Below are 139,919 nucleotides of genomic sequence, written 5' to 3'. Positions count from 1 at the left end.
CCTCTCCCCGCTTCACAGAAAGTCTTCAGCAAACAAACATGACAGAAACAGTAATTAACAGCAAACTACTTTTAATACTCGACAACACAGTAAAGGTAAGAACTTTTCAAAATTTAGGGACTGTGAACTTTTGGGTAATATAGCAGTCCGCTGTGGTTCAGTGACAGTTTTCACAGCCCTTGGTGCCCCTCCTTCTTGTTATTCTGGGTGAGGTGGGTATTGGAGTGTGTGGCGGGGGAGGGCGGTTGCAGACACAGTGCAGGGGGGCTCTGTCCTCCTGCCTGCGGTCCTGCAGAACATCGACAAGGCGCCTGAGCGTGTCCGTTTGCTCCCTCAGTAGTCCACGCAGCCATAGGCGGCAGGTTCGTATAATTTTTGGTGGGGCCCAAAATGGTGGTGTCCCCCCCCCCCCCGCTCTCACCCTGTAAGCTGATATAAAATGAAGCTACAATGCGTCAGCACTACAAGATTACAAGGGTCAATTAAAAGTGGAAAGTCAGAAGCAGCACTTGCCTGCTTTAATATACAGTATTAAATTTTGTTGCACCTGTTGTGACAAAGTGGGAATGTTCTTAATGTTTTCTCTGAATACTGTGTGGGTGCCTCAGTTTCTCCTGCAAAGTGCCAACTGACGGTGTTGGGGACAAACAGATCAGGTGGCCTCTTTGTCCGGAAGAGACACAAAGGCCAGATGAGGGAGTGTCAGTTTGGAGCTGGCTGGGGAAATCGGGAGAGGCCCAGAACTTGGGTCTGGGCTCCCCACCCCCCAAGATGGACCTGACTGAGGGGTCCTGTTTTCTGTACCTACAAGCTCTGTTTTAGACTGTGTTCCTGTCATCTAATAAACCTTCTGTTTTACTGTCTGGCTGAGAGTCACATCTGACTGCGGAGTTGGGGTGCAGGGACCTCTGGCTGCCCCAGGACCCCGCCTGGGCACACTCGCTGCGGAAAGTGCATGGTGTGGAAGGGCATGCTGAATGCTCCGAGGTCAGACCCAGGAAGGTGTAAGCTTCTTGCCCTGGAGACAGTATGCTCAGAGAGGAGGCTCCCCCAGAGTCCTGACTGGCTTTGTATGGAGTTGTTCCAAAGCATCCCAGCATCCCCTTCCACACCATGCGCTTCCCGGAAGTCCGCACAGGCACTGACACTCCCTCCTCCGGCCTTTGTCTCTTTTCCAGGCATTAGGAGGCCACCTGATCTCTTTGTTCTCCAACACCTTCAGTTGGCACCTTGCAGGGGGGTGGCCCAGGCCATCAGTTGCCTGGAGACAGGGTGTCGGCCATTCTCTGTGCAGGATGGGTTTGGGGGGGTGCCCACCTCAGAGTGGCTGGGCTTGGAGCTGGGGGACAGGGCTGGGTGGGGAGGATGGGTTTGGGGGGGGGCCCATCTCAGGGGGGCTTGGCTTGGAGCGGGGGGACTGGGCTGGGGGGGGAGGATGGGTTTGGGGGGGTGCCCATCTCAGTGGGGCTTGGCTTAGGGCTGGGGACAGGGCTGGGTGGGGAGGATGGGTTTGGGGGTGCCCATCTCAGTGGGGCTGGGCTTGGAGCTGGGGGTCAGGGCTGGGCCTGGGGGGTAATGGGGTCGGGGGGTGCCTGACAACCACCTCCCTGAGACCCCCCCCAATCCAACCCCCCTTCCCTGGCCCCTGACTGCCCCTCCCCCCACAGAACCTGTGCCCCCTCCCTGCCCCTTGAGTGTCCCCAGGACTCCCTGCCCCTTAGCCAACCCCCCGGCCCCGGCTGCTTACCCCCCGCTCACTGCGCGCCTGGGGAAGCGGCCCTGCACAGCGCTGCAGCCGCATGGCTCCCGGAGGGGGCTGAGCTCTTCCCCGCTCAGAGCCGCGTGGTCAGAGGAGGAGCCGCTCTGCCCGGAGCTCCCAGCCCCGCCCCCTGACCACGTGGCTCTGAGCGGGGCGGAGCTTAGCCCCGCCCCCCCCCAGCCAAGCTGCTGCTGCTGGGCTGTGTAGGACCCGGCGCGAACAAGCGGAGGAGGAGCGGCCCGTCCTCTGCAGCCAGGCGGGGCCGCGCTACCGGTAAGGAGCCATCCTCTCCTGCCGGAGCCGGTAGCGGCCCGGCCCCGGCTGCAGGGGACGGGCCGCTCCTCGGCTCGCAGCGGCAGGATGAGCTGGGGCCCCAGCTCTAGGCACCAGCTTGTTTTGCTGGTGCCTAGAGCCGCCCCTGCCGGGCGGGGAGGGGGGAAGCTCCAGCCGTGGCGACGGTGGCGGCGGCGGCGGGGGGTGCGCTCCAAGCAGGGGAGAAAACATTGGTGGGGCAGAGCCCCTGCTTGGGAATATTCCTGGGGCTAAAGCCCCAGAGCCCCATATAAGTCGGCGCCTATGCACGCAGCGTTTGAGTCGCCTGCTAGTCCTCCTGACGCCATCTGTCCTCCCGTTCGCTGTGTGAGCGCTGTTGCTATGTGAGGTTCTCCCTCCACTGGCTCTGCTGGTCCGCCTCTGCTCTGGAGCAGCCCATAAGTTCAGCAAACATCTCGTCCCGTGTCCTTTTCTTACGCTGCCTAATCTGCGCCAGCCTCTGTGAGGGGCATGGTGGAGCAGGTCGGGATACTGTTGCAGCTGTGTGATGGGGAAAAGGGAGTGAATTGCTTACAAAAATACATTTTCTCAAAAATGAAACATAGTCTACTCATTGTCTGTGAACCAGACCATGGACGGCACCTATCTCATGCGCACTCACTCAGGGAAAGTTCGATTTCTCTGCATTCGCTTTCATTGCCTGGGGTATTGCACTGCAGACCAGACAAGTGGGGCAGGAAAGCTGAATCCGTGGAGCAGCCAGGCATGGTAAGCCAAAGGCTTTTGGCTGCTTAAAAGTGAATGTCCAGCTCTGTCCTCTTGCTGCAGGCAATCCTGAAAGCTAAAACTCTGCCCCTGTTCCACCCCCTCACGGTTTTCCCTTGGAAAAGATCCCTGTATGCTGCCACTCTGTAGCCTCCAGCACGTGGCTCTTAAGTGACGCTTCTTGTTGTTCTAAGGAACAGTGAAGCACTACCAATACTAATAGTACACAAATTACTCTACTTACATGCAGGAGTCTGCGCGCGAGATCACCCTGAGAAGGGTGTCACAGAGAGAGAGTGAGTGCATGCTGAATGAAAGCCAGCACAAGCCAGGGCCCTATGCTGCGATGCTCGTCAAGGCACTGGTCCCGGAGTACCAGCTGAGAGCGTGGCGCGGAAAAGTGTGCTACCTCGGAGCACCTAATAAGCCAGCTCTCCCCAGGAACCTCTTCCATAGGCTTTTCGACTACCTCCAAGACAGCTTCCTGGAGATCTCCGCGGAAGATGCCTGTTCCATTCCCCTGTATATAGACCTTCTGTTCGCCTAGTCTATTTTCCTGTTCTTTTAAGAAATAAATGTTAACATGTTTAAAGCACTTACCCACTGATCCTTCTCCTGATTCAGGGTCCATGGTAATGGCTGCGGAGGGTTGGTAGGGGATCTCAGTGAGGGTGATGAAGAGATCCTGGCTGTTGGGGAAATCAGCGTTGTAAGGGCTGTCGACTGCCTCCCCCTCCTCATCTCCTTCCTCATCTTCCCCATCTGCGAACATTGATGAGGAACTGGCCGTCGACACTATCCCTTCGTCAGAGTCCACGCACACTGGTGGGGCAGTGGTGGCAGACCCACCGAGAATGGCATGCAGTGCCTCGTAGAAGCGGCATGTCTGGGGCTGGGCTCCGGAGCGTCCGTTTGCCGCTTTGATTTTATGGTAGTCTTGTCTCAGCTCCTTGACTTTCACGCGGCACTGCATTGCATCCCGGCTGTATCCTCTGTCTGTCATGGCTTTGGAGACCTTCTCGTAGGTCTTCGCATTCCGTTTGTTGGAGCATAGCTCCGAAAGCACAGACTCATCGCCCCACACACCGATCAGATCCAAGACTTCCCAGTCAGTCCATGCTGGGGACCTCTTTCTATTCTGAGATTGCCTGGACTCCTCTGCTGGAGAGCTCTGCATCGTTGCCGGTGCTGCTGAGCTCGCCCCGATGTCCAACCAGGACATGAGATTCAAACTGGCCAGACAGGAAAAGGAATTCAAATTTTCCCGGGTCGTTTCCTGTGTGGCTGGTCAGAGCATCCAAGCTCGGACTGCTGTCCAGAGCATCAACAGAGTGGTGCACTGTGGGATAGCTCCCGGAGCTACTAAGTTCGATTTGCATCCACACCTAGCCTAATTCGACATAGCCATGTCGAATTTAGCGCTACTCCCCTCGTCGGGGAGGAGTACAGAATTCGAACTAAAGAGCCCTCTATGTCGAATTAAATGGCTTCGTGGTGTGGACGGGTGCGCGGTTAATTCGAATTAACACTGCTAAATTCGAATTAAAGTCCTAGTGTAGACCAGGCCTCAGTGTCAATCATCAGCTGAGACCAAAACCTGCAGCCTTAAAAGCATAAAATCACTGGTCACTAAATGGAACTTTCAGACTGCTCATTATTCATTATAAACCCCATTTTTTCAGCAACTCAAGTGCATGCTTCTCACTAGCTCCCAGGCAGGTCTGTGCTAGCTAGCAACATACTTTATTGTGAAATTTACAATTATCCAGTTAGATGACTTCATCAAAGTGCTTTTATTAAATACAGAAAAGAAATTCCAAGTGGTTATCTAGTCTAATCAGCCAAAACAGCAATTCTCTGTCAGTCCAGTTCCATCTCTAAAGTAATTTATGAAATGCGGGTACAAGGTAGAACTTTAGTTGCAACACTGGTTACTGTTTTTCAGGCACTTCTAGCCAAGAGGAACTTTGCAACGCATTTGGATGCCATCTTAGCCCATGAGCATACAATGTGAGCTACTTAACTAGGTAGTAACTGGATAATGATATCTAACAATATTATTTCTTACGGAGCCTGAGAGTCCCTGAGGGGAACTTGGTAGAAACCTTGTCATTTCTGGGGAGTGGAGCTCAGACTACTAGTTAAGGGGAATAATCTTTGACCCTTTGGAGATTATTTACTCCTCCAGGGTCACGTTAGTTTATTTGCAAAGATGGCAGGAGACGCTGGGTTTCATGTGTGTCTCCAGGAATTGCCTGAGCCTCTCAGACCAAACAGCTGCCTCTGCTTTTATCTCATTATTTACACTAAGATGAATGTCAAGCTCAGGATTGTTTTTGTGGGTCCCATTTCATTGCTGGGTGGGCACTCTCTGCCCAGAAGCACTCATTAAACTGTAAAATGAGCTGTGAAACCATTAGCAGCCTCTCTTCCCTCTGATCTCTGCGATTCTTCCTTTAACCCTGCAGAGGCAGCGTGTTGGCAGATACGGGGGAGGCCCTTCGGTCTCTAGTAACTGCAGGGGACAGAGAACCCTGTTGTGTATTTGGTTGTCATGGGTTTTGTTACTATGGCAACTGAGTTAGACTATTAAGGGATAGCTCAGCCGGTTTTAACCGGCTGAGTGAGCTCTCTGTCTCTGTAAATAAAATGGATGTTTTGGTTAGCTGTCTGCTCTCTGGCCTCAAGTGATTGCTTCCTACACCGGCTGCCCCAAGAATACAACACTGGCGACGAGGATGGGATCCTGGTGCTGCTCCAGTAACAGAAGGAAGTAGAAGTCAAGGTAAAGACCAAACAAAGAAAAAAAGCTGCTTGTTGCACTGACTGTGAAAGTGAAACTAAAAATCATGGCTACTCTGACCAGGCCCCTGGAGCCTTTTGATGAGAATACAGAGCAGTGGCATGTGTATACTGAGCGTTTTGAGCTTTTTGGTATTGCAAATGACATTACAGAAGCGAAGAAGGTGCCAATATTCTTAACTGTTGTAGGGGCTAAAACCTACTCTCTGCTACGCAGCTTACTACACCCTGTTAAGCCCAGGGCCGCCCAGAGAATTCCGGGGGCCCGGGGTCTTCGGCGGCGGGGGGCCCCGCTCAGGGGCGGCTCTAGACCCCAGCGCACCAAGCAGGCGCGTGGGGCGGCCCTTTCCCTGGGGGGCGGCATTTGGCTCCGGTTGAGCTCCCGCAGGCATGCCTGCGGCAGGTCGACCGGAGCCCGGGACGAGTGACTGCGGCAGGTGCCGTGGTCCCGCGGCTCCGCTTGACCTGCCGCAGTCATGCCTGCGGGAGGTCCAGCCGAGCCGCGGGGCGAGCGCCCCCTCCGCAGTCATGCCTGCGGCAGGTCCACTCGTCCCGGGCTCCGGTCGACCTGCCGCAGGCATGCCTGCGGGAGCTCAACCGGAGCCGCAGGGGCCCCGGAAAACACTCCTGGGGGCCCCTGCGGGACGCGGGGCCTGGGGCAAATTGCCCCTCTTGCCCCCCCCTCTGGGCGGCCCTGGTTAAGCCTGAGACTAAATCTTACAGTGACATTGTGGAAATCCTGGGGTCTCATTTCTCCCCAAAACCACTGGTAATTGCTGAAAGATATAGGTTCCACAAAAGAGACCAAAAGGAAGATGAAACAGTTGTACAATTTGTAGCCATTTTAAAAAAGCTAGCAGAACACTGTGAATTTAAAGAGATGTTAAAGATGCCTTGCGTGACAGGTTAGTGTGTGGCCTCTGCAGTGAAGCTATATGGAAGCGCCTACTGACAGAGGCTCAGCTTACATTACAGAAGGCTGTTGATATTGCTGTCTCCATGGAACTGGCTACAAGGGAGGCACAATACATCGGTGCATCCCCTAGGGTGCAAAAAGTGTCACAAGAACTGACCCACAAAACGGTGCAGAGTCAAGAATGTTACCGCTGTGGTAAGCCAGGACACCAGGCATCAGAATGCTGGTGTAAGGACCTGGTGTGTCGACACTGTGGCAAAAAGGGACACATTGAGTATGCCTGTAAACAAAAGAAAAAGAGGAACCTTGCATACCCTAGAGCAGACCCAGGATGATCAAGGTGACACCTCCTCACAAGAGGAAGTGCCACTGCATGTTTTGTATTTGGCAGCGGGCTCACATGAATACTGGGTAACCCCCTTATTGGAGGGCAAACCTATACGCATGGAACTAGACACCGGTGCAGCTGTCTCGCTGGTTCCGGAGACTGTGTATAAGGAAAAGCTACAGCATCTTCCGCTTAAGGCAACAAAAACTGTTCTGAAGACGTATACAGGTGAAGCTGTGCCCATGTTGGGCACTATTGATAAGGTGGAGCTCAATGGACAGGCGGCTAAATTGCCACTGTTTGTGGTGAGAGGTGACTACCCAGCCTTAATGGGTAGGTCTTGGCTTGGGAAGATTCAGCTGAACTGGGCAGAAGTGCACCGGATGACTAAAGAAGAAACCAGTCTAACCCCTATACTAAGGAAACATGCTGCTGTTTTTGGAGATGATTTGGGAAGTATGAAGGGAATCACTGTGACATTGAACATTAAACCTGGCAGTCCACCAAAATATCTGAAAGCCCGAACTGTGCCATATGCCATCAGGCCAAAAGTTGAAGCAGACCTGGAGCGCCTGGTCACCCATGGAGTCCTAATACCAGTTACCCATAGCTCATGGGCCACTCCTATCGTTCCAATAGTGAAGAAAGATGGCTCTCTCCGGATTTGCGGTGATTTTAAAGTCACTGTCAACCCAGTGTTGTGTGCAGAGCAATACCCGCTTCCCCGCATCGATGACCTCTTCGCAGGCCTGGCTGGGGGACAAAAGTTCAGTAAGATTGATCTGAGTCAAGCATATTTACAGATGCACGTCGATGAAAAGTCCCAAGAGCTGTTGTCTATTGTGACTCATAAGGGGCTTTATCGATACTGTCGTCTACCCTTCGGAATCACATCGGCTCCCGCCCTGTTCCAGAGGGCTATGGACCAGATCTTGTGTGGCTTGTCAGGAATTCAGTGCTATCTGGATGATATCCTGGTCACTGGAAGAAATGAAGAGGATCACTTAAAGAATTTAGAGGCTACCCTACAAAGACTGGAAGAGTATGGCCTACGAGTTCGCAAAGACAAGTGTGAATTCTTCAAGCCCTCTGTTGAATATTTGGGACACATCATCGATTCTGCAGGTCTTCATAAGGCCCCTGCAAAAGTTAAAGCTATTGTGGAGGCTCCCCCACCTCAAAATGTAAGCCAGCTACGCTCATTTCTAGGACTCCTGAACTATTATGGAAAGTTCATCTCACAGTTAGCCACACTGCTAAAACCACTTCATGAGCTCCTTGGGCAGAACAAGGCCTGGAAGTGGACTGAAGCCTGTGATGTTGCATTTAACAAAGCTAAGGATGCATTGTTAAATTCTGAAGTTCTAACGCACTTTGATCCATTCTTACCCCTGCAATTGGCCTGCGATGCTTCCTTATGGAGTGGGAGCGGTCGTGTCACACATTATGCCTTCGGAGAAGAAAGACCTATTGCTTTTGCTTCACGCACTCTAAGCAAAGCAGAAACTAACTACGCCCAAATCGAACGTGAGGCATTAGGAATTGTTTTTGGAATTAGGAAGTTTCATCAGTACCTGTTTGGGCGAAAGTTTACTCTTCTTACAGACCATCGACCTCTGACATCAATTTTTGGACCCTACACAGGCATTCCCCATTAGCTGCTAGTCGTATGCAACGTTGGGCATTGATACTTTCTGCACACACATATGAAATCAAATATCGGAAATCCACTCTGCACGGCAATGCAGATGGCCTCTCAAGGTTGCCTTTACCGGTCAAACATCAAGATAGTGCCCAAAAGGAAATCTTCTACTTTGAACAGGTAGCGAATACACCCATCACTGCTGCTCAGATAAAGAAGGCAACCCGCGTTGACCCAGTATTATCCCAAGTTATGGACCTGGTGATGCATGGAAAATCTCGACAAACCTCTCCGGTCTCACCCGACCTTGTTCCCTACATGTCCAGGCGGACGGAGTTATCGGTCCAATCTGGTTGTTTGTTGTGGGGGAGGCGTGTCATTATTCCACCACCCCTGAGATCACAGATGTTAGAACAGCTACATTCCGGTCACTGTGGAATAGTGCGCATGAAGGAAATTGCACGAAGCTATTTTTGGTGGCCTAGATTGGACAGTGCTATTGAAGAGAAGGCAAAAGCTTGTATGTCATGTCAGGGTGTAAGAAATGCACCCCAGTGGGCACCCCTACACCCATGGGACTGGCCTGAAAACCCGTGGCAACGTATTCACGTTGACTTTGCTGGCCCCTTGAAGGAAGCATGTTCTTGGTGGCAGTAGATGCCCATTCTAAATGGCCAGAAGTCTCTATAATGCAGTCCACTACTGCAGAGAGTACTATCCAAAAACTACGAGGACTCTTTAGTCGTTTTGGTCTGCCAGAACAACTTGTGAGCGACAACGGACCGCAGTTCGTCTCTCAGGAGTTTCAAAATTTTATGAAGGCAAATGGGATACACCACATCACGTCAGCACCATATCATCCGTCCACCAACGGATTAGCTGAAAGATTTGTGCAGACAATGAAAACGCTTTGAAATCAGCAAAGGGACAACCTCCATTCAAAAGCGTCTGGATACCTTCTTACTTTCCTATAGAAACACACCTCATGCTACGACCCAGGCTTCCCCAGCCTTTCTAATGATGGGACGACAGCTGCGCACTTGCTTTGATCTGCTGAAACCTTCTGAACCCAGACAAACTGTGCAACATCAGCAGCAATATCAAGTCATCAGACGGGCACCCAGAGCAAAAGACCGAACCTTTAGCCCAGGGCAGCCAGTTTTGGCTCGGAATTATACTTCCAGAGCTAAATGGGTCCCGACCACAGTCATCACTCAAACAGGACCTGTTTCCTATACAGTCCGGACTGCAGAGAATCTTACCTGGCGGCGACATGTAGATCAGCTGTTGCCAGGTCATGCCAGTCTTCAGGACCCATCTGCAGTTGAGGGGTCTGACTTCACCCCTCCTGGTGAGACACCGAATCATGAGTCACCTGTTCCTGACTGTTCTCCTCCATTACTGTCGGCAGCTGAGATACCCCTTTGCCCAGCACGAGCTGATACCACCTCCTCATCTATTCGTGCTGCGGACCCTGAGCCCCTAGTACTTTCGGGTGCAACAACACCAGAAGTTCGCCGTAATCCACCTAGAGACAGAAGGCCTCCTCATCGGCTGGATCTTTAGTTAGGGCGAACCCACGGTTATGGGGCAAAATAATCCCCAGGGTTTAGCCGGGAATGGAGGCAGTCTACCCTCCTTCTCTAGTTTAGTGTGTGTTTTATTTAGGGGATGTTCTTATTAGGGGGGGAGGAATATGTTGTGTATTTGGTTGTCATGGGTTTTGTTACTATGGCAACTGAGTTAGACTATTAAGGGATAGCTCAGCCAGTTTTAACCGGCTGAGTGAGCTCTCTGTCTCTGTAAATAAAATGGAGGTTTTGGTTAGCTGTCTGCTCTCTGGCCTCAAGTGATTGCTTCCTACACTGGCTGCCCCAAGGATACAACAAACCCAAACCCAGGGCAGTGGCTTGTTCGGAAAAACATTTCCAAATGGATGGCACCAGATGTACCCCCTCCACCATCTGCACCCACTTCCACTGGCAGAGGGGAGCAAAGATGGGAGAGTGGGGAGCCGGGGCTCAGCCGCATACTCTTTCCTCCCTCAACACATGACGTGTAAGGGCAGGAGGAAAGATAGCAAGGCACTCTACAGCCACTGCAGATCTCTGGGTGGCTTAAACGTGGGAGTTCATGGTGCTTCCCACCACTGTGAGAGGTCCCTTTCTGCACCTTCAGAGAGCCTGGAAAGTCCAGAGGCAGCAGGGCTGGTTCAGGAGCTGTTCTGATGGGGGAGGAGGAGAGGCAAGGCAGCAACAGGAAAGGGCTGGGGTCCCAACACAGCCAGGGGGCAGCTCTGCAAGCAGCTGGAAACCCTCCGTAGAGGGGAGAAGGAGAAGGGAGCTCTGCAGGTGACCCTGTGGTACTGAAGTGGGTATTCACCCACGAAAGCTCATGCTCCAATACGTCTGTTAGTCTATAAGGTGCCACAGGACTCTTTGCTGCTTTTACAGATCCAGACTAACACGGCTACCCCTCTGATACCTGTGGTACTGCTTAATCTGTAATGCAAGAGGTGCCGGGGCTCAAGCACAGAGGTGCTGCGGCTCAAGCAATTTTTTTTACTTTCATAAATGAACCGCCAGGCCCAGAGGTGCCAGGGCTCTGAACCACCAGTCTCAGAGATGCCGGGGTTCTGAACTGCCAAGCCTAGGCAAGCTCTGGCACAAATTAAGCACTGCCCTGTGGACCTTTTCCCTCTTGGGGGTGGGTTTCCCCAGGTTTGGACCAGATCCTAGGCTCTGTATTTCCAGGGGCTACTTTGATTCTTTTATTTTCCCCTCTGCCTCTCAAATTAAAAACATAGAGTCTTTTACATTGTTTTTCACTCCAGACAAGTCTACAGGGGTATTAAATGTTTATAAATCTGCCTGGATGGCAGCCAGTCCTGCACTGTGCCAAAGTCACACATATGGGAGCATTCCTGACAATTGCAACAGAATTGAAACGTTGCATTAGTAAGTTACCAAGCTAAGCTATAAAACTAACCATCATCATTAGAGGGTATAGGACGTAGCTGCCAGCCATCAGGCTACAGTCAGATGTGGCACATCTGTTCTGATCAGCTTCATTTCTGATACATCCTCTACCTGGGGGCTGAGATAGAGTGGGGCACAAGGGGTGGAGCAGGAGACAGAGAATCTGGGTTCTGCTCCTTGCTCTTCCATGCATTCTGTATGGGACCTTGGGCAAGTCATTGCCCTGTAGTGCTTCAGGTTCTCCAGCTTCGAGTCTGAAATGAAGATACCGACCCACCTGGGTAAAGTGGGTGAGACCCTTTAGTGACAGGTGCTATAGAAGCAGCAGTAGGATTCTGATGTCTCATGCAAATTATTTCATCTCTATGAAGGACAAGGACAAATACACAATTTAAGTGGTAAAGATAAGCCACAGACTGTGCTTTGAATGTACAGTTTGCATCTTTCTCTACACCTTGGAAAATATTATTTAACTGCCTCTCCCACACAGTATTTATACAGCCGGCTGGAGAACAACAATTCCATTTCACGACAACTTTTGAGGGGCCAAAACTTGTTTTCATTTTGCATTGGAATTGAGATCTTTAAAACGCTTTGCAAAATGGAATTGTGTTGTAAAGGTCAGGTATTGGATTTGGGTCTCTCTCTCTCTCTCTCTCTCTCTCTGGCAGTGACTTGAGACTTCAGAAATCTTCTCGATGAAGAACTTTATGGAAACTGATACATCCCTCTGAAACATTTCACCTTCGACTCAATAGTATTTTTTTCTGTGAAGAAATGTTTAGTCAGAAATGGTCCAACCACCTCTAGTGTGTGCATGTGTGTGTGTGTGTGCATGTGTGTGTGTTTAAAAGGCAAATTGCTGTCATATTACAGCACTGAGATTATTATTCTTAGTTTATTTGTATTACTGTGGTACGTAGGAGCACCAGTCATGGATCAGGACCCCACTGTGCTGGGTGCTGTACAAACACAGAACAAAAAGGGTCCCTGCCCCAAAGACCTTCCAGTCTAAACATAAGACAAGAAACAACAGCTGGATACAGACAGACAGGGGAGTGCAAGGAAACCATGAGATGATATCGATAGTTCCCCTGTGTTGCATAGCGGATGGAGGAAGATTACACTGTAAGACATTAGGATCCAAAGCTTTTGTTCAGACTGAAACATCTGGTATTGAATACATACATGCAAGAATACATCCCAGACACATTCCATTTATCACGTGCTGATATTGCTAAAGATGATCCACAATGAAGTCAGCATTCAAGCAATTCTTTGGTTGATTTGTAGCTGGCTTTGGTCTCTTAAGTACCCCCAAGAGCTTTTGTGAGGATGCGTGTGCAACCCTAAAGGCAGCAACATGGAAATGATGATCTTATCTGGGTTCAGTGGAACTGGGGTTAGATCAACCACAGATATTTGCTGACACCACATGAAACAGTTTCCTTAATCCCATCCAAGCGGGACGATCTCAAAGGGGAATGAAGAACTCTGTGCAAAAAGAAGTTGCTCAGCTACTAAAACTGAGCACAGGAGAAGGTGAGAGTTTTGATGATACCGGGGGATGTTAACTCAAAGCCTGTGGGACCTGAGTCTAAAATCAGGACTAAGGAGAGCTTTTATTATAGAGCACTCAAAATGTGCCAGCATCTATGTTTTGCTACTGTTGGACTAAACAGAGGGAGGGCGAAATCACTGGCAGCAGGAAGTTGCAGGAGAAAACAAGCAGCCAGCATTAGAGCTGTGAGAATACATTTGGGAACGTTTGTACAGATACAAAACAAGGATTCCCTTTTGCAATCCTTTTTTTATTATTTAAATTACAGCATGTGAGAACAGGGCCCCATTGTGCTGGGCGCTGCACAAACACATAGTGATAAACAATCCCTGCCCTGACGAACTCACCACACTCCAAATAGACAATATATACACAGAATGGGAGGTGAAACAGAGGCACAGAGCCATAAGTTGCCCCCAATCACCCAGGTCAAATCCAGGAGTCAAATCCAAATTTCCTGACTCCCACTCCGGTGTCTCATCTGCTAACCCGGATGCCTTCAGTTTTATTTCCCATGAGCATTCCTACAAGTGCTTTTGATTTGCAGAGAGTGAAAGTCTTCTGAACTTGTTCACCAGAATTTTCAGTCTAGAATTGTTTGCACGTCTACTTTGAAAATGCTTTGATTTCTCTTTTCCTGTGTATGTTTCATTTATCCAATCAGAAAGCAGAAGCAACTTGCAGGGACTTAAATGGCGAACCACACCATGAATAAGAAGTCCAAGATTCAACTGAAGCAAATAATTTGAGAAAAAAACCCAAGGACTGAAATGTGTCTGACTCAAATGTTCCTATGACTATTCTGAAAAACAAAAACAGTTGTTAAAATCAAAGTCTGTTTGTGGATAATTCATGAATTGAGAAAAAAACTGTTAAATGAATAATGTATTATGAATAGTGAGTAGTTTTTGCTTATCTATTGTCACATTATTCCTACTTGCTGAATCTTCAGATTACCATAGGTGGAAGGCTTCTGTCTTCTAAATTCTGGTATCTGCATGAACAGCAGTGCAAAACCTACCTACTCAGGAAACTAACCAGGAGTGTTTCATAGGAGGAACAGAACCTTAGGCCTGGATCTGGCAAAGTTCTTAAACACATACCTAGCTCTAAGCATGAGTGGCCCCTTTATTTCAATGGAACTACTCACATGCTTCAAGACTACTTCTCCATTTTTTCTGCACCCAGTGTAGTCATTTACCCCAGTGAAAAGTGAGTGTCTCAAGTGCTACGAAATCAGAATCTGAACTGGTTGGAATTTTTCAAAATATCGATGAAACTGAAAAATTTGAAATGAAAAAACATGTTGGGTAAAATATTTGAAATTTTCACTCTTGATTTCCAACCAGCGACAGAGTTGGTAATATAATTTCAAAATTGTGACTATTTGAAATGCTGAATATTTTAATTTCAAAGGAAAAGAAAAATGTGACAATTTTCTTTGCAAAATGTCCCCCTTTTTGGACTAGTTCTGATCAGCATGTTCGTATTTCATGGCCACCCTGTCCCAGGGAGTGACTGCACTAGGAGCAAGGGCAGGGGGATTCACCAAACACATGTGCTGAAGTGCTTTGCTGGATAAAGGCCGGAATGTCTACACTGCAAAGAAAAAACTGCGGTACCAAGTCTCAGAGCCTGGCTGGCAAGAGACTCGGGCTCGAGGGGCTTGGGATGCAGGGCTAAAAATAGCAGTGGAGATGTTTGGGCTTGGCCTGGAGCCTGGGCTCTGAGACCACCCCCATGCACCAGATTTCACAGCCCCAGCTCTAGCCCAAGCCTGGATGTCTACGCTGCTATTTTTAGCCCCACACCAACCCAAGTCAGTTGATTCCGGCTCTGAGACTCCATGCTGCGGGCCTCTTATTGCTGGGTAGACATACAGTAGAACCTCAGAGTTAGGAATACCAGAGTTATGAACTGACCGGTCAACCACACGCCTCATTTGGAACCGGAAGTATGCAATCAAGCAGCAGCAGAGACAAAAAAAAAATAAAATAAAAATAAAGCAAATACAGTACTGCACTGTGTTAAACATAAACTACTAAAAAAAACAAAGCGAAAGCAGCATTTTTCTTCTGCGGAGTAAAGTTTCAAAGCTGTATTAAGTCAATGTTCAGTTGTAAACTTTTGAAAGAACAACCCTAACATTTTGTGAACACTTCAGTTATGAACAACCTCCATTCCCAAGGGGTTTGTAGCTCTGAGGGTCTACTGTACTTGTCCCAGCTGCCAAAGCATGAGCATGCATGGGGCTTGCTTTGAGCAGCTCAGGCAGAGCAATGTTTCTAGCAAATTAATACCCGAGTAAGTAATCTGCACCTGATTATAGCACCCTGACCGTTAGGATGCTGCTGAGATGCAGCATCCTTCAGCACATGTCTTGAGAGAAAACTGTCCAGAAAACTGTCCAGATCCCTGCTGGTGTAAGTCTCCAAGCCAGGGGCGCTACATCAAAGTACAATGGCCATGGATCTAGCCCAGAGTGCCCACACAGGGATTGCACCCTGGAGTGTCTGGTATCAGAAACAACTAAACTGAGAGAAATTCTGAGGCCAGAGAGACCAGATCCTCAGCTAATATAAATTATGGAATTATGCCAATTTACCCCAGCTGGGGATCTGATAACATTCAGTACTCCAAACTACATCCCAAAATCAGCCTCCAAAGGCTGGGTAGAATGCACCTTGCTGGGAGAAGAACCCAGGGGCTAGTGGTCCTCAAATGTTTCTTGCTTCTTATTTTTGGGGCTTTCCTATTTTTGTGCTTCTGTTTCATTGAGTAGCTGGAAGTGCCAAGGAGCCAGCTCCTGCCCTGGTTGCAGTGTCCCATCATAGTTACTGTGCACAGACCATGTGGGTAGGGGATGGTTCCCAGCACCAGAAGATGAGCGCTCTCATACACCTGGACCAGTGGGGCCCTGTGCTGAGATGGGAGATCCTGGGTTAGCAGGCCAGGGTAGGGTGGAGCCTGGAAAGGGACTGTGGAGAAGGGTAAGGGAAGCTCCAGAATGTCCCCAAAGCTGCCCCCCATAACTTTGGTACCGTCTCCAGCAACAGGGAGAGGGGGAGGGATCCTCAGTGGTTTGAGCATCGGCCTGCTAAACCCAGGGTTGTGAGGGGGCCATTTGGGGATTGGTCTTGCTTTGAGCAGGGGGTTGGACTCCATGATCTCTTGAGGTCCCTTCCAACCCTGATATTCTATGATTCAATGGGGAAGGGGCTTTCCATTGAGTCCAATGTGCTTTGGATCAGGTGCATCCCTCCCCTCCATAGTGTACCAAAGGACAGCATCTGCTGCTGGAAACGGTACCAAAGTTATGGGGGGGGGGAGCTTTGGGGACATTCTGGAGCTTCCCTTGCTCTTCTCCACATTCCCTTTCCAGGCTCCACCCTACCCTGGCCTGCTAACCCAGGATCTCCCTTCTCAGCACAGGGCCTCACTGGCCCAGGTGTATGAGAGCGCTCACCTCCTGGTGCTGGGAACCATCCCCCTACCCACATGGTCTGTGCACAGTAACTATGATGGCACACTGCAACCAGGGCAGGAGCTGGCTCCTTGGCACCTCCAGCTACTCAACGAAACATTGGCTCGGTTGGGCTTTACATGAAAGCCGGCCAGTGCACAATGATGAAGACAGGGGTCCAGTCCTGCCGTCCTTGACTCGGACCGGCCGTGCCCTGCACCCCTGACTGCCAGGCGCACAGAGCTCCTGACCCTGCATGGAAACATCTGCACCAGAGGGAGCGGGCCTTCCTGGAACAAATGGACACATTCCCGCGGCGGTGGCTTCCGCACCTAGGGCCAGTCGGTGTGTGGGGAAGAGCAGGGAACCGGCTGAGGCAGAGAGCGCAGCGCTGGAGCGGGCGCCCCGGGAACAGGCCATTCCCCGGGGCTGAGCAGCCTAAGAGCTGCCGCTGCCCGCCACGGGAATGAAGGAGCGTTTCCTTTCCCGCAAGGATAGCAGAGAAACGCAGACGCGGGTCTCTACCAGCCAGGCCCCCCCATTTATAACGCGGCCTGTGGGCTGGGGCTAAATCTCAGCGCAATTCCTGGAATAGTTTAATTCCTGCCCCCCACCCGGCAGAGAAGCGAATGGCCCCCACCCCAGCGGCCTCTGCCCCCTTCCCCTTGCACACCTCGGAGGAACAATTCGCTCGCCCGCCGCGCCTCTGGGACGTGCGTAACGGGGGTAGCTTTGTCCTGAACTCCGCTGTCTCGGACCTTCCCCGCGAAGTTCTAGCGCCCGGCCAAGTCGGCAGAGGCAGCGAAAAGAGATTCATGGGCCCATTTGTCTGTCAGTGGAGCTGGCAGCGCATAAAGGAGACCGTGCACGTGGCCAAACGCCCCGGGCAGTGGGACGAGAGGTGAGGCGCAATGGCCTCTCGGTGCCCACGAGGCTGTGTGTGAAAACCGCTCCCTGGCGCCAGGTGAGAGCCGGGGAGGCAGCAGAAAGACAGACACGCTTTCTTCCTACGCAACGAGAAGTGTCGCTCTGCGGGGAGCATTTTGCTGTCCCTGGCTCCCACCTTTTCGCCTTGGCGAGGGTTTGCGCTCAGCCGAGTTGTGTTCGATGGAGCGCTGGAGGAAATTGATACTTTCCGCCGACTAAAGGGGAATAAACGCCTCGAGCCAAATGCAGAAAAGTGTCGTTCTCGCTCGAGACAATCGTGTCACCTCCGCCCGTGTCTGTGCCTGGCATCCTCGGGTTGTTCCCTCTTCTCTACATGTGCGATTTGCGTTGACAAGGCGGGAGCGTTAGTGCGTGTGTCTGTGTGTGTGTGTGTGGGAGGGGGTGTATCTGTGTGTTTGACCGGCAGACGGCTGCAGTTTATGTGATGGGCTGTAGTTGCCGGGGTAACCCACCGGGAAAAGGGAGTTTGCTTGTTTTGCAACTGTTGTGGTGCTGAGCAGATCTGCCAGGCGCAAAGTACCCGAGGAGAGAGCCTGCTCTTGTGCTGGCACACGGGTTCTTCTCCTGCCTGAAAGTGTCCTCTCTGCAATTGGCAGACAGCGGGGCAGCAGAGCAAAGGCACGGGGCTGTGGAGAGAGGAAGGGACGCAGGAGCAGGAGAGTTAAATTCTCAGCCCCAGGAGAAGGTGCAGGGCAAGGAAGGGGCAAATGTTGGACTCCAATATTTAAAATCCCCGCGGGGCAGCAGAGAAAGGAGGGAAGGGAACAGACCCGGAAAGAGAGATGCAAATGGGCGTGTTCCGGGCTGCTTTTCTTTTTTCAACGACCCTACGAGTGGGGCAGCCCAGCTGCGTCCTGTGCCTTTAAGGGCTCCTCCTCTGAGCAGTGCCACCGGGGTGTGTGTAGGGGGGGAGCCCATCCCCTGCTGCAGCCTTTTCCGTGCTCCCGGGGAGATGGCACAGGCTCAAGAAGCCGCTCACACACCCTGTATGGAGCCGAAACTCCGAGCGCTGCGGGGAGTTTGCCCTTAAAAGCTGGCGCCCCGCGGAGCAAGAGCGGCGCGGAGACAGGGGCGCACGGAGAGGCGCGCACGGAGCTCCCCAGCGGAGATGGCTCCTTGTCCCGAGAGCAACGCCACCTCCTGGGGGGACCCAGCCACCAACTGCACGGGGGCCGGCAGCCTGAGCCAGCAGTGGGCCGTCGGGGCTGCCCTGAGCCTCATGGTGCTGGTGATCGCGGCCGGCAACCTGCTGGTGATCCTGGCCATCGCCAAGACGCCGCGCCTGCAGACCATGACCAACGTGTTCGTCACCTCGCTGGCCTGCGCCGACCTGATCATGGGCTTGCTGGTGGTGCCGCCGGGGGCCACCATCGTGCTGAGCGGCCACTGGCCCTACGGCACCACGGTGTGCGAGCTGTGGACCTCGCTGGACGTGCTGTGCGTCACGGCCAGCATCGAGACCCTGTGCGCCATCGCCGTGGACCGGTACTTGGCCATCACCTCGCCGCTGCAGTACGAGGCGCTGGTGACCAAGGGCCGGGCGCGGGCCGTGGTGTGCCTGGTCTGGGCCATCTCCGCCTTCGTCTCCTTCCTGCCCATCATGAACCACTGGTGGCGGGACGGGGCGGACAAGGAAGCGCTGCGCTGCTACCAGGACCCGCGCTGCTGCGACTTCGTCACCAACATGCCCTACGCCATCCTCTCCTCCATCATCTCCTTCTACGTGCCGCTGCTGGTCATGCTCTTCGTCTACGCGCGGGTCTTCGCCGTGGCCAGCCGGCAGATCAGCCTCATCGAGCGGGACAAGGTCCGCTTCCTCCAGGGGCCCCCCAGCCCGGGCGCCAAGGGCCCCCGCCGGAGGAGACCCTCCCGCCTCATGGCCATGAGGGAGCACAAGGCGCTCAAGACCCTGGGCATCATCATGGGCACCTTCACCCTCTGCTGGCTGCCCTTCTTCGTGGCCAACATCGTCAAGGTCTTCTACAGGTCCCTCATCCCCGGCCAGGTCTTCCTCTTCCTCAACTGGCTGGGCTACGTCAACTCCGCCTTCAACCCCATCATCTACTGCCGCAGCCCCGACTTCAGGAGCGCCCTCAAGAAGCTGCTCTGCTGCCCGCGGAGCGCGGACCGCCGGCTGCACGCTGTCTCCAGGGACCTCCGCCGGTGGCCCTGCGCCTTCGCTTCCCAGGAGGCCTCCCCTGCGGACAGCAAGCCGGTGGCGCAGGAGCAGCAGCCCGGGCAGGCGGAGGAGGAGGATGGGGGAACCAGCAGCAGCAGCAGTAGCCGCTCCAGTAGCAGGACTGAGAACAACTTCTCCTACCGCCAAAGCAATGGGCATGGCAATGCCCAGCGCCCCCTTAGGGAGGCCCAGCTGCAGGGCACCCAGATCACGCTGTGTCTGCAGCTGGAAGAGTAGGTATCAGAGCCTGCAAAGGGGGGAAGGTTAGAGCTGGGCCGGGGCGAGCCCCTGGCTTCGCAGGAGGTCAGTGCAAAGTACTGGGAGCTGATGCTTGGAGCAAGGAAGTGTGTGTGTGTGGTGAGGGGGGGCGGTTCAGACAGAACTGGCTCCACTCCTGGAAGAGTTTAAGCCAGGGGTAGTTGGTTATTTTTTTGTCAAGGTCCAAATTTCTTGGCCAAGGTATAGTCAAGGTCCAGACTGGAGAGAAAATAAAAAAACCCACAAAGATAATAAGTAAATAAAAAGATTTCTGTTCAAAAGCCTCTGATGGGTCCAGATTTGGCCTGTTGTCTGACCCCGGTGTAAGCAGTCACTCTGGCTGCAAAGCTGTGGTTGTAGAGGCTCTGCCACCCTTCCAGACCAGCGCAGTGTCACTGGCTGTTTTAAAGCAGGCTGAGATTTCCATTTCACACTGGGGATGCCTTTCCCTAGCTAATCCAAGTGTCTGCTGGGACAATGCAAACAGCAGGCTGTCCAGGAGATTGTTTATCCATTGGTGGAAAAGGGTGTTTTCCGCCAGCAACAGATGAGCTGGCAGAGATGCCTGGGCCAGCAACTGGTGCTGTTATAGTGACCTTGCTCTTTGAAAAGAGACACCTTGGGAAAACCATATCTAAATCCAGTTGGTCACTTCCAATTTTAATTTGGTATGGGAAATCCCTGATATTAGCTAATATCTGGAAGGGAATGAAGGCCAGATTTGTAAAGGTTTTAAAGGCAAATGGTACCTAGTGGGCTTTTCAAAAGTACCTGTCTTTAAAATTCCTGCATTTGATCTATATTTCCCTGCTTTCAGTTTGATTTGCTTAGTCGTTTTTTCAGTCTAATCTAATCTAATGTAGCCTAATTGTTTCAAGATTTTGAATGCCCCCCATTTTATCTTAAAATTAGAGTTTTTGGGAGATTGATCAGGTAAATAAAATGTCAGTGATAACAAAAAAAATCACATTTTTCTGTGTTTTTCCAACAAGCTTTACTAAAAGTGAAATAAGCTGTGTAAACACACAAAAATCAGAATTTTCCTTCAGAAAGAACAGAAGAAATTGGAGTTTGGTCACTTTTATACATAAATAACATCGAGTAACTTCTTGCAGAGAACAGGCACTTCAGTTGTATCTTTGCTCAGTTCTGGAGCTGTCGCTGGAATAAGCTTTTAGTTTCACTCTGTTTTTTCCAAAGCACCATGTTCTCTGGGGGTGCGCTGCCATTCACAGGCTAGCTATCCATTTCTGGTCAGTGACCTAAAAAACCACAGGTGCTTTAAAAGCATAAACTCATAGGGATTGAGACAATTAATAATTACTTTTATAATTTATTAATAACACTATTTATTTCCAGGACAAACCATGAAGTCCTGACTCAGTCCTAGAACTGGTTTAAAATGCTTCCATGGGATTTTCTGGAAAACTTTTACTGGGTTTGCAACATTTTGAAATTTCATCAAAATGTTTCAATTGTCAAATGTTTTCATGCAACTTTATAGACAGTCAACCTGCTCCCCACACATGCACACAACACTTGTCAATTATTATTTAATTGGAAAAAAATAGGTGGGAGGAGGGTTGTTGATCAACAATAGAACTTTCAATGGCATGTTTTGCCTGACTCAAAATTCAGGAAATGTTGATTACTCTGTTTAGTCCTTAGTGAAGCAGAACTTCAGTCAGCTGTAATAGGAGATCTCCTTGTGTATGGACTGACTGGGGAATTCAGGATTCTGTCTTGTGTTGGCAGTGCACCACCAGAGAACACAGTGCTTTGGGAAACACCCGAGAAATACAAGGCACCTGCTGGAAGACTTTGCAGTGTGAATCAGATAACTGAAATACAAGGGGCATCATTTCACGGGCACGAAGGCATAGAGGCACTGTGAATGAAGAGATGAGTGAAGCCATAATGCAGAGTCCTCACAGAAGAAGTGGGTTTTAAGGAGGGATTAATCCATTTCATACTCCCTGATTTATTTATCATAGAAGCAGTCAGTTTCATGTGTGGCGCATGTGAGTAAAGCAGAGAGACTGTAGCTGTGAAAGATTTAATAGGTGAAAGAAAGCTGAGTGCTTGTTAGTTTGAAGAAATGGTGTGTCTGTTTTGGAGCACAAATGTTCCCAAATGAAGCAGAGTTACTCTGAAGAACACATCACACCAGATACAATTTCTCAGGGTCTTCAAGACGGGGGTGAAATCTTGGTCTCATTAAAATCAGTGGCAAAACTCCCACTGGCTTCAGGATTCCATCTAGGCTCTTTTGCATCTTGAAGCAAATGACACCATGCATCATACTTGTTTGTCTGGCTATTCCCTTGATGTGGCCATTATAAATATGCGCAAGTAAATGACAGAAATTACCTGTAAAAGATCTGATTATTAATTTATTGTCTTTTTTTTTTTTTTTAAGATTTACCTGCAATGAAGCAAAAGCAGGTCCTTGAGTGTGCTTAAAAGGGAAGGAAAAAGAGAAGAATGTAAGTATAGATTTTTAATCACCCGGAAAATGTTGTGATATTCCAGCTATTAGCAGCGTCAAATTTTCAGAAGAGCTCAGAGCTAGATTTCCAAGTGCACCTGCACTCAATATCAGGTTTTCAGTAGAGCTCAGTACCAAACATACACCCAATGTGCTGAGCTTGTTCGAAAATCGGGTCATCAATTTAAGCTTTGTGAATGGAATTTAACATCTTTAAACATGATTTAGACAAGGAAGCCACAGCCCTGAATTTCCTTTTGAAGTTGCTTATCCTAGTGAGATATTCTAATCCATGGTCACCCCGTTACACTTTCATGTGGAATTATCACACCATTATCTAATAATGCTTAGTACATAAAGATAATAGAGAAAATAAGAAGGGATGGGCAAAGGCCTAGATCCTCAAAGGTATTTAGCTGCCTAACTTCACTGAAATCTGTGGAAGTTAGGAGCCTTAATACCTTTGAGGCTCTGGGCCAAAATTCTTTGGCATCCTTTGGGATGGGAGGCACTGTAGAAGTGTTTATTTCTGTAAGTCAGTTTGGATAAAACCAGCACCAGTGACTGGGGAATGTCTGGAGTTCACAGTTTGAGTTTGGATAATGTAAAAATATTCCCATGCTTCTTTCTCCAAATTGCCTGAGTGTGTAAAATGGGGCTTCTGAACAGACGTCCCCAGGAGAGTGCTGGGACCGCTCCTTGTATTCCTGGCTGGAAACTAGGAAAAAACCATCAGATCCAGGGCCGGCTCTACAGTTTTCGCTGCCCCAAGCAGGGCACCAAATTGCCACAGCGGTGGGGGCAGTCCGTGTGTCCTTAGGGCGGCAGGCCCGTTTCCGCGGCGGTGGCAGTTCCTTGGCAGCTTCTATGTTTAGCTGAAGCCGCTGTGGACAGCTAAATATAGAAGTTGCTGTCGAATTGCCGCCACGGAGGAAACGCATGTGCCACCCTAAGAGCACACGGACTGCCCCCGCTGTCCACGGCGGCAATTCGGCACGCTGCTGGGGGCAAAACAACAGGGACTGCCACCCCTTGAAGATTGCCGCCCCAAGCACCAGCTTGGAATGCTGGTGCCTGGAGCCAGCCCTGATCAGATCCAAACATTTCAGAACCTTGAAGATTCATCCAAATGTTACACTAATAGTTGAAGGTACAGAGGGCTTCTTATTTGATCATTATTGATTCCCTTAGCTCTCAGGAAAACCACCCCAAACATTTGCCCCAAAAGAGACCTGGAGGAGAAACTTTACTGAGACTTGAAGAAATTCTCTTCACTTTTTTGGTTGATTTGTTTGTGCTGCCCCCTGTGTCTCCTGGCATGTGTCTGGGCTGAGAGTAGAGATAGTGAAATGTCACCAGAATATAGAAAAGTATCTTGGTCCATTTGAAGTTGGAAAGTACCAGGAAGCTTTCGGGAAAAACCTGCTCCCATGAGATTTCCAGAATAGACGTGCAGAAACCAAGGTGCCAAGCCATTTGAGATTTGCCCATCCTATCTTAGCAGCAGCTACAAGCCAACAAGGCTCATTGGAAGTGCAGGTCCCCATTGTGTCAATACAGCTCTTCATGCTCCTGTGTAAGCTATGGATCCTGATCCAACAAAGCACTTAAGCACATGCTTAACTTTAAGTGTGTGAGTAGTCCCAGCGATTGCTATGTTATTATATATATTACTAACACACTTGAGTTACTATATTGTATATGCTTTTGCTTCCACATGATGCATTTATTTGAACTTCAGTGGGACTTAAGCTTGGGCTTAAAGTTAAGCATGTGTTTAAGAGCTTTGTTACGTCAGGCCTAGGATGCTGACACCTTGAGAGTGGTTTATATTATAAATCATTTTTGTTCAGAATTCATTCACTATTCTCCTTTCAAACTACAGTCAATTCTTTCTCTTTCTTTCTTCCAGGAATGTGTCAAAGCCCTCTACTGGGCTTTTGATCTTGGCTTGTGTGCCAGCTACTATCCACCTGAAAAAAAGGAATTAGACATGTAGATCCATAGTCTTTTTACTTTTGATGTTGACTCAGGTATTTTGAATGCACATACCTTAATTTCCTGCCTGTTTCTCCAGGCTTGGACATAACGTAGAGGAAACTGTGCCTTAAAGAAAAATGTTACATAGGGGAGGCATCTCTTAAAACAATTTTTCCTGTATGCATGGCAAAAGTGTAGGAGAGAGGTGGCCTTTTGCTGTCATTAGTTGTTTTCAGTAAGAACCCTTGACAAGTGTTGGAATTATACCAGGGTCCCAGTGGGCTAAGCCTAGATAGCTTACTATGACCTCAATATCTCTAGTGATGGCTAGCTAGAGTCAGGTCTAGAAACAGCCCCAGTGCCTCTTGTGATGTGAAGTTGGACTCAATATAAGAGACCTCCCTCTCCAGGGCTTGGCAGCTGAATTCCAGTACTGCTCAGGACACTAGAACTGACTGACCTAAATGTGAACAGTGTGTGTAATCTCCAAAGATGCTCCAAGGGAAGAAGGCATGAAGATGTTTCCTGTACAGATTGCAAGAGACATTACTACCTCAGAAGCAGTACTTCAGAATGCAGCTGGAGTTTGACTTTGGTAGCCAGACATGGATTCACATCGGATGTGGCACTGAAAGTGCTAGGGTTTTGATACACTGGGCCTGATTCTCCCCTGTGCTTTGTGCTGTCATTTACAACTATGCACAGTGGATGTAAAATGCTGCCAAAGAAGAATACACAGGTGTAAATGACTACACAAGGTGTAAGGCTGGGCAGAATTGGGCCCAGGACACTGAGGTAATGGACTGTGTGAACATTTATTGCCTAGAAGCATAAACTCGGTGCATCAAATGTGACTGAACTGTTGACGGAACTTTTATTTTCCTTTTCTGATCCAAATGTTGCTGAAGATGCGTGCACAGAACATGGCTGAACCCACTCACTGCAGGGGCCCAGGCAGAAGGGAAGAAAGGCCTCTCACAAACAAGAGACCTTTCCACAATCTTCTGTCCAATTTCAATCGCCGAATCGCTGCTAGTTTGGGCAGAGTCAGAGCTGGGCCTGGGGAAAAACATAGGGTGTGTCTACACTGCAATTACAAACCCACCGCTGGCCCAGGCCAGCTGACCTGACTCATGGGGTTTGGGCTTAGGGCTGTTTAATTGTGCAGGTGCAGACTGGAGCCCAGGCTTTAGGACCCTGCAAGGTGGGAGGGTCCCCGAACTAAGGCTGCAGCCGGAGCCTGAACGTCTACACCACAATTAAACCAGCCCCTTAACCCGAGTCAGCCAGCATGGGCCAGCCCGGAGTTTTTAATTGCTGTGTAGACAGACCTTTAAAGGCCCGAATGCTACAGTGTGAGCCTGCAGTAATACATTTAGCCAATAGTAATGCAAACAAGAGAAAACTAGAGGAGGGGACGTGGGAAGTCATTAAATATTTACCCCCAGCTCCTCAAAGGTACTTAGGCACCTAACTCCCATTAATTTCAATGGGAGTTGGGCACCTAAATATAGGATCTGTCCCTTAGTGTCAGGAGAAAATGAGTTCTGAATGGGTGGGGATCCTCTGGGCACAGGAAGGATGTGGACAAAAATGCTAATTCAAATATTTTAAACAATATTCTTATGTCACAAAGGAAACTGATTAGTAAATCGGATCGGCTGTAGATGGTTAAAAAACATCAACACTTTGCTACAACCAGTGCTGGAGGGGAGAACAGCGTGGTGTTAGCGTCAGGTTCGAAATGCCTGAACTTCCTAGAATGTCATGTATGACTCTTGCAAGGGAGCTCTAGCCCTGCGCCTGCCAAAGGGGATGCATAGAAATTCCATGGAGGTCTTTTTAGATGAACCCTTACAAGACAAGATTCTCTTTGGTCTGCCTGGGCATAAAACTTCCCTTGGCACTTTTTGTGAGAGTCAGAGGTTGGCTAAACTCCTCCACCTCCTCCATCTGTGCAGTGTGATATGTACCTGTTGGCTATAGCCCTCCACTCCAGAAGCAGCTGCATTTTAGCTGTGCTGTGTGTATATGGTTAGCAAAACGTTTTAGGATTCTCCAGGATGAAAGGTATTATTCTTGCTAGTACACACTCAGCAAGGGAGATATTAACGTGGACAGGAAACAACAGTCCAGATAATCTCTGGGCCCCTGAAACAAACCCACAATAAAGTGGTAACTACATTATGTTCTGTGCACCTGGGGCTGGACCCTGCCAGGCATGGAGCACCTGGGAGAGAGCACCTTGTAGGATTGGGCCAATAGGGCTCCTCATATTGCTCTTGGTTTCTGAGATGGGTCCTGCAATCTCTAAGGCTCAGATCCCCAAAGGGATTTAGTCACCTAACTTCTACTGAAACCAGTGGGAGTTAGGAGCCTAAATACCTTTGTAGAGCTGGGCCTAAGGGCCTTTCTTTAGAGGCTCTGTGTGCCTACAACTCCCAGCCAGTTGAGTGGGAGCTGCAGATACTCAGCACTTCTGAAAATCAGGGCACCAGGGCCTATTCCAGCTCCCATTGAGGCCACAGTGCAGGCCCTAAGGCAGAGAAGCTGAATCCTAGCTCTGTCTTCAGGCCCAAGCCCCAAATGGTGATTGCAGGTCTCCGTGAATAGCCGTACAGATACTAACCGTACTCCTGAATGTGAATCCAGTAGGACCTCAGAGTTACAAACTGACTGGCCAACCACACACCTCATTTGGAACTGGAAGTACACAGTCAGGGAGCAGCAGAGAGAAAAAAAGCAAATACAGTACAGCGCTGTGTTAAACGTAAACTCCTAAAAAAACAAAGCGAAAACAGCATTTTTCTTCATAGTAAAGTTTCAAAGCTGTATGAAGTCAATGTTCCGTTGCAAATTTTTGAAAGAAGAACCATAACGTTTTGGTCAGATACAAACGTTTCAGAGTTACAAACAACTTCCATTCCCGAGGTGTTCATAACTCTGAGGTTCTACTGTACATGCCAAAATCACAGTGCTGGAAGGTCTGCAGCTCCTTGAAGCAGTAGCAGGGTATGCATTTGGGGCCTGAGTCTGTCTTCGGCCATGGTATAACGCTGGAATCATGGAAAGGAGCCCCAGAGTGGCTAATTTACTCTCACTTGAAGGCTACTTTACGCCGCTGGAGTGGTGAAAAGTGGTCTTAGTGTAAATGAGAATCAAACCCTTGGACTCCATCCTGCATGAGAGCTACATAGACATTGTACACATTATCCGATGTAAATAACATTATGTACAAATGTGCCCTTGTATTTATGGGGGTGTGCGTATACCCTGCCAGCTTGTTATATCTTTCTCTGGGATGTTTTTGGTTGTAAATATGATGGTGATTGTCATTTTCCCCTCATGTGAAATACGCTTTCAAAAATTCCCAACAGTCACTTGTAAATAAATATACATACCTAAAAACATGTGAGTATCGAGGTGTTTCTTTTATACAGGAAGAACCATCTGCGGTTCTTCTCAGACCTGGCTTTGGAGCAGTCTACGCTTTGGGAACAACATAGCTCCAATGGTTAGATTCCACTGAAGTAGCACAATTTCTGTCTCCTACGGTGGTTTCGCTGATATCAGATATGAGACTCAACAGGTAAGCACAGAGGTGATTAGTATAGCTGTCCAGTGCAAGAGGACACAAGTGCTAGCCCTGGAAAAGGGAGATTTTCCAAGGCATAAAGGGCAGTTCGACACCCAACTCTCAGGGCTGGTTTACACTGGGGATTTACAGTGGCATAACTACATTGTTCTGAAGTGAGAATTCTTCTGTCAACCTAGCTACCACCTCTTGGGAAGGTGGAGTACCTACGCCAAGGGGAGAACCCCTCCAGTAGGTAGTGTCTACACTGAAGCATGACAACAGTGCTGCTGTAGCATTTCAAGTATAGACGAGCCCTCATCGGCTTTCATTGGGAACTGGGCACCTAACTCATTTATACCTTTGAAACCAGCTCCCCATTTTGCAGTAAAGGAGATGCTTTTTCCAGGAACTCTGTGTTATTCAATGTAATTCACCCTTCAGGGCAGGCAGCCCCTTTTGGCCCAGAGAGATTTCCATGAGCAGTGGTTACAACTCCAGGAGGCTCCGTAGTAAAGCAGTCTAGAGAGATCCATGCTTTCCACTAGAGAGCAGGATCCCTGGGCTCATGTAAAATCAACAGAGCTCTGTGCATGGATGTACTTCCAGGCCAGAGACCACCGTTTCCCATTAGGCTTTAAGATTTTGGCAAGTGCTTAAACTTGTGCTTGAGACCCCAGATTAATGCTTACTTTGCCTTCGTTAGCCAGGGTTGGTAGTGCAGACCCATAGAGCATGTATGATTGGCACAACTTAACAAACTGCCTGGCCGGGCCTGATATTCTGGGTTTGATATCAGAGTTTTCCTTCTCTTGGGACCTCAGATCAGCCCAAGCACAATAAACACTTTCGAGCGCTAAGAGAGAACAGGCAGTTATAACAATTTCCACAGCAACTGGAAGCAATGCCACAAACAAAAGATTATTTGAGACATCAGATTGGGGGAAAGCCTGAGGAGCAGATGTTGAATAGGCAGAAGAAACCTTGGCCAATATGCATGAAAGTGAGGTGATAAGCTCTCTCCTACTGCTGGGGCCAAGATGAAAGGAGACCCTTAAAAATGAAACTTGCCAAAAATCCTGCAGCCTCCAACAATCAAAGCATGCAGAGTTTGGAGTTACTGTGGGGTGAGCCTGCCCTGAAAAACAATGAGCTTGTTAGCAGTAAAAATCCTCTTGCCATACAAATGTTCATAGCAATTAATAAAAAAAAGGGGAGAGATGTCCACAGCAGAGATGGATAAGGGCCAGTTCATCAGGGAGGTTCTTTAGCATGCTGCTTCTAGCAGGTGTTCAGAAGGCATTAGCTGGACAACGTTTGTCATTCAAGACATTGTTGGTAGCTTCCCTGGGGCTGTATTTTGCCTGGTCTCCATCTCCACAAGGGGTAGGTCAAGTAGCAATCAGCTTAATCTGCAACAAGGAGATTGAGGTTAGAGTTTAGGAAAAATTTGCTAACTCCAAAGATAATGAAGTGCTGGAATCAGTTACTGAGGGTGGTTGTGGAATCCCCTCGTTGGAGGTTTTTAAGAACAGGTGAGACAGACACCTGTCAGGGATGGGCTAGGTATACTTGGTCGTGCCTCCATGAAAGGTAACCTCTTGAGGTTTGAGCCCTGTAGTAAAATGAGGCCCAGAAACAAACTTTTGTCAGAGGCCCAGTCTGAGGCCTAAAGCCTAAACCAAAGTACTTCCAGGCACTGCTAAGCAAAAGCTGGGCTGTGAGCCAGAGGCAGGCCTCACTCACAGAAGTTGGCAAGAAGAGGGCTGCTAGAAGCAGGTGCATCTTAAAGACCAGGTCAAAAGGACAGCATGATGGATAGATCTGTTTGAAACAACATGATCAAAGAAGAATACATCCCCCAATAAGTCAAAGGGCTGTACTTCAATATGTCAGTAGGGATGAGTAATCTGTCCTGTAGCTGTATAAAAGTAGGTCCTGGAGTGCGCATCTTTGTCCAGCCTAGGGGGCAGTGGAGTGTCCTGCCACTGACAGCTGTGTCTGTTGCCAGGGGGCACATATTCATAGTATGCCCTGTAGAGTCTATAGGAAACTATTACTGTGCTTCGTTTGACAATAAACCTGGCTTGGTTTCCTTTGTACCTTACTAGAGTCTGTGGTCTTCGGGTGTTCTCTTAGGGTTTGCTGTGTCAGCTATCTGTGCAGAACCGGGGCAGCACACAGAGGGAACACGCACGCAGCCGACTGTTATCATCACTGAACAAGAGCAGAGCACTACACTGGTAGCTACTGACAACAAGCCCTTCATTTTCATGATTCTTTAGTTAGTGTAGGCAGCTCAAAAGGAACATCTCCCCTTTTAAGAAAGCAATGCAGAGATTCCCAGCACCACCTACTGGCACAAGGGAAGAATGCCATCACACCAAACGTGGGAGTTTTAATAAGAACCAACTGGACTGATCTGTGAATTCTAATGTGGATAATGAGGGGTGTTTGTTTTTTTTAAATTGTCATTGTTTCTTGGCATATTTTATTTTTAATATTTTGTGAGTTTGAAATTGGCAAACAACAAATACAAAGAATTGGAACAACAGGTTCAATTTTATTTTTAGTTTTAAGTTCAAACATTCAGATTCACCTGTTTTTCCCCCTTTACTCAATTCAATGGATCTGCAGAGTTCCTGGGGTGTTATTAAGAATCACCTTTACTGACTCATTTAGAAACAGCTGCTAATAATTTATCCCCCAAACCTGATCATGAGCTTCAGAATGTAAGAAACCTCACCAGCTCTCTGTGGGCCTAATCCTCAACCAGTGTCCCTCGGTGTCACTCCAGTGAAACCAATGGAGTGATGTTGATTGACACCAGCTGAGGAGCTGAACCTATCACAACTGCAATAATAAAACTTCTTAGCAAGCCCCCAAGGATCAAAGCAATGCCTGTGAGTTTCTGGCATCAGAATGGGGAGGCTGAGAAAGCTCTTTAGAGACATAGGTGAAATCAATCACCCTACAATGTGTGTCGGTTCTGTTTATTATTTATTATAATAGAGATGTTCTAGCTGTTTTAGAAGCTGCTGCTACTGGGACCTGATCCAAAGCCCAAGAAAGTCAGTGGAAAGATTACTATGGACTTCAGTGGGGTTTGTATCGGGCCCCTGTGTCATTGCAAACATTTATGCATATGCTTAACTTTATGTACTCTGAGCAGTTCCATTTACTTCAGTGGAATGACTTGGCTGTGTGCAGCTAATCATGCGCATAAGCATTTGCAGGAGCCAGGCCTCAGTTTCTAATCAAAATACACATACTGGGAGGGGCTAGGGTATAGGGTGACCATATGTCCCGTTTTGGCTGGGATAGTCCCTTTTAAGCCCTGTCCCGGACATCCCAGCTCTTTTGGCAAAAGTGGGCATGTCTCCCATTTGCTCTTGCCAATTTGATCAGCTGGCAAAACCAAATGGGAGACATGCCCACTTTTGTCAAAAAGTGGTGTGTGGGGAGTGACAAGAGCGGGGGAGGCAGAGCTGGGGCAGGGGGCAGGCACACAGCAACAGCAGCCCCAGCCTTGTGGGGGAGGGGGGCCAGCTGGGCTCAGGGGAGCAACCCAGGCCAGCCCTGCATGGGGATGGGGGGCCCTTGGGGGAGGGCTTGAGCTAGCCCCACACAGTGTCCCATTTTTCTTTTGGGAAATATGGTCCCCCTACTGCCCTAAAGTCTCTGATTTTAATTGTTTGCTAGTTCTCAATCATCACCCTGATGTGGTGAGAATCTCCTCCTGCTGCACTAGAGTAAGGATTGCTGGTGAGCTACGTATGATGAATTTCACACTCAGACAGGTGCACTCACAGAGGGTATGTTTTTCATCTGCATTTCCTGTTGCTCTTCTGTTTGGAGAGCTCCCCATCTCACCTACCCTTCATTTGTAATTGGTGCAGGATAGCCCAGCTCTTTCCCCTCTTTAGTTTACAGCTTAAGAGGGGAGCTAATCTTGATTGTGAGCACATTGCTGGAGCAAACCTTTTACAAACTCAGGGTTTAGAGAATACTTTCCATCCTAATTCTGACTTAATGTCAGGGGATGAAATCCATGTGGTTATATGTGTCTGATATTCACAATTTGTCCTAGTTTTTCTCTTCCTTTAGTAGTTGAACTTCCAGCACCTGAACTGGGCTCCCCCACCTCCAGTCAGTTAGAGTAACTTGGATTCACTAGCTCTGGCTAGTGTCATGCTGGGAGGGTGTAAAGTGCAATGTAAGTGCTGAGCAGTATTCTAGAGGCTTCAGAAATGCTCATAGGTTGTGGGCAGTTCAAATGAGTCCATGTTAAGAGAGTGAACACAACCTGCTCTGTTAAATCTGTTGCCTTTAGTTCCCCTGAAGATCTCCATTACCAGTCTGGCCTGTGAAAGGGAGGAGTTGTTCTCTTCAGTGTCCTTACTTTTCAGATCTCCCTGCTTAATACAGGTTTGTAAAATCATGACGAAAACTTTACTAGCCCAGGCAGAGCAAACTACTTGTTCATCCTGACCAAGGTGATTGGGGTGGGGAGCGGGAGGGGATTATATTATTAGAAAAATATAAAATGGCAAGAATAGTGTCTCAAGCTGAATCTTGCTTACAGAAGCATAAGCAAACTACTTTTAAAAAACATTCTAATATAAAAAAAATCTCTGCTACTCACTGGCTCTGTAATTTCAGTGCAATACAGTAAACTCAAAGAGGTTCAGTTGCTTATTTTTCTTCTTGCTTTCCTTCCTGCTCTTGGTTTGGTAACAAAAAGATGCATGTTTATTCCTGTAGGATCTGTTTGTTGCCCAGGTGGAGTCAGTTCTTGAGCAGAATGAGTTCATCTCTCCTGCTCTCTAGGCCGCGTTCTGAAGAAGAGAAACCCATTGCTGTCTTGTGGGGTAAGGAGACAACTGCTGAGGGGTGAACAAGATAACATGTTCCCTGGGTTCACAAAGCCATTTGTGTGGCTGGTATCTGCTAGCAAAAGGGAGGAGGGGTTGATGGACAGCAGGGTTCCTTGTGAAAGGCTTGCAGAAATACTGCTACAGGATGATATAATAAAAGGGATGGGTGTGAATTTTCCCCACCGTAAGGGCAGTGGATAATTTCCATATAATGGCATAGACTGCATTTCCCTCTTCTAAGCCGGGCCTGGGTCCTACCATGCCGCTTTGTGATCAGAGTGTGACATGCCTTCCCCGCTAGCCTCTGAGCAAACTACCCATCTATGCTGAAGAGAGCACCAGCCCCTGTGATTAGGCGTGAGCAGTGCATGTGCAGTCATGCTACCAATATAAGTCATTCTCTCCCTCTCCCCCCCCCCCCCACCCCATCGCATTTCCTTTCTTCAAGTCTCCAAGCAGTGTGCTGTATTGGCTTGGTGTCTCTTGTTGACTTACTGTCTAAGTACGTGCTTAGCTGCTCCTTGAACTGTACTGGCCTCCTGAGGATTCAGTTTTAGCCCTGCCTCTAACTGCTGTACAGTGCTTCTGGCATCCGGAGCACTTAGCTTCCTAGGATCAGTGCTGCTAATTTCATTCCAGCTTCTTAAATCCAGCCTTAAATCCTACTTGTTTTCTTTGGCTTCGGCTGAATGAAATGAGGAAAACCAAAGTACTGGATGCATGGTGTCCTCATTAAGCTCTTGACTGGTGTTTCTATGTATGACGATCCATTAGGATTGCAACTGCTAGGGAGCGGAATACAAAGAGCTACTGAATATTTCCAATACCCCAGCTTCTATTTTGCAAGTTGGGGTATTGGGAGTACAGCCCCATAAGGAGTCAATAACCTTTCACAGCAGAGTTAGAGGCGAACCTCATGCCACACAACAAAATATCTGCTGATAGGCTCCAGTCCAGCCAAACCATTGTGCTGGATGCAGGGGTTATTGGGTGGATTTCTCTGGTCTGTGTTCTGCAGGAGGTCAGGTTAGATGATCACAATGGTTCCTTCTGGCCTTAAAGTTTCTGCCCATGGGAAATGCCTGTGTATGTCTCCAACCCCTCCAAAGAGGGGTTTCTTTGCTCTAGAATTTCCATTGGCAGCTGCAATTTTTCTTCTTGCATCTTGCAGGGTTTGTTTGGGGCAGTAATGCCCCCACAAATCCAGCTGTGTTTTTTCCCATAGGCTGCGAGCTGAACACGAGCACCAGGAGGTGCGTGGTGATGGAAGAAGACGACTTCTTGGAACACCTGGTCTTATTGAAAACAGTAAGCAACGTAACTTGTTGGGGATCCCTCTGACAGATAGGGCTTGTCTGCACACCAACTTGCACCAGTTTGGTTAAATCAATTTACTTAAACTGGTGCAACCCCCTGAGTGGATGCTCTAATTTCAGATTGAGGGGTTTATTTTGGTTTAATTTAAGCCTGTTCCAAGCCAATTTAGATAAACTAAGAAGTCGCTCTCATACTGAGATTGGAGAGGCCACCTGGGGGTTGGCTGCATCAGTTTAATGACATTGGTTGAAATTCCTACCTTGGGTTAAACTGGTGCACTCTCCCATGTAGACGAGGCTTTAGGGTGGGGAGGGGGAGCTCTGCTGACCTCTCAAGCATTCATGGCCTTGACCCCAAGTCCAGCAAAGGTGTCATGCTCTGAAAGGTGTCATCCCTTTCCTGGGTCTCTTCAGGTCAGGGTGAAAGTACCCTGGGGAGGTAGCAATCCTGGGGGAGACGTGCTCCCACTGCCCAGGCTGAAGAGAGGGTGTCAGTCCCCAGGACTGTTGATCTGGCATCTTTAATCAGCCCCCAAATCCCAAGCAAATGTTTAAATAACTTGAAACACTGCCTGGGTGTGGCATGTTGGAGGGGGACTGGCTCAGTGAATGTGGGGGTCGGTGCAGCCTTTTGCCAGTTGGCAGATGGGGGATGGCACTGACTCTGCTCAGAGCACACTGAAGCTGGCAGGGAGGCAGGCTCTCTGCATGGGGATTAGTCCACAGCAAACCCAGCTCATAAGGATCTGTTTTGTTCCACCGCTGCAGATCTGTCTCAGTGCAGAGGCCAAGGACGAACCGCACGTGGTGGCAGTAGCTTCAAAAAACACCTACGGTGACAACAGGCCAGTGCCCATCGCTTCACTGAGGCTCTCTGTCCTACCCATGGTAACTCCCCAGGGAAACCTGCTGCATGAAACCAAGAGATTGACAAGGCAACCCCAGAACAGTCTCTGCTCAGCAAGCAACTAATCTGGGGGAATTAGTGTGTGGGATGAACGAGCGGGTTGTTTCTCTCTCCATTGCCTGGCATAGCGTTCCACTGTACACGTTATGGCCCATCCAACCTCAGACAAAATGTTAACAACCCAGCTATAGTGATTGAGAGCCAGTGGGGCCTGGTGGTTAGCACTCAGGCTAGGAGCATCTCAGCTCTAGCGGTGATTCTCTGTAGCCCTGGTCAAGTCACAGTCCACATTTGGGACTGAGCATCCTACGGGAGCTGCCACCTCTGAAAGTCAGGCTCTGAGCAAGCTTTCCCCATGTGTAAAGCAAAGAAGTTACTTGTCCCACAAAGTTGCTGTGCAGGTTAATTTGTGAATGTTCCTCTCCCATTTTGCAGACCAACATGCATGGTAGAGACAATTTCTGATCTGTTATGCAGGAGGTCAGACCAGAGGCTCACAAATAGTCTCTTCTGGCCTCAGGATTTAAAACCGCCCAGAGAGTAGAAAGAGAGAAGTCCAGAGACAAATCAAAGCTTAAAATTAAGAAGTGCATCCCTGTAAATAGGACATAGCCAGATCTGGACTAGAAACATCTGTTTTAGTTTTACTCATGGACACAAAGGCAACGCTGGCCCTGATATAACAAAGGCCTGGGCTAGCATTCAGAGAAAGTAACTCTGCTCTTCTTTGGGACTATCTCCCATCCCCTTGTCCTGCTTCGCTTCTCTGGTCAGTCGCTGAAATCGGATGTATTGTAGTTGGCTGGCTGGGTTGTATTTGTAAATTGCTAGAGATTTTCCCAGCCCATGATGGGAGTAAGGAGCTATAGACATTTTGCTGTCTAACGAGACCCAAGTTACTAAGCAGATGCTTGGAACTAAGCACAAAGTTCAGTGAAAGGTAATTTTGTCTTTGGAATTAAAACATCTCTGTGCAATAATTTACTTGATTGTTTAGGAACCACTCGAATACACACCTGCTACAAGCTGCCACCCATGGACCGGAGTCCTTATGCTAATGAGATGCACTGGAATTCAGAGAACACCTGGCCAGGAGAAAAAGCAGGCCTGCAATCCCACGTCTTCCTGCCCTGCTCCCCATATCTGCCCGTGATGAGTCAAATACGTGTAACTTATCTGTCTTCATATGAAGACAAAAATTAACACATCGACTAACTCAGCCAGGAAAACAAACTCTGAGCCTGATCCAGTCACCTGGCAGTATCTGCAGGGTTCTGAAAGCGTAGTCTCTGTGCTGTGCATTTTTAGTGACTTGTCTGTGGCATCAGTGCATCATCCGCACCTAACGTACTGTGTTTGTGTGTGAGTGGGGAGGGGGAGGGTCTGCCTCCAAACTTTGCCCTCGGTTACACCTGTGCAACCCCACTGATGTCAGTGCAGCTGTGGGTGTAACTGAGGGCAGAGCCTGGCTTGAGCATCTGCAGGTGCTTCTTAAAGAATGTGTACTGAGCGAGGGGGTAGAGGGTGTCCATGCAAAGTCCATCTGCTCTGGAATGCCCCCACCACTTGGCTTTGCTTCCACTCACAGGGAGGCTGTATGCTTCAAGTGTCGCTCTCTAGCCAGATTCTTTCTTCTCAATATTTCAGTGATTCTGGATTTTTTTAAATTGTTTGGTTTCAGATCAGTCTTGATGGCTTTGAATTTATCCCTCCTGTTGCCTTTGAATTAAAGTCTGGGACTGGGCCAGTTTATCTCAATGGACAACATCTAATCTGTGAGTAAAACTGGTCCTCTGGTGTCTGTAATGAACTGAAGTGACAGCACTGCTTAAATGGAGGGAGAGTTTGTTTGCGGAGTCAAATCACAGCACTGGGAGCCAGGCCTCCTGGAATCTAGTCTCACCTCTGAGACTGACTTGGTCTGTGGTCTTGGGCAAGTCACTATGTCTCCCTGAGCTTCGTAATCTGCGACACAGAGAAAAGAATGGCCTAGCAGAGGTGTTGCGACTTGATCTGTTCATCTTTGTGAAGTGCTCTGGAGGTACCATGAAAGGGAAATGATCCATGAAAGTCTGAAGCTCTCCCCACTCTTCCACTGCTATCCTCTTTCATTGGCTGTAGCTTCCCCTTTTCCTCTTCCTCCACTGTCCATCTTCCTGGCACAGAATTCTCAGTGTGATTCTCTATGGGGGGTACACAAGGTATTGCTTGAGCTGCAAATGTTGCAACCAAACCTAAGGTCTCCTTGTCTGCATAATAGGGGATCGGCTACATTCACCCGCTTTTTCTGAATGACCTGAAGTACTTTAGCGTGCTGTGCATGGGAGAAGCCAAAAAAAACCGGACATTGGTGGTGGAGGTTTTTGTTGCCTGTAACCTTGTAATTCTCCCTTCTTTCCAGTGGAAGATGATGCAGAATACGAAGCCAGAGGAGGATGGCTAGCAGAGGAGTCATTATCTTCAGCTGTTGTGGAAGAAAATACAGTAACAAAATTTAATTCTAGCCAATTTGTATTTGGTGTAAATAAGAGGGAAAAAATTAACCATCTCCCAGCTTTTCAAAGTAGTTGTAACCTCTTTCCAAGAACTTGCTGTTTGTTCTCATTCCAATCCGCGACACTCTGATCAACACTTTTTTTTTCTTTCTTTTTCTTTTTTCATGCAATAACACTAAGGAGAAGCTATAAATCTCTTGGATTCCATGGACAAGTAATCAAAATGACAGACTTCTGCTCCAGCAACAGCTTCTAACGTTGGGCAATATGTTGCTTTTAGATGGCTAACCTCTTTGATCTCTTTCCTGTTTGGTTGCATGCTGTTAGGTCTCTGAAATGTTTGCTCCAAGCGTAATGGTCCAGTCAAGCCTCTCTCCAGTGTGTTAACGCCTTTCTACTACGGCAGCAATAGATCCATGGGTCAGGATGTGCCAGTGATTCATGGAAATCTAAGACTGGGGAAGGGCCAACTAGGTTCCATCTAATACAGGATTATTCCTATAACAGCTTCTCATGCTGTGTCCAGTCCACTTCTTAACTATCCCAAATGACTGGACGTCCAGCACTGGGCTTAGGAGAGATCTCATTGTGGGGGGGACGCTCTGCATTTCCCCTTGCCTCCTAGTTGTGCCCCTTTGTACACTCTAAACAACGGGCCATGGCTAGTCACTCCACTGGAACGGCTCGCCATTTTGGAATGCTCCAGCTACTTTGTCCTACCAGCTGCTGGCTTCCTTTGGGTGCTGATTGGAAAAGTCAGGCATGGCTCTTCTAACATTCCAAAGTTCCCATTTATTCCTCAAAATAAGCGGCTGTCTTTCCAAAAGGACTCAGCAAAGCGGGTGTGCATTGGGTGCTGAGCTCCTCCTGAGAATCTGTCCCTTCAATCAGGGGCAGGTTCTAGAGGAGGTGTTAAATGGTTAGGGCGGGGCAAAGAGCCCGGCATGACGGGAGGCACTCATGCATTGGTCTGGGCAGGCACTCAACCCAACAGTCCTCTTCTAGCTCTCCCATTTTGAGGGGCATACGGCTGGAGGCCTGGATGCATCAGTGTCCTTCGCCTGCCTTGCTTCTGAGCTGGCTCGTGTGCCATGGGCTTGCTGAAGAGCAAGTTCTCCTTAATGCTCTGCTTTCCTCCCAGGACAGGTCTGCTGAAGCTGTCCAGCCCCGTGCTGCAGTGGGTGTGGAGTGTACCAGCAGGACTCTGCCCCTGGAAAACTTCAGACTCTAAGCCAGGCTGAACCGCCCTGGCATGGTTTAACTCTGCTGTGGTAAAACTGCTGCATCGCCTCACCTCCAGTGGCCTCTTCTTTCCCTTATTAAACTTCCTTTGTTCCCCAAATGGCTCTGTTCTGGAATGTGTCCCACTGTGCTACCACCCAGCAACCTTTGCCTGGACCTTCCCTTAGTCAGCAGGGAGGAGACTGCACCCTTCCAAGACCCAGTGAGGAGGATGGGATCTGCAAGGCTCTAGGTCGGGTTGGGATGGGGTAGAATCCTCTCAAAACTGCAAGAACTTCATACAGCATCTCTGCTAGGGGAGCAGGAGGAGCTGGGTCCAGCAGGGAAGAAAGTTTCTTGCTTCCCCCGGTCATATGTTGAAAGGAAACCCTGATGCTCTGTCATCACCCCCTCTCCCTTCTGTTCCAGGGGCACTCAGCAGCACTCCTGCTTTACATGCCTTTCTTCATGGCCAGGCCCAATTTACAGTGATACCACAGTCACTGTGACTTAAATGCACCATCAATACTTCAGCTGCCTAATGACGCTCCTTTGAACTTGTGCTTTCTTTAATATCTGCTTCCCTGTTCAGAATAGTCCAGAGGCCAGTGGATGGGACACACACTTGAAAGGTGACAGAGCCCATTCAAATCCCTTCTCCCTCATAGGAGAATGAGGGACTTGAACTGGGGGTCTCCCATAGCCTGGTGGATAGGGGACTCACCCATACTAACAGTTATAGGGAGCTGTGCCTCCTCCCTCCCCTGCCTGTTTCGTCTGAACTTGTCTGAGGGCCCCGATCCGGTAGGTGGCCTCTAAGCTTGCCTGCTGGATTGGGCCCCTGCATGCCACGCAGGCAGACAAATACCCATTTTCCTGGCTTGTGACTCGCTTTAGGGCTGGGGTGGGAGGCAGGAGTCTGGCACCTAGCAGGCTGCAGCGGCACATATGCCCAAAGGGAAAAATGTAGGTGCTGCGTGAGTTGAAGCAGCAGCCGAGCAGCTCGGTGGATCACAGAGGTACCTAACACTGGGACTTCGGTGGCAGGATCGCACCCGGAACGCTCACCGGGCAGCTGTTTCCTGGGCAACTCCTGTGCCAACATTCCATTGCCTAGCAGAGCCTGGGGATCTCCTGGGGGCAGCTGAGAGGCCCTTTGGGTGCAAGCGAAAGATCAGAGTGAACCCTGCAGGGTCCTCCTGCCTATGCTGGGCTATGGCTGCTCTCTCTCTCTTCCTCGACGTCCCGCTCACCAGGGAAGTGAATTGGCTCCTGGATGCCTACCGGGAGGATCCATCCCCTGACAAGGTGTACCTTGACCACAGGGGTAGGTCCCACACACTCTGGGCTGCACTCTTTTCCTCACCAGGGACAGGATGTTGACTGACTGCAGGGGAGCCTAAAACGTGGGTCTGTGGTCAACATTCACAGCTCCAGGCCTCTTCCAAGGGCATTGTAAATTCCAGCTCAAGGAGCAGGGGCGGCTCTAGGTATTTTGCTGCCCCAAGCACGGCAGGCAGGCTGCCTTCGGCGGCTTACCTGTGGGAGGTTCCCGGTCCTGCAGATGCGGCGGCAGCCTGCGGGAGGTCCGCCAAAGCCCCGGGACCAGCGGATCCGCCGCAGGCATGCCGCTGAAGGCAACCTGCCTGCCGCCCTTGCGGCGACCAGCAGAGCGCCCCTCATGGCTTGCCGCCCTAAACACGCGCTTGGCATGCTGGTGTCTGGTGCTACCCCTGTCAAGGAGGCATAACCATGCTAGCTATGATCAAGTTGCTGTGCACAGCAGTGTGACCCGCGGCAGGGGTGAGCTGCCCCTCATCTCATGCTTGGGCCAACTAGCCCCTCATGCTGCTGTGGCCACGTTCTTTTTTTTAACACGTTAGCTTGAGAGCTAGGAATTACACCCCCAGCTCGCAGTGTAGACGGACCCTGAGTAAGAGCTCCAGGCCCAGCCCCTTAGAGCTGGAAATAAATCCCGTCTGGGTTTGTCTTCTCTTTGCTGGAGCTGGATCACATTTGCTCACTTTACCAAACAAAAGGGGTGAAAACCTGGTTCTGTTGAAATCAGTGGGAGTTTTGCTGTTGACTTTAAGGGGGTTCAGAATTTCGTGTGTGGTATGTTAACAACCAAGGTGACAAACCTTCCCAGGGGGTGTCACCCTTCTCACCATCACCAGACAGAATGACAGTAAAGAGGAGTCATGAAGTGAAATAGATCCCATCTCATGCTCAGCACAGCAGTACAGAGTGAAGGCAGCAGTGATGAAGCAAAGGTACAGAGGGGGCAGAGAGGCAATGTAGGAAGGTGACTTCTTGTACAGCTCCTTGTCTGACTCCGGTCAGGCTGTAAGCAGGGGCGGCTCCAGGCCCCAGCACGCCAAGCGTGTGCTTGGGGCGGCATGCCGCAGGGGGTGCTCTACTGGTCGCCGGGAGGGCGGCAGGCGGCTTCGGTGGAGTCGTGGGACCAGTGGACCCTCTGCAGGCACGCCTGCGGGAGGTCCACCAAAGCCACGGGACCAGTGGACCTTCCGCTGGCACGCCTGCGGGAGGTCCACCGGAGCCGCGGGACTGGCAACCGGCAGAGCGCCCCCCGCGGCATGCTGCCGTGCCTGGGGCGGCAAAATGTCTAGAGCCTCCTGTCTGTAAGGATTGCAAATGTCTCTGGCAGGTAGAGTGGTCACAGCTGGTTTCCTCCTGTTAAAGAAAAAGCCCCCTTAAAAATGCAATGAAATAAGAGTTATTGCTTGTAGAGCTGTGGAGTCCTGCAAGTGAGGAGCCACCAGGCACCTGCTGCTGGTCATGTCTTCTGCTGTGGGTACCTTGTCCTGCTGTCTCTGCAGCCACTGCCGGTTGGACACTAGTGCAATCAGGCATTAGCCATGGGTGCCTGAGCACACAAAGCATGGTACCTGCAGGTTGGGGGTTGAGGTTCCCTAGTACATCTCTGGGGAAAAAGAGAAGCTGGAACCACTGCTGTTTGGGTACCTTCTCGGGGGCTATGCAAAGGCCACGAGTCTCCAGCGCTGCAGACATGCACCTCCCAGCAGCAGTCGTGTCGCACAGAATTTTACTTAAAGGAAAGGATTTCTTAAAAAAGAAATGACAGTGTGTGTCTGGGACAAAGGTGACACCATGGGTGCTGAGGTCAGGGAGCTGGGGTGTAGCACAGGTGATATGGACCCTTGTATCCCTAGGTAGGTCACCAGCAGTTTGACCCAGGGCTTTTTGTGCCACACCGTCCTCGGTAACTGGCAGTAGCAGCAGGAGGCTGTTCTCCTCCCAGGGCCTGGCCATTAGAAGGGATGGTGATGCACATGTCACCCGTGGACAGCTTGGCCCGCTCTTTCTTCTTGCAGACTGCCAGACTGAAATGGGCAAAGCGTGGGTCTGCCCAACCGTGAGACAGACCCTGCTGCAGATCGCCAACGACCCAACCCTGGACCATGAGTACCTCCCAGTGCTGGGGTTCCCCGAGTTCACCAGGGCAGCTACCGAGCTGGCGCTTGGCAGGGAGAGCTGTGCTGTGATTGAGAACAGGGTATGGACTCTGCAAGCTGCTGCTGGATGCTGAAATCTTTGAGTTTGGAAAGAGAAACCACACAGCTCTCTCCTACCCTCGACAGGCAGGCAAATCCCATGGGGCCCCATTACACTTCCTGAGCCCCTGCTCAGTGCTTCCTATGGTAACTTATGGCTACTTCAAGCCTTTAGAAACCAGCCTGCCCCATCTATCCCGGTCCCCTCTCTGTTAGGGCCAGTCCACACACAGCTTTTGTACCACTCTAATTCTCAGCGAGTAACCAATACGGTTACAGCCCTACAGCTCCCTAGACTGGGTGCAGTTATACTGTGCAATGGCAGATCTGGCTGAAGCTACCATAGAGCATGGCAACAAATCTGCTGGTGAGCATTGCCTGTTCCCACTACTAGCGGCATACCTGTGCCTCAGACACCAGCCCCAGTAACCCAGATTTATTTCAGCATGAGCTTTCATGAGCTACATGCTGAAATAAATTTGTTAGTCTCTAAGGTGCCACAAGTACTCCTGTTCTTTTTGCGGATACAGACTAACACAGCTGCTACTCAGTAACCCAGATGCGACCCTTTAATACAACTGCTGGTTTCCTGATTCCTAAGCCCTCTGTCTAGCCAATAGCTAAGTTGCCTCCAGGAAAATAGCCACTGAGCTATCATGTCCAGGTGGCTTTCCATGGACTTTAAAGACCCCAGGGCATTTTTTGTAAGACCTGGGGAGCGGGGAGTGCCAGAGTGCAGTTGGACAGAATGTTCACTTTCTAACTGTGGTCTACATAGCTATCATCCTTGAAGGCTGGCCTTCTGGTAATGATGCTGGCCTGGCCCTCCAGAGATCTGGGTTTGATTCCCAGCTCTGATCCAGATTACCTGAGAAGAGTTATTGCATCATTCAGTGCCTTAGTTCTCCGTCTGTAAAATGGGCCGGTAATCCTGCTCTATCTGTGTAGACTGTAAGCTCTGCAGAGGCAGGTCTGTCTCTTGCACCTAGCACTATGGGGCTCTCAGGCACTACCAGACTGACCTTGCTAAGGAAAAGGTCTCTGTGTTTCAATGGTGTGTAAAAATGATTATTCTGAGTTATCTACAGTTTTAAAAACACCTCTCCTAGACTCTAGGCCCATTGACACAATTCGAAAACCACACAGATTCCTACAAAATCAGTTCTGATTGGAAAATCTCACTCCAATGGAGAGGAAAAATAACACTGAAAATCATGGCAATTTTTGTGAAACTATTTCCCCCGCTCCTTTCTGCTGTCTGCCTCCTTTGTGAAGGGGCCTCGGGGTGAGAGATGCTCTAAGGACAGAAGCTGCCAGCCAGGGTAGGGCTTTTCTGTCTAGTTTGGCTTCCTGGTGGAGGATGTACATTGTCCCTGACGAATTGCAGAAACAGGGTTCAGTGTACCGTGTGAGGTGGAGGTAGTGTCCAGAGTAGGCTAGTTTGAATGCGGGGGCCCATGTACGAAGGGATATTCTTCCAAGCCCTGCGCAGCACTGCATCCTCTCAGGTGCTGTCATTATAGCTCGTCTCTTGCAGGTATTTCCAGCAATGCCTTGTTCTGAGGGGACCATGTTCTAGTTTACTAGAGATGCAGCAGCCCTGAGACATTGGTCTGGCAGCTGATGTTAAAGCTGATGCTCTCGTGTCTCCATGTAAGTCAGGCAGGTGGCGTTCACACAGTAGGAGGGACGGGAGCTGTTCGAATTGGAGCCGAATTCCTCTGGCGCTGGTACAACACAAGTAGTCCGAGTCCCATAGCCGTTTATATTGCCTTCCCGCAGTGGGGTAAGTGATGTGTGCTTGAGCACTGGTTTCAGTATTGCTCTATATGTGATACAGGGAGGCGGCAGCACCTTGCATGGGAAAGGCCAGTTCGGTAACAGGGTGAGCACAGGGTGGTCGTGTGACAAAGGAAAACCAAAAGGCGTTTAACTGTGCAACAGCAGCTCAGAAATGCAACAGAACTCTCAACGTGTCTAACGACCAGGTGCAGCGCGGGCAGCTTCATGCCTCTCTGCTGAGCCTGCTGGTGGGTTAGTCATGGTTTGTAACCCCCGAGATGCGGGGTGTAGCTCGGACAATCCCCACGGGGCATTGCTCTCCCAGCTGTTTTAAGCCTGGGAGCGGGTGATATTTTGGTGTGTACAGGAATCCTGCTCAGCATTAGGAATTTGGCTGGGATCCCTCTGCTTTTCCTACAGCTATTGCTTTTCTCCACCTTGCTCACCAGCTGTTTGAATGAAGCCCCTGGGGGCGTTAGCTCTTCACATGAGAACGACACTATGAAGAAATCACAGGGGCACCGCTGTGTCCTGGGTAACAGCTTCTAATTCTTGGAGTTCAGTGAGCACCATGAGAGAGCTCATCAACTATTCCCAGGGCTAGTACCCAATTCCTGTCCACTACCCCCCTGCTCACCTGCACGGTTTATGTCCCCGCAGACAGTCTCCGGTGTATATTCCAAGATGCCGGCTTTACAGAGATCCGGCCCTACCATTACTGGGACACCGTGAGGCTGGCTGTAGCCATAGAAGAATTCCTGGAGGTGCTGGAGGTATGGAGCTGGCTGGAGCTTTGCCAGGTGCCTCTTGTCCTAAACCCAAGTCTATTCATGTCTCGCAGCTGCTTGGTGGCTGCCCAGCCGGACTGCTAACAGTGGGCAGCCCGTGCTGGCAGCTCAGGCGCTCTCTTGCTTTCAGAGTGCCCCGGACTGCTCCATAGTTGTGCTGCATGCTCCTGAGGAAACCGGCCTGACTCCCAAGCAGTGGGAAGAAGTTGCCAGGGTCATGGGGGTAAGTCTGAGAGCAGAGGCATTTCTCCAGCTCCTGTTGCCGCTGGCCCTGCCTGCCACGCTGGACAGAGTCTCACTGTGTGTTCCGTTCCCCGCTGTGTCCCCAGAGGAAGCGCCTCTTCCCCTTCTTTGATGTCCCGGCTCAGGGGCTGGCCTCCGGAGACCTGGACAGAGACGCCTGGGCTCTGCGACACTTTGTGGCCCAAGGGTTTGAGCTCTTCTGTGCCCAGTCCTTTTCGAAAACCTTCGGCTTATACGGTGAGTCCCTGGGCTCACCGCCTCATGCGCAGAGGGTCCGGGGGAGAGCTGGGAGGGGAGGCGGAGGGGAAACCTTGACTTTCTGAAGCAGGGTGTTTAATTTGGGCGGCTTCTCCCCTCCACTCTCCTTGTGTGGCCTCAGGCACCTGCTAAGAGCTCTCTGAGGCCGGGGCTCAGGAACACAGGATGGTCCCGGTGGGCTCGTGTCTCCTGTCCCTCAGGGTGACGCCAGCAAGGTCCCCCATGAGACAAGGACCAGCCTCATTTGGTTCGAAGGGTGCGGCTACAACGCAGCTGGGAGGGTGGACGGCAGCGGATGGCAACGTACCCTGGCCGGCTGCACAAGCCAGTGCACCCCCGAATGGGTCAGGGTGGGCCAGTGCAGCCCAGGCGGCAGCGTGCTCCCTGTAGCTGGAATACACCTAGCCCCGGTAGGTGGGTACCTGCCCTAAGGCAATGCCGGACCCCCGAGCAGGCATTAGGTGTTGCTGCAGGCAGTGGAAAGGACACCTGGAGACTGCATGGAACAAAACTGAATGAACTGGATCCCTCCCCACTGCAGGGGTGGTGGGGATGGGAAGGGCAAAGCCTGGGGTAGGGCTGGCTCTGGGGACAGAGAGGGGCCCTTTGCATGTAGGGCGGCGTCTGTCCGTCCTGCCATGCTGCTCTTGTCGCCTGGGCAGATGAGCGGGTGGGGAACCTGATTGTGGTGGCGAGGGACAACGAGACGCTGGTGGGAATCCGCTCCCAGCTGCAGAAGCAAGTGATGGGGACATGGGCCACTCCTGCCAGTTTGGGAGCCCGGGTCATCGCCACGGTGCTGAACAACCCAGCCCTGCTGAACAAGTGGTAAGCAGGAGAGTGAACGACTGCTGCGGCGTTGTGTGCAGCAGGCCGGATAATCCACATGTGGTTCACACTTTCCGGCAGGACATGAGGGTTACAGCCTTAGGCGCGCCCAGGGCCCCTTTCATTCTGGAGCAGCCCACAGTGCTTTGCAAATTGCAGCCAGCTCTGGGGTGCAGGGGCGGAGACACTGGGGGGAAAACCCCTCAAAGGGCATGCCTGATCCGCAGTACCCCCTCTGGCCAAGTATGGTGCAGATAAAATCTGCCTCAGTTTCCCCTTCACTCAGGCTCCCTTAAAAAGCCCACACAGTTCAGATATTCAAGGCATGCCCCCTACTGGGGTCCAGTTTATTACATCCTACACAAAGTCTTTCAAAATAGAACACAGACATTCATCCCAGTGCCCAGATGGCCATCCCCTCCTCCTGGAGCGTCTGCCTTCCTTCCGCCATCTCATGCCTCAGGCCCGGGCTTCCCTCCTGGCACCTTCTCCCTGCTGCCACAGGGCCCTCCAGGGGCCTTCTTACTTCCTGCAGGGTCTGCAGGCAGATGCACCCTCCTTTGCAGCTGTCTCCTCCTTTATAAGTCCCAGGTACCTTCTTAAGCCCTGTTGGGCTGCAGGTAATCAGTCTGGGTGCCTGAACCCTGCTTCCTTTCTTGCAGGGGCCAGTCACTCTGTGACAAACCCCTTCTGCGACTAAAAGGGCCATGTGATCATTGCTGTCTACCCAGAGCAGCCAGGACCTGCCTCGCGGGACCCGGACAGGTCGTGTGAGCTGGGGTTGGGGAGCTCAGGAAGGGCCCCCTAGCCCAGTGAAGCCATTACCCCCTTGGAAGGGGAAGTGAGATCCCCATAACCCTCCCACTGCTCTCTGCAGGAAGCAGAGTCTCCGGATGCTGGCGGAGAAGATCATGCTGATCCGGGAGAAGCTGAAGCAGAAGCTGCGGATCCTGGGTACGCCTGGCTGCTGGGACCACCTCACGGCCCAGTCAGGGACACGCAGCTTCACCGGGCTGCTCCGTAAGTACCTGTCCTGCCCCTCCTCCATGCTGCGCCTGGAAAGCCAGAATCCTGGACAACAGTGTGAACCTTGCTGCTGTGGCAGTGAGCCAGGGCACTGGGAAAGGCATTTCGTCCTCAGAAGCTGGGCAGCAGCTTGTCCTTGCTCCTGGTGGGCCACGAGTCAGTCCAGCTTTTGCCCTTCTGTCACCTTTTGATTGGGGTGTATGGGAGAGGTAATATCTTTGAGTGATTTGAACTGCCGCACTCCTTGAGTGGTTTCAGAGTAGTAGCCGTGTTAGTCTGTATCTGCAAAAAGAACAGGAGTACTTGTGGCACCTTAGAGACTAACACATTTATTTGAGCATAAGCTTTTGTGGGCTACAGCCCACTTCATCGCATGGTTCTTTTGCTCTCTGGTCCTCACTGGACACCCAGCTCTCACCTGTGGCTCCAAGAAGCTGTAAGTATGCGACAGCGGCCACAACCCGGTGAGCTGCGTCTGCAGGTGGGCTAAGCCAGGGGAGGGTAACCGGAAGTGTGGAAACTGACGGTGATTTAGGGATTGCCCTCCCAAGTATATGAAGACTGTTCTGGTAGCCAAGGTGAAGGAGACCATATATTGGTCCAATGGCATGAAAAGCAATGTCTTGTGGAAGGCGAAATGGGGCACTACGGAAGTCATGGCTATCCACTGCAGCTAGTGCCTCGCATCTGCAATGGCCCTGCCCACACCCACTCTCCATACCCCTGGGAGGGAGGGCGGTATTTCTAGTCCCATTTAACAGACAGGGAAACTGAGGCACCAGGACTTGCCTAGAACCCTTGACTCCTGTCTCCTGTCCTGAGATCACTCGGCCCCACGCCTGCTCTGGGCTCGGGATTGTAGGTGACTGATGAGGCTTGTGTCTTCTGCTAGCGTCCCAGGTGGCTTTCCTAGAGAAGCACAAACACATCTATCTTCTCGCGAGCGGCCAGGTCAGTGTCTGCAGCATCAACTCGCACAACCTGGACTACGTGGCCCAGAGCATGAACGAGGCCGTAAGCAGCACGGCGGGCAGGGCACAAGGCCTGAGCTGGGCGGAGATGGAATGAGAGCGTCGTGCCTCGCACAGCCGCGGTGGTTTTCAGTACTGAAAGCGCTTGGTGCGCAGACAGCCCTGGGAGCACAGTGCCTGCCTGCCATGACTCTGCTCCCAGGGGAGCTATGCTGACTGAATAAAGACAAGAGTGAGAGTACTGGCTCTTTGCCTTGTTCCAGCCCTACTGCCCCCGCCTCTCAGAGAACTTCCCAGGCATTAACAGGGGGGCCAGAGGCACCAAGACAGGAAGTCACTTACCCAGAGTCACCCAGCAGCTCAGTGCCAGGCCTGAGAAAAGAGCCCGGGTCCTGCGGCCTGGGTCGGTGGATGGATGTAAGGAGCGGCTGGTTTGTTACTCCATCCCTCCTCCTGTGCTCGGGTCCCTGGGCAGCTCTGCCCACCCGCACCTCAATTATTCTGTCTCTTTGTTCGCTGCAGCCCCCCATGCTAATCCCCAAACCAAAAGGAATCTCTGCTTCCCTTGCCCAGTCAGCTGGCGAAGCGCACGGAGCCAGGCAGATGCACAGGAGAGGAGAGGTAATTCAGGCACTTCCAGCTGCACTCCAAAGGTAGCAATTACTGCTGGATAGGGTTATTAGCAGTGATTAATGTCTCGCTGGGAAGTGTCGCTGCCTTGTGATTAGCGCAGGCAGCGCAGAGACTGGCTCCTCAGGAAGCAGCCCGGCCTTCCCACCAGTCCCCACAGCTGTTCAGAGAGTGCGGCTGGATCGGTCCTCTTCCCTCACTGAGGACTTGCGGGTGAGACCAGACGAGACCTGAGGCCTGGCCTTTTCTGCAGAATCCTCAGCCGTACCGATCCCCTGCAGCAGGCGTTTTCATTAGTCCCCTCGGCCAGCCTACGGAGTGTCCCAGTGTGGGGGACCAGGGGCGGCTCTAGGAATTTTGCCGCCCCAAGCATGGCAGCACGCCGCGGGGGGCGCTCTGCCGGTCGCCAGTCCCGCGGCTCCGGTGGACCTCCTTCAGACGTGCCTGCAGAGGGTCCGCTGGTCCCGCGGCTCCGGTGGAGCATCCGCAGGCACGCCTGCGGGAGGTCCACTGGAGCCGCCTGCCGCCCTCCCGGCGACCAGCAGAGCGCCCCCCACGGCACGCCTCCCCAAGCGCACGCTTGGTGCGCTGGGGTCTGGAGCCGGCCCTGTGGGGGACAAACTCCCACTGTAGGTGGGGTTTCTGATGACTCACTTGGCCAGGAGGTTGCTCCATGAACGAGTGCTCTCTGCCCCTTGCTAGCTAAAGGTTGTGTCTCCCACCCATCGTCCTAGAGCACAGCTCCAAGGAGGCTGAACGCCCATCAGAGCCCTAGCCGTGGGCCCTCCTGCTCAGTGCTCATTAACCTCTCTCCTTAGTGGGGCAAAGATCCAAGCTCCCCTAGCATGGATTACACTTGCTCTTCCTCTGCCTGTGTTCTGTGGTTTCAGCCTCCAGGAGCTGCCAGCCCAGCTCCCTCCACCCGCACAGAGTGTCTAACACAAGCCCTGTGCAGAATATGCCACGAGAGAGACCAGTAGATTCAGATCGACCCCCTGAGCAGCAAATGAGCATTACCAGGTGGCGCTAATCAGGAAGCGCCACTAGGAGAACAAAAAGCAAAGAATGTTCTGCTCCTCCCTGCTGTGTTTGCAATTAGACAAAAATGAACATTTCACACTGGCAAGAACATTTGTCAAAATATTCCAGGTTTTTCTGCCAAAAAAATGGGGTTGAAAACAAAGCCCGAATCTCCACGTTGTCGAAAAGCCATTTTGCTGCCGACAAGAAGTCGTGATGAAACGTGCATGACCGGCTGCCGTGGATGTGAAGGGCTCATCCGCAGCCCACTGCAGTTCCTGGGAGCCTTGGGGCTGGGGCCAACCGTCACTCAGCTTCTCAGTTTTCCAAAGCACCCAGCACCCCATCTGGAGCTGGTGGGGTGGGGTGTCCCCAGCCTGGCTCGGGAGTGCAGTGCGCTGCCAGCTGCCTGTAGTGTTACTGTGAGTCTGTAACCATTCCCTGCACAGCTTCCCTCCCTCCATCCCAGAGCCTGCTGGTGAGGAATCTCATCTGAGTCTGATTACACAGCCCTGCCTTTGGTTGTAATGGCTTCCGCTGAAGGTAATTTCAAGGCAACAAATTGCTTTGGCCTGAAGCCAGAGGATAAGTGAGGGGGAGACAGGGCAGGAGTGAATGGCCCTGCCACCACACTGCACAAAGCAAAGCAGGAGCCTCAAGTTGCTGCAATCTGCCTCCCGCTGAGGCGCAGGTCACTGGAGACTCCATCAAAGGAAAGTGAAGGCAGGAGTCACTCTAACTCCACAATAAACTTCAGGGAACTCCTGGGAGCTGAGATTCAAACCCCCAGGGCTGGAGGCTCACAGTCTTCCACACCTGAAGCTCAGGTCACTGTCCCCTCTACTTGTTACACGTCTCTTCCCTGCAATGAATCCTGGTTGCACTAGGTGTGTGTCATCTTATGCTGTGTGAGGCCCTCTCCAGAGTGCTCAGCAAACCCGCTCTTGGGCATGGTCTCATGCTACATGCAGTGCAGCTATTCATTATGTTCTATTTATTGGGACAAAATGTTTCAATAATGTAATTTTGATGTTTCCAAATTGGGGGTGGGTTTGGTTTTTTTGGACTTTCCATTCTGCAAAAATTTTCAAAATGTCACAATTTCTCCCAGGATGAAAATTCCATTTTCTCACCAGCTCTAGTCTTTCATCACATCTGCCTTTACACACGTGATTGTATGTGTGTCTGTTCTCCCACAGCTGACCTCCCATGTGTCCGCTCTCACGTGCGTTGTCTAGTCCATCCATAACGTCAGGTGCGCCGGCTCTCAGATGTGTCGGACAATGGTGCACTCAGATGCTGAACCATGAAAGAGGAAGATACCCAAAGACTTTTTTTTGGAAAGAGGAAAAGAAAAGAAACAAAAGTAAGAGAGGCAGATGAGTGTTTGTGGGGACAGGGAGATTTAAGGAAAGTCCATTAAGCCAATAAATCCTGAGCATTAGGGGGCACTTGTGGGGGATATTCTACAGCTGCCAGGGGGAGGTCATGGCATGGAGCCCATTTGGAAACTTTTTTGTCCCCTTCTTGTTCACTCAGCTCTAGAGGGCCTTCTGCCAAGGCAGGAGGGGCACAGTGAAGGTGAGGCTGGGGAGAGAAGCCTGCACTGCCACTGCCCATGATGTGCCCTTTTTGGAGATCAAGAGAGGCCTGGTCCCCAGGCCAGCACTTCCCCCCCAGAACTAAATTCACTTGATAAGAAGGAGGTGGCTCGAGTGGGGCTGTAGCCTGGCTGGAATAGAGGTAAGGTCCTGTCTACATGCAAGCTAGTTGGGGATCGGTCCTGCTTTGAGCAGGGGGTTGGACTAGATACCTCCTGAGGTCCCTTCCAACCCTGATATTCCATGATTCTAGAACCATGTTTCCAGCGGGCACTGTAGCCCTCAGTGTGGCTGTATTTGTCAGGCAAGGGGACCTCATGCTTCAAGTGCTGATGATCCAGAGGAGGTTAGGAGATGCCACGTCCTGCAACCCAGATCCATTCTGTACTGAGGGCCCTGGCTCCATTCCTGCATTCAGGACCTTATCGATCAAACACCAGCAGCTGCCTTTCCCCGGCTCCCATACGAAATGACTAGCGGTTCTTTATGGGAAACATTTACATAATACAGGCTGAAATGCCCACTCAGCTGATGGAAATGCTTTCTGTCCGTGCTTACATGCTCTGCATACTCAGAGCAGGTGTGATTTAGGGTTTGTTGCCATCTTCCATGTCAGGCGCGCAAGTCACACTAGCTAACTGGCGCCTTCTCTGACACTGTCAGTCTGTGATGCAGCATGAGGCGGGAATGCCTGCTGACAGCCAGGCATTGGTGGGCAGATACAAGAGGAGGAGAGCCTGGGAGGGAGGAAATTCCAAACCTGCGGGGCAATCAGAGCAGATAGCTGCATGCTCTGGCCTGGTGCAGGCATGAATGTTCCTTGTCAGCGCATCACAGGCAGCTGGAGAGATGGCAAGAGTGTGCCAGTCAAAGGACCACTTCCAGGGTGCCCAGATTGCTCAGGAGGTTTGGGGAGGGGATACAGAATTGCCCACCTGTAAGAGCCGGTCTACATTGCACTCAGAGGTGACACTGCACTCAGAGGTATCTGCACTCAGATGTCACTGCACTGCACTCAGAGGTGTATATATACCCATGCTAGCTTCGATCTAGCTCGCTTGCATAAGAGCAGCAGCGAAGCTGCAGCAGCAGGGGCTAGCTTGCATATGTCTACACCTGCTGCAGTTGCACCTCTCTGGTGGCCGTGTAGACATACCCTTAGTCACTAGGCTAAATTCTGCTCTTGGCTGCACTGGTGAGAATGCAGAGTAACTCTGGAGATGGCAGTGATTACCCAAGATTTGCCCTGGTGTGCCTGTCAGCACCCTCTGGGAGAGCCCTAGAGAGTTGTGTGTTGGGAGCCACCCTGTAGAACTGAACAGAGAATGCCGTCCAGGCTATAGCATGGAACAAGATGGGTCAAACACACGTACCAAGGAGCTCATTTTCTCTTAAAGCCTATGGGCCTGATTTTCCCCTGCCCTGCACCTTGTGCAGTCACATGTGCCAGTGCAAAGTAGGGGCAGCGCAGGTGTAACATGCTCCCAGATCAGAATAGGAGCTCAGATCACACTTCTTTAGCACAGGTATAAACGGCCACACAAGGCACAGGCTGCAGAAATTCAGGCCCTGTGGGGTTTTACAGTGACAGCTATGAAGCCCTGTTGGTTTCATCACCATTAATCTCTACAGGTCTCTTCATAAAGACAGAGTTAGACCCTGTCCCTAGACCCACAGGCAGAGGGGACACGCTACATGCATCCGTCCCTAGCCACAGAGCAGGGAGGACAGCCACCTCTTCTGCACTGGTCCATTCTACCCCGGATGCTGCAGAAGGAGCTCTGCAAGGCCAGCGATCTGCAGCCAGCCAATGGGGAGGATGGCAGGGGACATGGCAACATGACAGGAGCCCAAACAATGAAAAAGCCAGGAGGAGAGAGGAGAGACCAGGAATTAAAATGCATGAGTCCTGTGGCTGCCCACAACTGGACACGAAGAGGAGGATGAATGCCTCCTTGTGCCTCTGTTCTGGTTATGTCTATGCACAAGGACTGTTACACACCATTTCCTTCTATCTTGTTATATTATTGGACCATCAGCCTTTATTGTGTGATGCACAGAGGAACAATGCTTTCATCTTGGTTTCAGAAGCCTCCCTCCCGGACCTCTGCTATGTCAGAGCCTTCATGTCTGTGCACTCCTCAGCCTGCCTCCTTTGATCCATTGAAGAAAAATATGTGAAATGAGTCACTTACTTTGGATACGTGCGGATGCCTTCAGGATCTGACATGATTAAGGCTAAGGTTTTGTTATGGATATTTTTAGTAAAAGTCACGGACAGGTCCTGGACAATAATGAAAAATTCACGGGAACCTGTGACCTGTCTTTGACTTTTACTAAAAATACGCATGACAAAATGGGAAGCCTGGGCAGCTGCAGAAGGGTGGAAGCTCAGGGTCCCCCTCCGCAGGCAGCTCCAAGCTGTGGGGGTCCCCCCTGCCTCCTGCGGCGGCCAGGAGCTCTGAGGCTCCCCCCTACCGCCTATGGTGGATGGGAGTGGCAGATGCCCTGCTGCCTGGGGTGGCTGAGAGCTGGGGGGTACCCTGCAGCTCCCTGCCTCTGCAGGTGGCAGGGGACCCTGCAGCTCCCAGCCTGTGCTGGCTGCAGTCACGGAGGTCTTTGGAAGTCACAGATTCCATGGGTCCCGTGTCCTCTGTGACTAGATCGCAGCCTTAGCCATGATTACCCCCCTTGGGAGATGCTCCACCTGAGCTAGTTTCTCTTCTCTGCACTTGATGACTTCACAGGGGAAGGGACAGGCAGGAGCTGCTCCTCTGTGCCAGCAGGAGTCATGCTGGTGCTTTAATTGCTGCCTGGCAGATGTGCTGGGGAAAACTGCATCCAGTGCTGGCCTCTGTACCCAGCACACTACACGGGCCATGCTCACGCCCCAGCGGAATGGCCTGTGCTGATTGCCGAACTACCTAGCAGCCTGGTGCATGGAGCTCAGCCCCTCTGCAAGATGCCAGAGGATGCTGGTGCTGCCATATCAAAGGGGACAGCAGAAGGAGGAAGCAAGATCGTGTGGTTGCAGTACCAGCATGGAACACAGAGATCTGTGTCCAGTCCCTCGCACTGCTGCAGACTCCCCATGTGATCTCACCTCTCTGTGTCACCTCTCTGTGTCAGTTTCTCCATCTGTACAATGGGGTTCTGTACAATGGGGCTAATACTCCTAGTCTTATGGGGGTGTTTGTGAAGACAAAGCCATATGTAGCTGAGAGTTGCCCAGCTACTATGATGATGGGGCCTCATCAGCCCTTAGAAGCCACAGCAGCTGCAGGGTTAATCAGAATGGGGCCGCTTTAAAATGTTGTACCCACTATAAACTCATTTCAGTAATTAGGCTGCAAACAGTCTTGTTGACAATAATTTTGTTCTGAGACTAATTGCACTGAGAATTGCCTGTTTATCTGTGCAAAATTACCGTATGTTATGTTTCAGCACCATATGACAGGCAAGGGGAAAATACAGCAAAGGGGTCTTCCGAATGAGCAGTGACAAAAATAATGTAATTAAAGCTCCTACTTGAGAATAATTGCCTGAATCCATTAGACACATGATATTAGCAGCAACTCTTTAAAGAGGCACACTAAGTCCCCAGACAGAGTGGGGATGGGGTGAGGGGAGGGAGGCACTGGATATATTTTCTTGTAATCTCAGACTAAAATAAACTAAGACAAGCTAAATTCTCCTTTGATTTTCCAGTAATCCCTAATGAGAGGCAGGAGATGGAATCAAATGAGCCCCATAATAGGTCTCTAATGGGCCAGAGTTGTGTAACAAGCACACGCAGGCCATAAATAGCCAGTGGTTGTGTTCGCTTCTCACAAATGCAGGAAAGCAAGATCTGGGCCTGCACTTTGCTCAAAGGGAAGACACTCAGCTACACTGCTCTGAGACTGAGTCCCTGGCTTCAGCACCTCTTCTCACCAGGGCTCCCTTGGCTGGATCCAAAGGAGCTTGGACCCCTGTTGGAGACTTCCCCTCTTGGCAGCTCTGCAACCGGCAGATGTCTGCAGAGATGCAGGGCAGCCTCTTAAAAACAAGACAGCATTTATTAGGGATACAGGATTTAGGGCCGTTTTTTTTTTTATTGGAATGGGAAAGCAAAGGCTATCTACACATTTCTCACCTAACTCATCAGCATCACACCCAGTGGGTAACAATAGAAAAGTGAATGGGGAAACTGACCCGCATGTATACTTTTCATAAAAATAGTACAGACATTTCCCGTGTTCCCCACACACCCATGTGGTCTTATTACCCAGAATGCACCACAACAATTTTGCAACACTGCTTATGAGGGAGGGAATTCCTACCTGATACCTGCAGTGATGAGTGGATGCTGTGAAGTATGAGATTTGGTTGAATTTGAATGTTACTCATGGTCATTACACTATATATCCTGGTCTTGGGAGAATATTAATACTTTGTCCTTCGAGCATGTCTTTCATCCTAGCATCAAAAATCACTTTATTAACATTAATTACAAGGCTCACAATCCACCCTGCACTCTATCTATCTATCTATCCACACACACACCCCTCGATCTATGTCTCTATCAGTACAGATATCACCCACCACTGAAATGCCACTACCCCTGGAACGGAAAGCAGCAGCCTTTTTGTACTGTTGTGTCCAGATAGAACCACAGGGTGTATTTCGGGAGGTCGAATGTCATTGCCAAAAATGGAATTTTGGAACAACCCAGTTCTTACAAACAGTGCTACCACCGTCTCTTTAGTTTGCTCCCAGGGCATCCATTTTACTTTTCATCTGCGAGATGGTGCCTATTCAGCCACAAAGCTTGTCTCAGTGGTTTCCCTTCGCACTACTGTACACAGATGCGTAGGTGCTGCCGAATATGGGTCCTTCAGTTACTCATAGCAGTCTCTAACACCCTTGACTGGGCTTTAACAAAGCTTTGAAATAGTCAGTACTGGAGCTCATTAGAAGGCAAATAATGCTGTGCACAAACCGACACTTTGATGAAGTTACAGGGGTGGAAATAAAAATGAAAGGAGAAGGAAACTAGTAGCAACATTGCAACAAATAATTCATGTTGTGTTTGCCTCTGAGGCTGCTTTGCTGGTAACTAACCAGCGATGTGACTGTTTTTCCTCCACTGGGTGTGCTGCCTTTCACCAAGGGTCAAACAACCCCCCTGTCCCATGGGCACTTTCCTTGTCGCCCACATCATATGGAGATTCTGCTTTGGAGATGTGTCTGGGGGAAAAATGGGGGATTCTCGTTACTATGCAAATGAACCCATGTGAAATGCCTCAGTGGAGTGCTATGGATGAATACTAATGTTTCAGCTGAAAGTTTCGGGAAACCAGAGCGAGCAACTTGCCATGTGAACTCGCTCCCACTGTCCCCACTTCATTCCAGATGCCACCAATGCCAGCTGCATGCAGCTAAGGCAGGAGCAGGCAGAGGGCCCCAGAACCCTTCCCTGCGGCCTATGGACAGCCTTCACTTAGACCTCATCATTTTATATGTAGAGTTGGGATTATGTTTTCCAATGTGCATTACTTAGCATTTATCAACATTGAATTTAATCTGTCATTCTGTTGCCCAGTCACCCAGTTTTGTGAGATCCTTTTGTAGCTGTTCTCAGTCTGCTACAGATTTAACTATCTTGAGTAGTTTTGTATCATCTGCAAATTTTGCCACCTCACTGTTTACCCCTTTTTCCAGATCATTTATGAATATGTTAAATAGGACTGGGTCCAGCACAGGCCCCTGGAGGACACCACTATTTATCTCTCTCCATGCTGAGATTATTCCTGACCATTTATTCCTACCCTTTGTTTCCTATCTTTTAACCAGTTACTGACCCATGAGAGAACCTTCCCTCTGACCCCATGACTGCTTACTTTGCTTAAGAGGCTTTGGTGAGGAACCTTGTCAAGGGCTTTCTGAAAATCTAAGTACATTATATCCACTGGATCCCCTTTGTCCACATGCTTGTTGACCCCCTCAAGGAATTCTAGTGAATTGGTGAGGCATGATTTCTCTTTACAAAAACCATGTTGACTCTTCCCCAACAAATTATGTTCATCTGTATGTCTGACAATTTTGTCCTTTACTATAGTTTCAACCAGTTTGCTCAGTACTGAAACTGGGCATTACCAGCCTGTAATTGCCGGGATCACCTCTGGAGTCCTTTTTAAAAATTGGCATCACATTAGCTATTCTCCAGTTGTTTGGTACAGAAGCTCTATTTAAACAATAGGTTACAGACTACAGTTTTGTTAAACCAGGGGTCGGCAACCTTTCAGAAGTGCTGTGTCGAGTCTTCATTTATTCACTCTAATTTAAGGTTTCGCATGCCAGTCATACATTTTAACATTTTTAGAAGGTCTCTTTCTATAAGTCTATAATATATAACTAAACTATTGTTGTACGTAAAGTAAATAAGGTTTTAAAAATGTTTAAGAAGCTTCATTTAAAATTAAATTAAAATGCAGAGCCCCCGGACGGGTGGCCAGGACCCGGGCAGTGTGAAAAATGAAAAATGAAAATTCAGCACCCGCTGAAAATCAGCTTGCGTGCCGCCTTCGGCACCCGTGCCATAGGTTGCCTACCCCTCTGTTACACTATAAATGTGTTAGTCTCTAAGGTGCCACAAGGACTCCTCATTGTTTAGACTACAGTTAGTAGTTCTGCAATTTCACATTTGAGTTTCTTCAGAACTCTTGGGTGAACACCATCAGGTCCTGGAGGCTTATTACTGTTTAGTTTATCAATTTGTTCTAAAACCTCCTCTAATGACCTTCTCACAATTTTAGGACAACTGCTGCCTGGAAGGGTTCATCCAATGCAGCCCCTTGTGCTGGAAGATGAAATCGCTTGCAGTCTCGGGAAGCACAGAGTGGGGAAATCCTGGAGGTAAAACTGCGCAGACATGTACACAAATAATTATCTATTTTCATTACCTTAGCTAGTCTGTCTGGCTCTGGCTAATCTCTCCTTTTGATTGGCCTGGTAAGCCAAAGGATAGGCTAGCCTAGGGGTCGGCAACCTCTGGCACGTGACTCGCCAAGGTAAGCCAGGGATGTGCTGGCTGCGGCTTCCCGCCATCCCCATTGGCCTGGGACGGCGAACCGCAGCCAGTGGGAGCCGCAATTGGCTGAACCTGCCAACGCGGCAGGTAAACAAACTGGCCCAGCCTGTCAGGGTGCTTATCCTGGTGAGCCGCGTGCCAGAGGTTGCCGACCCCTGGGCTAGCCCATCAAGTCCAATTCTGTTTTGTTTTCACACCCGAGTAAATCAGGAGTAACTCCATTAGAAACAGGGAGAAGTCCCACTGGCTGTGCCTGGAGGGACTCCACATAGACACTGGTGTCAATGAGATCGGGGTCTGACACCAGATCCCTGGGAGCTTGTCCGTGATTGCTGCGCAAGGCAATAGATTGGAGTTTCCCCTGCAACATTCTCAATCCCCTAGGGCCTAGCAGGGGGCCCTGCACATGCTCACTGCACTTTTTCACACTGGGATTGTGCCCACTTTTACACATGGAGGCTGTGACCAGACACAAAGGCTCTGTTCAAAGGCTGGCAGGGAAGGGGTTAACCCTGCCTCTGTAGCTGGAGAAATTGCACAGCTGAGGGCAGTGGGATTCAGGGCTGGACCAGCTGTAGGGAATGAACCACTCCTTCCCACACAGTACATAGGGTTGGGGTGGGAAGAGGGTGGGTTTGTTTCTAGGTAGTAGCTTGGGGATGTAGCTGCTGTTATCTCTGCATGCAGGTGTCACAGTGGTGTTTTAACTGCTGCCTGCCCCTCTAGTACTGTCTGTGTACCAGATAGGCCCTTAAGATGTGCAAGTGACCCAATGAAATGGCTTATTTAGGTATTGAAGGTGCCTCCATTGGTGTGATGTTCTTAATCCGCTTTGGAGTTTGGCAGAAGTGAGCCAGTTTTAGCTGTTTGCTTTGGCTGGTGTGTTTGCTTGTTTGTAAAAGGCTAGCATGAAACCTCTGGTTTACACCACAACCCGGCAGGGGAGAGAGACTTGTTCCAAGAAAATGGAATCCTCTCCTGGTCATGCAAAGTAAATCAGAAATGAAACAACCCTTTAGGTAGCTTGGAGCTGTCCTTCTGTGCTCACAGCTGAGCTATGTAACTGTATAATTGTATTACTGCACGGTCTGCACCCCTCCTCCCTGTCCCTCTTACAAGCTGTTACACTCCCGGGTTGTGTCTTGTCTTGCATCCGTTTGTAAATTATTTGTGTCCAGGGATATTCCTGCCTGTGTGTTTGGGCAGCACCCAGTGCGGAGGGCTGGTCCTGCCCAGTGTCTCTGGGAGCTGCTGCACTCTAAATGCAGACTGGCCGGGGGCTGATCTGAGACCTCCATGCAGGTTACTGAAATCTCATCAGAACTGGCTTTGGGCTGCCCTGACCTGCAGTGAAACCAGGGGATAAAAGGCCTGGAGTGCTTTTGGCTCTATAGAGTGAACAAAGAAAGACAGTAAACAAATCCGCTTCCATGATGTGAGTTGGGACAGGTCAGACCTAAGCCAGTCTAATAATGGTTTTATCTCCCTGCTCAAAAGCTTCTGAGTGTTCAAAGGTTCTCTAATGGGCTGTGCGGGGCTGAAATGTACAGAGCCCTTAGTCCCCTTTTACTGTCCCTTCTGTAAACCTGGCCTGTCTCCTCATGAGCTAATGACCCATGATTGTGTAGGACTGACTCAGGCTGATTGCACAGATACTGAGGGATAATGCATGCGAGGTGGCTTCTGTCTCTGGCGCAACTCTACTGCAATCAGTCTGGGATTAGGCCAGTGGTGGATTTACCCCACTGCTGCCCATTAACAACGTGGCCGCTGCAGAGTAGCCATGTATAATCTCTTGAGCAACTAACCTGTGTCCACCTGTACTGACAAGTGTTCCTTCATGGGCTGATGAGTGAGCATCATGTAGGCAGTAGCAGCAGCAGTGCAGTGTGTTCGTGGAACAGTAATGGGCAGCTGCATTATTATTGAACAATCTTACTCCACTCCAAATTCCTATCGCCGGGGCAGCTCCAGGAGTGCAGATGGTTGCCCTCAGCAACCTGTTGCCAGGCTGCTATTGACAGCAGGCTTGTTTCTATCTGGCTCTAGAGCGGATGAAGAGTGCTGGAGATAGGCAGTCCTGGCCTGTCTCCCCAGCATCAGCACAGAATGGGCAGAAGCAGGTAAATTCCTCCTGGGGTTCCCGTATCAAACCATGCCCCTCCCTTGCTGTGCTGGAAGATCCCATTAGCAATGCAGTCTCCAAGGCCCTGGGTTTTGTTGCTGACTCAGCCAACCTCATGTTAGCCATTGGTTAGGAAGGACTGTCAGTAGCTGGCTGACCAAGAAATGGAAAAAAAAAAGCTGCATATTCCCTTTGCCATCCCTTCCCCTTCCACTATCCCATGCACAAGATGCTATTTGGAGGGCCCGTTTCTGTTTACCTTTGGCGCTTTTTAAACAGCTGGATTCAACCAGCCCATCGGGAGAAGAAACCTAAACCTCAGCTCTGCTGTAAAAAAGCATCAGGTCTGTGTGTTTCTGCTAGACAAGCCGGGGGAAGCACAATAACTTGGGATGGCTGGCAAAGCAGCTGTGGTCACAGCGCTATGAAATGTTGCTTAGCGCATAAGATCTTCCAGTGGTTAGTATGATCAGTTCTGATAAGCATGAAGACAGTGTTCTGTATTATGTACTTGAGACATGCCAACAAGTAGGAGTGACACATCAATCTTGAAAACGAGAGAGAGGATTTGTATAACTTTATTCCAGCTGTCACTTGCTGGGAGAGCAGTGAGGCTAGTAAGTTTCATTTGAAATTTCAGCTGCTCAGCACAGCAATCTCTCCCTCCATCTCCCTGTTCGCCAGATCCCAAGTTCCTTACTTAGAGATCCCCCATTCCTAACTTGGACAAAAATCTCCCATTGACCTCAAATGAATAGCACCACCAAATGCTATTTGTTGCTGGTTCAGCCCATCTGGGTGCTGCTTACAGTGCAGGAGTTTGCTCTGAAGAGAGATCCCCTTCACACAAGCCCCATGCTAGCAAGGAGTGTCAGTAGCTGTGTGTGCACTCTGGGCCTGCTTTAACTAGCAGGGATGTTGGCGGAATCTGTCCATTGTCTTTAATGGGAGTTGGAACAGGCCACCTGTGTTTGTTTTTTGTCTACTAAGGCTCAATTCTGCCAGCCTTACTCACAACGAGTAATGCTTTACTTCTTGAGAAGCTCCATGGAAAGCAATGTAACGACTCACAAAGTAAAGTGTTACTCAGAGTGAGTGAGGCAGAGCCCTTTTGTCTATACACCAGCTTGGTGCTCAGCAAAAATAATAATTAGGGGCGGAGAGAGAACAAGGCAGCAGGCTTGAGTTCTGCAGGTCCCTCTTCATAAGAGTGCCACTCTCAGCGGAGAAACCTCTCTTGAGAACTGAAGGCTAGATGAACAATGCCTGGATCCCCAGGCAATGGCTGCATTGTCTAGACATACAGTGTTGTTCATGCTGTTATTGAACAGCTTTTTGCCTTCTTTTTTTCTGCGAGGACGAACAGAGACCTTTATTTCCCTACAAGACAGTGACTCCGTTGGCTTCTTTTCTAACGTCCTCTGATCCGCGACACTAGCTCTGCTATCGCTGTCAGATAACCCCTTGTGGTGAAATGGCATTCTGTGTAAAAATGTGAGTGGGATCAACTGCTGGCAGGGCCATTCCCATTAAATATTTCATCTAATGCTGTGTTCAAAGTCTGGGGGCAAAACATCGCGTAGCTTCCATGTGGACACATCCCAGGCGAGTAGCCCAGCAGAATACACCACCTGGGATGCACAGCAAATCTGCACAGGTTGCTGGACTCTCATTACTGGCCTCTCCCCAGACTCAAATCCTCTGCCATGCAGGGAGGCTGAAACTAATCACTCCATAGTCTAGGAAGTCTGTTCATGTCAACGGCGAGCATGGCTTTGTCTGGCATGAATGAGGACTGGCTGCCTGGAAGGCTTCAGGGTCAGCTGTCACTGATAGGGAGACTAGACAGGAAGTGTGAAAAATCAGAACAGGGGTGCAGGGTAACAGGATCCTATAAAAGAAAAAAAAAACAAATTGGGACTGTCCCTATAAAATTGGGACATCTGGTCACCCTAGTCACTGACCAAAGAACTGGCACCATAAAGCCAAGATATAGCAGAGCCAGACTGAGAGGTGTGGAGATCATGACCCCGGGGGAAGATGTTTCATCATATGAAATGGCAAGAGGAAGGGAAGAGTGGGGAAATCCTGGTAAAAATGGACTTCTCTTAAAAACGCTGGGGAGTGAATGACTGTCAGGATTTTCTTCCTTGGTGGGGCTAGGCGTTCTCACCCAGGAGTGGTGGCATCTTGCGGTGACCTGATCAAAAGTGACCTCATCTGTTTGTTCTGCATGCCCAGCTTTGCTTCGTCATCTTCACCTGAGGTTCCCTTTTAGTGCAGGATTGTTGCCCTGTCTCTTCCAAGAAAATCTGAGTTTCCAGGTGCTGTTTACTCTTCTCTCATTCCTCACAGCTGAGCTTGCTCAATCAAATGGAGAGGAAGAATGGGTCCGAGCCTGAGGCCTGGGTTCTATTCACTGCTCTGCCACAGAGTTCCTGTGTGACCCCAGGCAAGTCACTTAGTCTCTGTTCCTCAGTTCTCCTCTGTAAAATGGGAATAATAGCACTTCTCTGCCTCCCAGGGGTGTTGTGAGGATAAATACATTATAGACTGGGAGGTGCTTCAATGCTACTGGAATGGGGAGCCAGGTAAATATGATAGATAAATGGATGGATAACTTATACCGTGCATAGACCATTTCCAACACTCATGGTTAATGAAAGACCCAGCTGTTGGGGCTTAGGATTCAGTGGAGGTTGTAGGTCCTGTAGTAACTGGGAGGCAGGGGCGGCTCTAGACACCAGCGCGCAGCAGCGCGCGGCGGGCTGCTTCCGGGGCGGGTTTGGGCTCGTGGGAGCTCCGCATGCATGCCTGCGGGTCCACACGGCCGGGACGAGGAGACGGGACCGCTGGCACTGCGCGCGCGGCGGCCGTCCCCCGCTCCCCCAGCCGGCTCGCCTCCGCGCGCGACATGCGTCCGGCGCCCTCCCCCCCGAGCTCCCGTGCCACAGGAGGCAGCAGCAGCCCGCAGGAGCTCGGGCGAGGGAGAGACCGAAGAGCCGACGACGGGTATAGCGCGCTGCGCTCCAGCGCTCCGAGCGGGCAGCCCGAGCAGCCGCGCCGCTGGGAGGATTTCCAGAACAGCCCTGTTCCAGTGCAGTGTTACATGGCCTTGTAGAGCAAACTGGACACTCTTGTGCTCTCAAGCTATTTTGGTCCCCAGCATGTGGCTGTTGTTTAAAAGTTGCCCTTCAACAAGTCTCTGCTGCTTCCAGGCACAGCCATTCCCTTCTGAGTGGCCAGTGGGAAAAGACTTGGGGCCAGATTTTTAAAGGGACTGTGGATTCTGGGAGAGTTGCATGAAGCAGCACAGGGCTGCTGCTCCACTCCAGCCAGCCCCTTTCTTCTTCAAGTGCTTGATAATTTGCTATTTCAGCTAAATTGGTTCCCCAGATGCAGGGACAGACATCCAGGAAGATGCTTTTCATGTTCTTTTTAGTTCTCCAAAATTAGTATCTCTTTTGCTTTCCTGGACTCCTCACTCTAGTATTTACCAGCTTGTTTAAGATTCTGCAGTCTTAGAAATTGGAATGAGAGTCAAACATTAGCGGTAATGAATGGGGAAAAGGCAGAAAGCTGCTGAACCAATTAAAGAAGGAGTTTTTAATATTTATGGATGTGCTGAAAAGGAAATAATCTTTCCTTTGGGTTAGCATGTGGCTTCCACCTCTGTCCTTGCAGGAAACCCTGTCTTTTAATATACATATCCCCATCCTAATGCGTATTATTTCACTCGCCCTTGAAATTCAGCTGCCTCTAGGCTGGAACCTGGTTAACAGAACACAGCAGTAAAGGATGGTAAGCAACGGAGAATAATGTACCCCATTGGCAACTGCAGGGGAAATTTAGGAAGACAGAATTTGGCAGAGACCAGTTAACATCCCTACCCCACCTGAATGTACCAGGTCATCTGGAATAACCACTTGTGACCAGAGCTTTGGCTTCGTGTCTCCTCTGAAAAGTACCACCTCCAGTAGCACGGGTTCCTTCCCATCAGCACTGTGCCAGGGCATTGATTCAAAGTCCATTTCCCACAAAGCCTGAGCTTGCCTTGGCAGGCTCTGGGTTCACTTTTAACCAACTCTGCCTTCACTTGGCGTATGAGATCCCTTGGAGTCGCACACAATATGGTAAGGATACAGGAGCGTTGACCTAGATGTTCTGGGTACAAGTGGTTAAAAACTGAGATTAAGGGCCCACTTGTGCTCTGGGTTACCTGAGTGTAAATTTAGAATCACTCCATTGTCTTTCCTTGCATTTACATGGACCTAACTGAGGAGAATTTGGCCCTGTTTCAATTATCTTTATCAAAGATTATCCAGATGTTTCAGGTTACTCAGCTCTGGCAACCAGCTACTATTATAATCCACCGGAGCACCTGCTATTGTTCACACATTATCCGGGAATCCCAAGAATCCCCTTCCAGCCTCTGAAGCTCTCTCCATGTAATGACTGGTGTAGTGTAACAGGAATCCTCGTGAGAGCTATCATTTGCCTTCTGTGGTGCTAGCCAAGCCATTGGTACAGCGCTGAGTTGGGGTAGATCAGCATTTGCCATTCTTCAAAAACTGGCGCACAAAGAAAAGTAGCCCAAGGTGCCCCTGATATGGGCTGCCTTTGAGTTAGGCAACGAATCTGATTCAAATCAAATGCTTGGGGAGGTTCTATATGTACAGCCCCAGACTCAGTGCTGCTCCTGTTAACATCAGTGGGAAAATCCCATTGAATTCAGTGGGATGGGAGCAGACTAGGGTGACCAGGCAGCAAGTGTGAAAAATCAGGATGGGGGCGGGGTAGGGGGTAACAGGTGCCTATATAAGACAAAGCCCTGAATATTGGGACTGTCCCTCAACAATTGGGATGTCTGGTCACCCTAGAACAGACCCTAATGGGTCTTTATTTCTTGACTCTGCAGCACAATGTTGCATGGGCCATTGCTCTGAAAATGAGCCATCATGTCCACTCTCTCCCCTGCACCTTTCCTCGTGTGCCTGTCTGGGTAACAGGGTCTATGTTGTTTAGCTGTGTGGGTGTAGTTGTGGTTGGGTTTTAAGTTGCCATTTCACCTCTTTCGAGGGGGAGGGGGAATGAGCTACCCACAACTAGGGTGCTGCAGGCTGCTTCTCGCTGCTCACAGCTGCAGAGTGAACACACAAACTGAGTCTCTCTTTGCCTCTCAGCTCCAGCTGTTGCCTGACTTATTGTGGTTCATCAGTCAGTTTGCAAGCAACACACTCCTCCACCTTGTACCCTACTAACCATTCAGACTCTTTTAATATTATTTCCACATAGCTACCACTTAAATCGGTTATAACTGCTGCAATTAACATAAGTGTTTAGTTACTCCTGAGAGGGACGTCATCTCATGTAATTAACCATTTGCTGTATCGCCGGAGCTGATGCAATTCCCAGGAATTTCCATGCAAGAGGGTCCGACTGTGATGCTGCCTCTTTCAGTTTATCAAGATATCCCCCCTGCTGTGTTCCCATATAGCCTTGCCCAAGAGCAGAACTGATCAGAGTTAAGCAGATAGGGTTGGACTAGAGCTGGGGAGAGGAGAGGGGATTTTCATTCAGTTTTTCATTGGATCCACCAAAAATGCGGATTCAGGTCAAGTTTGGCTAATAGTTTTGGCTGGGGGGAAAAAATGGGGAAATGTTTGACTCCCGTTTTAATGTAGATCCCAGGGCAGGAACCACAGAGTTCAGAACAAAATCACACATCTTCAGCTCAGGGGGTTCACTGGCTGTGTGGTAAGCTCCATTCGGTTCCCATACTTTGAGTTATTGGATGCTGAAGCAAAAATGGTAGTAGGGACATAGGCTGTTGGGGAGACTGACAACTTCTCACACAGCCCCCCTCCTCAGGGGGGATGGGGAGGAGAACTCAGTGAGAGTGAATTTCCAGCCAACTGCCCTATCCTGGGGGAAAGTGTAACCACCCAGAACAGGCTGGGACGCCAGACTCCAGGGCTGTCTGCCAGAGGCTCTGGGCTCACACTGGGGCCCCAGATCCTGATCCTCAGGAGTCAAGATCCATTGGCTTCCCCAGAAAAGACCAGCCTTGGAGACCTGGCTTGGTGTGCGTTCCTTTCCAGAGAAGTAATACTGGGTGCCATGGAAGATGCCTCAATCTCCAGACATGGGTGGTCTGGTGAAGGGGGATGCTAACACAAAGACAGCTCCCCCATTTTCCATATAAAAGGGGTGAAGTCTGCACACAGAGGGGCCCTCTTTGCATGTGAGTCAAGGGAAGATGATCAGGCCCTTAATTTTTGATCCGTTCGTTCTTTCTCAGGCAAAATTCCTATTGGCTTCGCTAGGAGCAAGTCTGCGTTCCAGGGCTGGATGCTAAGAAGCATTCCCATTTCCAGCCCAGGTCTGGAGACTCGAAAGTTCTGGAGAATTTGGAGAAGACCAAGAGACTTCTGTGTGCCTCTTCCCAGCCTGAGGCTTGTGTCTCCACAAACAAGTCCATGGGGCTAACAAAACAAAATGTATCTGAATAGTCAGCACCTGGTTTATTTCTGCACAGAATGTTCCTGGAACAGGATTTTAAATAATTTCAGCACCAGTTATCTTTCTTGAAAGCTGCAGCAGTCAGGTTTCTTGGAACTAGAGAGAAAGCCCACTAACCATTTCTTTACCTCTTTGAAATTCCTCCACTCTCTGCCCCCAGTAATACCCACTTTCAAGGGACTCTTGCTTTTTTTTGACCTCTCTTGTCAATACCTTCCCCAGTTTTTTCTTTTCACTTCTCTCCCTCAATTTTCATCTGTTCCTTTTTGTTCAGTCTCTTGTCTTCTCTCACCTCTAGGCACGATCCCCTTCTCCATCTCTGTGGTATCGCTGCCCCAGGGGTTACCATAGAAACAGTTGATCATTCACTGTGTAGAGCCTTAGCATAATATCTCGGGCAGACAGGAGGAAGTCCCAAACAAAAGCATTTTACAAAAATAAAACCAATAGAACACTTTAGGCAACTGCCCTGGCACCGGTCAGGAAAACAGTCAACAAGAAATCATTGTGATTGAGAAACACTGAATACATCAAAATGCAACAGTGAACCAGACACGGAATCAGGTCCTGATCTCAGCTCCTCCAGTGTACATAAGCGCTGCAGGCTCAGAAGTTTTCTCAGCACAATGCTTAGCTTCTGAGCCAGTGTTACCTGCAAACTTCTGTCTTTTGCACAGTGTTTTATTTCAGTGCAGACTGAAGAAGCATGTGAATGGACATAAGATCAAAGAAGGAGAGCATTAAAGCTGCAACAGTGTCAGGCTCTGATTACACACAGCCTGCGATTACATTTAGACAAGGAAACCTGAATAAGCAATGTCCCATGGGGAAACTCACTGTGGAGAAATTCCAATTGTGATGCCCTGACTGCGCAGGGATGAGCTGCAGAATGAAGGGATCCAGTGTGTTAGTCATGTCTGACTTGGCTTGGAAACTAGCTCTCAAGTATTCCTAACTACCTCAGTTGTTACTGTGTTCTGCTCTCAGAGGAGGTGTCTCGAGTGGCTGTGCAAAGGGTTGTATGTAGCCTAATATGGGGACAGGGTCCCTGGCTGGCTCTGCTCGCTTTGAACCCTCTGAGGGGAGACTGGCTGGGATTCCATTGCTGGGAAATCCCTCTGTGTGCGGAAGTCCCCAATGAGAACTGAATTAGTGCAGCTGCTTTCTACGCCCCCACCCACAGCATGCCCTGGTGTAGTGTGAGGGGATGCTCGGGGCTAGCTGGTGCATGTCAGAGGTCAGAAGGAAGTGCACAATATTCTGGCATTCATCAGCTGACCCCCACTCTAGGCCATGCCCACATTCCTGTCATAATCCAAACCCTAGATTGGGTTAATCTGAAACCCCCAACCTGGAGCAGCTGCACCAGGGCACTTTTAGTGTGCGTGGTAAGTGTTTCCGCCTGGGGTGGTAACATGGCATAGCTAGTGCACTTTTAATTCACACCCAGTTTACTGCGCACCAACTCCCACTTGTAGACAAGCCCTGGTGAGACTCTCGCTGCTAGGCATGGGGGTAAGAATGCAGAGTGTGAAACAGAAGTGGGGCAGGAGGGCAATTAGAAGGAATGGAGCTGAGTGGGCATGTTCCCCATCCCCCTCGATCTCTCTCCCAAAGTGACCATATGTGTTCAAAGTCACCAAATGTGTTCAAATGTCTACCTGCTGTTTCAGCATAAAGAACTCACATTATAAAATGATCATAAACATCAGTTAAGTCTTAAAATTTCTCCTTCTCACACAGCAATTGCTATATCAAATAAACCACTAATGGGGCTTTGTGTCTATATCCTGATTTGCTAGGCTGATAGCGAGCCAGGAATAGAACCTAGGAGTCCTGATGCTCCTGCTCCAACCAGTAACCCACGGCACCGTGAATGGGGAAGAATTCTGCCTCTTTTGCTCCCCTGCTGCAGGTACATTTTTGCAGTTACCACATGTGTGCTGGGGGAGAATGCTCTGGGAGAGGAGATGCTTCTTTCAAAAGGCTGGGGTGGGAGCCGCAGCAGCTGTTTTTGGAAGCAGTGTTTTGAGAGAAACAAAGGGCATTTGCACAGGGTTGTGATGAACAGTGTCTGTATTGTGTGTCCCTGCGTCCATCACGCTGCATTAGCAGCACAGTTAATTGCGGAAATAAAAGCGAGACTCTCAAGGCCAACTAAAACGCTGTTGTAAATGTCACACAAGTGGATTGCACAATGGCCCCACGTACTGAGCAGTGCTCACCATAGGATGAGCTATGAGCCGAGCAGACATTGAGCAGGAGAGTTATAGGTGGTGATGTTTGCAGACAACCATAACTCACTTCACTGTAATACACACTGGTAAAAGCAGCACAGCAAAGGCAGGTAAGCTGCCTTGCAATGCGATGCTTTGAAATAACTCCTGGTTGATAGGACTCTCTAGACTATGGCGAGGGGGTTGTTTAGATCCCCTTTATTTGTTAGACCAGCACAGGCCAGGTGTCTTATCCAAAGTATTGTGGGCATCCATGCCTAGGCAGAGTTGGGGTAGAGGGCAACTGCCTGCTGAGGTGACAGAGACAAGGTGGGTGAGGTAATGTCTTTTATTGGACCAAATTCTGTTGGTGAGAGAGACACGCTTTTGTGCTTACACGGAGCTCTTCTTCAGATGTATAAGCATGAAAACTTGTCTCTCTCATGAGCAGAATGACAGGTTTCAAAGTAGCAGCCGTGTTAGTCTGTTTCTTCAGGAAGTCAGTGGTGTCTCGAAGATAGCTGGGAGTTCTGGTTGCGTAGGGCCTGAGGAGAGAGTCCACATAGCCAGACAATCCTGATGTTAGGGTGCCAATGTCTGAGATGATGGGGCGTCCAGGATTTCCAGGTTTATGGGTCTTGGGTAGTAGATAGAATACCCCTGGTCGGGTTCTAGGCATGTGTCTGTACAGATTTGTTCCTGTGCTTTGTCAGGGAGTTTTTTTAGCAGATGGTGTAGTTTCTTTAGGTAATCCTCAGTGGGATCAGAGGATAATGGCCTGTAGAGTGTGGTGTCAGAGAGCTGTCTAGCAGCCTCTTGGTCATATTCCAATTTATTCATGATGACGACAGCACCTCCTTTGTCAGCCTTTTTGATTATGATGTCAGAGTTGTTCCTGAGGCTGCAGATGGCGTTGTGTTCAGCATGGCTGAGGTTATGGGGCAAGTGATGTTGCTTTTCCACAATTTCAGCCTTTGCACGTTGACGGAAGCAATCTATGCATTCTATGCATCCAAAGAAGTGGGCTGTAGCCCACTAAAGCTTATGCTCAAATAAATTTGTTAGTTTCTAAGGTGCCACAAGCACTCCTGTTCTGTTCATGAGTAGACGTTGATCCAGTAAAAGGCATTACCTCACCCACCTTGTTTCTCTAATAGCTTGGGACCAGCATGACTACAACACCACCACCTACACCACGCTGATGGGACAATCACCCAGAGAGTCACCTGCCTACTGTATTTTTCACTCCATGCATCTGATGAAGTGGGTTTTAGCCCACGAAAGCTTATGCCCAAATAAATTTGTTAGTCTCTAAGGTGCCACAAGGACTCCTCATTGTTTTTGTTGTTACAGACTAACATGGCTACCCCTCTGAGAGCTTTCTGCTTCTGGAGGTGTTATGGAGAGAGAGGAGGAGTTGAAGAAGTTCGTAAGGGAAGGCTGGGTGATTACGCTCTGGGCTCCCAGATGAGATGCTGAGCCCTCTGTCTGCACCTTCCCCTGAAGCAGCTGGAGCTAGCCCTTTGCAGAGAGGGGATACTGGGCTAGGTGCAGCCTGGTCTGATCCCCGATGTCTGGCAGTTCCCGCGTAACAAATGCATGTTCTAGAGGGACCCATTATCTTGACTGGGGGTCATCAACTCCTTCCAAAGGGTCTTTATGTAATAATCAGGTCATTTATGGGGCATTTTATCGGCCGGCCTAGGAATAGGAATCCCTGTATTTTTCCCTTCCCCCGTGGCTAGAGAATTTTATTTGTTTGTAGTTCTGCTCCATACGTATTCTTCTTTTCTCCTTGTTCTTGATGTCTCCAGTATGCATGGCTAGTAACGAAAAGCATCAAAGAATAGATTTCCGTTTATGTAGTAATTGGCTGAGGGGGAGGCTAATGGCATTTGGGAGGCACTGGCTAATCACTGCTGCAGAGGATGAATTGTCTGAAAGGAGAATAGGACATTCATGTGAAAAGATGTGTTCTTTAAAAACAACAGTCTGTGAGTTAATACCGAGCCGCATTAGCAACTAGGCGAATGCATTGATGGATGCCTGAAAAGGACAGGAGTATTGCTGACTGCAGAGTAATTAGCAAGCAGATGCCAGAACCTGGAGGATTTAATGTCTTTACAAAAAAAATATGTCTTAAATTCTTAGTCATAGAGTTTAAGGCCCAAAGTGACCCACCAGATCATCTAGTTTGATGTCCTGCACATCACAGGTCACTGAAGCCCACCCACTTTACCCCTGTATTGAACCCCACAATCTGGATTAGATTTAGACCAGTCTACAGGCACAGCAGTGCCGCTATATCAATGCAGCTGCACCGCTGCAGTGTGTCTGGGGAAGATGCTGTATGCCGACAGGAGAGAGCTCTCCCCTCAACTTAAAAAACCCACCTGCATAAATGGCAGAAGCTACGTCAGTGGGAGAAGCTCTCCTGATGACAGTGTTGTGCCCATGAGAGCTTATGTCAGTTTAATTTAGGGCACTTGGGGGGGGGGGTGTTATTCACATCCCTGAATGATGTAAATTCTGCTGACGTAGGCTGTAGTGCAGACATAGCTAACACATTGCAGCCTCCAAAGGTGATGCTATTGCATGGCTGAGGCGGAGAATTGCAGAGCTGAGGTGCCCAGCTGCCTGCACCCCCTGCAATGGCAGAGAACGGATTTAGTGAGCTAGGCACAGAAGATACCATCTTCTTTTAATGGGGATTCATTAAACAACAGCCTCTGTCTACATGCCATGCAGCAGGGGCAGGGATGGCTAAAGCCACACGCTCAGCCAATGTGGCTCAACCCAGCTATGGAGTGATCACGTAGTGGTGAGAGGAAGGTCAGTCTCCATGGCCCATTTAGTCCTGGACCTGCCTGCTAATGCAGCGAGCAAGAAGGCCAGTTAGTGCAGGAGATAGAGGGCTCATCCCACAGAAGCCATTTGTACTAGAAGGCCCCAGGAGATGAGGCTTTGACAGAAGAAACAAGCAGGCTCTGCTCCTCTTCAGTGTGGCTTGCACTGCAGGCCCTAAAAAAATAGATCAGTGAATTCTGGCTTGTCTCTTGGTCCCAGTTCCATGGCCCATTGCCCAAAAGAGTTTGGGAGGAGGAGAACGTCTTGAACATAGTGACTTAGGCTGTGAACACACTTACACTGGGTATAAGTTATGTTGCTCAGCGGTGTGAATAAACCCCCGATCCATGTAAACTACAGCGACCGAAGTGCCGGTGTGTCGGCGGGAGAGCGTCTCCCAATGACATAGCTACCGCCGCTCCTTGGGGGTGGAGTAATTACATCAACGGAAGAGCGCTCTCCCGTCCACTTAAAGCAGCTACACTGCAAAGCTGACAGCAGAACAGCTGGGCCAGTACAGCTGCGCCACTGTAAACTCTCTAGTGTGGCTGTAGCCTAAGCATTAGGACACCTGGGCGGATATCACTTACTTTCCAGCTAGGGTAAGCAGCTTAATTAGCACGTTCGTAAAGTGTTTTCAGTTAGTCAGATCAAAAATCCACCATGGGCTTGATTTTAAGTCCAGTGAAATCAATGGTAAAGCTGCCACTGACTTCAATACCTGGAAAGATATTTGAACAAATTATTAACCAATCAATGTGTAAGGAAAGAACAGGGTTATAAGGAATAGTCAGCATGGATTTTTCAAGAACAAATCATGTCAAGCTGACCTCCTTTCCGTTTGTGACAGAATTACTGGCCTAGTGGATGGTGGGAAACAGTAGATGTGATACATCTTGATTTTAGTAAGACTTTTGACCAGTCCCACATGACATTCTCTGAAGCAAAGTAGGGAAATGTAGTGATGAAATTACGATATGGTGAGTGCACAACTGGTTGAAAGATCATATTCGAAGAGCAGTTATCCATGGTTTGCTGTCAAACTGGGAGGGTGTATCTAAAGCGATCTCACAGGAGTCAGTCCTAGGTCTGATACTATTCAATATTTTCTTTAATGACTAGGACGATGCCTATAAAATGTGTGGATAACACCAAGCTGGGAGAATTACAAGCACTTTGGAGGACAGGATTAGAATACAGAATGGCCTTGAAAAATTAGAGAATTGGTCTGAAATCAACCAGATGAAATTCAATAAAAAGTGCAAATCAGTAAAAATCTACAGTGGTGTCTTGACTGGATTACTGTGTCCAGTTCTGACACCACACTTTAAGAAAGAGGTGGACAAACTGGAGAGAGTGCAGAGGAAAACAAAAATGATAAAAGGATTAGAAAACCTGATCTACGAGAAAAGGTTTAAAAAACTGGGTGTGTGTAATCTTGAGAAAAGAAGTCTGAGGGGAACTTGATAAGTCTTTCAAATATTTAAGGGCTGTTATGAAGAGGACGGCGATCAATTGTTCTCAGTGTCCACTGAAGGTAGGACAAAAAGTAATGGGCTTAATCTGTAGCAAGGGATATTGAGGTTAGATATTAGGAAAAACTTTCTAACTATAAGCGTGGTTCAGCTCTGGAATAGGCTTCCAAGCTTGAAGCTGTAGATCCCCATCACTGGATGTTTTTTAAGAACAGGTTGGACAAAACCTGTCAGCAATGGTCTAGGTTTACTTAGTCCTGCCTCAGCTCTGGGGGCTGGATTTGATGACTTTTCGAGGTCCCTTCCAGGCCTACATTTCTCTGACACTGTGATTCTGTAATAAGGAGAGTATTTTCCAGAGTCTAGTTCTGGCAGAGTAGTCAACCTCCCAGGAAACCTGAGTAAAGCTGGTAAATACATTTCTCGAGGTGGGAATTAAAGGTTGGGCTAATTAAAAACCTCACTGAATACCACTTTCTCTGCTTGATACAGCTATGGCATGAAGACTGCTTACTGTGAGAGTATTAAGCTGGACAAAGAAATCCAGGAAGAAAGGAAATGCAAAGCAGATTAAGATCAAATGAAAATAAGAATGGCTAGGCTGGGTCAGACCAATGGTCCGGCTAGCCCAGGGTCCTGTCTTCCGACAGTGGCCAGGGCCAGGTCCTTCAGAGGGAGTGAACAGAACAGATCACGTTATTGAGGGATCCATCCCCTGTCACCCAGTCCCAGCTTTTGGCAGTCAGAAGTTTAGGGACACCCAGCACATGGGGTTGTCTGTGTCCCTGGCCATCTTGGCTAATAGCCACTGATGGATCTATCCTCCAGGAACTTATCTAATTCTGTTTTGAACCCAAAGAGCCTGATTGCCCATTGGTCTCTTGTGTTGTCATTCACACCTGTGCAGAGTGGGTGTGAAATGTTACCCAATTAGATTTCTTCACTTGCTGACCTCAGTGGTGGTATTTTCCACCCCCTGCACAGGTGGGAGTGACTGCAGAGGTGCAAGGCAGTGGAGAACTTTTAAAAGTCATGAACAGGTAGGTGTCTGTGTTGCAGTCCCTGTGTGCGCACTAGTACATGATGAAAGATGCATGAACACTGTGTGTTTTCCAGCAGATCAGCACAAGGTAGCTCAGCACAGATGTCCCTGTAAGTGAGGCATTAGAGGAACATTGCAAGGTTTAAAAGCCCTTGACCTGCATGCTGCTAGCTCTGATTGGAAGATAGAGAACATAGGTCAGGACTTTGACATGAAAAACAGGGGAGACAGGGTGTGCTTTATTCCTCGGGGTGTGGGGTGGGGGTGAGAGAGCAGGATGCACATGTTGAGACGTAGGAGTGCCAGCATCTGCATTGTGGGTTTGCCCCCAGTGTAGCTACTCCTACGTTAAACTCCCTGATGCAGACAAACTTTTAATCTCAGCATCAGCATCTTGCAATAAAATTCCCAAGAGCCCCGCTCCGTCAGTTACTGCTGGGGGCTCGTGATGTGAACAAGTTTGGTTTTACTCATGTAAGTTTTTCCAGTCTTACCGATGGTGGGAAATGACTGTTGTTTTGAGCTGGATTGACTCTGATTGTTCTGGGACTTGTCGTGATGGCATTTGGGGGCTGATCTTATTCTGCTGCTCCTTTGTGTGACTGAAAATACTTTTCTGGAATAAAAAGCCTGGCCTTGAGAGGTGGTAATGCACTGGAGCAAATTACATGCTATGGTAGCCAAAGGCTGTAGTGCCTCCTTCATGCGGCGATGCAAAAATGAAGCTCAGGCTCCTGGCCGGAAACCGGGTAATTAGTGCAGTTGTGGTCTCTCATCTTCTGTCCCACTGGTATTTTAGATACATAAAGGTGCTCGGTGTTTACAAACCACATCCTTTTGTGACTCAGGCAGAAAGGTGGAAGGAGCAAGAAGGTTAAACAAACCCTCTAAATAAAATATCATTCAATATGGATCCCCCAGCCCTACAGTCCTGTCTTACTAATGATCCAGTGAAACAGGAATGCTGTGATTGGAGCTGGTCAGGAAACTGAATTTTACTTCTGTGAAAAATGTTGAGGCTTTGGAAAAAATTTCACCCTGAATTTTCAAAGCCAAACCCAGGCATTTTTCATGGAAGTGAAATTCTGCCATCTTTCATCTTGGAAACACTGACACATTCTGCAGTGATGTTTCCAAAATGAAAGATCCCCTCCGGGCGTCCAAGCTCCCCTCCAAACGGGATAGTTCTGTGGCTACAGCATGGGCCTGGGACTCAGGAGATTTGGGTTCCACGCCTGGCTCGTCCTCTGCCCCCCTGAGTGACTTTGGGCAATACACTCGCTGGGCCTCAGTTCTCCAGCTATAAAATAGTGATAACAACCCTTCCTTTTCCCACCTTTTGTCCAGCTTGTCTATCTCGCCTGGGAGCTCTTTGGGGCAGGGACGGACTCTTACTGTGTGTATGCACAGTGCCTAGCACAACAGGGCACCGATCTCAACCATGGCCCCTAGACACCAATGCAACACAATGATGAGAGTGAGACAGACAGCTAAGCTGGAAACCCCCCTCCTCAGACTGCCTACCCTATTCACCATGTCTCCTAGGGCTACTGGACCCCAGCTAGATTTAACTTCCCCCCACTCCCCTCCAGGCATGTTAAGAGCCAGAAGAGGGAACCCAGCCACACACCCTGTGCCATTGTTGATTTCTCAAGCCCTGGCCCCGCTGGTTTTCTGTGTTAAAATCCTCCAGCTGATGTCCAGGTTTCTGACATGCAGCGTTGTATCCACCCAGCCTGGCTTGGATCACATCATTGTGTTAAAAAAAGAAACAAAACAAAGCTCTGTCTAGAAAAATTAATTAAAGGGTGAGACTTTACTCCCCAGTCTCACGCTGACAGGAAAAGCAGGTAAATGAATAAGACTTAGGGCTGATCTAGCACCTTTATTCTCCATTAGTTAGCACTTGAGGGTTGCTCTGGACACTCAACATACCTCCTGGGACTGCTATGACCCCTAGTGCAGGTGACAGACCTGCTGCCAGCTCTTGGCTTGGTCTGTGGAACCCACTGCCAGATGGAGTAAAACCACCCACTAACCTGCTCTGCATTCAGAGCTAAACACAAACCCCACCTCTTTGCCCAGGCCGGCCTATAATAGCACCCACAGCTCTCTACCCCATTCCCACACTGCTGCATCCAGTAAGCAGCCCCTGAGCCTGCACCTTGCCAGTGAGGAAGGAAGGAAGAGAGGCCCCTGTTGGGTGGGTGGGTTGGTTCATAACTCATGGGAGGCACTCAGATACTAGACTGATAGGCTCTAGTGTAACACCCAGGATTGCTGAATGGATGGTGGTTGCATGTCTATGGTGGGAGATAGACAGATGTCTGTATGGGGGATCGATGGATACACACCCTGTGCGGTAGGTTCGTATTATTATAGGCTCTGGTTTACAGCTGTGTAAACTGGAGAGATGAAGTGGCTTTAGCAGAGCTGGGACTGACTCAGAAGTGCCTGGCTGCAAAGCTAATGCTGCTAACAGGAGATCGTACAATGGCAACACACCCTGGTAGGATCCGGTTACAGCCCTCCCAAGCTCAGACCCAGCTCTGCTTCTGGGATTAGAGATGAATGGACGGAAGCCCTTTGAGAGGAGCTCCGTCCTTTGGGCTGCTTGCTCCCGCTTTGGACTAGGGGAGATCTCAGGTGCCTTCAGCTAATTCTTTTTCTGCTTTCCCATGCCCTTGTTTAAGTGTTTGTGGAGTTCAAATAACGTCCTGCATGGCGGCACATCACAGAGCACTTTGAGATAACCATGGCAACAGGACAGTAATTAATAGAAGACACTCAACACCATGGAAACAAAACTGCAACAAACAAAGTGAGCTAGCAGGTGAGCTGGATGGCTCAGGGGATCCAAAAGGGCCTTGTGGCCCTAGGTCACCAGTTCAAATCTAGCCCAGGTGTGTAGCTCCTGGGTTTTAGCATCTGCTGGCTGCTTGGTGGCCTATGTCACATTGGGGAAGGCAGAACTGATCTCAGTTTGGTTCTTAGCAGAGACGTGTTGGCAGGTGGCACTGACTGGTAGTCTTAGCTGAAGCCAAAGACTGAATGAGCCGTGCAGAGGTGGGTCGCCCTGCCCCAGGTCAGTCTGACTCAGTAGCATCGATTTGCACTAGCGTAAACGATTACAGGAGGTGCAGGGTAGTGGAGAATCAGGCTCTAACTTTGTGTGACACCCTGTATGCACCATTCAGAGTAGAGAGATTTCTTCTGTTTCTCCCCTAAGCCTTGTTTTCTCATTGACGTAATGGCTGGGAGCTTTCAGCTGGATCATTTCCCGGTACTTAGGAGCTTCCAGGCTAGTGCATTAATGGCCTGCAGTGCAAAGAAAATGAATGTCCTCAGCATCACAGCCATAGTAGCTTCAATTCATAAATCCAAATGATTTGGGGAGGGACAGAAGAGCTCAGTGAAGGCCAAACCGGTGTCCTTTGCCCCCCACCCGCCAGCCCCCAGGGCTGGGCATCTGGGGCCTGGAAAATGATACGTTTCACCCCAAGAGCAACAGGCTGTTTTCTTCTAATGTTTGCCAGTGAGTGGTGCACTAATGAAAGGCGCCAGGCTGAGCCCAGGTGACTGATGCTCCGTCCTCTAATCACCCGAGGTGAAATTCACCCCTGTGCACCACTGCAGCCCTATTTTGGGGAGGAAACATACTCCTTGTGCTGCCCCTCTGCATAGGGGTGAATTTCTCCCCTGCACAGCAGGTGCAGCCTAGGCTGTGTCAGCTCAAGCATCCCCCCATCCCTCCCCTGACCAAGCATCTCAGCCTGGATGGACCTGTAGGGCTAAAAGGGCAGTTCAGACTCCATGGCAACCCTGGAAGCTGAACGGTTCCTTCTCTGTAGCTACAGGGCTTTGAATCTCAGCCCTTACACAGCAATGAAGTCCCCTGAAATCAATGGCTTCACTGCAGAACAGACCGGGCCTTCAGGGACTCTCTTGGGTAGGTCGGGGGCTAGGGCTCATTCCATGCTTGGCCTCACTGCTGAGACTGTCCATAACAATGGCTGCCAATTAGAGCCAAGTGGGATGGAAGGTTTTGTGATGTGGCCAGCTCCCGGGAAGGAGTTAGACCAGTGGCATTAGCCAGAGCGTCTCTGCCCTCTTGCAATTCAGGTCGTTACAATTAACCCACATAAATCCCCCTGCGGTTTCAATCTGATATAGGATTCCTTTCCACTTGTTGAGCAATGTTGCTGTGAACTCCTAGGACATGATCTGAAGCCCGTTGAAGGCAGTGGAAGCCTTTCGATTGACTTCAGTAGGCTACAGATCATGCCCTTAAACAGCTGATGCACTCCACCTCAGAGGTGGCTGCATTTCAGGAGTGGGAGAGGCAGAGTGGAAAGGGCATTGCTCTCAGGCTTAGAAAACCCAGGTTTTCACAGGCTGCCTGTCTGACCTAGGGCAAGTCAATTAATCTACTCTGTGCCTCAGTTTCCATCGTACAATGGGGATAATCGCACTGCTTTTCCTCACAGGGGTGTGACTGTGAGGGCTCTGATACTAAGATGATAGGCAGATTTCCATATATATGTACAGTATCTGTTTTCAGTCTGGGCTTATAAAGTGCTTTAGGAAGAGTAGTGCTATCTAAGCATGCGCTGTAAACTATCAGTAACACTAGAGATGTTTGGGTTTGGTGAGAGGTGAAATTAATATAACCACTTTATTCCGTAGTGTATCTTTCATGCAAACAGTAACCCCAGAGCACTTCACAAAGTTATATGTATAAGACAGCAGGCAGTAAATGGTATCTCTTTTTTAATGAATAACCCAGTGGTTTAAAGACATTTGATGGTGAATAAATTAAAGCACATTTTCACACGAGCAGGAAGTTCAAACACAAGTTTAATGCTGATGATACTCTATTTAACAAAAAAGACGCTTTAGATATTTCTCTCAAGCTAGCTTCAGCTTCCCCAGTGAGTCTGTGGATTCTGCGCAGCTGTGGGTCTCCGAGTGAGCGTCAGGCAGAGCCCACTTCCAGAATTAATAAGGAGAAATAGAGATGAAAGCCTGTGTGTCCCACTGGGGTAGGACTCTTTTGAACAATGGGCCAAGACGAGAATTATCTGTTAGTTGAGTAGATTTCCTAGGAAATACTTGGGAGGAGGGGAATACAAATGCCTGCCTCTAGACCTAATCTTTGGAAGATCGCCCTGGGGAGGGGACCTTTGCCTACGACTTACCAATTTCCAGGATAAAAAGGCCCAAATGACATAAAAAAGTAACTCTCAGATTCAAGGGGTGCTTGTTCTGAACTTGTGACCACACACAAACCCCATGGTGGGATATGAAGGACTGTTCACCAGCCAGAACCCTTGTTGGAGTTGGGGTGGTCTCAGGTATTAGCATGGGTGTAGCTTCTTTTATTGCTTGAATATGTTTTCTCTGTACTGCTTTACCCTTGAGAATAAATGTGCTTGCTTAGAAAGATCTGTGTGGTAACTTCACTGTGGCAATTAGCCTGTGTTCTCTTCAGAGACGGTAAAGTAAAGCAGGCCTGCTAAGGCAGTCTGATTTTGCTGGTAAATTCACAGTGGAGGCAGGGAACTGTGCAGCCTGGAAATAGCCTGGTCAGAAGAGAGAGGGATGCATGTCTCCGCCCAAGAGAGGAGATGGCTGGGGAGCTGGAAGCCTGAGGGTGGAGGAGGAATACAGATGCACGTGCCCAGAATTGTGACAATCAAATCCTCCAATAATGCCTGCCTAAAGCAATTAAAACTGATCACAATAAAGGACAGATGTTGTGTTCTTTTTTTAATACAAGTGGCTCATTATTGAAGTTTACATCAAATTACATGATGGCTCAGATGAACTGGGAATGAATTTAGTAGAAGGTTCTGTAGTCTCTTTGGCTTTATTGATCAGGAATTCAAACAGCTGTTAATGAATACCCCCTGAATTAAACAAGCAATGGAAAAGGAGATGCATTGTAAGAAAATAGTTATTATAAAGCGGCAGTGTCCTCACACAAGCCAACCTCTTCAGTTTTAAGGGCCTGATTATCCAGCAGCAGCTGAGGTGGAGCGAGCACTGTGTGCACATGATTGACGTACGCTTACCACTACAACTGCTGTACGCCCAACTCACCAAAGGAGAAAGGAAACAGGGAGATCAAAAGAAATGCTTTAAAGACACCCTCAAGATAAACATCAAGAGATGTGGCATTGACACCACACATTGGGAGACAGCAGCCCAGGATAGGGATAACTGACGAAGACTTGTCAGAGAGGGAACGTCCACTTCTGAGAAAAATCGCCTTGTCCTGGTTGCAGAAAAACACCAGAAAAGGAAGGACCGACAACTGTCATGCAGCAATCACGGCCCAACGCTGTCTTCCAACACAACCTGCAATTTCTGCCAACGAGCCTGTGGCTCAAGGTTTGGACTCCTCAGCCACCAAAGGACCCATGAAAAATAAAAGCTGCGAAAGATCATCCTCCACCTCGAGGGATCACCAACTGGATAGCACCCTTCCTCCCAAAGAATCCTCGTACACAGGGATCCTTTCACCCAGTGCTGAAATGTAGCCACCTCTTGGGTGGAACATGATAGCCGGATTTAACACTCTGACTCTTGCAAAAAGCGCATGCCAATGAGATTAAACATCAGTTGTACTTATTTTATCAGCTGGTATTGGACTGATGAGGGCTTTGAACTATGCCACCAAAGGTTAGGATACTGTCTGAAAGAGGGCTTGTCTCTTAGCTGTACCTTCAACCTTTGACTTTCCACCTGGAGCTTGTTCAGCACTTCATTGTTCTTTCATAGACATCACAGAGAAGCAGTGCTTAATTAATAATGACACAGGTCTAAGGCTCAAGCTATCAGGTGCTAGGGCTCAAGTAATTTTTATACTTTCAAAACTGACATGCCAAGCCCAGAGATGCTGGGGCTACGAACTGCCAAGTCCCAGAGATGCTGGGGCTACGAACTGCCAGGCCCAGAGATGCTGGGGCTACGAACTGCCAGGCCCAGAGATGCTGGGGCTACGAACTGCCAAGCCCCAAAGGTTCTGGGGCTACGAACTGCCAAGCCCAGAGATGCTGGGGCTATGAACTGTCGAGCCTAGGGGTGCTAGGGCTCAGCACAATTAAGCACTGTAGAGAAGGGGCTATTGAGATGTAAGCGAAAAGGGCCTTTGACATCTCTAGGCTGAGGGCTCCAGCCTGGAATTTTCTCCTCCTCCGGCTTCAAAGAAGTTACTGCTAATTGACAGTTGTGCCAGAAAAGAATCAAGTTCGCTATCCTCATTGCGGTTACAGGAAGGAGTGGAGGGAGGCAGCAGCCAGTGGGGGGAGTGAGAGGGTTGGAAGCGTGGATCTCCGTAAGTTCAGCACACAGCTATGAGCATAGTTGGAATACAGAGCCTCAAAGGATCAGAGAGCAGTCTGAATTCTCTTCCTCTCTCTGACACACAAACCCCTCCTGGAATTAACACAGCTCCTGAGTGCCTTTCCACCCTGACTTTCCTCTGCACCAGGTCAGTAGAGAATGCAATGGTACCGTTGTTTGCACTTACAGATGGAATATTCAGCCCAAATTGAGAAGCAGATTTTTCTTTTTCTTTTAAATGTACTATATGCATAACCCAACTAGTGAGCAAGAAATGTGCCTACATGGTTGGAACGGTTCTGTAGTTAGATGCTACTGCATTATAGAAGTTACTTAATTCCTGACCACTGGTGTCTCATTGTAAAAATGCCCTTAGCGCACTGAGAGTGTAGACAGCTGAGATGGAATTATTTTGCTGTTTAGTATCATCTCAGAAGAAGCAAGGACTCCTATACAAAATAACGTACAGGAGGATTTTACATTCATCTTGTTGTTGAGACAGCTAGTTCCTTTGTACAGTTCACATTTGGAAGCTCATTTGGGAACAGAATAGAAAGGTTTGAGTGATATAAAATGTATTACTTTGCTTTGATTCCACAGAAATAATACTTTGACATTGCCTTTAATAATATATTGTTTATTTTGAAAGCATCTTCCATATGAACAGTGTCTCAAAATTCTCCCTGTTTGGAAAAGTTCTATACAGTTGAATAAGGATAAAACCAATGGGGATCAATAGAAACTAATCAAAATATATAGATTTAACAGAGTCTGCTAAGCTTTCTATAGGTTTTTTGAGCCACCCTATAGAATTCGATAGCAGGGATAGAATTCTTTGTTCAGTTCTGTAAGATGTTTCCTAAAAATCTATAGAAAGTGTGTGATTTTTGTTCTATTAAATTAGATAAGACTTTGCCATAGGAGTTTACAGAGCTAACAAAGACAGAAATGAAGGGGTTCGGGAAAGGAGAAAAGGGCTACTTTACTAAAAAGCTCACTAACCCGCTTCCATAGACAAATGGGAGATTAGGCACTAGAATAATGTTTTTCAGGTCAGACTGAAAAATAATTTGAGCGGCAACTCACAATGCTTTGTGGGAAAACATATATTTTAAGAACATCATAAAACCTGCTGGATGTGCAATGCACTTGTGTGTACTCATTCTGAATAACAGCAGGAATCCATTCATTATCTCCTACATATGGGGAAATGAGTTGTATACTCTCCTGAGTGATGTACAGCAGAAGTTCTTATGGCATCAATTTCACCAGCACGAGTGCTCTGTCCTTGTGGCTGTGACTGGCCAGCCAAAACTCCCTGACAGACGAGGATAAGAAGGGTCATGAATGGTGGGGGTGACTTGGAGGGAGTTGTATTCCAAGACTGAATCTAATTCTATGTCCACCAATTTCTGTCTTTCTTTCAAATCCTAAATTTGGGGTCTGGCCCTCTCTTCTTGGAATTGTCCCCTTTATCAGCGGAGGGCTAGTTATCTGAATCTCTCCTCTTCTAAACCTCCATTTTCCCATCTCCTTTCCCAGGAATCTGTAGAACAAAACTCTTCCCAGACCTTCTAGTCAATCCAGGAAAATTAAATGGGGAAAAATATTCTGAGGAAGTTTGAGACAAAGAAGTCGGATTATGAGGAGGATAAAGGGACAGGACTGAGGGGAACTGAATTGACCTCAGTATGAAGGCTAATTGCAGCTAGAGCACAAACATGAAGTGAAATTTGATGTACCATGAGGACATTTCAATTCAACTCTCAGGCTGTGACCCGTGAATTACAGAACAGAGAGGAATATCAGCGGGTAGCACCTAAATAACTGTTCACACAGGGATACTCAAACATAGCTGGAAACTCTCTGCATAGCTGAGACACTGAATTAGGTTAACAAGTCACATTTTACCTCTCAGGGATTGTTTCCTGCTCCAACTAAAAGAGATGCCCACAGAAGGATTCAGTGGCAATTACGTGGCACATACACGGGTTGCTAACTGTGTCCATGAACTACAAATTAATGGAGTCATGGTTATGACCCTGTAATTAAGGTCACTAATGCTGACCCCTTCTGCTCTTGTCTAAGCTTGCTTCTCAGTTGACTTTGACTCATGGAACCAATTGGGAATTGGGACAAGCTCCCGACCAATGACAGCATCAACGAGATCATCCCCAAGAACAGCTCCAATTCCAGCTCTCAGTTTACGGGAGTGCAGTTGATCCAGTCCTTCAAGCCCCTCATCATCCCCTGCTACACCCTGGTGGTGCTGATTGGCATCTTCGGCAACTATCTTCTCCTCTACGTCATCTGTAGGACCAAAAAGATGCACAATGTCACCAACTTCTTCATCGGGAACTTGGCTTTCTCAGATATGCTGATGTGTGCAACATGTGTTCCCTTTACCCTGGCCTACGCCTTCAACCCACAGGGCTGGATCTTCGGGAAGTTCTTGTGTTACTTCGTGTTCCTGATGCAGCCTATGACAGTCTATGTGTCTGTCTTCACCCTCACAGCTATTGCTGTAGACAGGTAACTGAAGTTCCTAGATTTCAGAGGGGTAGCCATGTTAGTCTGTATCGGCAAAAACAACAAGGATTCCTTGTGGCATCTTAGCGACTAACTAATTTATTTTATGCCCAAATAAATTTGTTAGTCTCTAAGGTGCCACAAGGACTCCTCCTTGTTTTTGTAGTTCCAAGCCTTTGGAAATAATGATTTTCCTTTTATTTTTTTTTCCATGGGTGAGGGAGTCATTTAGTAATTTTTTGGCCTCAAAATACCAAAATCTTTTCATGAAATATCACTAAGAAATCTTTGAAATTTCACTGCAGCCCATCTTGCAGCCTCAGAATTTAGCTTTTCATTAAACAAGTATTTGCCGAGTGGTGGCTTTTTATTGCATTGGGGCATGTGACGCCTTACAGTTTTGCGTGATTCACTGTGAAAAATGATTTTTAGCAAAATGAAATTCTAAGTGTAAAAAATGTCCAGGTTTTTGCACAGAAAAAGTATCACTTTGGAGATGAGGGGGAACTGAAATTTTAATAATTTCAGTAATTATAAATCTTATTACTTTCCCTTACATCATACTTTGCATCTTCAAATATACAAATGTTAATATGATAACCCTCACAGCACCTAATGAGGATAGTCATGATTTATTATCCCCATTTTACAGATCAGGGAAACTGAGGCACAGGCTGGTGACGGGACTGATTGATTTTGTTTTATTAATGTATTTGAATGGTGTTTATCTAATGTGCCCATTGACACACCTAGGATCTGTCACTGACTTGTGAGAGACTTGTGGGCAAGTCAGAGGATCAGACTTTCCGTAGAGCTCAGGATCAGATTTGTAAGCATTTAGCATCCACAGCTAGAGACAGATTTTTTTAAAAAACCCTGAGCTCCCACTGCAACACTTATGTCCAGGTACTAAAAGAGCTCAGCCCTCGGCATGTTGAGTAGAGGTATGCCAAGTTTCAAATCAGAAGAAAACATGCAAATTTCAAAATGCTTTAGGAAGGAAAATTCCAGAAAAAAAAAGTTTCAGAGCAATCAAAATGTTTGGTGTCAATTTTGACTTTATTGTTTTATGTTACAATATATAATATAATACAAATATAAAGAAGTTCAAAGCAAAAAGTTGTTTCAAAAATGAAAAATCAAAGTGGTTGGTTTTCATTGCTGGGATTCGTTCCTCCCAAACCAAATTTTGGTGCATACAACATGGTTTTGATTTTGAGACAACTGCATTTTGCAAGGCAGTTCCACTGAAGTTCTTCCAACCAGCTGTAGTTCTCGGCTCTTTTGTAAGCCTGGCCACTTACAGGTGTCTAAGTGGGAGCTTGGCTCTTTTGGAAATCTGATTTTAAATTGTTTTGTATAATGGGAATACACTATCCAGGGTGAGAGACTTAGTGTTTTGTAAAGCATTTGGGCATCCCTGAATGAGAGATGCTAGAGACATTATTACAGACACAGCCGGGAGTTCCTGTGTCTCAGCTGGAATGAATATTAATTTCCCTCCCTCTTATTATTTCCTTTCATTTCCTTTGCTGCAGCTGTTTCCTACAGTTCTTATGGTCAGTTCTGCTCACACACTGTTAACTGGCAGCCCCATTGGCTCAGCATACCCCCGCTGAGCTCATTTAAAGGATCAATACATTCCTTCAGGGCCCTTCCTCGGCCTGACTCCAGGCTCTGGGGATCTAGACTGGGAAGGGGAATTGAAAGTTGTGTAACACCAGGGCAACCAATGAGGAGCAACTCAGTAGTAGTCCCTGTGTTCCAGGGCTGTGTTCCCTCAAAGAGGGCTGCAAAAAGGAGCAGGCTCCTTATTTTCTCCCCTCCGCCGCCCAGGTGTGAAAAGGAGGGACATACTCTTGCCCACAGGGACCAGTACTGCAGGTTTCTTCTCCCACAAGATGGGATTAAAGGGTGCTCAGCACTGCATAGGATCAGGCCATTAGGGCCAGATTTTCAGCAGAGGTCACCACCTATTTAGGCACCTACAGGAAGTGGATGGGTTTTCCATTGAAAGCTATGGGAGCTGCTGGGGGCTGAGCACTTTTGATTATCTGGCCCTTAATGTGTATAAGCCAAATTCACAGGCCCTTCCTCAGTTTTTACTCCCACAGAAGTTAATGGGAGGCTTGCCTGAATAAGGACTGAGTAATAACCTCAGGCTTCGGCCCTAGGATGGGTCAGTTGTTTCTTGCTCTCTAATGGCTTGATCTTGAGAGGCATTGAGTAGCACAGTCGAGCCCAGATGAGGCAAGCACCTGGAATTAGATTCCCATTGGTCACTTTCTTCTAACCCAGCTCAATTTCTTGAGGCTTCTTTTCATTTTCAAGTGCTTTTCTTTTGGTGCCTGTCAATTACCTCACTTACAATCCATGCTGTCTGGAGTCCCCTTCAGGGCAAGATTAATAAACGTCAGCCATCCAGCTCTTCAGATGTTTTCTGCTCACCAAAGCAAATCAGCTCTCACTCCTGACAGTTCCCAGGCAGACTTTCCAGCCTGCAGGCTAGGGACCATACTAAGATTCATGAGAATCTGCTACACCAAACACAGTGCTAGCGGTCATTCAGCATCAAATCTAGCACCAGTGCACATCCATGCCACCAAATAATGAACATTTGAACAACTCAGAGCATCATCTCCTGCAGATGACAGCTTCTATTGCTCTGAATTCTAGTACAGAACCCTAGAGTTACCAATAGCCTAGTAGATCCAGCTTCCACTGCACAGTGCAGGATTGCTCCTTTCAGTAGTTAACTGTAGTAGGAGGGGCTTGGGTTTAAGCCATAGGACTGAGACTTAGGAGCTCTAGCTGCAGTTCTGGCTTTGCTGCAATTCTGTGTGTCACCCGAGGCAAGTCATTTACTCTGCCCGTGCCTCGGTTTCCCCTCTGTAAAAGGAAGTAACAACACTTTGCTCCCCCAAAGGGGTGTCGTAAGACTCTGTTCATTAAGGTACGTGAGGTGCTCAGATTCTGTGGTGATGGGCGTCACAGGAAAACCAATCGATCAGTGTTACAGACTGACTGACAGTGGAATAGTGCCTGATGTCTGCGCTGGAAAAGAACAAGTCTATACTGCTGCACTAAAAAGACCAACTGGAGCGAGAACGTAGGGCATGTCTACATTGCAAATAAAGGCTCTGGGCGTAACTTGCCTTAGCTAACTCAGGTTAAAATAGCAGTGAAGACACGGCAACTCGAGTTATCAGCACACGTTCAACTCTATGGCTTTCACTCGAGCTGCCAACCCAAGGTAAAAGCCGAGTTGCCGTGTCTTCACTGCTACTTCAGCTCACATTAGCTAACCCAAGTTAAGAACTCGCCTTTTCTGCGGTGTAGATTTACTCTTAAAGTGAAACAGTTAGGGCCAGAGCCTCAGCTGGTATAATCCATGTCACTCCAGTAAAATCAGTTGAGTTAGGTCAATTTACACCAGTTGAGGATCTGGCCTGAGATTTTTACAACCATTGAATAATCTCTGGCATGTCTATTCAACTTTGTGTACGCACAGGAGGAGACTATACATATGTCCTCCTTGTGTCTTGTACGGCGCTGAGCACATTGTATGCACTACGCAAACAGCAGTAATAACTGATCATATCAACAAGGAGATTATAAAGCGGGCATCAGGGCAAATGGAAATTAATCCTCCTCAGAGGGATGCAACAAGACTAGTCTCAGGGGAAAGCCAGGCAGTATCTCCATGCTTCCCCATGATGTGTTCATTCACTGTTTGCTAAGCCGCTCTTTGCACACCTCTCCAGTCCACCTCCTGGCAAAGAGAGACTCATTCAGGAGAGAGGCTCAATCCAGACCCACTCCCCACACACCCAGCTCTGTCATTGCACCTCATTGCTGAGCTGCAGCACCCGCTGCTTTTCCAGCACCGGGTTTCCGTTGAGCAGAAAATACCAGCTGTGCACGATAGCTATATGGGTACAGCTAGGATCAGAAAGAAACAGCCCATTTTCCATTGTGCCAGGACTGGGATTTGAACCATAGTCTTTTGTTGTTTTCTGGTGTCTTTGGTTTGGGCTGTTGCAAGCTTCTGACCTGGTTGGGAGAAGAGCTAGTTATTGAGGGCATTGACAAGAAGTCACTGCAGAGCCCACAACACATACATCAAACTCTGCATTACAAGGTGTCTTTTCCCTCAGTGCAGTTGCTTGCTGTAAAAGTGGAACTTCGATGTGACTTTAATAGCAGTGCAGCTTATGACATGATAGTGACATGATCAAACATCTCTACTGTGCCCAGACAAGACTTTGTAAATCCAATACCAAGCTTCTTACTTTCTTGGAGCTGCTGCAAACACCGGGTGTGACAGATTGATCCAATGACAGAGCCTAGATCACTGCAAATAGCAATTCCATTTCCTTTCCTCCTTCTGCAGTTTGTACTGAAGTCCTGTGGCTTTGGCACTCATCAGGGCTGGAGAGATGCCATGGCACGGTGAAGATTAAACCAGTGTCATCATGCCAGAATGTTCCAAATTGTGAAGCAAACACAACAGGAATATGCTACTCAATCTCCTTCTCTTTGTGTGAGGCATATTTGTGCTCCATGCTTCTTTCCCTATAGGCAGAAATGATAAAGTGTTCCCCATGCTTGCAACTTGTAGCCAGCTGTGTTGCAAAATAAGCTAATTTCATATCCCTTCACCTGACCAGGAGGGCTAAGCAGCCAGCATGGGACTGGAAATGTATGTGTGTTTAGTTTGGGAGTGAACTTCCTATTGCTCTTGTTCTGATTTCAGTGCCACTAAATAATGATGTCCTTGACTGCTGGTTCTGTAGAGCAGTAGGTATAATTTCTGCTAGTTCCAGGTTATTAATACCTTGCCATATAAATCTGTGCCAGACAAATTGTTCTGACCCCCAAATGGCAGGCACGATCCCTTCCTAAACGGAGACAGACATGGGATCTGGGTTGAGGCTGGTTTTTTTGGGCTTTGGTTTTTTTAACACTGTGTTTCCATGGCGATGTCACTTTTAATGGGAAGGCTGCAGTCCCAGTGGGGAATGGAAAGAAATAGGCGGATTCTAAAACTAAGCCCCAGATACAAGGAGCATCTTTAATGCAAACATGACTCAGATGCTGGCAGAATAAAACAGGTGCAATCGAGGCAAAGCAGATTAGACGAACAAAGGGAAGATTTAAGCTGGACTAGCCGGAAAGAACTTTCTGATAGTGAGATCTCTTAGGATGTAGGATGACCTACCAAGGGGAGTGTTGGAAATCTGATTACGTGAGACTTAAATATACTTGGTAACTGTGCTGTTTGGTCTGATCCTGCATTTTCTGATGGGGGCTGAACTAGTTATGTCCCAATAAGGCTTTTCCATCTTGAATTTCTGTAACTCTCTTTGCATTTAGGGTTGGGCTGTTCGTCCATGGTAAAAGAGAATCTAGATGAAAGGAGCTGCAGCATTCATAACCCTCTTTATAACTGCACACTTAGGGCTACATGTTCAGGGAGCCCTACTTTTAACTACTCCCTTTCCTTCCCTAAAGCAGCATTAGTGAGTGATTCTGTGGTACATTGCAAGGTACAGAAGGCACCACTAGGTTGGAATGGAAAATGTCATTACTGAAAATATTTCTCTGTCTCTGTCTGTCATCTTAGATGTTTCTCAAGCTCCCATCACCGTAAGTCTTCTTGGCTGCATATTATTTATTAACATAAGGCCTGATTCACCACTCTCTTATACATGTTTCATGCCAGTGTTACTACACTAACTCCAAATGAGTCATGCCAGGGTGAAGCTAATGGAGTGGAGTGGTGAATCAGGCTCATATTATTCAATCAAACCAGGCCTCTGTGTTAATTTTCCTCCGTCCAGTCTTTGGAGTTCGTGCACCTTCCCAGGAATTACAAAACCGGTCAGTACCCTTAAGTTCAGAGGTTTGGTTAGGAACTGATGATGGAGCAGAAGGATTTAGCTAAAACACTTAGCTGCCCTTTTCAAAGGGACTCTTTCAGATAGGATGAGATTCTTCTATGTGCAAAGAGGCAGCACAAAGCCTATTCATCACCCCAGTTCCACATGTGTCCTTAAAATAAGTAGGACTTAGGTGGTGCACCGGCTTTGAGCTGGCTCTCTGCATGGCAAGGAGTTGAGGAATTTCTCACCCTTACATCCCTAAAGAGATGTATATGTTCTGTGAGAAACTGGTCATATCACAGCCCAACAGCATCCAGAATGAAATGGCCTTAAAATATTTACTCTGTGAATGGGACAAGTCACAGAACCTTCAAATTTTGTGTCAAAGCATCACTTTTGCCAATGCAATGGTCAGGTACTGTTCAGTTCAAAGGTCCCATTTACACTAGAATTAAAAAGCAACAAAGAGTCCTGTGGCACCTTATAGACTAACAGACGTATTGGAGCATAAGCTTTCATGGGTGAATACCCACTTCATCAGACGCATGTAATGGAAATTTCCAGAGGCAGATATAAATATGCAGGCCAGAATCAGTCTGGAGATAACGAGTTTAGTTCAATCAGGGAGTTCAATCATCTGTTAGTCTATAAGGTGCCACAAGACTCTTTGTTGCTTTTTACAGATCCAGACTAACACGGCTACCCCTCTGATACTAGAATTAAAGAATTCCCTTGCACTTCTGAGAAGGAAATCAGGGGTAAGGCTCTGATTCTGCAAAGACAGGCATGTGCTTCATCTCAATGAGCTACTCGTGTGTAAAGTTAAGCGGGAGTGCACATCTTTTATAACCTTAGGTCCAGCCTGAATTTAGCTCTGTATACTGCTGTCCCACTCATATGATAGCACAGATTGATCCGAATCCTGGTTTTGGGAGGTTCATATGGCAGATGCAAGCCTGCTTTCCTGTCTAGACAAAATAAATTATAAATTATAAAAAATGTTATATATCCATCACACGTAGGTTTATTATCAGAGAGATCAGTTCAATTGCTATGCAAGCTTCTTCTGCTGAGGGTTTGTTTAAATTCAGATGCTCCTTTCCAGTTCCTATTTTCCAGTATAATCTTGAATGTTTTGTGCAATCTAGTCATAAAATACAAGTAAAGGGATAAGATGGTCATAATAAAAATTGAGATAATTTGAATAATATCTAACTGGGGCATTTATTACTAGCTGGAATATAGGCTGGGACACAGCTAGACAATTTCAACCAAAATTCTCTCTGGCCCTGACACAAGACACCATATGCTGAACTTTGAGCCTGGACTTAAGTCTCATTGACTTCAAAAGGACTTAAGCACATGTTTAAAGTTCAGCACATGCTTAAGGGCTATCCTGAATATAGATGCTTTCCTGGATGTGAATGTCAACCAGTTACATAGGTTCAAAGGTGAAGAGTGAGGTACAGATACCTACATAGACAGACAGTCAGAGGGTTGCAGGGGAGAGCTGAGTGTGAGTTAGTGCTGAAGGTAGAACACCCAGTATGCGAAAGGTGCTACATAACATAACATTTTATTCACTTAAAATGGCTGGCAGGAGGCTCAGCTCTTACAAGTCTTTCATCATAAGAAATAGCAAGGAAATGAGTACAATGCACATAGTGAAGGAGGAGAAAAGAGATTAATTAGGTGATTTTTTTTTTGTTTTTGTCTTTTTAAAAATGCTACCTGAAGCTCCCAAGTATGATTCAGAGTAACTTCATACAAAGGGCTGCTTGGGTGGTTGATCAGGAGCCTTCTGATAGGCTGGGTGTTTCTGGAGACAACTGAAGGCACCCACTGTTTAACACAAGGCCTCAGGATGGGGAAAATAAAAGCCTCTATTATTTCATTCTTCCACAATAAAAGCTGTTCCCAGGGGTTAATTCTGTCGCTGTGCCTCTGCTGGGATAATTACAGCTCTTAGGGACTAGAGGCTTTTCTGCACTGGAAGGGTATCATTTCCTGCAGCTTTGGCACCTCATGTCAGGCCTTTTTGCTTAATTTAATGCAATAGAAATGTAATGTTAATGAAATAAGAAAAAGCAGCCATTAAATGTTAGACTAACTAGAAAATGACAGCTTTGGAACTGAGGGGAAAACCTCTTTTGTAGCTTTTGTGCTCAGCCCTGGAATTTGCGCGTGCTGCTGCTGAGCTGACTGCTGCTGATTCCCCTTGGTTATGTGGAGTTCTATCGATTAAGGACTGCCAGAAGCTTTAGGGATTGTAACTAGTGGCACATGCTGAAGCTGGTAAAACTAGAACAGAGCAAGAGCCCACTGAGTCTTATAGCTTGTCTCTGATGGCTGTGAGTGCTGGATGCATCAGGAGATGTATTTCTCCCCAACTGAGCAGTACTATATATATATATATATACATTATGGCAGGAAATGGCTTTATTACACCATCAAGTGATAACTTTAGACCCTGAAACCTGGTAGATAGTCCTTGTAATTTTACCTTAGCTAGTGCGACTGGCAGATGCTGTTCTTACCACACTCACTCTTTGCCTCAGTTATATACTGTGATGGTGAGTTCCAAAGGTTAACTACAGAATGCATTAACTACTCTCTCCTTTCATCAGTGTAGAAACTTGATGCTTTTTAAAACGCAATTTAATTTTTAACCTTCTAATTTCAGCAAGTGCCCTTTTGTTCTTGTATCTTGGGATGAGGTAAATAGGAGAAACCACATGGGCATCTCTGTACCTTTTGATACCTGTATCCTATACTGACTGGCCTTTCCTTTTCCTCTGTCATTCCTCCAACCCAGGTAATGTCGATGAAGCTGATCAAATATACAGTAGACATAACTTTGTGGTACAGCTCCCCAGGATTCATTAACAATGATGGGAGCTGTGCCTCTGAAACCATACACCGAAAGATAGTCCTCTGTAGTAGTCACCAGCAGATGAGGAAATCTTTCCATCAGTGACTCCACAGTTCAGTAGGGGGTAGCGTTCTTTGTTCTCTCACAGAGTGGACTCCCTGTGCATTAATTGTGGGTGAAGCACCATCCTGTGCAGAGGAGCCAGCACAAGCTCTCGGCACCATGTGGCGCCCACTTGAGCAGTACCCGGCAGATTTCAGAGATGTGTAGCACTAGCTGTCTGCTTGGAGAGGGGTTTCAGAGATGCCCAGAAGGGGGGGCAAGTGGGGCAATTTTCCCCATACCCCGGGCCCCACAGGGCCCCCCCCCGAGAATATAGTATTCTATAGTATTGCAACTTTTTTTTATGGAAGGGGCCCCCAAAATTGCTTTGCCCCAGGCCCCCAGAATCCTCTGGGTGGCCTTGAGGGGTTTAGCCCTCTACAGGGAAACTTCAACCCCAGCCTGACGCTGAAACACCTGGACCGGGGCTTGGATGAAAATGAAGAGCACTTTGCCGCGCTCTGTCTGGGATAGTGGGGCCGCAGGACCCGGTGCGCTCCAGCTGGGCGATCAGGGCCGCGGGACTCACCGCGCTCCGGCTGGGGTTGTGGGGCAGTGGGATTTGCTGCCCTCCGGCCGGGGAGCAGGGCCGCAGGACTCGGCGCGCTCCAACTGGGCGTGGGGCCGCGGGGGTTACCGGGCTCTGGCTGGGGGATCAGGGCCACGGGACTCGGCGCTCTCCGGCTGGGCGCGGGGCCGCGGGGGTTACCGGGCTCTGGCCGGGGGATCAGGGCCACGGGACTCGCCGCGCTCCGGCCGGGGTTGCGGGGCAGCGGGACTTGCCCCGTTCCAGTCGGGGGAGCGGGGTTGCGGGCCACGGGACTGGCCGCACTCTGGCTGGGCTTGGGGCCCTCTTAGGCGCAGGGCCTGATTCGGGGGAATCCGCCTAAAGCCGGCCCTAAAGAGCAATTATAGCTTTCAAAGGTGGGGCCGAGAGAGAGAGAGAGTGCAGTTAAAACAGCATCCTCACTGTTGTAAATACATGAACACAGGGACAGCAGCAGAACATGTGCACGTTAATGTAAAACGGTCTCTAGTGGCTAATTTAGGTAACCACATTACTCAGTATATATCATTGTGGAGGAGTCTCACCCTCTGGGAGCATGGCAGGGGTCTGTGTAGCTGGTAGTGCCACTCTATTCATGCAGTTGGTCACTGGAGCATTTGTTTACTGCTCCAGCTCCACCATCCTCTACCCATGGGCCCAAATGCTAGTTTCAATGTCTGTCAGGTTCGGTGCAAACAATAAGGTCTACAAAAAGCAATTTGAGCTCAGCTTGACTCCTCCCCCAGCTCAGTCAGGAGGACCCCTCATGACTCCTCAGGGTGAGATGCTTCCTATACATCGCTGAGGCCTTATTTGGGTCTTGATACACGCACACACACCAAGAGCACGCCCTGACTGGTGAGATACATGAGCTACAGGGATAATGCCATTTAAGAGAAAGCACCCACACTCATTCCCTCTCCCTCTCTTTCCAGGTACTATGCCACGGTGCACCCGCTGAAGAAACGCATCTCGGTCACCACCTGTGTGTATGTGGTGGGTGGAATCTGGTTGCTGTCCTGTGCGCTGGTGGCCCCTGCCATCGCCCACACGTATCACGTGGAGTTCCAGAAGGAGGGCTTTGCCATCTGCGAGGAGTTCTGGATGGAGGAGGAGAAGGAGCGCCTGGCCTATGCCTACAGCACCCTGATCATTACCTACATCCTGCCCCTCTCAGCTGTCTCCCTCTCGTACATCTGCATTACAGTCAAGCTGAAGAACCGTGTAGTGCCCGGTCACCCAACGCAAAGCCAGGCAGAGTACGACCGGGTGAGGAAGAGGAAGATCTTCCGGCTCATTGTGCTGGTGGTGGCTGCCTTTGGGATCTGCTGGCTCCCCATCCACGTCTTCAACATCATTCGTGACATAGACATCAATCTCATCAACAAGCACTACTTCCTGCTCATCCAGCTGCTCTGCCACTGGTTCGCCATGAGCTCCTCCTGCTGCAACCCCTTTCTCTACGCCTGGCTGCATGACCGCTTCCGCAGTGAACTGAAGAAGATGTTCACCTTCAAGCAGAAAATCATCCCCACTAATAACTGCGTAGCCGTGAGCGTGATGCTCTGAGGCCCGGAACCTGGTTTCTCTGCTCTCTGATGGTCTTGCATTCCTCTCACCCTTTGCATCCCAAACTGATACACACAAGAATCAGCACAGCCACCTCCTGAAATGCTGGCTCCTCCCAGGTGGAAGGCTGTGACTATTTACGTGTTTAACAGCAGCCAACCACATTGCACCAGAGTTCTGTTACATGAAGTGAATGATGCTGTATTCCACCACAATTGCATTGGGAGTTTGGGATTTTAAATTACAGAGGTAGAATGTGCCCTAGTTCTTGCAAAAAGTGCCACCAGGTCTTTAATGTGTGCAAATCTGGGGTCCTTGGGTTTCTGCCTCATCTGCTCCAGAAGTATCATGTCCTTTAGAACGTGATGAAGCTCAGTACTCACTCAGAAGGAAGAGCACAGGGTATCTCCACATCTGCATGGTCCCCAGATGTCACCCATCCAAGAACTGAACTTTAAGAAGCAGAAGTGCTTTTTTACCCAAAGCACGATCAGCCTGGGGAACGCACTATCACAAGGCATCTTTGAGGTACAGAACATAGCAGATTTCAGAATAAGGATACCCAGAACACTAGACAGGACCAAAATATCAAAGGCATACATACCGTCATGTGTAAGCCAAGCACTAACTGCAGAGGGTCAGGAAGACATTTTCCCAGGGGCACTGTACTACATAATTGTCCATTGTGGGGGCTTACACTTTCCTCAGAAGCATCTAGTATTGTCCACTGTGGCAGACAAGATTGTGGACTAGCTGGATCTCAGGTCTGGTCCGGTCTGGCAGTTCCTATGTTTGTACAGCCTGCTTGCCTTGTTGGATATGACACCATAAGCATGAGCAGCATCACTTCAGGGCAATAGCCTGGGGAAAAGTGGATTTGTGTCTAATGGTAATGTGGGTATATGTGAACAAATACTGCACCATATTCAGCCCTGCATATATGGGTGCACAACCCCCACCTCTCCTGATTGAGTTAAATAGGAACTGCTCCTCCATTCAGCTGGCGTGAAAGGCTGACTTATTGTGCATAGTTCTTTCTTTCTTTCTTTCTTTCTTTCTTTCTTTCTTTCTTTTTTTCTTTCTTTCTTGCTTTCTGAACAGAAGAATGAGTTGTATGGCCATGGAAGGGGCTGCTTAAGTCAAACAGAAGCTTGGGACAGTGAAGTACCGGTATATGCACCAGTGTTTGGGGTTGCAATGTAACCTTGTCAAAGTATTCCTGTGTCTAATACAATACTCTTTCTTTCTTGTATATCGACGTTTGTTGTAATAGTACAATAAATATAAAGGAATAACTTCAAGATTCCTCTCTCAAACGCTGAGCTTAGAGGCAATTTTCTTTTCCAAAGTGCAGATGCTGCAGCCCTGATGCTTGCTGGGAACAGAACTACAGTGAGTGAGATCCTAGTGACATGTAACTGACATGATTCTAATGATTTCATCCCTCACCTGCTGTTCGCTGAGCTGATGTGTTTGATGCCTAATAAAGCAGTGCCAGAGATTTGAGATTCTTTTTTCTCATGACGACTCCATCAAAGAGAGGGCTGTTTTCATCCAGGCATCAGTGGATCTGGAGGGAGGCTGGGGGGAATGTTTCCCAGTGGCTATAGAACAGGACTAACAGTCAGGACTCCTGGGTTCTGTTTACAGCTTTGCTACTCGGTGGCCTTGGCCTAGTCACTGCACCTCTCTGGGCCTCAGATGTGGCTAATAAGACTTCCTTATCTCACAGGAGGGTTACATGCCCAACCAACATTGGGGATATGAGTGACCAGCCATGGGGAAATGTCTATGCAATGAATGAGGAAGGAGATGCTGGGTGGGTGAAAAGCCTCTTATGTAGTCCCTGTTCTATTTCCTTCTTACTCTTTCCCCATCCTCTTCCTGTGCCTTTAGCCCAGGGCCCAGTGAGGGGTCCTGGACCCGGATTTCTCATCTTCTCTCTGCTCCTAGCCACATTCAGAAGCTGGCCTGGAAAGGGTTTCACTACTTCACCCCATTGCCCTTCTCCAGCCCTTAGTGCAGCTACAGGATTTTGGGGCAGAGAGGTACATTGGTACCATGGGAATTTTGTGATGTTATGTTGTAGCCTCTCTCCTTTCTAGAATCAGCCCTGATAATCCCCTTTGACAAAGGGCTGCAGCAGGCTGACACTCGTGTCACCCAGCCAAAGGTGGGGGGGCACTGTGTAACTGCCCATTCACCAAGCTACCTAACAGCTAATCACCTACCACCCATAAAAGACATACGCTTGCCTCAGAGAGCTCCCTGTTGAGGGACTCCACGTTAGCCCCTGCAACGCCAGGCCCAGTGGGAGCTCAGTAGCAGCACCCTTAGGTGCACTGCCCAGAGTGTGTTCTGTAGGGTCCCAAAATGCAACCCCTTGTTGCCCCACTCTGTGTAACTTCAGGATGAAGGCTGGGGGAATCAGATGCAGATTTCTACCGCTTTGATGTGACAAAGCCAAGCCAATGCGGTGGCTGTACTGTATGCATATATTTTGATTTGATGAATATGCATATGCAGAGTTGATGTGGCCCATAGGAGCTTGACAAGATGCCAGCGTGGATCTCAGTGTCAGTAACGATTTGGAGAAACCAAATTCCTTCCAGGCTTGTGCCAGCCTGTAGGATACTGGCAAGGATGCAGCAGAATCAATGTGTTTCTTATGTATTTCATTTCCCATTCATGAGGAGGAGGAGGAAGCAGAAGAAAGAGGAGGGAGGGAGGAAAAAAAGCAGAAGAAATTCTAAGTCTGAGCAGCAGAGAATGGAGAAGAGCAGAGAATTCAGTGTGGCTCTTTATTTGGCAAAGAATTGTTTAAAAATGCATCGATAAATCATTTTGCTTGAAAATGTCAAAGTAACTCCTAAAAGCCAGTCATTCCCCCCGGGGTGTATTTCAAACAGTCTCGGGATAGGAGAAGGGAATTTATTCTTAAAAGGGAACAAGCGCCAGAGGAACCACAGCCTCGGAAAAGAGGAATGTGCCTCTTTTATCAGGAAGCAGGAAATGCTGGAGCCCGTCTCCAAAGCTTAGCAGGAGAGGGTCCCACTCAGCTCTCCCATGGCCCCATCCTGTGAGGTGCTTCTGGCCTCTGAGTGGGGCTGAGCATCTTCAGCTCCCACTGACATCCAGCGAGGTGCTCAGAACCTCTCACAAGGGGCTTGCCACCTGGCAGGATCTGTCCCACTTTCTCTCTTTCTTCTCCAAATCTTTGCAGAGAACAGGATGCAGGAGGAGGAGGCTGTGACAGAACATCAAAGCAATCACTCCCCCATGAAACTCATTTTGTTGCTTAATACATTCCAGTGATAGATACGGAGGCGCTGTGGGCTTTCTCAGTTCCTGATCTCCAAAGAGACGCTGCAGGAGGGAATAGAGCTCCCTCCCCCTAGTGCCACAGCAACCCCATGCTCTGCCTGTTTCCCTCAACAAGGGGCACATGGGCATTTCTGCTCCCCATCCCTCTGCCCTCACTGATCATCACAGATTTTCTCTTGTGCATGTTCAGTTTTTCTTTTCTGGTCCCTACACGAATTTATAGCAACCCCCCCTCCCAACATCCTTATCTCAATGACCTCTTGTAAACACTGCTCTGATTGCCTGGGAGAGGAGTTTAACTCATGACTCAATATCAGAGGGGTAGCCATGTTAGTTGGTATCCACAAAAACAACAAGGAGTCATCTCCATTCAGCTGAAGAAGTGAGGTTTCTTACCCACGAAAGCTTATGCCCAGATAAATCTGTTGGTCTTCAAGATGTCACCGGACTCCTCGTTGTTTTCATGACTGATTCAGAGTCAATAGGAGCACAGAGTGGATCTCCTTCCGAAGGTACCAGCACTCCCTAAGCTGCGGTTTGGTTTTGGAGAGCTCTCTGCCCGCTGCCTGTCACACTGAGGTGCCTGTTTGGAATGCCTTTCCCGCCCCAGTGACAGCAATAGCAATCTAGGCGGGAGGGTGGCTGGGCTGCTCAGTGCTGAAATAATGCTGGAGAAAATCAGGGCAACTGCAACTCTCTGTCCCTTTCAGAAAAACCTAGGCACCCATGCTGGGGAGCAAGGGGATAAAAAAGGCTCGTTGCTGTGAGTCACGTGTTGCCTTCCAAAGCCGTTCTCCATATTGCAGTCTCTCTATTTCAGCAGCTCTTAAAGCACTCCTGGGTTTTCCACATGAAGTACCATAAAGTGGAGGTCTTATCCATTCCTGTGTTGAAGCTTATTACCTCATTACTGTCTACCTCAGCAGCACCTAACTTGCCTCCCAGCCTAGAGGGAATGCTCACATACCGTACTAGTATTTCACGTGTGGATCCATCACTAGGTTATTGTTGTGCTCTGTTAGAAACATTGCCCAGAAATCCACTTGCTTTTTTTCCTCCCACTGTTAAGCTTTGTTTACTGAAGGGGTTAAAGTTTTATCCTGAACCAAATCTCTCCAGACACTGCTGCGGCTCTGTGTGCACGAACATTTCTCTGTGCACCTAAGATGCTGTCTCTAGTGGTTAGGCCATTTGGACCTGTGTTGCCCTCCTCATTTGTACTGACTCCTGCCGTCCTTACTTTTGCATCGTCAGCAAATTCCATTGCCTCGTGCATTTCATGTTCCAGCTAACTATACACTGTATAAAGCAAACAATATCAGGCCTCCTGATCCCTGAAGCTCTTCTAAATTTCCCTCAATCCTTCCTCAGGTGCAATTTTACTCCTGTCCAGAAGGCCCATCATGAGGCCTATACACCACTAAAACCAGTGAAAATGGTGCATAGACCTTGAACTGGCCCTTGGCACTGGGTGAATTTTACTCAGAAACTCTCTTGAAAGCCAGTTCTTTAGGCACCCACACCACAACATCCTACTCTCCCATCTGGGACATCAGCCCTTTGTGCTGCTGTACTCTGCTCCTTTTCTAAATCCCAGGGAGACCCTGCTGGTTTCTCTGCCATTCTGTTTGTTACTTTGAACATGAAATCTGATCATTCATGAGCGGAAGGAGAACGTAAACTGCCTGCGTGGTGGGAAAATTCATAGAGGCTGTCACATTGAAAGAAGTTGCAAATGCTGGTAAAGACACAGAAATAATCCAAAGGGTACCAGAGAGTTTGGAAATATGGGCACACAATGACAAAGTGAGATTCAGCTTGTAAACTGTATGCTAATGTATCTGGGAAGAAATAGCTATAACCAAAGAGAAGGAGCGGGAGGGGTTGTACCCACCTGATCTGTGCACGCAAGGGACCTCCCCTAAAACCTCAGATGCAACAGGGGCTATGCATCTACCTAGAGAGATAGACCGACCATGTGCACATGGATTTCTCCCCTCTCACACAGAAAGAGGAGCTGCCTGAGCCCCTCAGCTCCCTCCAGATACTCCATTGTTCCAGGGTATGTAAGGAGGCGGTTGGGGGCAGGTATGGGAGCTCAAGGCCAGGAGGCATTCACATCATCCCTGCCCACCATGTGGCTCTGACCCAGACAAGATACTATAGCCTAGGGTTGTATTGTCTTTTCCATGGAGACCCTGGTGTGCACAGGGTCTGATCCAGTGTAGTATAGCAGACACTGAAGATGCCCCTGGAAGTTAAAGTCTGATTGATTCATCATATAATCAAAGGTGGGATGGGGAGCAGAACAAGTGTTGTAGTTTCCTGGCCCCTCGTTAAGACCTGCCCTTTCTTATTATTGTTATCATTTATATTATGGTAACACCTATAGGCTCCAACCAATAATGCTGGGCACTGAACAGACACATAGTAAGAGACATTCCCTGCCCCAAATTGCTTACAGGATAAAGAGTCAAGATAATGTGGGAGAGAAAGGAAGGATTATTATCCCCATATTACAGATGAGGAACTGAGGCCCAGAGAGAGTAATTCACATGTCCAGGGTCACACAGGGAGTCTGTGGCAGAGCCAGGAACTGATCTCCTGAGTCCCAATCCAGTTCCTCAACCACAGAATTATCTATCCTTCCTCACTAATATTGGGGATGAATTAACCTGCTTCACCCCACAGCACATGGTTCCTTAAACCATCACACATTCTGGGACAGAGCTCCTCATTTTCTAGAGAGTCTTCAGACTTTCAGATTTCCTGATCAGAGGCTCTGGCTTGATGCTGCTCATCTTCATACCTCCTTCTGCTCTCAGGCTTCAATGGTGTCTGCTTGCCTCTTGGGCAACTAACTCCTCCCAGGCTGTCTCTTGCCCTGATCCAGCACCCATTACAATACATGGAAAATTCCTATTGACTCCTGTGGGGGTTGGATGGGATCCGGTGTGCTGAGGAAAGCCTTATATCTTACTGCAGCCTAAGGGGAAATCTCCTGTTCCTTCATCAGCTTTTCTTGTTTTTAACACTTGCAGTCTTTCATGTCCTGCTTTGCCCTGCTTGGTCCAGCTGTTTTACACCTGGTTGCCTGCACATGGCTCTTCTTTAGCTTTGTGCTTCTTGGTACAACATCGTCACAGGCCTTATTTTTACAGCTCCTGCTATATGCATTCCTACATCACATGTCCTGTAGTTGGCTACTCATTCTCCCTCACTGTACACTTCATCAGTCTTTCTTTGCCTGCATTTGTCATTCAGTATTTTTCACAGTCTTCCAATATTTAGTCTGCTGAAATTCAGTGCATTTTCACTTTCATCCTTTGGGATCCCATTACTATATCACATTACTACAAAATTAACCAGATTACAGCCACTGAGCAAGAAGCAGCCTTGTCAAGAGGAAAAGTCCTCTGCTGCCAATGATTTGTATATCTGTTTCCTCCAATTAGCTGATTACCGAACATCTGGAATTTATTGACGTACACAGGTACAGAGTTGGCTGATACAACCCAGAAAGAGAGGGCAAAAGGGAAGGAGACAAGAAAAGGCTTGTTATTTTTTCATTTACCTCATACCAGTTCCTAAAGCAAAAAAAAAAGAAAAAGAAAAAAGAAAAAAAATCAAATTCTAATAGTTTCAACATTTTTAAACAATGGAGTTAATATGAACCGCATGGCAGAAGGGGGTGCTGTTGTTTAGCACACAACAATTACAAGACACTGCTCATTTAGAGGAACTGCAGAAAGAAAACAAAATATGCAATTACACAAGCAATAGGTACTAAATGCCCCTTTTGCTTGTTAAGAGGTGCAGGCTGCAGCCTCTTCCCCTAATTCATTGTCTAACAGGGACATTTATCCACGCCTGGTCTAACTACTGTAAAATGGGCTCATAAATAATAAAGTCCTTTCAGTTTAAAGTCTGGCCTATAAACCAGGCTACCTCTAAAGAGATGTGACAGGGTGCAGTGTGTTACAGCGAAGGCTTACACTAACCCAGCTACACATATTTTAATTTTGCAAGTAGCAATGCTAGACTTGTTTTGCCTCATGCTGAGGTCTCCCACACTTGATCCATGCCTAGAATTGGGAAAAACTGAGTATAGCCCAAACTGTAAGTGTCACAGAGCCATGGCTATAAAAGGTGAAACATAGCTAATCCAGTGCACAGGCATGCAACGAAAGAGGATGAGACAGTGGCACTGGTGGCCATAGGGGACGAGGGTGACTAGCCAGGATGGGCTACTGTGAATCACCTACAGATTTCACAAAAATAATCACAGAGGTATTGGAAAGCGGGTGTGCTATTTTTCTTGTGGGATTAGTTTAAAAGGAGAATGAGTACTTTTCCTGGGGCAAGGAGACGTATGTATCTAGTCCTTATAGAATGCTTTACATCTTCAAAGCACCTTATAAACATAATCAAGCCTCCCAGCTCCCTGAGAGGTAGAGCCTGGGTTTACAGTTGGAAAAAGACAAAGACAGAGAGAGAGAGAGACAGGGCAGTGTAAACTGTATTGAGTTAGCAGCAAAGAGTTCTGTGGCACCTTATAGACTAACAGACGTTTTGGAGCATGAGCTTTCGTGGGTGAATACCCATTTCGTCGGATGCATGTAGTGGAAGTTTTCAGAGGCAGTTATAAATATGCAAGCAAGAATCAGCCTGAAGAGTGTTGTTAGTGGGTTATAGATGGTTGTAATAAGCCATAAATCCAGTGTCACTATTGACTCCATGATTTTTAGGATCCAGTAAAGTTACGAATTTAAGCTCCCAGGTTCACCTTTTGAAAGTGTCATATAGATTTCCTTTTAGATGAGGAATGATAAGTCAGATATAGAGTGATTGCTTTCCTGTTGAGTTCATTGGAGAGCGTAGTGATTGTATGGTTTTACCCACATAGTCACTATTGGAGCATTTAGTCTCTCCAATGAGACAGAGCACCTGCATATCGCCTCCTAAGGCCATGAGATAGCGGACTTTAAAACTGACATTTTTATGTGTAAATCACCTGTCATGGGCCCGAGACTAACTCTTTTCCTCTGGGCTTTTGGGCTGGTATAAATATGGGTTGAAATCCCACATTTGGGGAGAAAAGGAGGAGACATTTCTCCAGTAGGTTGACTTTTTTTTTTTTTAAATGGCAACTGTTTGATGCCGGGTGTTTGGAATGTTGGAATGAGTCAATAAATTAGTGGGCAGAAGGCAGTGAGGCTGTCAAAGGTGTGATAAATTCATATGTAACGCAGCTGTGGAATTTATCATCTGGCACAGTATATAGATGCTGCCTCCACATTGTCAATTGTCTATTGTCAATTGTATATTATGTATCATTACACATTGGCCATCTAATATAAACTATCTAAGTAGCCAGGGTCTAATCGCATTTGCTATAGCTAAGGTTGTAAAACAGTTGCTATCATATAATTCATTTGATTATAATGTGCTACAGCGTTCAGCATTAAGCTGACAACTTCCATACTTGGTCTCTGCTATGATGGTAAATTTATTTTTTTTCCATATGTATGTTTATGATTTCAGTTCTGCATTCTATTTATGTCTGGTGTCACATGGAGAACACAGACACTTGACTCATGGGTCATGGGCCTATTTGCATTAGGAGTGGCTCCTAGCATTCCTCTCTTACTGGTCACACAGGTCCCCAAAGGAAAATTATTGGAAGGCCTAATGATTTGGATGGTAATGTAAACATAAGCGTTGAGGATAGACGTTCCAGGATGAGGGAAGGTGAATCTCCAGGAAGTGTTAACATGAGTCATTAAGGGTGAGCTGCAACTAGACTGAGCTGTTTATTTTTGTGATGTATTGAGAATTCCTGAATTGCCTTTTCCCCTCAAAAAGCTGTTTTTTTACAAAGGAATGCAGGTCATATCTATCCCATAGGCCCCGATGGAGACCCAGTGAAATAGTGATATCACAAGAATCAAGAGAGTGAAAAGTGAGTAGCTGAAGCTTTGTCTATATTAGGGAAATGTTCTAAACATTTACTCCTGCATTGGCATTAGCAACATCACGAGCCTTAGTAGAGGTAAAGTTCCTGTTTTTAATACTCTATTAATATTCTCAGTGCAAGTCTCCGCACTGTATCTGTGAACATGTGCAAGGAGTGACTACAGAGGGTTCTTATTGGGGAACTGATGTAAGGAAACAGGTGAGATCATGGGTTTACTAACTTGTGTAAATGAGTAACCTGTCTGATCCATTCCTTACATAAAAAGCACCACGCCCTGAAAGCATTCCATTGGTATGAGCCAAACACCGAAACTACAGAATGTAACAAAACCACATTCTCCACCTTCTCATTCCTCTCTTCTCTCCGAAGAACAAGGCATCCTGGTGTAAAACTGTCAATTACTGAAAAGGGGAAGGGCAGAGACAAAAGCACATACTGAAGGAAAGAAGCTTGTATAAACCTGTAAATCTCATACTTCACACCTAATATGTGCAGCTTTTTCTTGGATAAAACTAAGCAATCAGAAAGAAAGCATATTAGGATATGTTGAGGGTGAGAATCTGTTTGTGACTGATATAATCACAAAGCTCAAAGTTACAATACTGTACATATGATTATTCAAAAGTACTGCCAAATAAACGCCACCACCTCTCCCCTGTATATCCTGGCCACTTGTTCTATGACATGATGCTGTTCTCATAGGGATGGATTGAAGGGGACAATTGGGGGGTGGCTATTCATATGGCCAGGGCAATTGTGGGGCGGCTGTTTGAAGGGGACAGTTGGGGGCGGGTGGCCGTTCGCATGGCTAAGACAGTTGGAGGGTGGCCGTTTGCATGTCTGGGGCAGTTGAGGGGTGGCTATTTGAAGGGGGCAGTTGGGGGTGACTGTTTGAAGGGGACTGTTCTGGGACGCAGCTGTTTGCATGGCCAAGGCAGTTGGAGGGTGGCTGTTCGCATGGCTGGGGCAGTTGGGGGGAAGCTGTTTGAACGGGACAGTTGGGGGTTGGCTGTTTGAAGGCGGTAGTTGGGGGGCAGCTGTTTGAAGGGGGCAGTTGGAGGGCAGCTGTTTGAAGGGGGAAGTTGGTGGTGGCTGTTTGACGGGGACAGTTGGTGGCAACTGTTTGATGAGGACAGTTGGTGGCAGCTGTTTGACAGGGACAGTTGGAGGGCGGCTGTTTGAAAGGGACACTTGGCGCTGTTCTTAGGGGACAGTGGTTACTATGGTTAGCGTTGCTGACTGTGGCAGTGGTACCCAGAGGCCCCACTCGGCAGGGCCAGCCCCTGGCGCCAGGCGCTGCACACACCCAGGGGCGCAGCCAGACAGTGGCCGTTGGGGGTGGCTGGCAGGCCCTGGTTTGAACTGGGACTCAGGCAGCCAGCCCGCTCTCCCCATCCCGGGTGCCCCGCCCCCTTCCCCTCTGGACACGCCCCCCTCACTGAGCGTGTGCCCCGCCCCCACACAGCTGCCCCTCCGCCCCGCCCCTCCAGGCCCTCTGGCGGCGCGAGCCAGTCCCCGCTCTCGCGAGTTTTGCCGCGAGCCCTTCGCTGCCGGGCCAGTCCCAGCCCGGCAGTCGGTCGGTCAGGATGTCGCTCTCGGACTCTCCGCCGCGCTGGGCCCCCACCCATGTGCAGGTGACGGTGCTGCAGGCCCGGGGGCTGCGGCCCAAGGCCAAGGGGGCCGGCGGCGGCAGCGACGCCTACGCGCTGATGGCGCTGGGCAAGGAGAAGTTCGCCACCTCGGTGTCGGAGCGCTGCCTGGGCGCACCCGTCTGGCGCGAGGAGGCCACCTTCGAGCTGCCCCCGCGCCGGCCCGGCCACGGCGGCGAGCCGGCCCTGCAGCTCACCGTGCTCCACCGCGCCCTGCTCGGCCTCGACAAGTTCCTGGGGCGGGCCGAGATCCGCCTGGCCGAGCTGCAGGAGGAGGGCGGCCGCCGCAGCACCCGGTGAGTCCCGCAGGGGGGGGGCGGGGATCCGGGGCAAGGGCTTGTCCCTCCCGCTGCCTAGCTGGAGCGGAGCTGGAAACTCTGGGTCTGACCCGAGCTCGGGCGGGCTTCCTTGGCGTGGCGAGCTCTCCCCGGCTCGCTAAAGCCACCCACGATGGGATCGCCCCTGGGTTTGAGCCCCGGGTCTGTTCCCAGCGCTGGCCCTCCCCGAGAGGCAGGTGCTCTTAGGGCAATGACGGGGTTGTTGTCCGTCCATTCTCCCCATTTGTCTGTCTTGGGCTCAGTTAATTTATTTTTATTGCTCGCCCACAGCTTTAGTTGGAGGAAGGAGCGGGGTGCGCCTCTGAAATTGTCTCTTTCCTAAACTTGGAAATCCCGGCGTAGATCAGAACCGTTGTGTCATGGGCTGGGGCTTGGGTGTTTGACTTGCCCTCCCCTAGCATCAGTTTCTTGGTGCAGTATGTCAGCACTTTACCATAATAAAGCGAGAGAGATTTGTGTGGGATGGGATCAATCTGGGTTAGCAACCAGGGAGTGCCCTTTGATAACAAGGAGCTAATTTGAGAAGTAAGGAAAGCTATAAATCAGCTGAAGTTTTAATGTGTGTTTCTGTGTAGACAAAGCTTCTATTATTCCATGGCAAACTTAATCAGAATTTTGCAGCTAGGTGTTTAGATTCAGTGGCAGCTTAATTTAAAGTTTTAATAAAATGATAAAGACTATACCTAGTACAGCATCAAGTCCATTTATTTTTATAAATGTAATGTAGTCTGCATTGTCCTCACATTTTCAGTTTTCAGTATGAGAAACTTGTATTGGCCATGTCTTGCAGAAGTTGTCAAGGTGAGGGGAAGCAAGTGGATTGGCAAGTGGGTGAAGGACATATGACGCTGTTGGTAACTTGAAGGGAGTGGAGAGCAGTTTCAGATTGCAGGATAAACACTTGAGCAGGTGTTTCTGAAACAAATAATCTTGACAGTTATGTTGGATGTCATCATGAGGCTTCTAAATTAAAATGGCATTGTGATGAATAGGACCAATTTACATATCTTAGATATTTTACTGGAGACTTTGGGACTGTATCACTCTGTTTGTTCTTTTGTGTGTAATGTTTCTTTCATGAGGGGTAGGAAAATTTCTTTAAATTTCAAGCTTGTGTTTTAGAGCACAGTTGGTCAAGTCAGGAAATGACAAAGATATAGGATTGTTTGATGAAGGAAAATGATTTTTAAAATGGCATTCTGGGATTTGCTATTCGGTTTCAAGTACTTTTCATCAGATATTCTCAGTTTACAAGCAGGAGGATATTTTAATTTAATTAAATGTAGTTTTCCTAGGGCGCTAACTTGTTGTTATATCATAGCCCCCTAGGAAAACGACTTGTTTTGATTGTCTTGAAGTATGATGCCTGGACTAATGCCCATCAGCGTATGGTAATTCAAATAAAGGGATTTTTTAAAAGATTGTATCTACATTCCTTTGAGGAGGAAGTAATTGACAAGGTCATCTAAGTAGATAATCTTTAAGACTTTTTTCTAAATTAAACCTCTAGTTGAGTCTTGATATCAGTCTTTTCTAAAGCTCCTGTGAAGGTATTTCAGTACAGACAAACTTAAGTTCTCTGGTACTCTTGTACATATGCTTGAGTCGAAATAGCATGTTCACAGAAGCTGTATTGGTTACCTCTAAGAAAGTCTGACTACTTGTGTTACTTACCAAAAAAGAAAATCCTTTTCCTTTTGAAAAGATTAAACTGCCTTATTGACTTTTAGTGTTGGAGTCAGTCTTTTGCTAGTTATATCTGGAGGAAAGTAGGATTGGGTTTTACAGGTTAGTCGGCGTCCATTTTTTAACCTTTTTCTATTGTGGAGGCAATAATGGCTTGGAGTAGGATATGGTTTAGAGGGAAGTTTTCAATGTTTATTTCAGTTTTGAGATACACTTGGTTTTTGTATATAAATCTTTAAAAAGAAATAGTAACAGTTCACACTGAGAACAGTGAAGTCACCCAAGAATATTTAGCATGTTTGTAAAGGCCTCTTGTTTAGGGGAAGAATGAAAGTACTGTACAATGCAAGTCATAAACACTCTTGTTCTTAATAAATAAATACCCTTAAAGGGCATAATCTCCTGGAATAGTAGCTAATTGAGTAAAGTGGTGTTTTCTGTTAACTGTGGAGTGGAAATTGTATGAAGTTAAAGGTTTTTCCTCCTAGCTTTGTACAGCTAGATCCACGTTGCGTTCTTGTATTTGCTGTTTTAATCTAAATGCTTTTGGCTGCTCTGAAATTAGTAAGATTATGGTTTCTACTGTGAGACTATTCTTAATAGAATAACAGTGTGTGGCTAACATACACTCTAACCATATTATAGACTAATGAGCTGTTTTAACTACCTAGCTGATCTACCTTGGTGAATCTCATGAGGGCCAGTTTGGCCTTTACTTTCACAAAAGTAAGAGGTTTGGCATCACTGGCTTCTTGTAAATTGAGTATGCCCATGTAAAGGCTCCTCCTAATGGACTGACAACCATGAATGCTGGGTTTGGTGTGGACTTATTTTTCTTCCAGGGACTATTTTAAAAAAAATAGTTCTGGGCTGATATCAGGCATACAGGAGCATTAGCACCAACTTGGCCCATAAGCAAACACTCAGTGGTTCTTGACAAAGCTGTGTAGCACTCTGTGGTGTGAAGGAGTTCTCAAACACAAATGTCTAATGAAAAATGTAGTTGTTTTTTAAAATGAATGGGAAAAGATGGCAGATATTTATAGCCTATCATAGGAAACATGTCAAGTTTTAAATATTTATTATTTTGGACTTTAAAAGCTCTTCAGCCATCAAGGTTCAGTATGCAGAAAACTTACTCCATTAGATAGTGGTGTAGTATTCTTCCAGGTTTTCTTTTATCCAAAGATCTGAACAAAATTAAGGAAAAACCTGGTAATGTCTCTTGGAAAATGTAGTTTTGTCAATAACTGTTTTCATATCTTGTTTCTTATGTTGAAACTTCCTTGTTAGTGGGCTGTTGGCTACTGGATTTATTTCAAATTTTGTTGAAGAGGATATAATAAAATAACCCACCATTTTCATTTGAAGTTTTTCTTCTAACCTCCCATTTAGGCTATTTCTACACTATGGACCTTACAGCAGCACTACTGTACTGCTGCCATCATGCTGTAAGGCCTCCTGTGCAGCTCCTCTGTGCTGGCAGGAGAGAGAGAGCGCTCTCCGGTTTGCATAATTAAATCACCCCTAATGAGCAGCCGTAGTTATTTTGGCAGGAGAGCGTTTTCTCACTGACATAATGCTGTCCACAACGGTGCTTTCGTTGGGGTGGGTTTTTTTAAACACCCCTGACCAACAAAAGTGCTATTGTAGACATAGCCTTAGTTACAGTATGCAGAATATATACAATCTTGGCCCTGACTGCTGACATGCATATTGTTCACTAATTAGTCTGTGGGGAAGGTGCCTACAGTTTGTTGCACAATATTGCAAAGATTGTGTTGCTGAAAGTAAATTGCTATTACTTGCACAGCAACTTTTCTTAGAGATTATGGCTGTACTTAATAGAAGTTGCATTCCTTGAATATTTAGAGCTTTTTAAAAAACATTCAGCTGGGACCATTTTATTAAACGGGCTATGCAAAATAAACAGGTTAAACTCACTGATGTATATATGGAGCCAGAAAATACGTAAGAACATTCCTTGAATTAAACACACTTTTGAGTCTCAAAAAATGGCCAGGGGCTTTTTACATTTAAATGCAAAATATATTCATTTTTATACTTTTGTCTAAGGCTTGATGAGTGGAACTTATTCAACTTGTATTCTTTGATACTCCAGTGAGAACGGTCAGCATTTCCAGTATAGGTTTCATTTTAGGGATTTTGTAATTTGGCTTAGTCAGTCATTGTAGGCTGACACTTGGAAGAAAATTGTTTTAATAAAACTTGAACTCAAGTTTTCTCACCCCTTTCTCTTGAATGCATTTCTTCAAGAGACCTTTTTATGTTTGTCTGAAAGTGGAAACTCATTTTAGGGTCAACTGTCTGAAATAGTTTTGAAACAAACTGTCTGGACCCATTATTTCTCTTCACCCCCAATGTGTGGCAGTGCAAAAAAAGGCAGCAAGGCATTTTCATGTTTCATGCTTTTCATTCCACTTGTGATGGAATACTTCTATTAGTTTGCTTTAATTTATTAGTTAAGATGTGAGGGAAAATCCCAGCTCCTTTCAAAACAGCCTTTCCTGTCAGTTCTGCAGGGTCAGCAGATCTCTACAGCTCCTAGTGATTGGTAAGAAACTAAGCATGGTGCATGATACCAGTAAATACCTACTCTTTGTGCCAACAAGATTGAAATGTCATCAAGTAGTACACTTTGCCTGGTAATTGAACAAGTTTTAATAGTCTAACATAAAGAGCCTGCAGTGTTTAAAACTGTAATTTCAGAAACAGATAAAGTGTTCAAAATATAAGTGTAGAAGTCTTGTCTACAAAGAATTTTGCTTTTGGTACCTTGATTCTGAATCAGTATTGTATTAACAGACTAAAGTAAATAGAAACATCCAACAGTGATAAGGTGCTTGATTCCGAAGAGGAAATTATAGGCATTTTCCCTCTGTGGTTCAGGAGTTTCTATATTTGAAAAGTATTGAAATAGTAAATGAACAGAGAATTGGAAAGAAAGGTATGGGGTGTTTGGAGAATGCCTTGACTGAACTATTTCAAGTGTTGGTGTGTAACTGCATCTGTACAGTTTGTTCTGTCACACTGATGCCTTTTCTGTCATACCTGCTTCTACTTTTAATCCCTGGAAGTTTCAGGAAGCAGAAACAAAGTATAAAGTTTGGGAAACCAAAGTGAAATGTTACTTTACCCTTCCTCATTTAATTAATTTTTAGATAATGTCTCTCATTAGTGCTTTAATAGTTTCTCCTTAAGAAACTATCAGCCCTGTGGAACCCCTTTACCCTTAGGCCTGGTCTACTCTGGGAGGGGGATGATCTAAGTTACACAACTTCAGCTATGTGAATAATGTAGCTGAAGTCGACACACTTATATCTACTTATCGCGGTGTCTTCACTGTGGTAGGTTAACTGCTGATGCTCTCCCTGCCTGTGCTTCCCACTCCGGTGGAGTACCGGAGTCAACGGGAGAGTGCTTAGCAGTTGATTTACTGCGTCTTCACTAGATGCAAATCGACCCCCACTGGATCCAGAGGTAAGTTTAGACATGCCCTTTAGTTTTGTTTTGTTTTTCCCCATAGGACCTTACCTACCAGTTCTGAGTTAGTTAAAGTCTTCTCTTTTGAAGTCCATGGTCCTTTCCTTAGAATCATGAAATCTATCATTTCTTGGGCACTTTGTTCTAGATCTTCCTGATTTGGTGGTCTGCAGTAGAGTCCTACCATGAGGTCATCCCTATTTCCCCCCCCCTTTTTGTCTTTACCAGAAACTTTGTACCCAGAAACTTTCATCTGGTCTGCCCAGGTGGATTTGATTTAAATCAAATTGGTTTAAATCACTAGACAGGAAGACTTAATTTAATCATGGATTTCTACATAAAAGTGCATTCTTGTTGGTTGTTATAACTTTAATACATATTCTTCACAACTCAGAGATAGATGTAGGTTTCATTTTTAGACGGTACACACTATACATTTTTAAACTGATTTATTTTGAAAACTTTTCAGATTAGTTTTACAGTTATATCAGAAAATGAATGATTGTTTGGTTATTTCGTTTACCAAAGGTAATTGAAGCAGATATTTATGAAATCATTTGGAGTTGAACTATCTCCAAGTTGGAGGATTTTCTTGCCATGCTATATTAGGAGGAGAACAATACCAGACAGACATTTAAATTGTCTTATTTTAACTATTTCTCACCTCTATTTATTATTTATTTATTTAAAAACATTTTTGCTGTTAACAAGCATGTTATCTCTGGAGAGACAAATCCACAGTTTGAGAACTGCAAAACTAAGCATCTCTGATGGTATTTTCTAGACTGAACACTGAGTCCCATTGGGTAGATAGAAAGATTAACCTAAATAATCTATACAGAAGCCCCTGGAATGCCATAAAATTGGGTCTCTAATCCATGAACAATTGGTTCTGGACCTTCTGAAGCTTGGAACAAGTGTATGTATTCTTGATGTATAATGCTGCACAACCTCCCTTTTTACCCTGCCAGTCCTTCCTGAAGAAGCTGTACCCCTCTCGCTATACCTGTATTCCCGTCATGGGTCTTATCCCACCAAGTCTCTGGTGCCAGTTAAATCATGGTACATGGAAAAAAAAGTTATTTTAGCAGAGATGCCAAGGAAATGTCCTCACCTCTGCCCATGATAAGCTGTCTGATCTTTGTCTAAACATGAAATAGTTTCCCAGCTAGGGAGTCTGTGTTCTCGTTTTTTTCCCCTCTGCCATATTTTTCTGTGGCTTGCACTAACCAGAGTTTTTGTTTTCAAAACTTGTATAACGTTCTGTCTTTCTTTTGCAGGTGGTATAAACTTCACTCCAAACCAGGCAAGAAGGAAAAAGAGAGAGGAGAGATTGAGGTGGATATTCAGTTCATGAGGAGCAATATGACAGCCAGCATGTTTGATTTATCCATGAAAGATAAGTCCCGGTCTCCGTTTGGCAAGCTGAAAGGCAAACTCAAAGGAAAGCGGGCCAATGGACTGTCTGACACGGCATCAGCCATCATTCCCAGCATAACTCACTCACCAGCTGATAGTGAAGAGGAATCACCTGAGAGAGAAAAGAAAAAATCCAAGATCAAAACCCTGTTTTCTAAACCTGGTTTGCAGAAAACCTCCCTCTCCCAGTCCATGTCAGTTTTACCTGCTTTTCAGCCAGTGACAGAGAAAGTTAGGCTTAAACCTGGTGACTTTCAGTCAAAGTGGGGGGAAGATGAGTCCTTTCCTCCAAATTCAGAAAGTGAGTATTTCCTCTCTTAATATTAAACTTTATTACTATCTTAAATCTTTGCTCAAAATTCCACCCATTTTTCTTATGAAAAAGAAAGTGACAAAGTTTTTGAAGATTTTGGCTAAAAGAAGCATTAAAGCACTGTTGGCAGTACATTTGTAGGTGGGTGATCAGATGCAATTCTCTTGAATATGTTTTATTTAAAACAGTAGGGCTGATTGGGAATTTTCTGACGGAAATGCTCTGCCTGATTAGGAGTGGGGTCTTGAACCTGGGTGTCTGATATCCTATGTGAGTGCTATAGCTACCAGGCTTTTGGCTAGTCTGCTGGTATGGGTCTGTCTCTTTGCACACCAAAAAAAAACAAAACAAAAAAAACTTGATGTTTGTTCCAAATGCAGAATAAAACCAAATATCAAACCCTTAATTTTTTGTGAAATGGAGTTCTTGTTTTCTGGCCAACGCTACAAAACAGGACTATTGTAGCTGTGTGGTCACAGATCCACTGAAAACATTTAAGAAGAATTTGTCTGAGACCATTCTTTGTATTGCTGGAGCCATTTTGGGTGAAATAGGATACTTCTTCCTTGTGATCTGCCACCTTGCCTCCTGCACACATGCGTGTCCTCCCCCCGCCCCCCCCCCCACACACAAACAGACAAAAAACAAAGCCAAAAAACCTGTATAGCAGAGGTTTCCAAACTGTGGGGCCTGGAACTTTTGAGGGGGTGCGACAGGGCCTGGGCCAACCCCACCCCCACCCCCTGGGGCAGGAGGGGCGGGAAGAGAGGCACTAGTCCCTCCCTGTACTCAGCTCTGCTCCAGTCCAACCTGCAGCTATGTTCCTGGCCCCGCTCTCAGTCCTGTGCCCTCTTTCTCTCCCCCCTTCACCCCCGCTGCAGTCCCAGCCTCAATTCCCTTACCCTTGTCTGTGTCCCCTGGCTCTGGGGGGGCATGGCACAGACAGGGATAGGGTGGGCCCAACCTGCAAAAGTTTGAGGACCGCTGCTTTTACAGGGTGATGCTCCTGCTTTAGATGATACAGCAAATTTGTCTCTAAACATAATTTTTCCATTGTCATGGTAATCACTGAGTCTTTCAACACTTTAAACTGTAATATTGACTGTCGCCGGGAAATATTTTTTTCATAGCTTTAATGTCTCACTTTTTTTCAGAGGCCTTTGGAAACAAACCTGAAGATAACTTACTTCATGTTCCTGTACTCATGGCTCATAAGAGAACAGCAAGTGCAGACAATAAGCAACTAAACGAAATAACCTCCAGCAACACGAAGAAAGAAGGGCTTTCCTTATTCAGTGGCCTTAAATCCAAAAATGATCCCACACCCCGATCCAATGTGTGCATCAATGGCAATCATGTTTATCGGAAGGAAAGTGAAACAAAAAAGGAAACCATGCCAAAGGACAACACTCCTTCCTCTTCCCCTCAAACATTCAGGAAAAACCAGCTCTCTGAATCAGAAGAAAACCCATCTTCAGAATCCACTAAGGAACATGAAAAGACAGGAAGAATATCTCCTAGCAGAGGTTTATCTGGGTCACACTCATTGGAGTCCTTTAAGTCTATGACCCTACCATCATACAAACTACTTAGCGGTGGAGATTTACTGGGAAATAATGCTTCACTGAGTTTAGAAACTGCAAAAGAAGAAACTAAAGAGGACAAAAAACAAGAGAACAAGAAGTCTGCTTTGTTGTCTCTAGTCACAGGAAGAAAGGAAGTAGTGAAAAACAGTGATGTAGAAAACATGTCTGATATGACTTTGAAGGAGAGAGAAGTCAAACTTCTTGAAGAAAAAAAGAATGAAAAAGAGGTAAAACCTGTTGAAATCCCTAAGGACTACAACCAAGAAAGTACTCCAAAAAACAGCAACACAGCAGATGTCCCCAGAAACAAGAAATTACATAACCCCTTTGATGAATCGCTCATGGAAGAACAGAAACCAGACAAGTCTGCAGCCTCTGCAAGGACAATCCAAACCAAAGCTGTCAAACCCAGGTTAGTCTTGTTTTATTTCAGTTTCAGATTCTGATATAAAGCAGTGCAGACATATGGCTAGGCTGGCCCACTTCCTGCCACAAGGTAACATTTCTGTAGCTGTTGCCCTTTATAACATCTCCTGTGGGGGACTCGTTTGTGTTTCGCCACTAGATGAAAGTTTAACCAGTTACACACTTATTAAGATTCTTGGTATAAGTATTAACTTTTACTTCCCTTCTTAACCAATTTAACTTCATATAAGTGAGGATGCACTAACATAATGGTTTTTAGTGCCTGTATCTTTTAGATAGTATGAAGTCATTTATTCCATGTTGTTCTATTAACCCATAACAAAAGCTAACAATATTCTCCTGCCTTACTGTCTAAGTTTGGAAGTGTGTAGAAGGGCCGAAATATCTTTAATCAAGCCTATTGCTCTCCACTGTACTTCTTGCTGTGGCCTGGAGAATGGCAAATTTTGGAACACATCTGCTTTTGGCATTCAGTTTCATGAAGTGTATTTCTGGGGTTCTGTCTGAGACTTTTTTCAGAAATTCTGCTCTCTGACTTACATATATGAAAGAAGCATGGCCTTACTAACAAGTATCCTGAGTTGTCTGTCTTTAACACTAGATCTTCAATTACATTTATGTTTAAACGCCTTGTGTGTAAATGTAAACATCTTAAGAAGCTATTATGCTATTAGTACTTATGTCTTGAATGCAAAAGAAATTATGTACAGTTGCTTTAAAAGTAGACATCGCCCTAGTAATCTTTGATTTGCATGTAGCAAACTTTACAACACAAGTTTTTTGCATCACGAGTATTCGTATTGCATATAAAATATTTTAACATAAATTATTTCAAGCTTGTTTTATTGGTCCATTAAATTCTTAAGTCCTTGCAGTTTCTTATACATCATTAGTATGTTGCAAATTTTGTGAAATCTACCTTTAGAACTTGTCTTTGTGTGTCTCTCACATGTTGCATCTGCAACTGACACGTGAGTTTTTTGTCCCTTTTACAGACTGGGAGTGTCTTCAGAGGATGAAACCGAAGCCACGCTTCCTACTTCTGTACCTGATTCCCTTCCTGCTTTCCTTTCTGCACATCATTCTAGTAATGACAATAACCCTTTCACTTCTAAATTGGGACAAAAATTTAAAGCACGAGACTCTGGTAGCTCTCTTCCTCCATCTCTCATTTCTGGACAACATTCTAATGATGGTAACCCTTTCATTTCTGACTGGGAACAGGAATCCAAAGCACAAGACTCTGAAAGCTTCACTAGTCCTCTCTTGTATTTCCCCCATCCTCCTGCAACTCTGGGGCATGTTTCTCCTCCTCTCCTTTCTACTCACCTTTCTATTGACAATAACCCTTTTGTATCTAAACTGGGACAGGAATCAAAAGTGCAAGACCTCAAAAGCTTTACTAGTCCTCCCTCTTTCTCCCTTCCTTCTGCTGTTTCTAGCAAAAACTATTGTTCCTTTGCAATAAACTTTGCTGATTCGGAGCACCCCACTTTTGTTTCTTCAGAGGAGTCTCAAAATGAAAGTTTGACTAATGATACAAATACAGTATCAAATTCTTTGGGGTCACTGTCTGAGTCTCCTCCTCTACCTGTGTATGAAAGGGTTGGGCAGACCCCAAGGAAACAGTGTGATGCCAAAGAGGTACAGATAGTATCATTGGATAAAAAAAATAACAGCGGCGTTAAGAAATCTGTGACCTTTCATCTTGATGAGTTGGAAAATACTGATTCCAGCAGAAATCATGCTGAGACTTTAGATAGAGAGCAGTGTGAGAGATGGCATCCTGATCAATGTGAAGAAATGTTCACTACTGATCCAGCCGTAATAGAAAAGAGACACGGGTTTGCCTCTGTGCTGGGTATGGAGTGCTACCCTTCATCTAAACTCTGTGATGAAAGTGGGAGTTCTGTTCAGAACAATGAGAGCACTGTTCAGGAAGATGTTGAAACCAGCAGTTCAGGTGCTGAAACCTGGATGAAAGATGGCAAAGAACTAACTTCTCTCTCCAAGTCTAATTATAGCCCTTCACCTGGGAATGCTGTAATACAGCCATCTTCTGCTGAAAGCAAATTAAGCGAGGAGCAAGAACTACGTAGTGGAAAGAAAAGTAAGAATTCACTCAAAATGGAAGAATTTGGGCTCACATTACAGTCCAGGGTAACTCATGCCATCAAAAGTGACTCTTCAGTTGAAGTAGAGCTGCCAAAACCAACTCCAAGAGTTCACACATTGCTCCCTAAGAACCCTAACAAGTCAGAGGATGTTAGTGAGCTCAATCCTCTATTTGCAAAGCCAGAACCTACCCCAAGAAATGCAAAGCCGAAGCCTACCCCAAGAAATGCTGTAAAACCAAATAAGTGTGCACCTGTTTCTCTGACTGGTAGACCGAAAGATGAAGAGCTGCTTACTCCATCTGACAGCACAATGTCTGGGTCTGGAGTTGTGTTTCATAGAGAGAATCCCATGAACCCACATGAAAACCCAGCCTGTGACAGCTTATTAAAAACAGCCACTCTGTCAACTACACATCATCTTGACAGAGATGATAGCAATAATGGACACTTAAAACACAAAAGTTATGGTCATGATGATTCATTATTTGACTCTGGAACAGCCCTTAAGTCTGCCATTCCAGTTACTGGAGATCAGAGTCTAACACATGTTGGCCTTCCAGTTATTCCAGAAGTAGGATCAGATGATGAGCTTCTAGACAACTATCAAAAGAACAATGTAATGACTGCAATTTATAAAAGTTTTCCAAATACTGAAAATCAGTGTATAGGTTCATTGTCTGTCACTGAGGAAGAAAAACTCAGTTCAGATATGAGCTCTACTGATAGAGCAAGTATATTGCTTCAGAAGGGAGAAGGTGGCCCTGAAGATGCTTGTAAATCTAGCAAATCATCCAAACTAAATTCAGTAGTAGACATTCATAGTGCAAGCAGCAAGACTAGTGAGTCAGGTTTAGATATGTTTTATCCCAGTGAGCATGGGTGTGTTGTTGAGGAACAGGAACTGAAGGAATCTAGCAGTATTAAGGAAAGTAGGAAGAGTGATTTTTTTGAGCCCTCTGAAAAGTCTGTTTCTTTTACCTCCCTGTCCAGTTCTTCCCAACTCTCCCTTTCCTCTAGTTCCCCCCAATCTGGCGCTTGTGACAGTAGTAGAGCAGAATCAGTGAAAAAGCCACCAGCAGAGAGCTTCAGTCATAAAGTCGAAAATGCTGGCAAGAAGAAGCTGCTTCAGGCATGGGTTTCACCCTCTGAGACACTTCCCAATCAAACACAACAGAATGGTGGAAGTGTGTCTGTTAAGCACAGGTGAGAATATGGGGCAATGCATAGAAAATTTCTCAGTGTTGTACAAGACATACTTTTTTCTTGCTACAGAAATATTGTGATCGTTTTTTCATTTTGATGTGACTTCATACAATCTTAACTTGGTCTGACTTTTGGACCCTGTGAGAGACCTATACCGTACCAGTGTAAGACCACTGCCACAAACTTTTATTAGCAAAAAGTCAGTGATTGAACCAAAAAGAACTGTGCACCCAAAAACGTAGAATGAGCAGTGGCAGTGCTTTGTGCAAATCTAACATTCACAATACTTCTATTATTTATGGCAAGTTGTTTACATTAGGGAACTCCGTGCTCATTAGTCAAATATGGATTTATCCTTTTTGAATAATGCTACTTTAATACCACAGATATTCTGGTGTCAACAGCTGGATTTAGTAAACTGCATTATGATCTCTAGCTTTTTAGAAATGAGGAAATACAATCAAAGGCAAACTGTGGTGGTCACTTAACTGGTAGAGTAAAGATTTCTAAGCATTAAAACATACTACAGGCAAACCTTACTTTATGTGACTAATAGGCCTGACTCCCAGATGACCAACATGCTTTTGGACTTCCAGAGCTGTTCACGGTTCCAACTAACTGGCACCCCATTATAGTCTAAGGTGCAAATTGGAGCTGTCTTTTTCTGTGAAACTCTGCTAGCCTCAGAACCGCTTTATCTGTCTCACGTATTGTAGAGCTCCAGGGAATTACTGTTCAGAAATGGTTTGATTGAAACACAGTTGGGTAACTTACTTCCACTTTTTAAAATTGCCATTACAAATGGGTCTAGAGAGTACAAGATTATGTCTAGACATCTAGTGTGCCTTATGCCAGGATTAGTCCATTTAGCGAAGATGGAATAAATCTGCTGCCTAAGAGGATATTTGGTATGTAGACTTCTAATGAAGATAATGTGGGAAAACTATGTAGAATCTAACTCTTATAGTAATATGTGTGTAGTTTAAAAACAAAAACAAACCCACAACCAAACAAAAACTAAGCACTCACGAATATGGTGTAAGCACCTCATGTAACCAACTTCTGTTGTGATGTTTCCAGTTATCATGATACTGTTTCTTTTTTGTTTTTTTTTTGAATGCAATAAAATAAGTCAGCAGAACAGAGTGAGTGAGTGTGTGCACACTCAATGGAAGACTGTAATTGGAGGCAGAACTCTGTCCTGGAATTGAATTTCTTGTACCTTGAGGTGTATAAGGAAATTCATTAAATCCCCTTGTGTTCATACTTACTGGATTTAGGAACTTGTTGGATACTTTGCTTGTGATAGGATCTCAAGATGTTAAGGAACTACCTAAACAAGTTGTGGCTTTTGTTTCAGACCTCATCCTGTGAAGCCAATGAACACCACAGCAAATAAGTCGCATACTAAAAATTTGACCACAGCCGCAAAAATGGATGAAAACTGGACTGAGAGCAATAGAAAGGTATGAAAGAAATTGAAACTTGGATTATAGCTTCATAATAGTTACTGTAAACTTCATAGCTTCTGGGGCACTCAGTGTGAACTTGCCTACTCAGGGTAACTTACATTTTTTGGCTCTGACACTCAAATGGTGTCTGTTAAAGGATTTCCTTATTTTCTCTATTTCCCAGCATTAGGAGGAAGAAATTAAATTCACTTTTTGTTCTTATTCAATGCAAATGACTTTAAAGCGCCAAAAAAAAAAAAAAAAAAGACTCCTGATGGGGGTGTCCCAAGGAACTGTGTCTGTACTACTGGAGTAAACCCAGAAGTGCTCTTTGGTTCCCCACTAGATGGGTATGTTGCCAGAGAGGCTTGGTTGTGAGCCAGGAAGATGACTAGTAGGAGTGCCTCGGGTAGAGGGTGACAAGTAAATATGCTTATTTTGGAGACAGCAAGGATTGCCTACAGTGTGTGGGGTGTGGCCACTGTCACCTGGAGTCTGCTTACACTGTGCTTACTCAAGGTGGTTGGGGGAAGGTAGTCACTATCTCCTGCACTGCTGATCTTCCTTTCAGCAGAGACTAGTGGGACCCATCACCTTGTAACTTGCTGCATTGGCAGCTTCCACGATTAAGAACTTTCTCCACTGTCTGAAAGGCCACATGTCCACTTGTTAAAGCAGGAGAATGTTGCCTAGCAAAAATAGGTTATATTTCTAAATGTGCGTGGCTAAAAGCTTTCACCTTCTTTCTCTTCCTCTCAAATCTCTGAAAAGTATTGTTTAAGTGTTTGCATAAGTTCTGATCCCTGAGGCACCATTAGATAAGAGGTCTGTAAAATGAGAGCAAACCATGTTCTGAGAAAATTCTGATTCAGAAATCCAGGCACAAACTGGCTTGTAATATAGGATTCCTCATCTTAAGGAATGTCTACATGCCTGCATGCCCTACCCCAAATGGCAGTGAATCTCAGAGCCTGGGTCAGCTGATGTGGGCTTATGTGTCAGTGCTGAAAATAGTCATGTTAGACATGACTGCTTGGGCTCTGAGACTCCTAAGTAAATGGCCACAAAAGAAAAATGTGACTGAAAAGTTGAATTTTTTTCACTTAAACTCAGGTGAGCTGCTCTTCAAAGTCTACAGAAGCCTGTTTTCTTAAACATCTGGTGTTTCCAGACCATATCTTAGCTGTGCCAATACAAAACTATTCCCTGTAGTGCCACTGAGATACAACTATGAATAAATCTGTTGTACAATGAGTATTCTGTACTAAAGTAATATTTATGCTAATACTACTTGTATTTTTGCTGCACTAAAAAGGAAATATAACAAATTACTTGTCAGAGGTTACTAAAAATCATTCCTATTTAAAACAGTAAACAGCATTTTAATTTTAAGAATAACTGCCCAGCAATGTATTGCTAATTTGTCAAAAGAGAAAATAACAGTATTTTTAAAATTTCAGTCTCAAAGTCATCAAGTACATTCACTGCTGTTTAACCTGAGCTTGACTCTTGCTTTATTCAGTCTATTTTAACTTGTGGTTCTATAGATCTTTCAGTGCTAATATTACATGGGGAATTTTTTATGCAAGTCTTTGGGCAATTGATGTCCTGGGATCATAACTCATCTGTCCTTTGTTACGGACTCAAATTTACCCTTTAACCCCATGCAAACCTGGCATTCACATATTACTGTAAATTGCTGACACATATTGAGCCATAAAATTGAGTCTCTAGAAAGCGCTACCAAATGTTGTCTCATTTTGAGTCTTACTTCCTCTTAGAATAGATGCCCTGGGCTTCCCAAATCCTACAGTGTCAAATATTCTTGTGCCATAAAAGTGCAGTACTTAAATATTTTTCCTGTTACTTTCCTTTCCATATAATCTATTGTTATAAAGCTCCACCTGTCCACATTTTGGAAGTGCATGAATATCTCCCAATAATTATAACTTCGCTGTCATTTCTAGCTGCCATTGCTAAGTGCCCTAACAGATGTCTCTCTTGCGATAGCAGTTGCATTTGTGTCACTTTACCATACTGGTTTGGTCCTGTAGCTTTTCCCTGTCATTGGTGATGTTGCAAGCCTAGCAGGTTTTGGCCCTGGGGAACGTGCTTTTCCTGTTCACTGAAGTAGTAATGACTGATAAATCCTGAAATGCCAGTTGTGTGAAACTTTTAACAAGATGTAAAGTACAGTAATTTCTTTGAAGAGCAATCCTGTTTTGGTAACCAATATCCCTGGAATTCTTCAACCTTCCCTGAATACAAAGATCATTAGGCAGTCTTCTCATATTACTGTAAAACACTTATTTCTGCATTGACCCTGTCTGTCTTCTCTCTCCAAAAGAAATATGATCCTTCGGAACCTGCCTATGCTTATGCTCAATTAACACATGATGAGCTGATCCAGCTGGTGCTGAGACAGAAGGATACCATTACAAAGAGAGATCTCCAGGTGCGGGAGCTAGAAAACTACATTGATAACTTGCTTGTCAGAGTCATGGAAGAAACCCCCAACATTCTTCGGGCTCCATCTCCAAAATATAAGGCTGGAAGGATGTAAAACCTCTGCCAGTAAACCTGAATAAAGGACTGGACTCCCATCTTGTTACTCAAACTTCACAGGTAGATAATGTGAAGTTGCTGATGTTCTGGTACTGCTGCCTACAAAAAAAATCACCTTTCTGTGTCTCTTGCAAAAAGTTGATTCCACTTATCTGGAGACTAGTTAATAATTATACCAGGTCTTGAATACATAAGCCAAAAATACAATAGTCAGAAGTCTTCCACCTTTCTTTCTGGTACACTGTAAATATTTTACCACCACTTGGGAGGCATTGTTAAAGAATGTAATCAGAGGCCTGAGATTCATGTGGCTGTGAATGTTTTTTTAAGCCATTTTTCTCAGTGAGGCACTGATGGTTGTTGGCTTCTGAGCTTCTCTATTTTATTAGTATTGGGAGTTTAGCTTAAGGGTTGGTGTTTTAAAAACTGAACCGTGTTTCTTGGACTTTAAGAACAACAGTTGTTCTTAATTCTAAGACTTAAGTTGTAGTGCAATATAAGCCATCACATACACTAATTCAAGGATTTGATTGCTTTGTTCAAATAATTATATTACAGAAGTTGAAATGCACTCCAGAAAGAGGTTTGATAACCATAAGTTGCCTTATTGTAAAAAATGTAATGCCCTTCAAATATGCTGTAAAATTGGAGAGCCTTTAAATCTACATGAAAATGTGATTGTACTAATGAAGTGTCTACATCTCATTTTGGGAAGGGAAGCGCAAAGCCTGTATAAACCTAGTGTTGAAAAATTTCAAAGCAGTGCTCTGAGCAGGCTCTTATGGCTGCTTTAATATAGCAAAAATCAAACAAAGATATAATTGCCATTCGACTACATGATTAAAAAACAGTTACAGATTTTAGACGATATAGTGATCTGAATTAGGAGCTGTTTTGTTTCATAGCCATCATAGTCCTGATTTGAAGGTTCTTGTTCAAACTAGGGGGCACACAACTCCCATACAGTTTACTCGGTATCCTATATAAACATGTATGCACCTGTTTCCTTCGTGGTGCACATGCTTAGTTTGTTTATATGGCTATGCACAGCAAGTCGTGATGACTTTTCTATTGTGCCACTCAAGATCATAATTTTTTTAACATGCTGTATTTGGGAAACTAGGACCTACAGTATGGAACAAACTGTCCAAGTTGATCCATATGGAACATCTAAATTGGGGGGCGGGGGGGGGAGAGGTAGGTATGTGTGTGAGACCTGGGTCTCTTAGTAAAGGAGCATTCAAATGGTGGCTTTTAAAAATCGATCTGGTTTCCAGTAATAAGATTTGAGGTTGAGAATGTTAGAACAGGTTTTATTTTAAATGTAATCAGAAGACATTGTGCTGCTATTTTGCAAGATAAATCGGATACATCTGTCTGAATCTTTTGCCTTAGTCTGCTGTAACTATGGAGTTTGCCATGGGACAGGCATTTCTTGTTTATATCGGATAGCAAACCGCAAGACACTCGCAAACAATCATTTTAGTAGGCTCACTTCAAATCATTATTTTATGATAGTGTTGATAGGAATTGTCAATAAAATTTAGCACTTGGATGGAAAGTTGTGATTGGATTCAACATTAACTTACATCTACATTTAGTGTTGGGGCTGAAGTGTGGCAGGCTCTCAATTTTAACAGCTCTGTGCTCACTGCTCTCAAATTAACTTCTTGAAGGCAGAGTGAGAATCCATGATACAATATTAAAGTACTTTGGATAATCTGTTTTAACATCTAGCATGAATTGTGAAGCAAAAAAATAAAACAAACTCTACCCTTTATCAAGGTGAAAGGGTCCATTAAGTCTTCCCTAAAGTTCTGAGTGATAATTTCACCTATAGTTTAGGAGGGCACAGTTTGTCACAGTATTCTTTTCATTAGAGCACTTTAATGAGAGGTGAAGACTAGTTGAATTTCCTATTAGCCTTTTAATAGTCTATTGCCTTATAGTTAATATTTTCACAAAACACTGGAGACCACTGTAAACTTCTCAGATACTGTATTTTTGTAGTGAAGTATAATTTAATCTATTTACATAAAATAAATCAATGTTTACTGGAATTGTATATAAATATATATGCTGTTATGTGCATTTGTTATTTTGTGATTGATTATGTGATTAAAAAGCGTAGGGCGGTTAAGTTTTGCCTATCATACAACTTTCCTTCCAGGGAAGCCATACATGAAATAATTCATAATACTACGAAAGAAAGATTTAAGGTGTAGTGTTCCTTTCTAGGACCAGAGGTACATAGTAACAATGAGTGTTTGAGCAGATGATTTCAGTTAAGGGGTAATTTTCAGTGTCCCAGATCCCATGAGTGGAGTGGCTTATGCTGATTTTTTTAGCAGAATCTCTAGATCTTGTTTATATATATTTAATTTGCATGGAACTAGCTATCTTCCACTGAAAATGACTGACTGCTGCTTGTGCCTTGAAATAGTGAGGAAGATGAAACATTAATTTCAGTTGTCTCTATCCCCCTTGATGTTTCTATGGAGAGGAACTGTTGTTTGCACCTCCCTAAAAATTTTTTTTGCCTTCAGGACTTGATTCCTTAGCTTACCAACAGCTTTCTGGTTGTATGAGAACTGTGGAGATCTCTATTCTTTAGTGCCTTTGAGCAGTAGCTAAACAGACTGAATTTGAAACTGCTATCATCATAATGGTTGGACTTGCTTTTATACTCAGAACTAATCTAAATGAATCCAATGATATGAAGTGATTTTTACTAGCCTCATTTTAAATGGCTGCCCTTCTGCTCTGGAGTTAAGGTACTACACCACCACCAGCAGCTGAAGCCATTGTTTGTAATGCTGCACCTGCTGCTTGAGGGATAAATACTTTACAAAGATGTTTATCATTAACCAAATGTATTCTTAACTTGGGAAAACTTAAACCCTGTGGTTTTAATATTTGCTGATAACATTCCACTTAAGGTTATGACATTCTACTTCCAAGATGGGACTATAGAATTTTGATAGGGTTTTCCTCTTTTTGGTCATCTTTTATACCAGTTACACTTGGAGTCTGTCTGTCTGTTTGACAAAAGGTTAGCTGGCTGCTCTTACGCAATGAGGCTTGATCTCTTGGTTGCACGTGGTAAGTCTCACTTATTGGTGAGATTTGCGCACTGCCAGGAGAGAGTGGTACTTTACAGGCCACACTTCTTCATTAGCTATGAAAATGTTGCACAATCTTATTGTACCTCAAATTTTTTTATTGGCAATGCTGTTTTTGAAGTGTTGACATAGAAGAACTGGAATTTTTATTAAGAAAGGTACTTAATTTGAGTACTTATGAGATTAAAGCTTGTTTGTCAAGCCCCTGTACAGTTGCTTAATGAATGTTTAATATTGAAGGATCCAAATGTATTTTTATGTTCATATTTTCTGCTTTGTTTGTCTGGGTACTTTTTTTTTCTTTTTGGTTTTTAAAAATGACATTCATTCTTATGGAACACTAAAATAAAATTTTTAATTCAGTGTTTGAACACTTGTTGTTTTTTCACTAGACTCTGGAAGTGCTAGAAAATGCACAAGACAGAATGGAGAGAACTCAGTGTAATGGACAAATCGCTAATGTATATAATCTGGGGAACTGTTCTGCGGTGGCCCTGCAGAGTGGAATAAGTCTCTTCCATTGCTGTAGAGAAAATTGCATTTGCTTTCTCAGCTGTTCCTAAAGCTTGCATGGCGAAATCATTTTATGCCATATGTAATTGATTACAGAGGGTCAGAGTCTCCTGCAGTTAAAGCTCAATGGCTGAAGTGAGAGAAGCTGGGAATATAAATAACTTAATGTCAAAGTATAAAACAAGCAGGTGAAACTGGCTTACAGTTAAAGACAAATGTTTGTGTGCTACAAAAAGAAAGACGTGTTTAAGATTTAATGTGGCATCTCAAGGCAATTCTAGCTTTGGCTGCCAGCTCATATTTTCCTCAAGTTGAGGCAGTGATTCTCTGCCCCGCAAGATACCAGCATTTGATAGTTGTCAGCAGAGGATGCTTGATGTTCACTTGTGCACTGGGGGGACATGAGGGTGGTCTTTCTTTTCCAGGTCATGCAGTCAATTGTGACTTTTTACTTTTTTTTTTAAACTGGTTAAAGGAGCTGGGCTAATATTCCTCAAGACTGAAATCCACCACTGAACAAGTGCAGCATAGCCAGCAGCAGGGCAAACTTCCTGTGCTCTGTTCTCCTGGCACTGTGCCCCAAATCTCTCCTCTAGTGCTGAGAAGGGAATTACGTCTTCAAGGCGTTTTCAGTGATTGAGTGCCAACTAAGGGTCTAGTTATGATTTTTTGATGTGGACACCCCTTCACTGGGAATTGCACAGGTTGCTAATTTTACAGAAGCTGAGAGTAACAGCGTTAGGCCACAGCAACCTGGGCTAGATATAGACAAGTAAACTACAAGTGTAGCAATTACCGCTATCCTCTGAGCTAGCTAGACACCCACTACAATGAAACTTGATAATGATCTTCCTTCTGTTTATTATTTGTATATCTGCTCCTCCCTGGTGGGAGGACTTAAAAAAATGCAGTGGGTTGTGGCGAATGGTGATCCAGTACATCCAACTTTCCGATTGGCAGAAAGTGAGTAGAAGAGAGACTCTTTGGGCTTGTCTACACTGGCACTTTACAGTGCTGCAACTTTCTCGCTCAGGGGTGTGAAAAAATACCCCCCTGAGCACTGCAAGTTTCAGCACTGTAAAGTTCCAGTATAGACAGTGCACCAGCGCTGGGAGCTATTCCCCTCGTGGAGGGTTTTTTTTGTTTTTTTTTTTAATGCGACTACATAGCCACGTTAAAGCACTGCCGCAGCCAGCGCTTTAGCATTGCTAGTGAAGACATGCCCTTTGTCACACAAACATTGCTGCTGCCTATCCCTCTCCTACTTTGGGATTTGCTAGAGGGACGGGAGCTGTCTCTAGCTGCATTGAGTCCATGGTAAACACTCTGTGGGGTGGGAAGTCTGATCAACAAATTCAGCAGCATGTGAAGACTGAGCTTATTTCCATGATAGAGAAACGTATGAAAGTTATTCCATTAGAACCAGGTTAGTAAGGATGTCAGTCCTTCAGGAGCACTTTAACTGCATTAACTTTTAAATCCTCTTCACTCTTTGTTCAGGATATCTGGGCAGCAAGGACAAGGTGGGAGAATAATCAGTTTTCCTTTTTCTCTGTCAGACCACTTTGGCCTAAAATATATTTGCCTTGCCAGGAGAACTTGCATGCTACTATAATAGCCTCTATAATGCTTCTCTCTGCCTCCACTCTGAGGCATTGTTTCCTTCAAGGGATGGATCAAACTAGCTATTAAGGTCCTTCTGCAGTCAGTCTGAATGGTTCTCTCCACTGCCAGGGCCATCAGCAATAATGCTCTGGGGAAACTTACAAGCCAGCATTGAATAGAAATTACCTGGTACTTTCAGGCATTTCATCCTTGTGCGTAGCTCTAACGAGGTATTGTAGAGACTTGGAAGAAAGCTAATCAGATGCCTACGCTCGCTGCAGGTGTTTCCACGTGGCCTTCACTGGAGAAGGTAAATCAGCTGATTGACTACATTCTGGGAAGCAGGGCTTCTGTTTTTAGTTTCATGTGAATTGTCATGCTCTGTCAGCCCATTGGCTCCTCTAGTTTGGTATCTTCTGGTCAATGCTTGATGAAGCCTCACAAAAACCTTCTACTGCCAATGAACCTGGCTAGCTGGGAAACTGCTGTGGCCTGGTAAGCAACTTTCCACCTCTACGAAGCTCCACTTCCGTGCAAGCACCAGGCTGGCTTATTCTCTGAAACATGAGGGCTGGTTACCTTTAGCTGTATCTGCTCATAATTGGTTCATATTAGAGTCCTCTGACATTGTTTGGTTTTCCTGGAGCAGAGTTCCAGTGGTGGCTGGTTAATTTCCTAAATGTTTCCTTGCTTGTTAAAATTTCTGCCATTATTTGTTTAGCAATGTCTTTATCTTCATTGACATGTTGTTCAGGCTATATCTACACTACGCAGCTTTTAGTGACATGGATGTCACTACAGCCGTGCTGCTAAAAATCATGCCGTGTAGCTGCTGTTTGTCGGCTCTCCTGCCGAAAAAACTTCCACCCCCAATGAGCGGCATTTGTGTTGTCGGCACTGGCACTTGTCACGGCAAAACTTTCTTTTGTCTTTCGGGGGGAGGACACCCTTGAAAGACACAAGTTTTGTCATTCAATTACCAGTGTAGACATAGCCTCACTCTAGTCTCGTGCATAAGATTCAGATGCCAAATGACTTGCACCCATTTGAGCTGTGTGCTGATATCAAGATGACAATAACTTTGGCACATCACTGAGAATGGCCTTTTCCAGGTATAGTCTCTTTCTCCTCTTTGTGTTATTAAACATCAAGCCTGTCTAACTGATTTCCTACTCACTTTGGGGCTCTTTGAAATTACCAAATCTCCAGTGCTATATCGGCCTATCATCACTTCTCCTCCAAGTTGATTGGGACTAAGTTTGTTTTTCTGCAATCTTTCTTGTAGGGGCCAGAATGACTACTTGATTTCATAGTGCTCTTCAGTCAGCCCTGAATAAATGTATTAAGTCCCAGTATAGGATCTTCAGGGCCTTCTGAATAAAGAGGCAAGTGCTACCAACTGCCTTAGACTAACATTTGACTCTCAATCTCTGGAAGACTTTCAGCGGATATGGAATAGTTCATATCTTCCTATTTGCAGCAGGTCCCTGTTACAATGATAAAGCCATTAGCCATTAATCCTTTCTTCCATCCAGTGAGGCAAATGAGTGTTTATCCATATTTTGATGTGAGGCTGGAGAAATGGAGGCAGAGTCGAAGTGACATGCCCAGGGCTACACAATCAATTTAGCCAGGACTAGAATGCAGGAATTCAATAGTTTCTAATTCAGGAGTTGGCAACCTTTCAGAAGTAGTGTGCTGAGTCTTCATTTATTCATTCTAATTTAAGGTTTCGCGTGTCAGTAATACATTTAACGTTTTTAGAAGGTCTCTTTCTATACGTCTGTAATATATAACTAAACTATTGTTGTATGTAAAGTAAATAAGGTTTTTAAAATGTTTAAGAAGCTTCATTTAATTTTAAATTAAAATGCAGAGCCCCCTGGACTAGTGGCCAGGACCCAGACAGGGTAAGTGCCACTGAAAATCAGCTCGCATGCCGCCTTTGGCATCGTGCCATAGGTTACCTACCCCTGTTCTAATCCATGTCCTTGGATGACTAAGCACCATGTGTTGGATGTCATATGGACTGTATATGTACATTGTGTTCTTGTGCTTATACCACTAGTGCATGCACAGCTGCATGCAGCCCCTGCCTGGATACTGATTTGCCTTTTGTACTTGGGTGCTTTTCACATGCATGAAGAGGGAAATCCCCCTTTGCTTCTGCCCCATTTTGTTCAGACTGTGCTGGCATTTTTAATTACACTTAACTTTATAATGGCTGATTTTCATCCCTCCCTGGGAGAGGCAATGTGTGATCCACTATAGAAAGAACACTTTACTAGGTGTTCCTAAAGCTAGCTCAAAATTGGTTCACAAGGTCAGGAGTTGTGGGCTAGTTCAGAGCCGTGGTTCTCAAAGTTTTGTATTGGTGACCCCTTTCAGAGAACAAGCCTCTGAGTGTGGACCATTATAAATGCTGGGCAAAGCAGGGTGTGGGGTGGAGGCTGACAGCTTGTGACCCCCATGTAATAACCTCGTGACCCCCTGAGTGGTCCTGACCCCAGTTTGAGAACCCCTGGTTTAGAGCATGGGTCTGGTCATGGCTGTTGGGTTCTCTTCTAGTGACCTCAATCATGTCACTTTACCGATGTGTTCCATGTTTACTATTCTGCTAAATATATTGTGGATCCAGGGCTAGGAGTTTAATTGGTACCTAACGTGTTTTAGCTGTAAATGCAAAGCGAGGGTGCCATCTGCTGGTCCACACCCCAATGAGCAGACAGTCCCATCGTTCCATCTACTTTTGTTTTCTGTCTCATATGGTAATACTGATGAGCCCATTTAGATTCCACTCCTCTAGTTTAAAGGGGGGGGGGAGCTAAAGGATTAATGGGTTAGTTACATAATGTCAATTTACTGATGTGTAGGAGGTTGTGTTCTAGGAGCCAGAAGATACAGGGGTGGGTGGGTCCCCAAGAAAAAGCTCGTGTCAGTCATGTCAGGAGCGAGGTGCAATAACTACATTACAATGGTTGGGGACAGAAGGCGGGTGGGGGCTATTGGCATGTGAGCTCCAGCCTGGGGGCACCTTCCTGCAGCGATCTGTCACGGGTGGAGGTTGGAAAATGTACAGGCGCCGCGGTTGCCATGGTGCCCGCCGGCTCCTTGCTCACCCCTTCGTCCCGAGCGCTGCCGGTGCCAGCACCACGCCAACCCCATGGCACAGGTGCCTCTATTTGCCCCGCCCCCTCCCCCCCCCCCACTGCGTGCGAAGCCCAGGGGAAGGGCGGAACGCGGCTACGGGGGTGCTGCTTCTACTCGGACGCAGCCGTTTGACCGGACCGGATGTGACGAATGCGATCGTGTTTTCTCCGCGGCCAGCGTGGGCAGGGTGCAGCGATCTAAAGTCTCCCCCGGCCGTCTACTTCCGTTTGCGAGCGGGAAGGCGGTGGCGGCAGCTGCCTGAGCCCGCGGGCGAGGTGAGTGTTTGGGGGCCGGCGGTGTCTGTGCCCCGGGGGCCATTAGGGGAGAGCCGGGCCGGGCCGGGGAGACCTTGGCAAGGGGCTGGGCAGAGGCTGAGCCCAGGGGCGGGACGTCGTGAGCCCAGAGCTGGCGGGCGGGGGGTGTTGAACGGGAGCTTTCGGGGGGCGGTGCTGAGCTGAGCGGGGGGAAATCTCCTGGGAGGCTGAAGGGGGTGATCTTGGAAGGGGGAGGAGAGCAACTGAAACACGGATCTGCCGTCTCCCAATTCCCTGCAAAACAAGAGCTACATCCGCGAGAGCCCTGACTTGGGCAGGCGTTGCCATCACTCAGGCGAGTGAGGCCAGCAGGAGTTGGGAGTTCGGTTGCTCCTCGCTTCTTAGCTCTGCTGAGGCAGCTTAAGCCTGCCGTTTTTTAAAAATGGTTTGTATGGAAAACTTGAAGCCACATTACAGCCTTGACTCAAGCGGCTGAGCGTCTATGAAGGGAGAGTTTAGGGTGAAAACATTAAGTTGTATCTGTCTCAATTCATACTTGCAGGTTTTCAAGATGTCTGGCCAGAGAAAATGCCCTGATTGTGGCTCCTCTGAAATTGTGGAGGATGCACATTATGCTCAGAACCAACTGGTGTGTGCTGACTGTGGGTTTATCCTCACCGAGGGGCTCTTGACAACCACTTTCCAAGATGAAGAACATTTACAAGGTCAAATAAACACTGACATAGATATGTCAAAATCCGCAGGGCTTTGTGTAAATGGCATGAAAAGTCATCGCGTAGTCATGAGGACAGGGAGGCAGAGATTTAAAACAAAAAACCCCCACCCATTACTCAGAGTTTTGGAGAATATTTTAATCAAAAGTATTTTTTGCCCTAAAAACTGTGCAGAAAAGAGAGTAGGAGATACATTGCTGTTTTAAACTTTACAAAGGCACCAAGAACAGCAGGCCTGGACAGATGTCTCTTAACCCACCTTTCTTCCCCCAAATCAGAGAGTTCATAAATTTGACTCCCTTCCTCCACCTATATTACAAACCATTAGTCCTAACTACGAGAGTTTCTGCAGACTTATCTTGCTTCTGTAGTCCTGGTTTTAACTTCTTTGTCCAGCATACAGAGATTGCCTCGGCTGTCTGCAGAAACATTCAACTACCTCTTCATGTAAAAATGCCACGATATAAAATAGTGATTTTTAAAAAAACATAAGAATCATGGAATTCATGACCTTTTGAGGGAAAATAATCATGATACAGCATCAATGAAACCTGCACTTGAGTCTTATAAGTAGGGGCCCTACTGTGAAATCTGGTATTTTGTGTGCTTTTATCCTATACCGGGGTTGGCAACCTTTCACAAGTGGCGTGCCAAGTCTTCAGTAATTTAAGGTTTCATGTGCCAGTAATAAATTTTACATTTACAGGGGCCCCCCGACAGAGCCCCAGACTGGCAGCAGGGCTGGCGGCAGGGGCCAACGGACAGAACCCCAGACCAGCAGCATGCTGAGCTGCTTAGCCAGCTGATGGTCTGGAGTTCCGGCTGCCAGCTCCTGCTGCCGGGCTGGGGTTCCATTCACCCAGGCCGGCAGCAGGATGAGTGAGGCTGTTGGCCAGGACCCCAGACCGGCAGCGCTGGCAGCAGATGGAACCCCAGACCGGTAGCACACTGAGCTGCTCAGCCTGCTGCCGATCTGGAGTGTACCAAACCTAAAGCGCAGAAGTTCTTGGTACACCACTTTCATAAGTTTATTCACTGTAATTATAATAGCTCTAAAAGACCACATCGTTTGCTGGCAATCTGTAGAGAATCAAAGAATCGAATTGCCCATGAGAACTGAACACCATTCACTTTAGAGAGTGAGGGAGGATCTCTTTTTAGTTCAGGATTGAGGCAAATGGCATGAGGCATGTTTGAGAGAGCCTGCACTGTTGTGGTCTGTGCTGCTGGTACCTGTTCTGTGGATAGAAAGAGAGTGACCAGCCTTGGAAACTGAAATCTGGTGTCTTCAGTATCATAGAATCATAGAACTTAAGATCAAAAGGGACCATTATGATCATCTAGTCTGACCTCCCGCAAGATGCAGGCCACAAAAGCTGACCCACCCACTCCTGAAATAATTCTCTCCCTTGACTCAGCTGTTGAAGTCCCCAAATCCTGATTTAAAGACTTCAAGTAGCAGATAATCCTCCAGCAAGCGACCCCTGCCCCATGCTGCAGAGGATGGCGGAAAACCTCCAGGGCCACTGCCAATCTACCCTGGAGGAAAATTCCTTCCCGACCCCAAATATGGTGATCAGCTGAACCCCGAGCATGCGGGCAAGACTCTCCAGCCAGACACTCAGGAAAAAGACTTTCAATATCCCAACATTGACCCTCGGTACTAATTACCAGTGGTCGCACGTTATTGACCTATTGACTAAATCACGTTATCCTATCAAACCATTCCCTCCATAAACTTATCAAGCTTAAGTAGCACCAAGCTCACTCTCCACTCCACCCCTGAAAGGTGGGTGCCTGATGCTTTGTTGTTTTCCAGAAGTGACGTATTCACGGAGTACCGGCCAGAATGAGCAGCTGAGCCGCTGTAAGCTACGAGGTGAGAGCTTTTATTTAATGATTCCTTTCTTGCAACACTAAGACTCTGCATGATGCTCTGGCCGAGAAGAGGCTACCATTCAGATTGTACAATCTGTTCCTCATACCTCTCATTTTTCTAAAAGCCACAGGGAGCCTCTGACTTTTCACAAGTGACTAGTTCTGAGCCCAGGGGAACCTTCGGGAAAACCTTCTCAGCTGCATGAAGAGAAATGGGCAAAAGTTGCCGTGGGCAGTTGATAAGGCTTAAGTTGCCACACTGCCATGTTGCTCCCACCTGGCTTTGGCTGAGTGTTTGCTGCATTGCAGTATCATGCTGAGGTGCGGTTAAAGAAATGTTTTGTGCAAATGTTAAAAGCATCATGGTGTTTTCCCACAGGGATCAAGCGTGTCCAGGATCTCTGCAAAGTCCTCTATCTCCCAGCTGTGTTTGAAGACACAGCCCTGTCCTATTTCCAGCGAGCAATTGAACACCCCTCCTTCCACTTAGTCAGCTTGGAGAAGAAGGAGATTCTGGTAGGCTGCTGTGTCTTTGTGACCTGCCGGCAGCACAACTGGCCCCTGACCATGGGTACTATCTGCTCCCTACTCTACGCAGACAAGGAGTTGTTTGCCGGCGTCTACCTGTGCGTCCTGAAAGAGCTTGAACTGGATGTGCCAGCCCTGAGTCTGACGGATCTGGTGAAGACACACCTTAACAGGTAATGTAACCATCTGACACCATTCATAATAGAGGATCCAAATGGCTTCCAAATGATATAGGCATAACTAAAACACAGCCGCCCGTGGGCTGACAGACTACAACCATGGACACATCAAGCTGTACTACCATGGAATGGGGATAGCTTTGGCCAAGAACATTAAGGCATAGCCTTGTCCCTTGGGATCTTTAAAGTCCATACATGGCAGAGGGGACTTCTGTTTTAGAGCCCTGTCTGAAAGGCCCACATTCAGTTTATCTGATTCAGAACAATGAAGAGCTGTTTTGATCCTACTGAGATTTAGACTTGTGGCCATAGTGTTTCACAACTGGAGCGTAGCCCTGCTAAGTGTTGTGTTCATGTGAACACATCCATGTGTTCTTGTATTGACTGGGATACAAACTAAAGCTGCCTCCTGTATTGCCCCAGACTAACCACTCCTTTGGTGATGTAAGAGAGATGGGAGGCGTGGGAAGCCAACTCTTAGGTGGCTTTTCTGATCCCAGAGTGCTGGGGGAGGCCAGTTCTGTTTTGTACAGTGCCTGTCAGGATGGGGGTCCTGGTCAATGACTGGTGCTCCTGGGAGCTACGGCAATATAAATAAATAATAATAAACATCTTTGGGCACTAAATCTGTAACCCCTTTTGTGCCACTGCTAGTGAGGTTACAGTTAAGCAGCCTATATTCTGCTTCTCTAACTTGTACTGTAGAATTCCACCTGGATCTACTGTGTGTTACTGTTCTTAAACAGCTGCCATATTCTACCAGACTGCATTTCAGTGTCAAGTGAAGCAACCCTTGTGTATTGTTTGCTTGCAAAGTGCTTTGGGATGAAGTGCTATAAAAATGCCACTTGTGAGGCAGTGTTGTCTTGTGATTAGAGCAGGGGACATGCCAGGTGCTTGGACTTGTGTTTATTCCCAACTCCAATGTTGACTCAGTGTATCAGCTTGGTGTGGAGAGACTTTACCTGTCTGCCTCCATTTTCAGTGAATGGGCTACAAGGCTTATAGTGCCATTATTATAAGAAAAGTGACTAAGTATAAATATTGCCTCTGTTTTTAACAGATCTGCTCCCCATGTAACTGGTTACCAGCTCATCTGGTTTAATTATGGTAGCTCTGTTCTGTTTGTACTGCTGTTAGTGAGCAGGCTGGGTTCTACTGGGCATAATAACATTATCAAACTACATTCCAGTTAGAGAATTTTTTAATATTGGAGATGTTCTAGCTAGAAAGCCCAATCTTGAGTGTCAGAGCGCAGGTGAAATTTGCATTGCTGGCAGTTGAAAAGCCAGAAGTATTAACAAACAAGATATTTAAGTCTTTCCTCTTCTATATCTAAAAAAGTGTGCTGTCAATCTTCAATCCCTCTGCTTTTTGTGGTCTTTCACTCACACATACTGTATAGCACTGTAAATTTGTTGGTTTTTGGCCTCTGCCCATCACCATGGTATCTCAGCCTCCCTAAATGTTGTAGGTGAGTGACAAATTCAGACTAGAAATTAGATGCACATTTTTAACAGTGAGGGTAATTAACCAGTGGAACAATTTGCTAAGGATTGTGGTGGATTCTCCATCACTGCCAATTTTTAAATCCATGTTGGATGATTTTTAAAGCATCTGCTCTAATACAAACTGAACTAAGTCAGGGTAGTCCTGTGGCCTGTTAAACAAGAGGTCAGGCTAGAAAAGAGCCCTTCTAGCCTGGTAGTCTGAGTGGTCTCAACAGCCATGAGACTTTTTGCTTCTCTCCCTTTGTCTCGAGACTCATAGGATTGGCTAGAACTTCACTTCTTTCTTCTTGCCCTCTCTCCCTGTTTCTGAGGCCCAGTGATGTAGTCCTTGCTCACCTACAGCAGAAAGTGAATGTGTGGCAAGCCTGTCCGAGGTCTTGCATTTCTCCTGGAAGGTCTACCCAGCTGTTGGCACTGTACATATCAATAATAACCTGTGTAAACCAAGCAAATTGGCTGGGGAGCCTGAGGATGAATATGGGAGCCACCCGAGGCCCTTTGCAGAGAGGACTGCACTTTGATGTGTGTGTTGCACATTGGAAGCCTCCGACAGTGCTGTGGCCATGTAATACCTAGGGCCCTACCAGATTCACAGCCCTGAAAAACACGTCACAGACTGTGAAATCAGCCCTTCCCCAGGAAATCTAGCTATTGGAGGGGAGAGGGAGAGGCAGGGCTGGGAGCGCCCCAGCAGGGGGCTCCTAGCTGTTTGACTGGGCTGGGGAGGGATCAGACCCACCTCCGGGTACCCCCCTCTCCCACCCCAGCTGCGGGAAGCTGCATAGCTACGCTGAAGGCAGTGCAGAAATGAGGATGGCAATCATGCAACCCTCTCCCCTCAACAGCTTTGCAACCCCCCATGACCTCCTTTTGGGTCAGGATCCCCAGTTACAACACCATGAAATTTCAGAGGTAAACATCTGAAAACCTGCAATTGCCCAATTTAAAACCCTTTGGCCAAGAAATTGATCAAAATGGACTCTGAATTTGGTAGGGCCCCAGTAATACCTGACACCTCCCCTACCCTTGCAGCACAATGGACTTAATGATCTAATGGCTTCCTTCTACTTCTGATACCCAGTGCAGCAATATAGCTAATGGGCTCTCTTTGCTCTCTCAGTTTCAAGCTGTTCCAGAGTTCAGCCAGCGTCCCTGCTAAATTTGCTGAGGACAAGGAAAAGATGGTTGCCCGAACAATCCAGATTGTGGAGCTAGCCAGTGAGACGTGGCTGGTGACAGGCCGGCATCCCATTCCCATCGTCACTGCTGCGGCCTACCTTGCATGGCAGTCGCTGCAGCCTGTGGGGCGCCTGACATGCACCTTCCCTCGCTTCTGTAAGCTGGCAGGCACAGACCTACCCCCACCGGCCCACCTGAGGCTGAAGGAGCTTAACGACATCCTCCTGAGAATGGCCTCCCAGCTGGCCTGGCTGCGTGTGCTCAACGTGGACAAAAAGACTGTGGTCAAACACATCGGGGACCTGCTCCAGCACCGACACTTCCTGCTGAGAAGCTCCTTTAGCTCAGGAGACACTGAGGATCAAAGTGCCACAGCAGCAGGCAATGGCTCTGAGAGTTCACCACAAGCTGCAGGGTGCTCGGCCCAAGCTGAGGGCTGCCAGCCTGGGGGCAAACAGAAATGCAGCAGTGTACGGAGGCCTTTGCTGCCACCATGCCTTATAAACCCCAGGAAGAGACTTCGAACAGCAGCCCTGAGCCCTTCGGACCAGGCTATCACTGGAGACGAGGCCATTTCGGACAGCGAAATAGAGCAATACCTGCGGAGCCAGGAGGAGATGCTGGAGTTCAGGAAGGCCCAGGCCTGGCACTGAACTGAGCTCCCAAGAACAACATGGACAAAGGCACTAAGAACTAGCCACCTGAAGCAAAGGTATGAATTCTACAGCACAGCTGTCTGCGGCACTGCTAGCGGACACACTTTCCACTGGAGAAATAGGATAATGGGACCTCTTAAGCGTTCCATGCTCTGGGGAGGAGTTGTAAGTAAATGACAATATGCTCTCCTAGTTCTGCTGGGCCAGAAAATTAAAATACCAGAATGACTTCCTAACTGAGACTTTCCTAGGGAAACTGTTTTTAGTGTGTTAGAAATAATCATCACAGCTACCAGAAATGCCTTCAGGACGTTCTCTTACCAATTTACAGTTAGTCATTTTGTTGAAATCCAGATGTCCTGATGCAGCCCTTACAAGTGAGTTTAACTTGTCTGTGTACTGATCAAAGGCGGTGGCAGTGGCATGGGTAAGTAATTCTATTGTGCCTGTCAAAAGAAACATTCAGATTTCTTGCTGTTGTATCTGGGCGTGACAATTCCAGCTTGGCAAAAAGGCTGTTGATCTGTGTGGTTTTGGTTAGGACTAATTGCTTTGCATTTCCTGTCCTAAATTGTAGGATTATTTGGATGAGGGAGGGCCCTTGAATAGGTCAGCCAGTTCATTTCTCAGGGCTGCTCAGTGGCGCACAAGCCTTCTATTAATTATTATAGAGCAATATCAGAGTTATGTATTTACCTTTGGAGGTACGGAGGAGGAAAGAGTACTTTTTTCCTGTCTAAAACAGAGTAACACTTGGTGAAAGCTCAGTGTTCCAAGCTTGCAGTTTGGCACTTGGTTCATTTGAGTTCCTTTCCATGAAGTGTGACCCTGCCATATTGTTTCACTAGCGCTCAGCTGCATTGTTTGTGATTTAGTAGAACTGCCACTTTCATTTGCTGTTAAGGCTTTTTTCAAAATGTAGTACCTGTTTCCCTTGGTGAGCAATATGAACACCCCGTGTTTTAGACCATGTGTGGGCATCACGCTACAAGATCTGTCTTGGGGCCACTACAGATAGTGGGTGGGTTGGATTGGATATCAGAGACATCCTTAATAATACTGTTGGGAAGCTAGCGTTGCCCTCTGCCCAGTAAGGAAAACAGTTCTGACCTTGGCTGTTAAATGTATTATGTGAAGCTGCTGGAATTTTGAATCCTTTCTTTGTATGATTATGGCACCAGTTGTTGATATCTAAGTACAGCCAAATTCAATAAAAGAAATGACCTTGCTGTGCTGAAGGGTCTGTCATGTATTGGAGACCAAGGGCCTAAAACAAGCAATATCACTTCTTAGTAGATTTGCAAATCTTTAATATATTAAAACAAAACATATCTGCTAAAAACATTCGGTTTATATAAAAAAATGCAACCCCCCCAACCCATTTTCTTTGGCACTTTTTCCCTGCTCCCTCCCCTGTGTATATTGCAAGAAGCTCTGTTGATATGTCATTTGCTTGTAATGTAAACAGACAAAATAAGTGTAATACAAA

General features: G+C 47.2%; 6 protein-coding genes across 21 annotated transcripts; all 6 read left to right on the top strand.

Moving 5' to 3' along the window:
* The first annotated feature begins 18,496 nt into the window (after positions 1–18,496).
* ADRB3 (adrenoceptor beta 3) lies at positions 18,497–22,325 on the top strand. Its single transcript, XM_039526450.1, has 2 exons — positions 18,497–19,847; positions 22,292–22,325. The coding sequence occupies exons 1-2, from the start codon at positions 18,544–18,546 to the stop codon at positions 22,323–22,325; spliced, it is 1,338 nt and encodes a 445-aa protein (XP_039382384.1). The 5' UTR covers positions 18,497–18,543.
* Positions 22,326–31,582: 9,257 nt separating this feature from the next.
* LOC120396431 (nucleoplasmin-like) lies at positions 31,583–38,851 on the top strand. 5 transcript variants are annotated; one of them, XM_039521270.1, is made up of 8 exons: positions 31,583–31,729; positions 32,248–32,342; positions 32,697–32,785; positions 34,017–34,099; positions 34,876–34,995; positions 36,696–36,789; positions 37,416–37,498; positions 38,651–38,851. In XM_039521270.1, exons 3-8 carry the CDS (start codon positions 32,719–32,721, stop codon positions 38,738–38,740), a joined length of 537 nt encoding a protein of 178 aa, XP_039377204.1. In that variant the 5' UTR covers positions 31,583–31,729; positions 32,248–32,342; positions 32,697–32,718; the 3' UTR covers positions 38,741–38,851. The 5 variants fall into 5 exon arrangements, with proteins under 5 accessions (XP_039377204.1, XP_039377200.1, XP_039377202.1 ...); XM_039521266.1 differs by having other exon boundaries at positions 31,589–31,729; positions 32,679–32,785; XM_039521268.1 differs by lacking the exon at positions 31,583–31,729 and adding an exon at positions 31,837–31,872 and having other exon boundaries at positions 32,679–32,785.
* Positions 38,852–38,990: 139 nt separating this feature from the next.
* Positions 38,991–48,400, top strand: GOT1L1 (glutamic-oxaloacetic transaminase 1 like 1). Of its 3 annotated transcripts, none has more exons than XM_039521263.1 (9): positions 38,991–40,057; positions 42,087–42,268; positions 43,929–44,052; positions 44,709–44,821; positions 44,967–45,059; positions 45,166–45,316; positions 46,000–46,162; positions 47,043–47,185; positions 48,084–48,400. In XM_039521263.1, the coding sequence occupies exons 1-9, from the start codon at positions 39,946–39,948 to the stop codon at positions 48,257–48,259; spliced, it is 1,257 nt and encodes a 418-aa protein (XP_039377197.1). In that variant the 5' UTR covers positions 38,991–39,945; the 3' UTR covers positions 48,260–48,400. The 3 variants fall into 3 exon arrangements, with proteins under 3 accessions (XP_039377197.1, XP_039377196.1, XP_039377198.1); XM_039521262.1 differs by having other exon boundaries at positions 46,000–46,165; XM_039521264.1 differs by having other exon boundaries at positions 46,000–46,165; positions 48,014–48,116.
* A 29,010-nt stretch (positions 48,401–77,410) lies between these two features.
* LOC120396662 (prolactin-releasing peptide receptor-like) lies at positions 77,411–96,612 on the top strand. 5 transcript variants are annotated; one of them, XM_039521694.1, is made up of 4 exons: positions 77,530–77,615; positions 77,710–77,797; positions 83,602–84,591; positions 94,930–96,612. In XM_039521694.1, the coding sequence occupies exons 3-4, from the start codon at positions 84,173–84,175 to the stop codon at positions 95,561–95,563; spliced, it is 1,053 nt and encodes a 350-aa protein (XP_039377628.1). In that variant the 5' UTR covers positions 77,530–77,615; positions 77,710–77,797; positions 83,602–84,172; the 3' UTR covers positions 95,564–96,612. The 5 variants fall into 5 exon arrangements, 3 of the variants coding, with proteins under 3 accessions (XP_039377628.1, XP_039377629.1, XP_039377627.1); XM_039521695.1 differs by lacking the exon at positions 77,710–77,797 and having other exon boundaries at positions 77,534–77,615; XM_039521693.1 differs by having other exon boundaries at positions 77,568–77,797.
* A 9,789-nt stretch (positions 96,613–106,401) lies between these two features.
* RAB11FIP1 (RAB11 family interacting protein 1) lies at positions 106,402–126,607 on the top strand. Of its 6 annotated transcripts, XM_039525727.1 has the most exons (8): positions 107,882–107,935; positions 111,073–111,112; positions 111,910–112,038; positions 113,322–113,761; positions 114,928–115,771; positions 116,781–119,105; positions 120,466–120,571; positions 122,904–126,607. In XM_039525727.1, exons 3-8 carry the CDS (start codon positions 112,010–112,012, stop codon positions 123,117–123,119), a joined length of 3,960 nt encoding a protein of 1,319 aa, XP_039381661.1. In that variant the 5' UTR covers positions 107,882–107,935; positions 111,073–111,112; positions 111,910–112,009; the 3' UTR covers positions 123,120–126,607. The 6 variants fall into 6 exon arrangements, with proteins under 6 accessions (XP_039381660.1, XP_039381664.1, XP_039381665.1 ...); XM_039525728.1 differs by lacking the exon at positions 111,073–111,112 and having other exon boundaries at positions 107,876–107,935; XM_039525726.1 differs by lacking the exons at positions 107,882–107,935; positions 111,073–111,112; positions 111,910–112,038 and adding an exon at positions 106,402–106,809.
* A 5,057-nt stretch (positions 126,608–131,664) lies between these two features.
* On the top strand, positions 131,665–139,663 carry BRF2 (BRF2 RNA polymerase III transcription initiation factor subunit). The gene is made up of 5 exons (XM_039523685.1): positions 131,665–131,786; positions 132,328–132,490; positions 134,319–134,378; positions 134,757–135,078; positions 137,716–139,663. Exons 2-5 carry the CDS (start codon positions 132,337–132,339, stop codon positions 138,425–138,427), a joined length of 1,248 nt encoding a protein of 415 aa, XP_039379619.1. The 5' UTR covers positions 131,665–131,786; positions 132,328–132,336; the 3' UTR covers positions 138,428–139,663.
* The last annotated feature ends 256 nt before the right edge of the window (positions 139,664–139,919 follow it).

This window comes from Mauremys reevesii, linkage group 2 (assembly GCF_016161935.1).
Source record: "Mauremys reevesii isolate NIE-2019 linkage group 2, ASM1616193v1, whole genome shotgun sequence".
In the NCBI taxonomy this organism is placed as follows: Eukaryota; Metazoa; Chordata; order Testudines; family Geoemydidae; genus Mauremys; species Mauremys reevesii.
Note: the sequence above shows the minus strand (reverse complement) of the source record. Positions and strands in the feature narration are given on the sequence as shown.

What these genes read in the sequence shown, in the direction of transcription:
- LOC120396431 (XM_039521270.1), top strand. Translation starts at nt 32,719, where the DNA reads ATGAGTTCATCTCTCCTGCTCTCTAGGCCGCGTTCTGAAGAAGAGAAA. An exon ending in CAATGGACAACATCTAATCT is followed by an intron (nt 36,790 to 37,415) that starts GTGAGTAAAACT and finishes CCTTCTTTCCAG; the next exon opens with TGGAAGATGATGCAGAATAC. An exon ending in CTGTTGTGGAAGAAAATACA is followed by an intron (nt 37,499 to 38,650) that starts GTAACAAAATTT and finishes CTTTCCTCCCAG; the next exon opens with GACAGGTCTGCTGAAGCTGT.
- GOT1L1 (XM_039521262.1), top strand. Translation starts at nt 39,946, where the DNA reads ATGGCTGCTCTCTCTCTCTTCCTCGACGTCCCGCTCACCAGGGAAGTG. An exon ending in GTGCTGTGATTGAGAACAGG is followed by an intron (nt 42,269 to 43,928) that starts GTATGGACTCTG and finishes CATGTAAGTCAG; the next exon opens with GCAGGTGGCGTTCACACAGT. An exon ending in CCAGCCCTGCTGAACAAGTG is followed by an intron (nt 46,166 to 47,042) that starts GTAAGCAGGAGA and finishes TGCTCTCTGCAG; the next exon opens with GAAGCAGAGTCTCCGGATGC.
- LOC120396662 (XM_039521694.1), top strand. Translation starts at nt 84,173, where the DNA reads ATGGAACCAATTGGGAATTGGGACAAGCTCCCGACCAATGACAGCATC. An exon ending in ACAGCTATTGCTGTAGACAG is followed by an intron (nt 84,592 to 94,929) that starts GTAACTGAAGTT and finishes CTCTCTTTCCAG; the next exon opens with GTACTATGCCACGGTGCACC.
- ADRB3 (XM_039526450.1), top strand. Translation starts at nt 18,544, where the DNA reads ATGGCTCCTTGTCCCGAGAGCAACGCCACCTCCTGGGGGGACCCAGCC. An exon ending in CTGTGTCTGCAGCTGGAAGA is followed by an intron (nt 19,848 to 22,291) that starts GTAGGTATCAGA and finishes TTTTTTTTTAAG; the next exon opens with ATTTACCTGCAATGAAGCAA.
- BRF2 (XM_039523685.1), top strand. Translation starts at nt 132,337, where the DNA reads ATGTCTGGCCAGAGAAAATGCCCTGATTGTGGCTCCTCTGAAATTGTG. An exon ending in AGATGAAGAACATTTACAAG is followed by an intron (nt 132,491 to 134,318) that starts GTCAAATAAACA and finishes GTTGTTTTCCAG; the next exon opens with AAGTGACGTATTCACGGAGT. An exon ending in GAGCCGCTGTAAGCTACGAG is followed by an intron (nt 134,379 to 134,756) that starts GTGAGAGCTTTT and finishes GTTTTCCCACAG; the next exon opens with GGATCAAGCGTGTCCAGGAT.
- RAB11FIP1 (XM_039525726.1), top strand. Translation starts at nt 106,451, where the DNA reads ATGTCGCTCTCGGACTCTCCGCCGCGCTGGGCCCCCACCCATGTGCAG. An exon ending in GGCGGCCGCCGCAGCACCCG is followed by an intron (nt 106,810 to 113,321) that starts GTGAGTCCCGCA and finishes TTTCTTTTGCAG; the next exon opens with GTGGTATAAACTTCACTCCA. An exon ending in CTTTCCTCCAAATTCAGAAA is followed by an intron (nt 113,762 to 114,927) that starts GTGAGTATTTCC and finishes ACTTTTTTTCAG; the next exon opens with AGGCCTTTGGAAACAAACCT.